At 39.8% G+C, this 144,179-nt stretch overlaps 2 protein-coding genes across 2 annotated transcripts; one reads left to right on the top strand and one right to left on the bottom strand.

The window, feature by feature from the left end:
- Positions 1–6,429: 6,429 nt before the first annotated feature.
- Positions 6,430–22,583, top strand: LOC140726897 (NEDD4-binding protein 2-like 1). Its single transcript, XM_073043869.1, has 5 exons — positions 6,430–6,687; positions 10,299–10,426; positions 10,533–10,621; positions 14,338–14,414; positions 21,604–22,583. Exons 1-5 carry the CDS (start codon positions 6,539–6,541, stop codon positions 21,707–21,709), a joined length of 549 nt encoding a protein of 182 aa, XP_072899970.1. The 5' UTR covers positions 6,430–6,538; the 3' UTR covers positions 21,710–22,583.
- A 14,065-nt stretch (positions 22,584–36,648) lies between these two features.
- On the bottom strand, positions 36,649–143,841 carry brca2 (BRCA2 DNA repair associated). Its single transcript, XM_073043852.1, has 26 exons — positions 143,742–143,841; positions 140,239–140,343; positions 135,530–135,784; positions 132,706–132,802; positions 125,537–125,592; positions 119,622–119,662; positions 119,425–119,539; positions 111,856–111,908; positions 108,756–108,870; positions 98,082–102,968; positions 92,167–92,265; positions 86,394–86,472; positions 85,747–86,180; positions 83,148–83,335; positions 81,984–82,171; positions 78,356–78,526; positions 75,058–75,457; positions 70,974–71,129; positions 66,389–66,536; positions 62,094–62,218; positions 55,580–55,778; positions 51,887–52,053; positions 48,279–48,417; positions 42,261–42,517; positions 40,675–40,821; positions 36,649–37,903 (listed from the first exon to the last, which is right to left on the bottom strand). Exons 2-26 carry the CDS (start codon positions 140,294–140,296, stop codon positions 36,929–36,931), a joined length of 9,549 nt encoding a protein of 3,182 aa, XP_072899953.1. The 5' UTR covers positions 140,297–140,343; positions 143,742–143,841; the 3' UTR covers positions 36,649–36,928.
- Positions 143,842–144,179: the final 338 nt, after the last annotated feature.

Raw genomic sequence — 144,179 nt, 5'->3', positions numbered from 1 at the left:
TACACAGTAGGTCGCTGAGAAGTCCAGTAGAACAAAGGGATCTGGGACTTCTGTTCCTTTTACCAAGGATGCATTTTCATACATTTCCCAACACTGTCTTCCATCTGCCACTTTTTTGCCCATTCTTCCCATTTATCTAAGTCCTGCTGCATTGTATTGCTTCCTCAGCACTACCTATTCCACCTGTCTTTATGTCATCCACAAAGCCATCAATTCCACTATCTAAATCATTTACAAACAATGTGTTCCAAAACTGACCTCTGAGGATCACCACTATTCACTGGCAACCAACCAGAAAAGGCCCCTTTTATTCCCACTCACTGCCTCCTGCCTGTTAGCCATTCCTCTATCCATGCCAGTATATTTTCTGTAACACCATAGGATTTTATCTTGTTAAGCAGCCCCACATGTGAGGCACCTTATCAAATGGCTTCTGAACATCTAAGTAAATGACATCCACTGCCTCTCCTTCATCCACCCTGCTTGTTACTTCATTGAATAATTCTTAACAGATTTGTCAGGTAAGATTTCCCTTCACAGAAACCTTGCTAACTTTGACTTATTTTATCTTTAGTCTCCAAGTACCCTGAAACCTCATCCTTAACAATGGACTCACTTTCCCAACCACTGAGGTTAGACTGACCTATAATTTCCTCTTTTTTTGTCTTCCTGCTTTAAGAGTGGAGTGACATTTGCAATTTTCCAGTCCTCCAGGACCTTGCCAGAATCAAGTGATTTTTGAAAGATCATGACCAATGCATCGGTTATCTTTTCAGCAACCTCTTTCAGGACTCTATGATGTAGTCCATCTTGTCCAGATGACTTATGCACCTGAAGACCTTTCAGTTTGTCGAGCATTTTTTCCTTTGTAATAGCAATGGCAGTCACTCCTCCCTGACACTCACGGATCTCTGGCAAACAGCTAATGCCTTTCATAGTAAAGACTGAAGCAAAATACTTAAGTTTATCTGCCAGTTCTTTGTCCCCTATACTACCTCACCAGCATCATTTTCCAGTGGTCCAATATCAATTCTCAGCTCCCTTTATTTTTTATATAACCAAAAATAACTTTTAGTATCTTGCTTTATATTATTGGCTAGTTTACCCTCATGTTTCATCTTTTCCCTTCTTGTAGCATTTTTAGTTGCCTTTTGTTGAATTTTAAAAGCTTCCCAATCATCCAACTTCCCATTCACTTTTGCTCCCTTGTATACTTTTTCCATGGCTTTTATGCAGTCCTTAACTTCTTTTGTCAGCCATGGTTGCCTAGCCCTGCTATTTGAGAACTTCTTTTTCTGTGGGACATATCTATCCTATGCCTTGTGAACTATTCCCAGTAATTTCAGCCACCTCTGTTCTGCTGTCATCCCCGTCGGTATCCCCCTCCAACCCACCTGGGCAAACTCCTCCTTCATGCCTCTGTAATCCCTTCTTTAATAAAGCTGATGATAAATTTTGTGTTAGCAGAATTTTGAAAAAATCCCAGCATCAGCAATTTTATTTTGTCATTCTCGCAATGGTAGAGTATTATTTGTGCATAAGGAAAACTGACAGTTTTGGTTTTCTGTTTATATATAACGGCTAACTCCACTTTTGAACAAAAACAGTATCACAGTTCTCAAATTTAAGTCAAATAGATTGAACCAGAAGCAAGCAGAATGTCTAATGGGTTGTCACATTATGCCAGAGATTCAAAAGGGAATTGCTGGTGAAGTTCATGCATGACGGAGCATCCCTTATGTCCAGGGATGTCCATACTGATTGTAGTATGGACATACAGAATTCGCTGGAGTATGGCAGCTGACACATCTGGACTTCCTGACTTGTCAATGGATTTGTTGCTGAGTCCAGGGGTGGACCTTAGCTGTGCTGAACTGAATGGTGAGCACTTTCCACGGACATTTACAGTATTCCTATTTATTTGAATAGGATCATTGATCTAAATTTTTTAAAAGTAAACAGTTTATTATTAATGTTTATAAAATGTTTTTTGTTTTTATCAAATGTCTTGTTCATCTATTTTGCCTTTTCAATGGTCTAACCATTTGTAATTAACCATAGGGCAAAAGTTTTATAAATTTGTTTCAAGATTTTTATTACTGAAGGTTGCACACTATCAAAAACATACCAGTTCAGACAACAGAAAGTTTACTAAATTTTAGATAGATAGATAGATAGATAGATAGATACTTTACCAACATAGAGTAAATTAAATTTGTTAATTTCTAGATTCTTGTACTCTTAATTCCTCTATTTCACAATGGCTATGAAGGCCTATTGTACAATCCTGTCAGTGATTGCATCTTTTTAATTTTTGGGCTCTACCCATATTACCTCACTGAATGAGTACTTCAGTGTGTTGTCTCTGAATACAGCTGTGTTGTTCTCCCTGATTAATAATGCAACTCCTTCACCACTTCTATCTTCCTCACTATCTCGTCTGAAACATTGAAACCCAGTGACACCAATGTATTTGAACAGATGTCTCTGATCGTCAACATTCCTTAATACCTTACCATTTACTGTACATGTGCTGCTACACCTTTTAACTTCAAGGCAAACAGGTAGTCTGGACCTGAGGGGTTTGCTGAGTTCCTGAAAATGAGTGGAGTAGGTAATTACATATTGGCCTTCATTAAAAGTGGATTGGAGTTTAAAAAGAGTATTATTGTTACAACTTACAAGGTGTTGGTGAACCACACCTGCAGTACTGTGAACAGCTTTGACTCCTTACTTGATAAATACGTGAACATTGAAGGCAGTCCTGAAGAGAACAACTTGTCTCTATTTCCTGAGGAGACTGAGGTCCTTTAACATCTGCCGGACGATGCTGAGGATGTTCTACGAGGCTGTGGTGGCCAGTGTTATCATGTTTGCTGTTGTGTGCTGGGGCAGCAGGCTGAGGGTAGCAGACACCAACAGAATTAACAAACTCATTCATAAGGCCAGTGATGTTGTGGGGGTGGAACTGGACTCTCTGATGCTGGTGTCTGGAAAGAGGATGCTGTCCAAGTTGCATGCCATCTTGGACAATGTCTCCCATCCACTCCATAATGTACTGGTTAAGCACAGGAGTACATTCAGCCAGAGACTCATTCCACCGAGATGCAACACTGAGCGTCATAGGAAGTCATTCCTGCCTGTGGCCATCAAACTTTACAACTCCTCCCTCGGAGTGTCAGACACCCTGAGCTAATAGGTTGGTCCTGGACTAATTTCCACTTGGCATTATTTATTTATTATTATTTAATTATTTATGGTTTTATATTGCTATATTTCTACACTATTCTTGGTTGGTGCAACTGTAACAAAACCCAATTTCCCTAGAGATCAATAAAGTATGTCTGTCTGTCTGTCTAATTAGAGGGAAAAGAGAATTGTCTTCAATTGTAAGTGTGAAAAATTCAAATGAACTATTGAATATTTTGCTGGCATATTTGACCAAAGAATATTGCTCTCAGAATCAGGTTTCACTGACTTAAATAGTAAATGCTCCCAGTGTGGCCTTTTATGTATTGGTGAGACCTGACGCAGACTGGGAGACCATTTCGCTGAACACCTATGCTCTGTCTGCCAGAGAAAATAGGATCTCCCAGTGGCCACACATTTTAATTCCACGTCCCATTCCCATTCTGATAAGTCTATCCATGGCCTCCTCTACTGTCAAGATGAAGCCACACTCAGTTTGGAGGAACAACACCTTATATACCGGCTGGGTAGCCTCCAACCTGATAGCATGAACATTGACTTTTCTAACTTCCGTTAATGCCCCTCCTCCCCTTCTTACCCCTTCCCTGATATATTTAGTTTTTCTCCTCCTCCCTTTTTTTTCTCTCTCTCCCCATCACTCTGTCTGTTCACCATCTCCCTCTGGTGCTTCCCTCCCCCTTTCTTTCTCTCTAGGCCTCCTGTCCCATGATCCTTTCCCTTCTCCAGCTCTGTATCCTTTTTGCCAATCACCTTTCCAGCTCTCAGCTTCACCCCACTCCCTCCGGTCTTCTCCTATCATTTTGCATTTTCCCCTCCTACTTTCAAATCTCTTACTATCTTTCCTTTCAGTTAGTCCTGATGAAGGGTCTCGGCCCAAAACGTCGACAGTGCTTCTCCCTATAGATGCTTGGCCTGCTGCGTTCCACCAGCATTTTGTTTGTGTAGTAAATTTTGTTGTTTTGTGGAAACAGTACATTAGCACAAAATAACTATAAATTACAAAATAAGTGAGTGCAATTGAATGAATAATGAGATAGTGTTCATGAAGTGTTCAGTATTCTGGTGGATGAGAAGCTGTTCCTAAAGTACTGAGTTTGGATCTTCAGATGCCTAATGATAATAATGAGAAGCTGCCAAGTCCTGGAAGAGGATCCTTAGTTCCTGTGGCAATGCTGCTTCAAGATGTCCTCGATGGTGGGGAGCGTCATGCTTATGAAGGAGTTGGTTGAGTCTACAACCCACTGTAGCCTCTTAGAATCTTGAGCATTGGAAGATCCATACCGGGCTGTAATACAACAACTCGGAATGCACTCCATCGTACATGTATAGAAATTTTTAAGTCTTTGGTATCCTCAAACTCCTAACAATGAAGGGCCACTGCTGTACCTTCATGATTCCATAAATTGAGGATGTATACTCCAAGATGGTGATACCCAAGAACTTGAAACTGCTTCCTCTCGCCTTCCCACCACTGAACCCTTAATGAAGTCTGGTGTGTGTTCTCCAGACCTCCCCTTCCTGACGTCCACAATCAAATTCTTTGACTTGAGTGCAAGTTTGTTGTTACAAGACACTCAACCAGCTGAACTATCTCACTCCTGCACACATACTCATCATTGAGATTTTATCAACAATATTAGTGTCATCTGTGAATTTAGGGACGATGTTTGAGCTGTCCTTAGCCACATAGCTATGGGTGTAGATAGTAGGACTGCGGGCTAAACATGCATGCTTGAGGTGCACTTTTGCTGGTCGTTGGCAAGAAGGAGATATTATTTCCAATCCGCATTGAAAGTGGTCTCCCAGTAATGAATTTGAGGATCCATTTGCAGTCTGAGGTCCGGAGCCCCAGCTTTTGAAGCCTGTTGATTAATATTGAAGAGATGGTGGTATTAAATGCTGAGCCGTAATTGATTAGAACATAGAATAGTACTGCACAGTATGGGCCCTGTTCCATGATCAATCTAACCCTACCCTCCTACATAGACCCCCATTTTTCTTTCATCCATATGCTTACCCAAGCCTCCTGAATGTCCCTAATGTATCTGCCTCTCCCATCACGGTTGTCAGCATATTCCATGCACCACCACTCACTGTGAAAAACAAATCCTACCTCTGACTTCCCCCTATACTTTCCTCCAATTATCTTAAATAGATGGTCCCTCATATTAGTTTTCCTGTTGTCTAGGTGCTGCAAATGCAGAGTGGAGAGCCAATGAGATTGTGTCTGTTGTATAGACTTGTGGTGAAAGGCAAATTGCAGCATGTCTAGTCCGTCCCTCAGGTTAATTCCAGCCATAAGCAACCTCATCAGAGTAAATGTGAGTGATCTCAGACAATAGTCACTGAGGCTGCTCACCCTGGTATTCTTAGGCACTGGTATGACAATGCCCTCTTGAAGCAAAATGCTAACCTCAGACTGCAGAAGTCAGAGGTTGAAGATACCCTGTTGAAGTTCGTACCAGTTAAAAATAATACGCCGTGATGAACTGTTCGAAGTAGAGTAATGTTTAGTTACTGCGAGAAGGCAAGAGAATGCTGAGAAGAATAATCAATCAGCCACGATGGAATGGTGAAGCAGGCTCCATGGGTATGAGTGCTGAAGAGAAATACTGAGAGGTAACAAAGCAGTTACACATATCTAGAGATTGAGCTCTAATTTAGCTCACATATGCATTCTGATATGCAAATAATCTCTGCTCTATTTTGGTCACGTGATGTCACGGGTAAGAAACTGACATAAACAAGGCAGAAATTGACAGAAAGGAGGAAGTATGTAGATGCTGGGAATTTAAAGCAACACATACAAAATGCTGGAGGAATTCTGCACGTCAGGCATCAGCTATGGAAATTAACAGTCGATGTTTTTGGACTGTCTGAAAACTCAAGTAACTGACATACTTTTCAATTTCTCTTCACCATCTTGTCCCACTTCTGATCTTCAACATCTCCCACCATTTTTACCATACTCTCCGTTCAGGCACTCCCACTGCCCACACTTCCATTCCTCTTATTTGCCCAATGCGCTCTTTGATGTTAATCGTTTTTCATTGTCCTTTCAGGCAGTGCAAAACAAATCATAATGCAAAAATAATGGAATTAAGGAAGCATTTGTGCTTGCTTCAAACGACCTAACGAGTTCGGAAACTACAGTACCCAGTCCCTCCTCCTCTGCTAGCGCTGTGCCTTGGCCGTGGTCGGGGGAGGGCCGGGGAGGCGACGCCGCCGTCATTAGCCGCGTTACGTGCTGCCGAGGCGAGCGCAGAGGTTGTTGTGGACGGCAGGTGAGGACTGGCTGCTGGCTGTGGTTGGCGCGGTGTTTGTAGACATGTCGGCGGAGTTTTTGGCACGATCCTTTCAGAACTTGAGCCTGCAGCATCCCGACGGCAGGCGAACGCCTAAACGGCGCGGGGGCAAGAGCAAGCGACTTTATTTGCTGAGAGGACTTCCTGGATCGGGCAAATCCACTCTGGCCAGGTTTGTTTTTATTTAAAGCCCCTTACCAGTCCGATTATTGGAACTAGGGACATTTAATCCGAAACGTGAGCAAGTGGTGGTGGGAATCAGCACCAACATTAATGATATCTGAAAAAAGTTAACAGAATTTAGACATAAGTAACTCCGGGGGGTAATCGCTGGATCAATTAATGCACCGTACGATTTTTACAGAGTTAGGGAACGAACATTTCTTAGTGCACGTTTTTAAAGAAGGGAAGTGCATTAGTTATATCTCTAGTAATGGTAGAGATCCTATAGCCAGAAAAGAAACTGCTAGCTTTGTGACCTAGGTTGAGATATACATGAACGATTCCTGTCTTAGCGCTAACCCCCAGCCCTTGCCCGTGTCTAGTAAAGGGAATCCACCACTTTTATTGCACCAGCCTGCAAGTATAACTCCAGTGGGTTCCATTATCTTCAATATGGTACCTGTAGAAGCCACAATGTCCCCTTCTCCCCTCTTCAGCATATTGTGATGTATTTTAAGTTCACTCTTTAATCCCATAAATAACTTTTCTTGGGACCTTTTAACGACAGGAGATGCAACACTGCCCATTCATCTTCCCCCCTCCTCACGCACTTCCAAATGAAGGAGCAAACTTATTGCACTTCAGAAATAAAAACAGTATATGTGGGGAAACTCTCAACCTGTCAGAGAGCAGCTGTAGAATATATAACAGTACAGGCCCTTCAGCCCACAATGTTGTGCTGACGTTTTAGTTTACTCCCGAGATCAATCAAATGCTTCCCTCTGGCACAGCCCTCCATTTTTCTTTCTTCTGTGTGCCAATATCTAAGAGTCTGTTAAATGTCCCTAATTCAGAACTGAACACAACACTGCAAGTATAACCAGAGTCTGCAACATTACTTCACAGCTCTTGAACTCACTCTCCTGACTAATGAAGGCCAACAGATCATACACCTTCTTAACCATCCAATAACCTCGTGTGGCAGCTTTGAGGGATCTATGGACATGGACCTCCACATCCCCCTGTTCTCCACACTTCTAAGAATCCTGTCATTAACCCTGTACTCTGCCTACATGTTCAACTTTCCTAAGTGAATCACTTTACACTTTTCTGACTGAACTCCATCTGCCACTTCACCACCAGCTTTGTATCCTATCAACATACCATTGTAACTATAACAACCTTCCACACCCTCCACAACATCACCAACCTTCATGTCATCTACATACTTCCTAACCCACCCTTTCACTACCTGGTCCAAATAATTTATGAAAACCACAAAGAGCAGGGGGCCCCCTGAGCTCATCCTGTGGAACACCACTGGTCACTGATCTCCAGGCAGAATACGCTGCGATCTCTGTTTCCATGGGTAAGCCAGTTCTGAATCTACACAGTTTCATTTCTCTGGATGTCATGCCTCCTGACTTGCTGAATGAGCCTACTGTAGGGAACCTTGTTAAACTAAAATCCTTACACACCACATCCTCTGCTTTACCTTCATCATTGTGCTTTGTCCTATCAGCAAAGAATTCAGGCAGGCCTGTGAGGCATGAATGGGAGTCCATCACAAAGTCACAATAACTATTCCAATTAGACTATGCATCTCCCAAGTGCTTGTACTTACTGTTTCCAAGAATTCTCCCTAATAGTTTGCCCGCCACTGAAATAAGACTCACTGTTCAAGAAAGGCAATAAGAATAGTCCTGGGAATTACAGACCAAAAGAATAACATTTGTCAGAAAGAGGAATAGTTAATCTTTAAGTTCCTTAATTTTAACTTGTGCCTCCACATTAGTTGACTGCATTCATTGCTTATAATGAGGAACAAAAAGCAGATTGAGGAAATACTTTGCGGAGCAGCTCCAATCAGTTGACAAAGATGGCCTTGAGTTTCTTCTCATCTTTATCCTATTCCCACCTTTCTGTTCCAACATAGATCAAGATAAAGTCAAGACACTGCATTTTGTTTTCTGGCCACGACGTTTATGTTTCCTCTTTAAACAATGCACCCAAGAAGTATTTGAGAGGCTCTGATACAGTGCCCACCCCCTCTGTATGTGCTGGTGGCAGGACCCTATACTATGGCCCATTTCCATAGAGCCTGTACAAAAGCTGCAATATTCCAGTTGGATGCATTCATTGGTGGACATGTCTTTATACAGGGAAACCAGAGTGCATCTTTTACTGAGTTGATCTTCCAGCACCAATCCAAGAGCTGAAACTATAGATCAAAGATCAGAGAACTCTGTTATGCTGCTCTTAAGGGTTAATCTCAAGAAGGATTATTGCATTCTTTTTCAGATCCACACAGTCCATGAGGAGCTGGGTAATTGATGTGCAACACAGTTCTCTCAAAGCAGCATATACACAAATGGGGTGTCAGAGTAGCGCAATGCTATTACAGCTCAGGGCACTCCGTAGTTCACAGCTGAATTCCAGCACCATCTGAAAGGAGTTTCTGTGTTCTCCCTGTGAGTGTATGGTTTTCCTTCGGGTGTCCAGTTTTCTCCCACAATCTGGATGTAGTCATTTGTAGTTGGTCATGGTAAATTGTTCTTTGATTAGGCTATGTGAGTTGCTGGGCTTGTGACTCATTGGGTCAGAAGGGCCTGTACTGCACTGTATCTCTAAATAAATAAATATACAAATAGATAAATACTGGATGTGAGAATCAATTTTGCAGGAATGGCCTGACAAAGAAAGTGGTTCTCACTGCTGTCTAAGTGAGGTTTTGGTGGTAGTTTGTGAGTTCTGCCACTGCTGTCTAAGTGAGGTTTTGGTGGTAGTTTGTGAGTTCTGGCAATGAGGCATTTTACCAATTGATGTTGGTAGTTTGCTTGGAATCCATTCCACAGAATCTATTGTCTTTTTGCAGGTTGTTCTGTGCTGACCACTACCTGATGGACTTGTAACCAAAGACTCTTTTTTTTCTGCAGAAATAAGAAAAGTTAATGTGGAAAGTATCAAGTCAATGGAAAATTAAGCATCAATGAGGTCATATGCACCTATAACAAAACCAGGGGCAGGTACAATCCCAAGAAGTAGACCAGGTTCTTGCCTGCCATCAAGTGGGAGTGCTATCTGCACATTTCTAATTTCTGTTTGACTTTGCCTATCTGCTCCCAACCAGTTCCTGCTATGTGACTTGACTCCTCCAAACCAGATTCACTGCATTTTTAAGATGGTGGAGGAAACAAAAGATCATTTTGGCCAGTTGGCAAATAACACCCTCATTCTTGATCAGATTGACTCCAGTCCCTGAGGCTTGTTCAAACTCATCATAGAAGCTGATTGATTTGCGGACATACTGTGAGTGCGATGTTGTCCGTGCCAATTGCTGATTAATTCCCTTTTCCCCTTATGCTTGTAGATGAGACTGATGATGGCTTTCCTCGTGGATTCAGCCGCACTGCTTGCTGTAAGTGTGGCATTGTATATTGTCAGGTTTGGTTCCAACCAGTCCTGCAAGGTCAAGTACAACTCGGCCAGTATGCTATTGCTTCTTATAATGCAGAGTATTCAAGTTGCTCTGTCTATCTAATGCTTCCTGGCAATGTAGGAAATGGTTTTACAAAGCAGATGATTCTAACTTCACTTTTCAGTCATTGTTTATTCAACCAGGAATTTAAAATATCAGTATGGTCGTGCAGTGATATTGAGTACAGATGATTATTTCGTCAGACAAGATGGGTCCTATTTATTTGAGAAGTACTTACTTGAAGAAGCTCATGAATGGAACCATGAGAGAGGTGAATAATTAAATTTGTCTTTAAAATTTCTATTTTTATTGCATTTGGAAAAAATTAAATTTACAATATAATACTTAATGTATTTGTATAATGCATCTGTTTTCAGCCAAATCGGCCATGAGACAAGGGGAATCTCCAATTATAATAGACAATACCAACATTCAAGCATGGGAAATGAAACCATATGTGATTATGGTATAACCTAGATTTCAATTAATTTCAATATGTACTGTCCATGTAATTTGAAGATTGTAATTTGGAGAATTCTGTGCTATAAATGTGTCTTTCTCTATTTCTATTTGTTAAACCAGTTTAAAGCCAGTTTTCCCTTTTTTACAGAAGTTTACTTTTTAACTTTATCATTGTACTTTTGTTAAGGAGATGCCAGAGTTGTTCTTAATCATTTACTTACTGCAGTGAGCTATCTTATTCTTATTTCTAATTAGCACTTTAAAAATGTGATGGCTTTAATTTTTCAAGGAAGTATCAACAGTCATCCACATAGCTTGCATCTTCCTTCACAACCAAGTTGGGGATTTGCTTGAGAATGTGGAAGTTTCAAAGTTCGCTATATTTTCTGAGATTTTGGATTCCCTCAGAATGCAGTTCCGCAGGAATTTTGTCCTAGATTAGTCCCAACAGCCAGGTCAAAAGGTTAGATCAGGTAAGGGAGGGGAAATACACTTTTTAGTTGATATACTTTTTTATAGGTTGCTTTAGTTTATTTTAATGTTTAATATTTAATTGTTTTAATTACTAATAAATGAATTTTAATTCTATTTTAGTAAATTTCAATATTTTTAACTATTCTGGAGTTTTAATAGGTTTGGATGCTTTTTGAATATTAGAATTTATTGATAGTTTTAATGGCTGGCTAATCTGATTTAACTATCAGTCTTTTTATCTGCTTCAATAGTCTGTCACAGTGGGTTAGAAATTGTCCTTGAACCTGAAGATAATGCTTTTGCATTTTTTGCAAAATGAGAGGGGGAGAATGGGTGGGATTTTTAATTATTATAGATGCTTTACTGAGGCAGGGAGAAGTGTAGGCAGGTTATACCAAAATGAGGCTGGCTTCTGTGTGGTACTGTATTTTCTGCAAATATTCCTTTCCAATGTTGGCAACATTTATAGACACAAGAACCTTCAATTTTCAGACCCTAAGCAAAGGGAATCAAGGTTCACAGCATTTTGAAGCACATACAGATTTACTGTACAATAACAAGTATCGCCAGCTTGATGCGTTAAGGCATCAACGCTTTGAACAACTTAAATTTTGAAACACTTGAGATTCTGCAAATGCAGGAAATCCAGAGTAGTACACACAAAGCATTGCGTCTAGCAGCATCTATGGAAAGGAATAAACAGTTCAGTGCTTCGGGTGAGACCCTTTATCGTGACAGGAAGGGAAGAGGGAAGAAGCTAGAATAAGGTGGTGAGGGGATGGGAAGGAATACAAACTAGAAGGTGACAGGTGAAGCTATGTGAGGGAGAAGGCAGGTGGGTGGGAGGGGTGAAGTGAGAAGTGGAAAAGGTGAAGTGCTGAAGAAGAAGGAATCTAATAGGAGAGCAGAGTTCCCATGGGAGTAGGGGAATGAAGAGAGTCACCAGAGGGAGGTGAGGGGGAGCCAACACATCATAATCCGTATGGAAACAAAAGACAATCTGCAGATGCTGGAAATCTAAACAACACACACAAAATGCTGGAGGAACTCAGCAGGCCAGGCAGCTCCTATGGAAAAAAATACAGTTGACATTCTGGCCCAAGACCCTTCATCAGGACTGGAGAAAAAGAGGTGAGGAGTCAGAATTAGAAGGTGGGGGAGCAGAGGGAGAAACACAAGGTGATGGTTGAAACTGGGGGGGGGGGGGTGGGTGGCGTTGGGAAGGGTGAAGTTAAGATTTGGGAAACTGATAGGTAAAGAAGATACAGGGCTGGAGAAGGGGGAATCTAATAAGAGAGGACAGAAGGCCTTGGAAGAAAGGAGGAGGAGCACCAGATGGAGGTGATAGGCACGCAAGGAGATGAGAGAGAGGGAAAATGGGATGGAGAATGGTGAAGGAGTGGGGGGGGGGCATTACTGGAAGTTTGAGAAATTGCTGTTCATGCCATCAGGTTGGAGGCTACCCAGACGGAATATGGAGTGTTGCTCCTCCAACCTGAGTGTAGCCTCATCACAACAGCAGAGGAGGCTGTGGAAGGACGTGTCGGTATAGGAATGGGAAGTAGAATTAAAATGGGTGGCCACTGGGAGATCCCACATTTTCTGGCCGACCAAGTGTAGGTGCTCAGCGAAGCAGTGGGATGGCAGGAGAATGGGGTGAGGGCAGATGTGCCCCAAACAGTCCTTCCAGGTGAGGCAACACTTCACCTGTGAGTATGTTGGGGGCATCTACTGTATCTGGTGTTCCCAGTGTGGCCTCTTGTATACCGATGAGACCCAATGTAGATTAGAAGACTGCTTCGCTGAGTTCCTGCGCTCTGGCAGAAAAAGCAGGATCTCCCAGTGGCCGCACATTTTAATCCACTTCCCATTCCTATTTCAACATGTCTATCCACAGCCTCCTCTACTATTGTGATGAGGCCACTCTCAAGTTGGAGGAGCAACACCTTATATTCCATCCGGGTAGCCTCCAACCTGATGGCATGAACAGTGATTTCTCGAACTTAGGGTAATGGACCCCCTCTCCCTTCATCCCCTTTTCCCTCTCTTTGCTTATCTCCTTGTCTGTCTATCACCTTCCTCTCATGCTCCTCCAACTTTCTTTCATGACCTTCTATCCTCTCCTATCAGATTTCCCCCTTCTCTAGCCCTGTATCTTTTTCACTTATCGACTTCCCAACTCTTTACTTCACTCCTCCCCCCCCCCCCTTCCTGGTTTTACTGATCACCTTGTGTTTCTCCCTCCCCTCCCCCCCACCTTTAACTCTTAACTCCTCATCTTCTTTTCTCCAGTCCTGCTTAAGGGTCTTGGCCTGAAACTTCAACTGCCCTCTTTTTCCACTGATGCTGTCTGGGCTGCTGAGTTCCTTCAGCATTTTGTGTGTGTTGGTTGATAATCCTGTTGGGTAGAGTCCAACCTGATGGCATGATACTCAATTTCCCTAACCACTGGTAATATTTCCCCACACCCCTTCACTCTTCTTCCATTCTCCATTTTGGCTCCCACTATATTTTCTCTTTACCTACCTATCACCTTCCTCTGGTAACCCTCCTCCTTTCTTTTTCCCCATGGTCCATCTCCTCTCCTATCAGATTCCTCCTTCTTCAACCCTTACGTTTTCCACCTACCACCTCCCAGCTTTTCACTTCACCCACCTACCTTCCCCCTTGTGTGGCTTCACCAGTCACCTTCTTGCTTGTACTCCTTCCCCTCTCCCCCACCACTTTATTCTGGCTTCTCCTCCCCCCCCCCCCCCAACTTTCTCACCATCCTGATGAAGGGTTTCAGCCTGAAACATTGACTGTTTACTTTTTTCCATAGGTGCTGCCTGACCTGCTATGTTTCTTCAGTGCTTTGTGTGTTATTTTAAAAGTTTTAATTGTTTTAACATAATAAAATTCAAGAAAAGTTAAGTATTTAATTGCCAAGGGATATAACAAAATAGATTACATATGTTCCGGTAATTATTTATTTCTAAACTCATCTCTTCTGTAATTGAGAAATCACGACCGCAGTAATTTCAGCCAATCACAATTTTTTTTTGCTTTACTAATTAGTTCCTGGAAGGAGTTTTTCATTATAGTGCTAGAAATATCTTTCAACAAAGAATTAAGTTCTTGCATAACTTTTACTTATTATACAAGGATTCAGGAACTTGTAAATTTTAGGTGGAAATGTTGTTAAAATTCAGTACTGGGTTGGGTCTCTAGTTTTTAAATCCAGAATTAATGTTTTGTCATCAACAGGCAAAAGAGAATGGTTATGAAGTGGAATTCAGAGAACCAGACACGCCATGGAAATTTGACATTAGAAAACTAACCAGGTTTAAATCTTTTGATCACTTCATGTGTAAGAATAGCAATTATGTTTATACTTTTGTCTACTGCAGATTTTTGTAATGTACGGAAGAAGAGCTTAAGGTTATCAAAGTTAATGTCAGCTTCTATAGAACTTGTGTGTAATATATAGAAGTTCACATCATGTGTTCAGAAGTGGGTTAAGGGTGAAAGATGAAATGTTTAAGGCAGGGGTGTCAAACTCATTTTAGGTCAAGGGCCGGATTGAGCAAAATGCAGCTTCATGCGGGCCGGATCAGTCGGACGCGTGCGAACGCAGCTTTCGTTGCCTCCGTTTTTTCAGCCTGCTCTCATGTGTCTCAGTCTCTGCTATAACTACAAAGTGTTTCACTTTACAAATTCTGTTTCTTATGAAGAAGACTGCCGAATAAACACTAAAAACCCTGAAAACCTGGTACCTGAATAAACTCAGCATTAGCCATATCATACGCCATAGGCGCTTCAATTACTGGGGCCAGCTTTAATAGTAATTAGATATTATCTCGCGGGCCAAAGATAATTCCACCGCGGGCCTTGAGTTTGACATATATGGTTTAAGGGGAACATCTTGACTCAGGTGGTGAGAATATGAAACAAGCTGTCAGCACAAGTGGTGGATACTGGGTTGATATCAACGTTTAAGATAAATTAGAAAATGTACATGGATGAGAGGAGTATGGAGGGCTGTAGTCTGGATGCAGACCAATAGGACTAGGCAGATTAATGGTTTGGCACGCACTAGATGGGGCAAAGAGTCTGTTTCTGTGCTGTATTGTTCTATGACTATAAATGATTCTTAATCATATTTATTCAGTCATAATTTCTGTTTTGGTCAATAACTCTGGAAGTGAATTCCACTAACCTGTAGTTATAGGTATAAAGACTTTTGTTTGTTTATGTGCTTATTTGGGGCACCACAATCTCGTAGTGGTTAGCGTGACACTATTACAGCTCGGGGTGTCAGAGTTCGGAGTAAATTTCTGATACCATCTGTAAGGAGTCTGTACGTCCTCTCTATGGAATGTGTGGGTATTGTCTGGGTCTCTGGTTACTTATCACTGTCCAAAGATGCACTAGTTAGTAGGTTAACTGGTCATTGTAAATTGTCCTTGATTAAGCTAGGGTTAAATCGGGGATGTTGAGCAGCATGGCTCGAAGGGCTGGCAGAGCCTATTCCACGCTGTACCTTAATAAATAAATAAAATACTGCACTTAGTCTTGAATCAGTGTATCCTTATTATAAATTCCTGAAGCAATCTACTTTAGCTGTTGTTTTCCTTTTATGATTATAAGTATTTCCATTATATTATTTCCATATATTTCCATAATCTGTTTTGACAGATGAGATTAGTATTTTTAGCACTTTTTCTTCTATCTCAACTGCTTTCTAAATTTAGTTTTTATGGCATCATGACACAGAATCATAGAAATTTATTCTATTTGGCTCATTGTATCCATTCAGTGAAAAAGGGCTATTGTGACTGAAAAGCAGAGTTTTAAAATAGCAGATGGAATTAATCCAACATTACCTTTTGTCTGTAGCCATGTGAGTTACAACATATCAAAGGCTTATTAAAGTATTACTACTTTAAGTTTATTTTCCCTCAACTATGCTTTTATGGGAAGAATTCCAAACTCCAATTACTCAGTCAATGACTTGTTTTCCTTCTTCTCTTCTCAATTTCTTTACCTATTAATGCAAAATTGTGCTGTCTGGTCATTAATCTTTCTGAAAAGAGTAACAGATTTTCCTAATCATCCCACTTAGATCTATTATCGTTATGTATGCCATTGTTAAAACTTTCCTTGGCTTCCACTTTTGAGGAAAGCAAGCCAAGCTTGGTCAGTCTTCTAATTAGTCAAAGAGTCATTCAGCATAAAAATGGGCTTTTTGGCCTATTATGTCCATGCCACCTTCAAGTACTCAGCTATACTCAGCGGCCACTTGATGAAGCACACTTGCTCATTAATGCAAATATCTAATCAGCCAATAATACGGCAACAACTCAATGCATAAAAACATGAAAACGTGGTCAAGAGGTTCAGTTGTTATTCAGACCGAACATCAGAATGGGGAAGAAATGTGATCCAAGTGACTTTGTGGGATGATTGTTGGTGCCGAAAGGGGTGCCACCTGGGTTTTTCATGCACGAGTATCTAGAGTTTACAGGGAATGGTGTGACAAACAAAAAACAGTGAGCAGCAATTCTGTGGGTGTAAACGCCTCATTAATGAGAGTGGTCAGAGGAGAATGGCCAGACTGGTTTAAACAGACGGGAAGGAGACAGGAACTCAAATAACCGTGCGTAACAGCAGTGCTGTGCAGAAGAGCATCTCTGAATGCACGAACCTTGAGGTGGATGGACTACAGCAGCAGAAGTGCACAAACATATACTCATTGGGCTCTTCATTAAGTATAGGAGGTATGCAATAAAGTGGCCACTGAGTGTATTCAAATTCCATTTTCCAATACTTGGTCCGCAGCCTTCCACATCTTGGTAATTTAAGCCCCAATGCAGGTTTATGAAACCTATATAATAAGAGTGAAAAGTTAGCAAGTGACAAAATTAGTCCCCTCGAAGATCAGTGTGGTCATCTATGCATGGAGCCAAAAGAGTTGGATGAGATCTTAAATCTGTTAAGTGAATAGAACTGAGGCAAAATTGTATTGAGGTCATGGACCTTATTTGGATTACAGAGGCTGGGGTGCTTGCTGTCTTGAGGCAAATTAGGTTTGATAAGACTGCATGGCCTGACAGGGTGTTCCTTTGGACTTTGTAGGAGGCTAACGTAGAAATTGCAGGGGCCCTGATAGAGGTTTTTAAAACATCCTTAGCCACGGGTGAGGTGTCAGAGAACTGGAGGATAGCTAACACTGTTCCATTATTCAGGAACGGCTCCAAGAATAAGACGAGAAATCATAGGCATGAGAGCCTGACCTCAGTGGTGGGTAAATTACTGAAAGGTATACCAAAGGACAGAATATTTTTAAGTATTTGGACAGACAGGGCCTGATCAGGAATACTCAACTTAGCTTTGTTTGATTGGTTGTGTCTAACCAATCTTGCTGAGTTTTTCAAGGAGGTTACCAGGGAAAGCAGTGGACGTTGTCCACATGAACTTTAGCAAGACCTCTGACAAAGTCCAGTATAGGAGGATGGTCCTGAAGGTTCAGTCGCTTGGCATTCAGGATGAAGTAGTAAACTGCATTCAACATTGGCTTTGCAAGGTAACCAGAGAGTGGTAGTAAATGGTTGTCTCTCTGACAAACAGGGATTGGTGCTGGGTCCATTGTTGTTTGTCAACAATATTAATGATATAGATGATCTTGTGGTAAACTGGACCAGCAAATTTATAGGTGACACCAAGGTTGGGGGCATTTTGGGCAGTGAAGAGGCTATCAAAGGCTGTAGCAGGATCTGGACCCACTGGGGAAAAATGGACCAAAAATGGCAGATGGAACTTAATGCAGACAAGTGTGAGGTGTTGCACTTTGGGAGGACAAACCGGGCTAGGACTTGCACAGTGAATGGGAGGGCATTGTGGAATGTGGTAGAACAAAGGCATCTGGGAATACAGATCCATATTTTCTTGAATGTGGCATCACAGGTAGATGGGATCATAAAAAGAGCTTATGGCATGTTGACCTTCATAAATCACAGGTTTGAGTGCAGGAGTTGAGATGTTGAAATTGTTTAAAGCATTGGTAAGGCCATATTTGGAGTATTGTGTGCAGTTCTGGTCAACTACCTCAGAATCAGAATATGTTGTCATGAAATTTGTTTTGTGGCAGCAGTACATTACAATGCATAGTAATAAAAACAATAAAATACAGTAAGGAATATATATAAAAATAAGATAAGTAGGTAGTTGCAAAAAGCAAGGGAAAATACTGAGGATTATACATGGGCTTATTGTCCATTCAAAAATGATGGCAGAGGAGAAAAAAGCTATTCTTGAAATGTTAAGTGTGTGTCTTCAAGCTCATGTACCTCCTCCTTGATAGTAGCAATGAGAAAAGGGTGTGTCCTGTGTGATGGAGGTCCTTAATGTTGGATGCCAACTTTTGAAGGTGTCCTGGATGCTGGGGAACCTAGTGCACATGATGGACCAGCTAAGTTGGTTGTTTGCAACTTTCTGCAGATTCTTCCGATTCCCTGCAGTGGCCGCTCCATATCAGACAATTAGAATGCTCTCCACAGTACATCTGTAGAAATTTGGAAGTCTTTGTTATCATACTCGTAAGTCTCCTCAAACTCCTAATGAAATATAGCTGCCATCGTGCCTTCCAGGGCTGAGTGGAGAACCAGTGAGATTGCATCCACTGTAGAGCTACTGTGGAGATAGGCAAATTACAGTGGATCCAGATCCTTTCTTAGGCAGGAGTTGATTAGCTATGACCAACCTGTTAAAGCACATCATCACAGTAGATGTGAGTGCCAGTGGGCATTCGTTGTTGAGGCAGCTCACCCTGCTCTTCTTGGGCATTGGTATGATTGTCTTCCTTTTAAAGCAGGTGTGAACCTCCAACCTCAGTACTGAGAGACTGAAGATTTTCTTGAACACTCCCACCAGTTGATTGGCACAGGAAAAATATCAAAATTAAAAAAGTACAAGAAAGTTTAAAAGGATATTGCCGGGATTTGAGGATCTGAGTTAGAGGGATAGGTTGAATAGTTTAGGACTTTATTCCTTAGAGTGTAGGAGAATGAGAGAAGATTTGATGGAGATATACAAAATAGTTAGGTGTAAAGATAGAGTACATACAAGCAGGCTTTTCCCATGAAGATAGGGTGAGACTAGAACTAGATGTCATTGGTTAAGGGTGAAAGGTGAAATAGTTGAGGGGAATCTGAGGGGCAACTTCTTCACTCAGAGGGTGGTGAGTGTGTGGAAGTGGTAAATGTGGGCTCAGTTGCAACATTTAAGAGAAGTTTGGATTATGAAGGGACTTTGGAGGGCTGTGGTCTAGGTGTGGGTGATGGGACTAAGCAGAATAAACATCTGGTATGGACTGTATAGGCCTAAGGGCCTGTTTATGTGCTGTAGAACTTTATGACTACGTTTTTAATTTTGTTCAATTTCTTAAGTGGCATCTTTTGGAACACTTGAAACATTCATGTACACATTGAGTGGTTCACCCTCACTCCTCTCTGCCGCAACACCAAATAGACCTCTAACAGTGTTGTCAAAAGTGACTTCCATTTTATAAGTCCATGTTGACTCTCTGGATCCTATTATTTTCAAACTGTCTTGTTACCACTTTCTTAATAATACAATCCACTATCTTCTCTACTATTAATGTCAGGCTAACTTCTTTGAAGGGCATAGTGGTGGATGGTTATTGGTTAATCTTTGAGAAACAGTTGCAGAAATTGTGTTAAAAATTCCATTCTGTGACAACACCAATGAAAAAGCGACAAAATCATGGCTAAAAAAATGTTGATAGTATTACAGTAGATCCAAATGGAAGCCACGTTAAATTGTCAGGAAAATACCATGCATTAACATTGGAAGCAGTTTAGAATTCAGCAAAAAGAAACTAAGACATTAATTAAGAAAGGACAAATGGAGCTGGAGAGTAAATAGAGTTGGGGCAGCACAGTCGCATAGCGGTCAGCGTAACACTGTTACAGCCAGTGATTTAGGCTCAGTTCTTGTTACTGTCTGTAAGGATGTGAGTGTCTTTCTCATGTTTCAGTATTCTTCCATATTCCGAGGTCATACGGACTGGTAGGTTAATCAGTCACATGAGTGTAGTGGGACATTGTAGGCTCATTGGGCCAGAAGCTTCTGTTAATGTGCTGTATCAGAAGCAAGGGGAATAGATGCATTGATTGTCATCGATGGAATGGTCCCTGCCAGTTTGAGCATGGCAAATGTAAACCCACTATTTAAAAGCAAAATGGAGAAAACAGCTAACCATAAATTCATTGGCCTAACATCACTATTATGTTAATTGTTAAACTCTACTGTAAAGGAAATGATAACAGGACATTTGGAAAATATTGATGGTATGGTTTTATTAAAGGGAAATTGTGTTTGATAAACCTGCTGGAACTTTTGAAGTTGTAGCTGTTAGAATAGCTAAGGCAGAACCAGTAGTTGTTGTTCCTCTCTGTGTCTTGTGGCAACCTAGCCATTTCTTTAGCATTTGTCTTTTTCACAAGGTTGAATTGCTAGCTCACACTCAATCCAGCATGGATAGAAAGGAAACACGAAATGTCAACAGCGCTTCTCCCTATAGATGCTGCCTGGCCTGCTGTGTTCCACCAGCATTCTGTGTGTGTTGCTTGGATAGAAAGGAGCTGGCCTGATATTAACCTGGGACCACTTGCCTTGAAGTCCGTTGCCAATGCCACTACACTGCTGTCTGGTATAACCAGTGGATGTGTATTTGGATCTTCAGAAGATCTATGAAAAAATTGTACAAGAGAATGGTGTGCAAAATAAAGTGCATAGGATTATGATTACTGGCATGAATTGTAAATTAGCTGACAGAAAAAAAAAGCAGGGAAGAAATAAATGGGTCTTCTTATTGCGTAGCATGTAGTGAACAGTCAGGTCCATGAGGGATCAGTGTTTGTGGACGATTTGTATGAGTGGACTGACTGTATTATTTCTGAGAATGCTGACGACATTAAACTGGATGGAATGGCAGTGAAATTAATGTGGATACTGAGACCTTTAATCACCTTCCATTGGATCTTTTATGTCTATCTGACAATACTTCGTGGCCATTCCCTGTTGTTTTGAGTAACAACCCCTATGTTTGGTAGTGGAATTATCCAGGTGGGGATGCCAGGCTCTCTTCCCATGAAGATATGGCATTGAGTGCTCATGAAATTTATTCAGTTTCACTGCTTTCAATGGTGATATTTGTACTGGTAAACTCCAAGATACTGGTCCGATATCATGACTACTGAAATTGTGTGCACATTTAACATTTTACCTGAAAAGTGATGTGATAATCCCCTGATGTAGTTAGTATTAAGTACAGAGACTAAATTACATACTTATCATTGATGGGAATTTTAACACAAAGGAAACTGTTTGCATTGAGGAAATTTGACATGTTTTGTCGTTATCCTCTGAATATTATGAATGATAACTTGTATAGTATTCTGTAAGTTTATAGTAGATAGTTTAATTTTATATATTTTTGAATGTGTACAGAATAAATACTCACGGTGTTTCAAGAGAAGCAATTGAACGGATGAAAGAACGATATGAGAGGAATATCACAATTGACAAAGTGCTACATGCAGAAAGGGGAAATTAACTGATGCAGAGTTTCAGAAGAGGAATGAACAATGATGGGGGAACATCTGACAAGCTTAGCACATGAAGCAGTACTACTTGTTGGACAGTTGCAGGACTATTTTCCAAGTTTGATAAGTCACATTTTAGTCAGATTGGAGCAAAACTGCTTTTAAACTAACTTTTTTAAAAAAATGTTAAAAGTGGTAAAACACTAAAGGTTTTTAATCACAAACTAAAAATGATAATTGTGACCAACATATTTTATTCCTTTGTTTTATTGCATTTTGTCAAATGCAATTTGCTTGTTCTTTTGAGATGCTTGAACCAGAAGCTTTACTGTGGACTTCTGTTTTAAATTTTCCTGCAGCAAATTTGTACCAATAGTTCTAAGCTGGATGCTCTGTTCAGAATTTGTGATGGTAAAAGTCAATTGTTTTGTTTTTTTAAATTAGGGTTAGATAATAATTTAAATCACAGAACCCGTGCAACAATTTTTGTATGCCTAGTTGTAGATGTATATTGCATCTACAATTATTTTAATTAATTCTCAGGATTTTGGCATTGCTGGCAATGCTGGCATTTATCACCCATTTCCAATTGCTCTAAGTTGATAAGTAGTATTTTGTAGTGGTTTTATACAGTTGAATATATTGGTGGGTGGGTGCAGGGAGGGTTCAGTAATACAAGGATTCACAAATACAATAGATTTCTTTTCCATAAATAACTTCAGTGAGCCACTTGGATTTTTTAAGACATTGTCTCATTATTGTCTATACTAACAGCCTTCAGTTTCATTGAGTGATTTGACATGTTCAGATATTATAATTTAATAGTTATATTATTTAAGTACATTAGAATGAAAATATTGAAATAAAGTAATTTGTTACTTTTAATGTGTCTGGTTCAAACTTTTTTTTTAAGAATGGTGTTCTGTTACCTCTACAGCACTTCAGTCTTTTTACAGTTGTAAAGATGTACATCTTTTTGATTAGCGTGATATCAATGTTGCAGTGGATTTGGAACAGTTTTAAAATCTGCTAATTTTTAGTTGGCAGACAACCCCATTTTAAAATATCCATGCCTTTAATAAAACATGGTGGAGATTTTGTGAAGAAGTTCACTGTAGTGAACTGGGGAAGTGGGGGTGCTGAGGCTGAGAATTTCCTGGATCTTATTTTCCAGGGCAACTACCCTGCAGCCAGAGAGAATTTATATAGACAATAGACAATAGGTGCAGAAGTAGACCATTCAGCCCTTCGAGCCTGCACCGCCATTTTGAGATCATGGCTGATCATCTACTATCAATACCCGGTTCCTGCCTTGTCCCCATATCCCTTGATTCCCCTATCCATAAGATACCTATCTAGCTCCTTCTTGAAAGTATCCAGAGAATTGGCCTCCACTACCTTCCAAGGCAGTGCATTCCAGACCCCCACAACTCTCTGGGAGAAGAAGTTTTTCTTTAACTCTGTCCTAAATGACCTACCTCTTATTCTCAAACCATGCCCTCTGGTACTGGACTCTCCCAGCATCTGGAACATATTTCCTGCTCTATCTTGTCCAATCCCTTAATAATCTTATATGTTTCAATCAGATCCCCTCTCAATCTCCTTAATTCCAGTGTGTACAAGCCCAGTCTCTCTAACCTCTCTGCGTAAGACAGTCCAGACATCCCAGGAATTAACCTCGTGAATCTACGCTGCACTTCCTCTACAGCCAGGATGTCCTTCCTTAACCCTGGAGATCAAAACTGTACACAATACTCCAGGTGTGGACTCACCAGGGCTCTGTACAAATGCAAGAGGATTTCCTTGCTCTTGTACTCAATTCCCTTTGTAATAAAGGCCAACATTCCTGAAAGGCAGGAATCTTCCAAGTGGCATTCTATATTGAAGGAATAAAAAAACTGAGATTTTCATTGCTATGGTTTTAGATATACTGCACAAGGTAGTCCATGTAAATAAGTAAATAGAATATATTAAATACGAGATTCTGCAGATGCTGGAAATGCAGAGCAACACTCAAAAACTGCTGGAAGAACTCAGAAGATAAGGCAGCATCTATGGAAATGAATAAACAGTGGACATTTTGGCCCAAGACCCTTTATCAGGACTGGAAAGGGAGGGGGAAGACCAGCCCTGATGAATGAAACGTTGACTGTTTATTCATTTCCATAGATGCTTCCTGACCTGCTAAGTTTCTCCAGCATTTTGTGTGTGTTGTTCTGGAATGCAGTATATTAAACAAGTTTTTAAGAGATCCAATTAGTCACCTGAAATTAAAATATGGCCATAACAGAGACCTGTCCATATAAAGTTTGTGATGGATACTAAAACTGAGAATGAGAGGTGTTGTTGAAACAGAGATTCTTGAAAGGTATATTTAAATTTTTGAAAAAAGGAGAGAAACCTTTCACTGATGAAATATCACTTGCTGTAAGGAATTAGGGATTATAGAAGATGATGGACAACTTTTATGCTGTTTATGGTTAGAATCTGGAATGCACAGCTACCATTAGTAATGGAAGCAAATTCAATAATACAGATCAAAAAGATTACCTGCTTAGAGTTAAGTATAGACAGGCCATTATGCAATCAGGAGTATTTTGTAGGACTACATAAAGGAATAAAATTTACAGGGAAATTAGTGATCTGTAATAGAATAGTGATAACAATGGTTTTCCACTTTCCTTAAAATAGAATGTGTTTTGATACAATTGCAAAAGGAAAAGCACAAAAGAGAAAGAAGAATGCAGGGGTATAGGTAGGACTAGATATATTGCTTTGAACAGAACTGATAGACACAAATGTATTGAATAGACTCTTATGATCTAACTTTTTCTGTTTTGTTCCCTGTGCAACTGTCTGTGACAGGATTTCACCATGGCTATTTGTTTGCGGTGGCTTTGTCAAACTACACTCCCTGTGGCAAGTGTTGTAGAACCGTAGAGCAGTGCAGCATAGAAACAGGCACTTTGGCTCATTTCGTTTGGGCTAAGCTGTGATCCTCCCACTGAACTGCATCTGCACCATAGCCCTCCATATCTGTCCTATCCATGTATTTATCCAGACTCTCTTAAATGTTGAAATCAAATGCTCATCCACTACCACTGGCAGCTCATTTCACACTCTTACCAGCCTCTGAGTAAAGTTCCCCTTCAATAGTTCACCTTTCACCCTTAGCCTGTGACCTCTACTTCTCATCTCACCCACCTCAGTGGAAAAAGCCAGCTTGTATTTATCCTATCAAAAGCTCTCAATTTTCTCATCTATCAAATCTCCCTTCATTCTCCCATACACCAAGGAATTAATTCCTAAACTATTCAATCTTTCGCTGTAACTCGGGTCAGGTTCTGGCAACTTCCTTGTAAATCTTCTGTGCACTCTTTCAATCCCATTGATATCCCTTCTGTAAGTAGGTGACTAGAACTGCACACACTGCTCCAAATTAGTCCTCATCAACATTGTGTACAACTTCAACATCCCAACTGCTGTACTCTCACTTGTGCAACATCTCTCAATTGTCTGCAATAAACTCCACTTGCCATACTTCAGCTCATTTTCCCAGCTAGTCCATATCCCACTGGATATCCTTCCTCATTCTCCACAACACCCCTCATCTTAGTGCCAGCTGCTAATTTGCTAATCCAATTTACCACATCTTCAGATTGTTGATATAGATGACAAACAACAATAGACCCAGCACCAATCTCTGTAGCACACAACCAGTCACAGGCTTCCAGTCATTGACTACCACTCTTTGGATTCTCCCATGAAGCCAATGTTGAATCAAGTTTACTACCTCATCCTGAATGCCAAGTGACTGAACTTTCTTGTCCAGCCTCTCATGTGGGACCTTGTCAAAGGCCTTGCTAAAGTCCATTCACCGCCTTTCCTGGTAACCACCTCAAAAAAACCCTATAAATTGGTTGGACTCGACCTATTATATAGATTTAGTCTAACCAATCTTATCATACCACATAGTGATTTGGAAATTTACTAGATGATCCATTCACTCAAACAACTTGTGCCTGTTTGGATGTTTTCTTCATTTATTTCAGTGGAACTGTAAATAGCTAAGTATTAAGCTGGTTTAAGAAATGTTATCTTTTAATTTAAAATTGTTATACTGAGATCAGGGACATTCAGTATATCAACATTTTAGGAAGCTGGTTACATAAAGTTGTTTTGGGGCATACTATTCCACTTGTAACAGGATACAAGACCATAAGACAATAGGAGCAGAATCAGGCCATCTGGCCCATCGAGTCTGCTCTGCCATTCAATCATGGCTGATCCTTTTTTTTTATCTCTCCTCCTCAACCCCAGTTCCCCGCCTGCTCCCCATAACCCTTGATGCCATGTCCAATGAAGAACCTATCAACCTGTGCTTTAAATACACCCAGCGACCCAGCCTCCATAGTTGCATGTGGCAACAAATTCCACAAATTCACCACCCTTTGGCTAAAGAAATTTCTCCACATCTCTGATTTGAAAGGGCGCCCCTCTATCTTGACGCTGTGCCCTCCTGTCTTAGATTCTCCCACCATGGGAAACATCCTTTCCACATCTAGGCCTTTCAACATTCAAATAGTTTCAATGAGATCCCCTCCCCCCATCCTTCTGAATTCAGACCCAGTGTCATTAAATGTTTCTCGTAATGACAACCCTTTCATTCCTGGAATCATCCTTGTGAACTTCCTCTGGATCTTCTCCAATGCTAGCACATCTTTTCTAAGATGAGAGGCCCAAAACTGTTCACAATACTCAAGGTGAGGCCTCACCAGTGCCTTATAAAGCATCAGCATCACTTCCTTGCTCTTGTATTCTAGACCTCTTGAAATGTACGTTAACATGGCATTTTCCTTCCTCACCACTCACTCAACCTGAAAGTTAACCTTCATTGGAGTATGGGGGTTGAAATTGTTTGCTGTGTAGCCAAAACTATGTAGTCAGCTTTTTGCTAACATGCTATTTGCTATGCATGTATCCAAAATGAAATCTTAAGAATGTAGAAGACAATGGTGTGTTAATAAGAGGAAGCTAAGAGATGTAGATTATGTAGTCTGAGTTTGCTATTTGCTATGCATGTATCCAATTTAGTAGGAGAATGAAATCTTAAGAATGTAGAAGACAATGGTGTGTTAATGAGAGGTAGCTAAGAGATGTAGATTAGAACATGATTAAGTCAATGGGTAGAAACAATAGTGGCAGATGTACTTGTGATACGCAACTATAGACCGATTGCATATGCTAATGCAACTAAACCAGGAGATTGCTATAAAAAATGCTGTGTCCAAGGATCGGTGGGCAATCAGCGACTAGCTCAATGACTGTCTCAGCTTTGATTTGCAAATTAAAGTTTAATACTTCTTGAAGAATCTTCTGCTTCTCCTGGTCATTTGTGAGGTACGAGAAACCACGACACCATCAGGGTGTTCTGCACAAGGACTCCCAAGACCCTTTGCATCTCAGATTTTTGGATTTACTCCCCATTTAGAAAATAACCCGCTCAAATTTATTTCTACTACTCAAGTACATGACCAAGCATTTTCCAACATTGCATTTCATTTGCCACTTTCTTGCCCATTCTCCTAACCTTTCTTAGTCCTTCTGCACCCTACCAGTTTCCTCAACACTACCTGCCCCTCCACCAATCTTTGTATCATCTGCAAACTTAGCAACAAAGCCATCTACAGTATTCCATCATCAAAATCATTTACATGCAGCATAAAAAGAAGTGGTCCCAACACCAACCGCTGTGGACACCACTAGTCACTGGCAGCCAACCAGAAAAAGATCCTTTATTCCCAGTCACTGCCTCCTACCTATCAGACAATGCTCTAACCATATTAGTAACTTTCCTGTAATACTATGGGCTCTTAACTTGGTAAGCAGCCTCATGTGTGGCACTTTCCATTGCAACATCCACTGCATCCCCTTAATCTATCCTACTTGTAATCTCGTCAAAGAATTCCATCAGGTTCGTCAGGCAGGATTTTCCCTGAAGAAAACCATGCTGACTTTGTGCTACTTTGTCCTGTGTCACCAAGTACTCAACACCTTATCCTTAACAATTGACTCTAACATCTTCCCAACCCCTGAGGTCGGGCTAACTGGTCTATAATTTCCTTTCTGCCATCTTCCTCCTTTCTTAAAAAGTGTAGTGACATTTGCAATTTTCCAGACCTCTGGCACCATGCCAGAGTCCAGTGATTTTTGAAAGATCATTTCCAATGCCACCACAATCTCTAATGCTACTTCTTCCAGAACACTAGGGTGCAGTTCGTTTGGTCCGGGTGACTTATGTACGTTTAGGTCTTTAAGCTTTTTGAGTACCTTCTCTCTTATAATAGTAACTACATCCATTTCTCTTCCTTCACAAACTGCAACATCAGGCACGCTGCTAATATCTTCCACAGTGAAGGCTGATGCAAAATACCCATTTAGTTAATCAGCCATCTCCTTGTCCTCAGTTATAGGCCATACAAGCTCTAAAACCTGATGGGCCTTATTTCACCTGGTGGGCAATGACATCTTCGGTGTTCACACTGGTACAGTTGTAGTTTTCCCAATTATTGAAACAAGATTAATAATATAGTTTATCTTTGACTGGAATGTCTTAGCCAGTTAAATTCTGAATTAAGCCCAAAAAATTCATCCCTGATTATTAAATTCATCTCAGATGTTAATTTTTTTTCTTCTTAATCACAAGATTATCTTTCCACAGTATTTCCATATAAAAATCAAGATTAAAAATGAAATTATTAATTTACTGGCCTGTCAGCTTTATAGAAAATATTCAATATGCTTAAAACAAGTTACTTTTTGAATGTCAAATTTGAATATTAACTGAATTGGGAAGGTCAGTATAAATTCACTAATTTTAATTATGAAAGCATGACAGTTAACACCATTAACCTTGGACAAACCTATGACTAATGTAACATTTCATAACTTTTGCATGACTTATTTCACAAGCTTTAGTTGAAACTTGTGGAAGTTGTACTTCCATGAGCATTAACTAAATACAGTAGTGCTCTACAGAATTTAGTTGAAGATCGTGAAAGTATAATTATTAAGAAGGCAATAGTTGAATAATGAAACATAAGAACTCCTGCCTCTTACCACAACAGAATCAAGTTTAATATCACTGGCATACATTGTGAAATTGTTCACTTAGCAGCAGCAGTACAATGCAATACATAAAAGTAAAAAATGTGAAATGAGGATCCGGTCAGGTGTCAGATCTCTGAGTGGGAGAGCAGTTTGGAGATAGTGATCATAATTCTATCTCCTTTGCAATAGCATTGGAGAGAGATAGGAACAGACAAGTTAGAAAAACATTTAATTGGAGTAAGGGGAATCAGTCAGGAAATTGGAGACTTAAATTGGAAACAGATGTTCTCAGGGAAAAGTACGGAAGAAATGTGGCAAATATTCAGGGGATATTGGTATAGAGCTCTGTATAGGTACGTTCCAATGAGACAGGGAAGTTATGGTAGGGTACAAGAACCATGGTGTACAAAGGCTGTAATAAATCTAGTCAAGAAGAAAAGCTTACAAAAGGTTCAGAGAGCTAGGAAATGTTAGAGATCTAGAAGATTATAAGGCTACTAGGAAGGAGCTTAAGAAGGAAATTAGGAGAGCCAGAAGGGGCCATGTGAAGGCCTTGACGGACAGAATTAAGGAAAACCCCAAAGCATTCTACAAGTACGTGAAGAGCTAGAGGATAAGATGTGAAAGAATAGGGCCTATCAAATGTGACAGTGGTAAAGTGTGTATGGAACTGGAGGAAATAGCAGAGATGCTTAATGAATACTTCAGTATTCACTCTGGAAAAGGATCTTAGTGATTGTAGTGATGACTTGCTGCAGACTGAAAAGCTAGAGCATGTAGATATTAAGAAAGAGGATGTGCTGGAGCTTTTGGAAAGCATCAAGTTGTATAAGTCGCTGGGACTGGACAAAATGTACCCCAGGCTACTGTGGGAGGCAAGGGAGGAGATTGCTGAGCCTCTGGCGATGATCTTTGCATCATCAATGGGGACAGGGAGGTTCCCAAAGATTGGAAGGTTGCGGACGCTGTTCCTTTATTCAAGAAAGGGAGTAGAGATAGCCCAGGAAATTATGGATCAGTGAGTCTTACCTCAGTGGTTGGTAAGTTGATGGAGAAGGTCCTGAGAGGCAGGATTTATGAACATTTGGAGAGGTATAATATGATTGAGTAGTTTGCATGGCTATGTAAAGGGCAGGCCATGCCTTACGAGCCTAATTGAATTTGTTGAGGACGTGACTAAACTCATTGATGAAGGAAGAGCAGTAGATGTAGTGTGTATGGATTTCAGCAAGGCATTTGATAAGGTATCCCATGCAAGGCTTATTGAGAAAGTAAGGGGACATGGGATCCAAGGGGACATTGCTTTGTGGATCCAGAACTGGCTTGCCCACAGAAGGTAAAGAGTGGTTTTAGACAGGTCATACTCTGCTTGGAGGTTGGTCACCAGTGGAGTGCCTCAGGGATCTGTTCTGGGACCCTTACTCTTCGTGATTTTTATAAATGACCTGGATGAGGAAGTGGAGGGATGGGTTAGTAAGTTTGCCGATGACACAAAGGTTGAAGGTGTTGTGGAGGGCTGTCAGAGGTTACAGCAGGACATTGATAGGATGCAAAACTGGGCTGAGAAGTGGCAGATGGAGTTCAACCCAGATAAATGTGGTTCATTTTGGTAGGTCAAATATGATGGCAGAATATAGTATTAATGGTAAGACTCTTGGCAGTGCGGAGGATCAGAGCAATCTTGGGGTCCGAGTCCATAGGACACTCAAAGCAGCTGCACAGGTTGACTCTGTGGTTAAGAAGGCATATGGCGTATTGGCCTTCATCAATCGTGGAATTTAATTTAGGAGCTGAGAGGTAATGTTGCAGCTATATATCCTGGTCAAGACCCCACTTGTAGAGTGCTGTGCTCAGTTTTGGTCGCCTCACTACAGGAAAGCTGTGGATGCCATAGAAAGGGTGCAGAGGAGATTTACAAGGATGTTGCCTGGATTGGGGAGCATGCCTTATGAGAATAGATTGAGTGATCTCAGCCTTTTCTCCTTGGAGCGAAGGAGGATAAGAGGTGACCTGATAGAGGTATAGAGGTGTACAAAATGATGAGAGGCATTGATCGTGTGGATAGTCAGAGGCTTTTTCCCAGGACTGAAATGGTTGCTACAAGAGGACACTGTTTAAGGTGCTGGGGAGTAGCTACAGAGGAGATGTCAGGGGTAAGTTTTGTACTCAGAGTGGTGAGTGCTTGGAATGGGCTGCCGGCAATGGCGGTGGAGGCAGATACGATAGGGTCTTTTAAGAAGCTTTTAGATAGGTACATGGAGCTTAGTAAAATAGAGGGCTATAGGTAAGCCTAGTAATTTCAAAGGTAGGGACGTGTGCAGCACAACTTTGTGGGCCAAAGGGCCTGTATTGTGCTGTAGGTTTTCTATGTTCTCCGAATTACAGTAAGTACATGTACATTAGATAGTTAAATTAGTGCAAAAATACAGAGTAGAAAGGTAGTGTTCATGAGTTCAATGTCCATTCAGCAATCAGAAAAAAACTGTTCTTGAATCGTTGAGTGTGCGCTTTCAGGCTTCTGTAGCTCTTTCCTGATCGTAGGAATGAGGTCAAGGTAATACCTGGGTGATGTGGGTCCTTAACGGTTGCCACCTTTTTGAGGCAATGCTTCTTGAAGATGTCAATACTACAGAGGCTAGTTCCCATGATGGAGCTCTCTGCAGCTTATTTTGATCCTGTTTTGCAATACCCCTCCATACCAGACGGTGATGCAGCTAGTTAAAATGCTCTCCACTGTACATTCATAGAAATTTGCAAATTGGTGCTGTGACACCACTGATATATCTCACTCCTCTACACCCTCTCATCACCATCTGAAATTCTGGCAACAGTTGCATCAACAAATTTATAGATGGCATTTGAGCTGTGCCTAGCCACAGAGACATAGGTGTAGAGATGCTGTTACAGGTGTTATTTTATTGGCATTTCACTCAACCCTGGAACATCTGGACTGTGAAGATACATACATCCAAATGCTCCTCATTGACTATAGATCTGCATTCAATATTATCCCCTCCTCAAAACTAACGAATAAGCTCCAAGACCTAGGCTTCAATACCACCCTGAGCAAACAGATCCTTGATTTTCTCACTTGTGGACCCCAGTATGTTTGGAGTTGGCAACAAGGTTAAGTATAGTTGCAATGCCATATTTAAGTTTGCCTGTAACACCGCTGTTGTGGGCCAAATCAAAGGTGATGTTGAATCAGCATATGGGAGTGAGATTGAGAATTTGGCCAAATAGTGCCACAACAACTTCTCACTCAGTCAGTAAAACCTGTCAGTATTGACCAGAGGAGGAGGAAACTGGAGGTCATGATCCAGTCAGTGCATTAGAGGTGGAGAGAGAGTCAACTACTTTAAATTGCTGCGTCATCATTTCAGAGGATCTACCCTGGGTCTAACATACAACTACCATTACAAAGAAGGCACAGCAGCACCTCAATTTTCTTAGAAGTTTGCACAGAATTGGTACATAATCTAAAACTTCAATAGACTTCTATAGAGGTGTGGAGAGTATACTGACTGGTTGCATCATGGCCTGGAATGGAAACACCAATACCATTGAATGAAAAGGCCTATAAAAAGTAGTAGACACAGCCTTCTCCACCATCCAAGGCTATGTTCTCTTTTCATTGCTGCCATCAGGAAGGAGGTACAGTCCAGGAGCTTCAGATTCCACACCATCATGTTCAGGACAGTCACTACCCCTGAACCATTAAGTTCTTGAACTAGAGAGGAAAACTTCTATCAATCCAACACTGAAATTTCAAAATCAATAGACTCACTTTTAAGGACTCTGCAACTTGTGTTCTCAATGTTTATTATCTCCCCTCCTTTTGTATTTGCAGTTTGTTGTCTTTTGCACGTTGATTATTTGTCCATCTGTTGTGTAGTTTTTAATTAATTCTATTGTGATTTTTTTCCATTGACGAGTGTTTAGAAGAAGATGAATCTCAGTGTAGTATATGGTGACATTAAGCAGAGGACAATGTACTTAGATAATAAATTTACTTTGTACTTTTGAATTTTAATGGAGTTAAACAGTGAAGGAAAAAAAATCAGTTATTAGAAACAGAAGGCCTACAGCACAATACAGGCCCTTCGGCCCACAAAGTTGTGCCGAACATGTCCCTACCTTAGAAATTACTAGGCTTACCTATAACCCTCTATTTTACTAACCTCCATGTACCTATCTAAAAGCCTCTTAAAAGACCCTTGTTATCATTGCTGGAAATGCAGAGCAACAAATCATTGTAAGTGAAAATAAAGCTAGTGTTTCCTGTGTAATTATCCAAAAATAGTTCCACCTGGGTTAAAAACACTAATGATAACTGGTTTATTTTTTCTTCACCTATTGCTTTCTGTAAACATCTCCAACATATGTGCGGAAACAAATGTAACTACAGTACAGAGGCATAAGCAGACATACCAAAGAATGCCATAGTCCTACTACACTCAGAGCCTGCATAATGCTGAGGATGTATTCCTTGGAGGTGGAGTGCTATGTAAATCAGTACTATGTGGGGTCATTATAACATTATGTAAATGAACATGCATGCCTGATTTTTAAAAAAAAATCAAACTCCAGATATATATTTTTTAATATACATAGTAATTCATACAAATAGGCCTAACCTGTACATGAGTGGAGCAGCAACACATCGCAGCCGCCGCAGAGGGAAGTGGGTGGTGGTCATGTTTTAGAGGAGGGACCCGGCAGTGGGTCCTCCTCTAACTTCAGCTTCTTCTTCAAATAGGCATTGAGATTTGACTGCCTTTACTTAAGTTTTCTCTTATGAAGCAGTTCTCAGGTTGCAGGTAATCATGTCGAGAAAACCTCCTTGCACCTTATTGCTTTGCTCCCAGTCAGGATCATTATTGATGAACTGGTCCATGATTTATGTGATTGTGGTGATGCTAGTGCTAAGGAACTTTGTGGTGAGATTTCTTGTTGGTGTTTGCCCTTCACTCAGGATGCATTGCTCTGCCAATTCTCAAAGCTCTTTGTTATTAAGGCTCTCACCAAGAGAATGGAATAACTCTTCAACATCACCAGCATTAACATCCTCTAATCCTGCTGCAGTAGCCAGTTCAACTATGTTTTGGATGACTAGTTCCACCTGACATCCTAGGATGTCGTTGCATGCTTCTGGTTTCTTCCATATTCCATTCATGCAGTTGGAAGTTGCTTCATCCCAGGCTGCTCTGATATTGTCCACAGCTTTCATGAAGTTGTAGTCTTTCCGAAATTGCCTGGTGGATTGTTTGTCTTGACCTTTTGGTTCCTCTACAAGTTGCTTGAATGTGAGATGAAGGTAGATGGCTTTAAAATTCAATATTACTCGAGTAATTAAGTGTGTTGGGTGGAAGGTAAACCACCTCTACAGGAATGCAGGTCTGAAGCATGTTAAGATTCTCAGGGTGGCCTGGGTACTATTATTGGAGTATAAAAGTTGCATTGTTTGCTTTGAGCTTGCTATTTGCTATGCATGTATCCAATTTAGTAGGAGAATGAAATCTTAAGAATGTAGAAGATAATGGGGTGTTAATGAGAGGTAGCTAAGGGATGTAGATTAGAACATGATTAAGTCAATGGGTAGAAACAATAGTGGCGGATGTACTTGTGATATGCAACTGTAGACCGATTGGATATGCTAATGCAACTAAACCAGGAGATTGCTATAAAAAATGCTATGTACAAGGATCGGTGGGCAATCAGCGACTAGCTCAATGACTGTCTCAGCTTTGATTTGCAAATTAAAGTTTAATACTTCTTGAAGAATCTTCTGCGTCTCCTGGTCGTTTGTGGGGCACGAGAAACCACGACAAAACTATCAAGCACCAATAACACTTTCGGTTCAAGATCATGCTCCTCACAATACCGCTTCACTGCTGGACAAAAATGTTAAACAAACCAATTTTGGAAAACATCAATTATCAGCCAGGCTTTATTTGATTTCCAAACCATTGGTTGATGCCAGAAACGAGCCACGCTCCCGAATAATGGCTTCAAGACAAATTCAAGGAAACAAAGTTTATTAACAGTTCTGCAGAGCTGGGTGCCTTCAGAGAAGGGAACCCTGAACCTTACAGGGCAGAGGGTTTTATCCTTCTTCCTTACCCCTCCCCTCCCTGACTCGGGAGGTACACAGTCTTAGATTCAGTGTTTTCCCATTCCATATTTGGAATTGTTTTTTTACACATTTCTGTAAAACAATAGTCCATATCTCAGGACTTCAATGATTACAATCTTCGCATATCTGCTCTGTTTTCCACAAGCAGTTAATCTTGTCTTTCAGACTTTCCTGCTTATCAGACATAATTAAATCACATTTGTTTACTGACTTTAACCTCTTCCAAGCCCACGCACATCTTAATTTACTTCAACTCTCACAGTTGACTTGACTTTAAAATGCCCTTCGTTGCTTGCGGTGTGCAGTGTTTCAGAGTGATACACAATCATAGGCTTTAACTTACCGTGAAACATTGCCTCCTAGCAAGAGTTAACTGGACTTTTGCAGCCTTGAAACTAGATACATGTTCCTCTTCTTGGGAGATGAAAGTATATTTTCCAAGATAGGTCCATTTCATTCACATTGAAGACAAGCTTAGAAAGATAATCATCCTTTTTGATTATGGCCTTCAATGTTGCTGGAAAATCCTTGGCTGCTTTGCTGTCACCACAAGCCACTTCACCAGAGATATGGATGCTATGGAAGTTACTGTGCTGTTTATATCTTCAAACCAACACATCTTCTTGGATATGAATGAAGATGCTTCTTGCCATTTCCATTATCATCAGCTGGATTAGGGGCATGCTTCATTGTGTTTGGTCATCCACCCATATATTTAGTCTACTGTACTCATTTTTTCAAGCAAGCGGCCTCTTGAACAACTCTACTTCATTGATGATAACTTTGAGGTAGTTGTTGCAGAAGCTTTTATCTCATCTGCATTCTTTATAATTGTTCTGATCGTCAATGTAGCCAATTTCAAAGAGGCACCAACATCAAACTGATGCTCACCAGCTTCCAAATGCTGCATCACTTGCAGTTTCACATTCATGCTGATGCCTTTCCTAGACATCTTAGAGGTATTACCCTCACTGATAGCTGCAGGCCATTTTCCAGACATTATGGTGAAAAAAATGGTACATGTTGGTGAGGGAGCAAGAATGTTTACACACGCAGAGGTGGCAGTGTGTGAACTAATACAGTATGTAATTGGCTGGGTGGCTCAGAGTGCATGTAAAGCACTCTCATTGGGTAATTGAATGTTTACTGTAATGGCAGCCGCTTGAGAAGTTTTGTGTTGTTTAGAATGAATTGTCATTTTAAACATTTCCATAAAGAATGAATCAGTATTATGCGGGGTCAGAGGATGATAATTCTGTGTGAATTTGTTGCCAGGAGCGGCTGTGGAGGCCAAGTCAATGGGTGTATTTAAGGCAGAGATAGATAGGTTCTTGATTAGCCAGAGCATTAAAGGGCATGGGGAGAAGGCAGGGGAGCGGGGATGACTGGAAGAATTCGATCAGCCCATGACTGAATGGCGGAGCAGACTCAATGGGCTAAATTGCCTTACTTCTGCTCCTATATCTTATGGGGTCTGAGTTTACTTTAATTATGATTGGAATGAATACATAATTAGTATCTACCATCAGTAGTGGGCTTTCTATAGCTACATGAGGAACTTGGATAAGGTCCACCCTTACTTTAAAATCAACTAGTAGGAAGTAGCAATATTACCTGGATCAGTAATGGTCTATAGCTAAGACACTTGAGTTCAACATCTGTTTAACTCAATTGAAGAATGCTTAATTACAAAACTGCAGCATATAAAATACAAGAGTTTATTTAAGGTTGATACATTCTTACACTAACAACTTCACATTTACAAAATATCCAAACATATTAATTACAAACAGCAACAATCAAATTGACACCCAAATAATCACCTCCAAGTAATACGCATATCAGGGTGCAGCATAAAAGATCCAATTTTCACTTAAAGTTTTGTATAATAATCCTACTTGTCAAATAAATTATCTCCTTTCTATACCTCAATGTTACTGTTGTTCTTGATGGTGTGGCATCTTTCTTTAACTGGCTGATAACCTTACTTGGATATTGTACTACCTTCATCTTTACGCCTTCTTTTGGTCTGTGATCCTACAGGTGAACTTTTATCTGCTGAAACACCAACTGTTTCAAATTCAGATTCAAGATTTTGTTTTAAGGCATGACCATTAGGACTCTCAATTTGTGTATTTTCTATTTTCCCCTTTGTTTTTTCAGTACTCTCACTTGCCCAGTGCTCATAAAGAACTTGAGTATTTATCATTGCAAGCTCTTCATCTGGAACCCAATTATTTTCAGCTAATTTTGCAACTTTATTCCCTAATTTGTTATTCAAATCAGTTGCAGTTTGTGGCAACAAAGGAAGGTCTGTTAATTTGGCAACATGGGACTTTTCAACCTTTCTGTTGTCCTTCACGCCACTGGCATTAGAACACTCTTCATAAAGTGCCTGTGTATTTATCATTGCAAGTTCTTCATCTGTAACCCAGTTGTCTTCAACTATTTTGGAAAGCTGAGTCCCAAGATAGTTCTTAACATTTTTGGATAAAGTAGTATTGTCTTTTGAACTGGTGATTTGTGTCCTTGTAGGTTTTTCTTTGTCATTTTCACTGACTCCATTTCCCCAACCTTTGATAAGTGCTTGTGTATCTATCATTGCAAGTTCCTCATCTGTAACCCAATTATCCTCAGCTATTTTGGAAATTTCAGTCTTTTTCAAAGTTGATACATGAACAGGTTTACTATTTCCCATTTGAATTGCTTCTTCAGAGTTTTGTGGTGTGACACATCTCCGAGGTGGTCGAAAATTTCTCTGTACAGATGGTGAGACACAAGTGGGAAGGTGAAGCAATGGAACAGGAGAAGGGATTTGAGACAAAAGACTAAGTTTTCTTTTCTTCAGCTCTGTGAGGGATTCAGCAGGTGTAATCTTTGGACTGCACAATGTAGATTTGGATCCATTTTCTGTAGTTGATAGTGTGGGTGGCTTTCTTTTAGCATTTGGTGAAGCAAGCTGTCAAAAAGCCAGAAGTTAGAAAATCTTATCACTAAATCCATGAAAAAACATCCTGTCAATTTCAGAATTCACAGAATCTTTTGTCTTCTGCCTTACAACCTGTGAGAACTCTATTCTCTAGTTTCTTGTGTACTTTAATTTGTTTCATTTAGTCAAATTATCTAATAAATAAAATGCATATTGTGATTAAACTCTGCTCAGTTTTATTACAGCATATCACAAACTAATGACCTTGTAGATGACTGTTGCAGTGCAATGCAAAACAGAAAGAAGTTAGTTAAATGCCACCAGTTGAACAAAATTGAAAACTAAATCACTTGCAAACAGCAGGTAGGTTGATTTAGCACGTCTCTATGGGTTGTAATGGGAGTGAATGCACCAGGGGAACTTGGGGACAAAGTATGGAGAACCTCAAAAAATGCACAGGTGAGTGAGTGCATATTATTATGATTTCTGCCAAGGTCATAATGTGTTAACTTAAATCTCAAAAAATTCCCTGCTCCAATGCTTGAATGCATCATGTCTTGTGCTGAATACAATCACTGTTATCATCCTGGGACAGTGTCAGATTGTTCCTGCAGGAATAGCTGATCTAGGCCAATGTTTTTGCAGCTATGAGAAACCTCCCCACGTCCACACCAGTGATTAACCAAGTACATCTTATTTTAAAGTTCAAAGTAAATTTATTATGAAAGTACACCATATACAACCCTGAGATTCGTATTTCTGTGATTAGCATCCAATTTTGCCCATGCAACCTCTTAACAAGAATAAAGGTTTTCTATAAATACAAATTATTTAATTTTAGATGACCCTTTAAAAGGATTGCTGACTTGCCCTACTGTCCTGTTTATTATTTATTGTAAATGCCTGCACTTTTTTTGTGCACTTTATGCAGTCCTGTGTAGGTCTGTAGTCTAGTGTAGCTTTCTCTGTGTTGTTTGTTTTTTATTACATAGTTCAGTCTAGTTTTTTGTACTGTGTCATGTAACACCATGGTCCTGAAAAACTATGCACTGTACCAGCAGTTATGATCGAAATGACAATAAAAGTGACTTGACTTGACTTGAATTTGTGAAGTTTGGTCAACATATAATTCTCTGCAAAAAAAATCTAAAAATTTTAATAAGCTCATATGCCATTTCTGTTGCTCTGAAACCTTCACCCCATGAGTGCTTCAAAGTTTCTTGCAATTTTGCAAGTTTTTTATTGACCATTATCCAGACAAAATGCTGGAGGAACACAACAGGACAGACAGCAATTATGGAAATGAATAAACAGTTGACGTTTGAGGCCGAGATCCTTTTTCCAGGAGTTCCTACTGCATTTTTGTTATTCTGGATTTCCAGCATCTGAAGAATTTCTAGTGCTTATGCCTGCTAAGCAGTTTTTGGGTTATAACATTATTTGAAAAGAGATGATTGGAACTGAACATCCTACAATCACTATTAAATGTTCAAGTTTATGATCTTATGATGCAAGGGAAATCAATGATAAAACAGTTTACAATAGTATTCAACAACTATAGCCATCTTCTTTATGCCATATTTAACACCAGTCAGTGGTGGTTTTTGCATTCCTAAAAATGGGTTAAGAACTATGCTACATTTCTTCTTGACTTTATGATTGGTCAGTTTCAACACAGTCTAAAATTCTATTTAATCACTTATGTTTGAACCACGGATAAAATAAAATCTAAAGCTCATAAAACGAACTAAGCATAAAGTAAGCAAATGTCATTCAAATCACTGCTAGCTACCCACTTTCACAACTTTTCAAATGATAAGTAAGCTACTGGCCAGCTCATTTCTTTAACAAGCCTTTAAGTTTAACTAAAAGCATGCCAAGAACAACACCAAGCTTAATTAAAATGAGTTGCCCATGCAGTGAAGCTGTAGAAAACATGGTAAAATAAGCAATCTCTCAAACACTCATTCATTAGCTCCATGAGAGATAATTGGTAGGAATAGATTTTGACATTTCAAAACAAATAACTTTGTTAATATACACTATAATTTATTTGCTTTGTACTGTTTAAATGTCAATCATATAAAATAAAAATGCTCACCTGTCTACCTAGAACCTACTTTAAATATATATCAACTTCCACCCAATGACTTGGCCTCCACAGCTGTGCATGTCAATGAATTCCACAGATTCACCACCCTCTGGCATATCTGTTCTAAATGGACGTTCCTCTATTCTGAGGCTGTGCCCTCTGGTCCTAGACTCCTCCACTTAAGGAAACATCCTTTCCATGTCCACTCTATCTGGGCATTTCCAAGTGGATACGTTTCAATAAGATGCTCCCTCATTCTTCTAAACTCCAGCATGTACAGGCCCAGAGCCAAACAGTCCTCATAGATTAACCCTTTCAATTCCAGAACCATTCTCATGAACCTCCTCTGGACTCTCTCTGATGCCTCCACATCTTTTCTTAGATAAGGGGCCCAAAAATGCTCATGATACTCCCAAGTGTGGTCTGACCAATGTCTTACAAAGCTCTCAGCATTGCATCCTTGCAACACAAACAAAATGGAAAAGAGTAGTCTATCTTTCACGATGACTGTACTCTTTTCCATTGATGCTGCATGGCCTGCTGAGTTCCTCCAGCATTTTGTGTGTTGCTTGGATTTCTAGCATCTACAGATCTTCTCTTGTTTGTGATAGCATTACATCCTTACAATTTTAAGGAAAGAACTTATAAATAAGAATATTCTACAAGTAAAATCTACCTACAATATTTGCTGGAATACCTTTATACATACCAAGGTGCCACTGATTGAAGTGATACTGGATTTTTTATTGTTCGGAGTAAGTATGTCACCAGAGTCTTTGTTCGACCTTGGAGTACCAATTTTTCCAAGAATAGTCTTCACCTTTTTTTCAGTGTCCTTGACAAAACTCTGTATATTCTAAAGCAATCAATTAAATGATGCACATGTTAATAAATGTAGTATCTGGGCTTAATGATTTTATGGTGGTGTTGTCACCTCCAAAAAGGTCCAATCCTTGGCCAATTTTCCAGCTATACAACACACCTCAGCAACAGAGTCCCCTGCTGTTTCATTTTCCTCCCAAATCCCAAAGACTTGTTGGTTGCTAAGTTAATTGATCACTGTAAATTACTCTACTGTAGATGGATGGTAGGATGCATGTCTGAAAAGGAGAATGGGTTACAGGATAATAGGTGGAGGAATGGGATGGATGGGATTGTTCAGAGCCGGCATAGACATAATGGGTCAAATTGCCTCTGATGTTGTAAGGGAATTTGAGGAAATATATAACCAGATCCTCTAATTCTTTTGAATGTGGGAGTAAATGAAAGAAACACAAGCAATACTCAGCTGCATGTGAAAATACAATAATGTATTGGCCAAAATGCTGCAGCTGAAATGGTGAAAAAGTGCTTGTCATCATTACAGAATGAAATTGATAGTACTTCTGGCATATAGATGAGCAAATTGAAAATTTGGAAGTTGCTGTAATTTTTTCACTGCTATTCTACTGGTTGTGCTGCTTTCTAACTTAACATGGCAATAGCTGGCAAGTTTAAATGGAGTTCAGAAACAGGGTGCCACTGAATTTAAAAGGAGCATTACAAGCAATACCTGGTGGACTGGAAGTGAAGAGATACTGGATTATCAGAGTTTGTTGATCATTTAAAATTTAAATACTGTTGCAGAAGCCAGCAACCATTACTGTATCTGTAATCTTAAGACTCCATTTTCGGTCCATGTATTTACTTTTTTAAAATCTCAACTAATTTTGATATGGTTCAGGTCAGGATCAGGACATTAGCACATAATAGTTTTCTTTTCAATTATACTCCAAGATACTCAAATCGGCAACAACACTTCCTACCTAATCTCTATACTGGTAATACCTGAGGAAAGCAGAGAGTGCTTGAAGTGCAGACTCCATTCTAACTGAGCAAGAACTCCTCATGGATCTAGATTACAGATATAGCTGCATATGGTGTCCACTATTTCCCATATTATGCAGCTGACATACATTGCCTGCCCAGCCAAACGATTACAATGCAATTTACTGGGATATTATTGGTCAATATAATATGGATGATAATACAATAACATTTTTTCTTGTTGTGTATGAATCAACTTCAGCTTGAGGAAATGGAAGATACTATCAGCTATGATGACATTTGATCCATCCTTAATATTTGCATGTCAATGGAGACATTATGGTTTAAAAATACATGGACTAATGCCACCATTTTATAAACCAAGATGAAAATTTGTTATATTACACATTCCAGTTTAAAGTGTTTTAGGTTTTTGCAGTTGTATTATTCTAGGCTGTATTATATCTAGGAATTTTCCAAATGCCCCACCTGGACAGAACTTTTTAGTTGAATGTACTTTTCTCGTAGATGTCCATCCTTTGGATTTGCAGAAAAGTTGGAAAGATCCCCAGTTAACAGCACAGGAATACCCATGGAACTCTCTGATGTCCACTTCAAGTTGCTTGCAACAACCAGGGCACTTGGCTTGATAATGTCTTCCACAGCCAGCTGTTTAAAACTGGTCCAAAACTTTATAGCTACTAGATCCTGATTTTCATCAGCCAAATACACAGTTGAAGGTCCATCTACAGTTTAAAACAGACAAATTGATGTTCTTTCCTGGATCCCACAAATGTCTTGCACACAAAATGGGAACATAATATCAGTGCATTACAATTAAGAATAAATCTTCTACATGAGTTAACATTAACTATCATAACAACCTTTTTATATTTTCACTTATCACAATGGGTATTGTAGAAGATTTAAATATTCAACTAATGATCAATTACTGGCCACTTTTGAGTTGTACACACACACACAAAAGCACATCAAGCCAATTGAACTTGTTTTCCTTCACAATTAATTCTGTTGAACTATTATATAAAAAAAGGAGCAGAGTTAGGCCATTCAACCCATTGAGTCTGCTCTGCCATTTCATCATGGCTGATTTATTATCCCTCTCAACCCCATTCTCCTACCTTCTTCCCATAACCTTTGAGATCCTTACTAATCAAGGATGTATACCTATTTACGCCAGCCATCCGTGGCAATGAATTCCACAAATTCAAAGTAAAATTTATTATCAGAGTACATGTATGTCACCACATAGACCTCCAGATTCATTTTTCTGCGGGCATACTTGGCAAATCTATAGAACAATAACTGTAAACAGGATCAGTGAACAGCAAAAGGATTCACCACACTCTAGCTAAAAAAATCCTCATCTGTTCTGAGAATGTGCCCTCTGAACCTAGACTTCCCCCACTAAAGACCTATAAATATTCAATAGGTTTCAATGGGAACCACCCCCACTCCATTCTTCTAAACTCCAGTAATTACAGGCCCAGAGTCATCAAACACTCCTCATATATTAACCCTTTCATTCACGGAAACATTCTCGTGAACCTCCCTCTGGACTCTCTATGCCAGCACATCTTTTCCTAGATAGGGAGTGTCAAAACTGCTCACAATACTTCAAGTCCAACCTGACCAATGCCTTATAAAACTTCAGTATTACATCCTTGTTTTTATATTATAGTCCTCTTAAAATAAATGCTAAAATCACATTTGCCTTCCTTACCAGCAACTTAATCTTTAGGGAACTGTGCGCAAGGACTTCCAATTCCCTTTGTATCTCTGATTTCTGAATTTCCTCCCCATTTAAGAAATATCTATCCCTTTATTCCTTCTACCCAAGTTATGACCATACACTTCACTGTATTCCACCTGCTACTTCTTTGCCCAATCTCCCAAGTCCCTCTGCATACTCCCCATTTCTTCATTGACATACAGCATAATGTGAAAACCACTAGTCACTGGGAGCCAAACCAGAAAGACCCCCTTTATTCCCACTCTTTGCCTCCTGACAGTCAGCCAATCTTCTATCAATGCTGGTATCTTTCCTGCAATACCATTGGCTCTTATCTTGTTAAGCAGCCTCACTTGCTGCACCTTGGCAACAGTCTTCAGAAAATCCAAGTAAACAGCAACCATTGAGTTTCCTTAGATTATCCTGCTTATTTCTTCAAACAATTCCAACACATTTGTCAGACAAGATTTCCCCTTAGGAAACCATGCTGACTTTGGCCTATTATGTGCATCTAAGTACCCTGAAACATCACCCTTAATAATGGATTCCAACATCTTTTCAACTGCTGAAGTCAGGCTAACTGGCCCTTCTGAAAGAGTGGAATGACATTTGTAATTTTCCAGTCCTCAGAAACCATTCCAGAGTTAGTAATTCTTGACAGATCACTAGTAATGCCTCCACAACCTCTTCAGCTATTTCTTTCAGAATCCTAGTGTGTAGTTCATTTAGTCCAGGTGACTTATCTACCTTTAGGTCTTTCAGCTTCTCAAGCACTTTTTCCTTAGTAATCCAACCTACACTCACTTTTGTCCCCTGACACTTCTGAATTTCTGGCCTTCAACAGTGAAAACAAACTCAAAATACTTACTAAATTTATCCCCCATTACTACCTCTCCAGTATTATTTTCCAGCGATTTGACACTCAGCTCTATTTCACTGTTCATATATTTGAAAAAACTTTTGGTATCATCTTTTATCTTATTGGCTAGTTTACCTTCATATTTTGTCTTTTCTCCCCTTATTGTTTTTTCAGTTGACTTCCATTGTGTTTTTTTTAGATTTTTGCAATCCTCAACGCTGGTTCATTTTTGCAACAATATATGCCCTTTCATTTGCTTTTATGTTGTCTTTGACTTCTCGTGTCAGCCAGAGTTGCCTCATTCTCCCTTTGGAATATATTTCCTTATTTGGGATGTATCGATCCTGTGCCTTCTGAATTGCTCCCAGGAACTCCAGCCACTGCTGTTCTGCTGTCATCCCTGATAGTGTCCCCTTCCAATCAACAATGGCCAGCTCTCTCATGCCTCTGTAATTCCCTTTACTCCACTGTAATACTGATACATCTGATTTTTGCTTCTCCCTTAACTAGGTTTCAAAACTGCAATCAAACATGTATTATTGAGTTTTAAAGAATACTTTAATGAATCCTCACTTACATGGACACTGTCCTGATACAACATCAGGTCTTTATTAATCACTTCCAATATTACAACATCCAATATTCCAATAGCGAGGGAGTGCGAAGCACAGAAACAAATATCACTCTGATGATTGTACGCTCTAGTATCACTTATTTGGTGACAATAAAGTATAAAAGTATCAGGAAAAGAATTAACAGGGTACCACAGATCCCGACCTTAAGTGACGTTGATGTGAAGTGTGCATGTTTTACCTATGATCACCTGGGTTTTCTCTTAGTACTCTGATTTCCTTGACATACCCAAGACATACTATTTGGTTAATTGGCTACTGTAAATCTCCCTTACGGCAAATTAATAGCAAGAAATAATAAAGAAGTTCATGAACAAATGCGAGAGAAAATAACTGTATGCATACTTTGGAGGAGGGAAAGAAGAAGGCTTCCTTCCATATTGTTGTGACCATATCATAAAAGGTAGAATTTAAACCTGAAGGTATGAGTGTGCTCAGTCTGCTCTTTCTCACACCGCTGACACATGGATTCAGCTCAAACCACGTCATCAAGTTTGTGACACAACAGTTGGCTTCATCAACAACAATGATTAGTCAGAGTAGAGAGAGGAAGGAAGTGGAGGGGCTGGTAGTCTGGTGTGAGAACAGTAACCCAAATCTGAATGTGGAAAAGACCAAGGAAATCATTGGGGACTTCAGGAAGGTGCAGACAAACCACCCCCCTCTACAAATACATGGTTTCTCAGATTGAGTTAAGTGCACCAAATTCCTGAGAGTTCACGTCATGGATGACCTCACCTGGTCCCTCAACATCACCTCCTCAAACAAAACACAGCAGTGTCTCCACTTCCTAAGGAGACTGAGGCAAGCGAGGCTCCCTCCTACCACCCCCTATCTTAACTGAATTTTTACAGCAGCACCATTGAGTGTCCTGACAAGCTGCATCTCCATCTGGTATGGGAGCAGCTGAGCATCGGACTGGAAGTCCCCACAAAGGACTGCGAGAATGGCCATGAGGATCATAGGGGTCTCCCCATGGCATTGGGGACATTTATCATGAACAGCGCAATACACAGGGCCCTTAGCATCATCATGAATCCCAGCCATCCATTCAGCATCTTTTGACTTTCTACCATCAGGTGGGAGACTCTGATGCACAGACAAGACAGACAGGATGGGAAATTTATTATTTCTTTCCTCAAGCTATTAGGCTTCTGATCTCCCTGCTGCATTGCATTCGATGTGTCACTGGTTAATCTGTTCTGTACTTAATATTTAATAATTTATGTACTTTATTTTGTTTATTTATGCGTAATTCACCTGCCAATTTTATCCTTACTTTCCTAAGTTATTGTATGTTGTATGTACATACAATTGTGCTTTACACCTTGGTCCGTAGAAACATCTCATTTGACAGTATACCTGTATATAGTTAAATGACAATAAACTTGACTTGAGTAGTAGCTAATCTGTAATGTAACTGAACTAGCCTTTTGAATTGCTTGTTTTCTCACAGAACTAATTCTATAAGGAAATTATTGTCACGTAATCAGCATTTTGTTCACCAGGAAGACTTTTCGCTCTAAACAGTGCAGATAAACTGATAAATCTCAATCACCAAATTACATCATTTATAGCCTGTTGGTAATTGATTATGGATTGTGATAAGGGCATTTTACCATGCACTGTCGTCACAAAAAAAAATCAGCAAGTCAGGCAGTATTTGTAGAAAGTGGAAAAAGTTGTGCGTTACAGGTCAAATGCTTCAAGACATGAAATGTAAACTGTTTCTTTGTCTGAAGTGCAGCAGGACGAGTGTATTCAGCGTTCTCTTTTAATTTCATATTTCCACCATTTCAAAAAAATCTATTTAGTAAGCTATCCAGCAATACTGATAAAATATTTCCATTGTATCACTGCAGAAAAGTTACGAGCTACTTAAAGACTTACAAGCTAGGCACTAATCTTAAACCCATGTTTATTAAGAATTTTTTTTAAAAACTTAAGGCATTTAGTTTATAAACACAATATAATGGCTTCCTTAATCCCAACTCTTATTGAAACAGCAAGGTTAAAACTTTAATTCTCTTTCAGTTTGCAGATTTGTAAACTACTTAATGATTGAGCCACTGGGTGGTAGTTATCTACCATTTTGAGGTGCTTCGAGAGGCTGGTCATGGCACGCATCAACTCTGGTCTTCCACACAACCTCAACCCACTGCAATTTATCTACTGCCAATACAGGTCTATAGCAGATGCCACCCCCGTGGTCCTACACTTATCTCTGGAGCATTTGGATAGTAAAGATACCTATATCAAACTATTGTTTATTGACCACCACTCACCTTCAGTATTATAACTTGAGGAGAACTCATCACTAAACTCCCTTTCTGTAATTGGATATTTGATTTGCTGAACAACTGACCACAATCAGCAACAATAGGCTGTAACACTTTAGCCCGATACCCAATCCCTCTACACTCATTACTAAGTGGCCAGATTCTGCTCAAAGTTTGCAGATGATTCCATTGTAGACTCTTGAACACATCTTTTGTATTTTAAGATGAACTCTATCTCACAATCAACCTCGTTACGATCTTGCAATTTGTTTAACTGCATCTCACATTCTCTGTAGTTTTACTGTATTCTTCATTGTTATTGTTTTACTTTGTTTCACATTAATGCACTATCATACTGGTGATCTGTATTATCAGTATGCAACACAAGGTTTTCAATGTATATTTGTGCATGACAATAATAAACCAATACCTTTGACTTTCTATTTAGCCTTTTAAACGATTGGGAAAGTGCTTAATTGAAGGGATCTTAAACACTTACAATATTCAGAAAAGAAAAAAAATGCTCCGTGGAATAAATATTGAGACAAATAATCTTTTAGGAGTTCCATACATTAATTTGGGTGGCACAGTGGAGATATGTCTCTAGCAAAGGAAGTGTAAGGTACTTCTTCCCTTCGCTAGGCTGCAGGTCACCCTTGGGTAAGACATAGCACCTGTTTAGTCCCCGGATCAAGGTCACATGAAGCCATGGGAGCAAGTGATGAATGGTTGTATGAGCAGCTGCTGCATATCACAAGTCCTGGTTATGCAACCAGAGACACTAGACAGACAATCTCTGATGGGAAATGATAATGGCTGGAGTCACCTGTCTTGGAAAGGCACTGCATTGAAGGTGGCAATGGCAAACCATTTCTGTAGAAAAATTTGCCAAGATCAGTTATGGCCATGGAAAGACCATGATCACTCACATCATACGATATGGCACATTAATGACAATGATGCATTAAATTTTATAATGAGTACCTGTTTTCCCCAAAATGTAGACCACATATCCTGCCAGGTCCACTTCTTTGCAGACAGCTCTAAAAAACTGATCACACAGCATACTATATGCGACTGCTTGCCTAGGTCGATAGAGTTGATTTAACACACTGGAAGATGCCTACAAGATTAAAAAATACACTGTTAAATCTCAGTTTTGCACAGAATGGGTCCATCACTGCCATATCCAATTGGCTCTAAAATGAATTTTTGATTTTAGCTTTTCCTCCCTGTTTTGGTTCCCAGCTCAATCAGCAGACAACTACCTGATAGTCCAAAACCAAACTAAAGTTCAAATTTAAGTATCATTCAACCATACACAAAGGTAGCCAAATGAAACAGCTTTCCTCTAGCACACATGGTTATGATTTCAGAAAACAGTTACAAAGCAAAAAACAACAGCTCAAGTCCCCGAGCAGCATGTCTATAGAATTGACGACAAGTTGTCCTCGTCTAGTTTGCTCTTCCACTGAATGAACACCAGAGGGGTCAGCCCATAATCCAAGGATGGATTCCAGCATGTCCCACAGGGGCTCTCCCACATCACATTGGCGTCTCCTCCCCTGGTCAGCTGCAACAGGCAAGCCCAGGACCTCTGCCTAGTCCTCACTACAACTGAAGCAATGCAGCTCCCCTGCCAGTCATGCCAATGAACCAGTGAATTGAACTTGTAGTATTCTATGTTACCAACATCCAACAAGGATTTGCATTCACAATAAAAACTTCCAAGACAATCACTTACACTGCTCACCGGTACATGACAAGTCCAGGTGACAACACAACAACAGCATGCAATAAATCCATCTCCATTGCTATCGAGCAACTTGCTGTTGGGATAATCATGTAGTACTTGATGGTTTTAGTATCCAGCAGTGACTTGTGTGCATGTCACCATCTTACTAAAAATCTATCATCTGCCTTCAGGCTTCCTTAACAGCACTTCCTAAATCCGTGACCTCTTCCATTAAAAGGAACAAGGTTGAGGGCACACGGGAATTCTACAGCCTGCAAGTACCTTCTCCACATTATAGAACATAACATGGATGTTATGTGCTTGGATTTTCAAAAGGCCTTCGACAAGGTGTCACACAAGTGGCTGCTTAAACAAGTGCCCATGGTATTACAGGAAAGATACTAGCATGGATAGAGCATTGGCTGATTGGCAGGAGGCACAGAGTGGGAATAAAGGGAGCCTTTTCTGATTGGCTGGCAAATCTGGTGGTGTTCAGCAGGTATCAGTCTCAGGGCTGCTTCTTTTTTATGTGCAAGTCAAAGATTTAGATGATGCAATTAATGACTTTTTGGCCAAATTTGTAGTCAATACAAAGATAGGTTGAAAGGTAGGTAGTGTTGAGAAAGCAAGGCTGCTGCAGAAGGACTTAGCTTTGGAGAATTGGCAAAGAAGTGGCAGATAGTATATATTGTCAAGAAGTGTATGGTCGTGCACTTCGGTAGAAAGAATAAAAGTACAGACCATTTTCTAAATGGGGAGAAAACTCAAAAATCTACGCTGCAAAGAGACTTAGGGAATCCTGCATGAGTACTTCTAAGGTTAATTGCAGGTAGAGTCAGTGGTCAGGAATGCAAATGCAAATGTTAAAAATCATCGAGAGGACTAGAGTACAAAAACAAGGATGCAAGTGCTGAGGCTTTATAAGGCACTGGCGAGGCCTCACTTGGAGTAGTGAGAGCAGTTTTGGGCCCCTTACGTAAGGATACGCTGACATTGGAGAGGGTTCAGAGGAGGTTCATGAGAATAATTCCGGGAATGAAAAGGTTAACAGATGACTGTGTTTGATAGCTTTAGGCTTATTTATACATGTTGGAATTTAGAAGAATTAAGGGGGATCTCATTGAAACCTATCAAATGTTGAAAGGCTTAGATAAAGTGGATGTGGAGAGGATGTTTCCTATGGTGTGGGGGTCCAAGACCAGAGAACAAAGCTTCAGAAAAGAGGGACGTCCATTTAGAACAGGGATAAGGCAGATGGTGGCAAATCTGTGGAATTTGTTGCCACAGGCGGCTGTGGAGGCCAGGCCATTGGGTGCACTTAAGGCAGAAGTTGATAAGTTCTTGATTAGTCAGAATGTGAAAGATTATGGGGAGAAAGGAGGCAGGAGAATGGGTTGAGAGGGAAATGGACCAGCCATGAGGAAATGGCGGAGCACACCCAATGGGCTGAATGGTCTAATTTGAACCCATGTCTTATGGCCTTAACATTTTGAAGGAAAATAACCATTCCTGGGCCAAAACCCAATAATACTATGGAAATACTTACCTCCACTTCAATAATCCTACCACTTTCTCAAGGATACAAAGGGATGAGTATTAAATACTACCCTTCCCAAAGATACTCTCCTCTATAAACATATCAGCATGTCCTACTTTTATGAGTTTTATTTAAAAGTAACATGTCAAGCATTTGGTCCATAATGATATAGGAGGAAGTTTGTTAACTCAACAACCATTTTATTAGGACAAACACGAAACAGACCGGGCACCATGACCCCGGAGAGTGAACCCAACCAGTCTCATACAGATGGGGGAGGTGACCATCACACACCCCGGTTACAGTTAGGGTGACCCACAAATACACAAATGAATAACTATATAACCCAAGCTAAAATGTAACACTAAATGAACTGGAACTTCCCACCATAATCCCACAAAAGCGTTTTAACACAACAACAATAAACAGTGCTGGTCATTAGAAAGGCAGGGGTGGGCTGACGACCACACCACCCTCCCCTCCCCTTCCCAGAGCATCACAATAATTTTCTAAATGCACTACTGCCATCAAATACAATTTGAATACCTTCAACGACTCTAGCCTTGATATATTAGCTCTTAGTGATAAGAGATACCTGGAAATACAAAAGTGACCCTCAAGAAGACTACATTATGAGTATTGAATGTAGAACAGTAGCTCAAGTGTTAGTGAATTATAATGCTTCACCCAAGGACTGTTTTGAGTTTGTGGACCAAGTAAAAGGGCCACTTTGCAGAACACTTCTAATCAGAAAAATTTGACCCTAAACTTCTAGCTGCCTGTCACTTGCATTCTCCTATACCACTCCCACTTTGACCTCTTTATGCTTAGCGTCCCATCTGTTACAAGGAAGCTCAATGTGAGCTTAAAAGAATAGCTCCTGATTATGTAGCTCTTGGGACCAAATGTCAAACATAAGCATTTCAGATAATTAACTCTTGTTTTTGTCAGATTGGAGTTCTAATTCAAGGTCATCTAACTGAGCTCAGCTTATCCTCACTGATCTACAAAGATTTCAAGTATGCTCTTTTGCTTCAGATTTCTTCAAAGTACTATGTTGTGCCTCTCAGAATGGGGAAAAGAAAAGAGAATGCTAGAAATCTACCTTGGTTCATTCATTGATTAACTGGACAATTGTGAAAACATCAAATCACATGGACCACTTCAATTCTCTGCGTTATCATTTGTATTTTCTTTGTTCTCTCCACTTTTCCCCCTTTCTACAACTCATTAATAACATTTATATCAGAATTTTTTCCTACAACATGCTCACATCACAGCTAAATATTAAACTGAATGTAAAAAACTACGGTAAATTACCTGCAGCTGTTGGTACCTGGTTTTCTTTGTAGCAGTCAACTGCAGATCAACATAATTATGCCGACCCTTGCATGATGCAGCAGATAGATAATAGATCCAGTATCTTCCACCCTCCTTTAGCAGGGAACGTAATTCAGCAATTGGGCGCCAGATATTTAACATATAGACTATTTGGAAGAAATATTATCTTGTTAGTGTTTGTCAGAGTCCAATGAATTTAAATATTTTATGAATAAGGCAAAGAGCAAGTAGTTTGTGAGTTATCTTTTTAAAGAAATGTTACAGCATCACTTTTCCTACACTATTTATTGTACTAAGCTTGGTACCATCTACCATGTGGCTTCTGATCATTAGTATAGGACATCAGCAATAATTATGTTAATAAATGTATTATAATCAAGATAAAACAATAATTAAGCACCACTTCTCTGGCGATCCACTGGTTTCAAGAATGACTTCCTTCCACTTCAGTTTGGGGGGTGCGGGGTGGAATGATGAGGTTAATGTGGGGCTGTAGAAACTGCAATAGATGGAACAAGAATTGCCTGATGGAATGAAGAGACTTGCATAACACAACTTCACAGGGGTTGTGAGCCCCAATGAAGTCAGAGAGATACAGCAAAGAAACAGACCTATTGAGCCTGTGTTGATCATCAACCACCCAATTACATATATCAATTCTTCATTAATCCTATTTGTATTTTTCCTATACCCTCAGCAACTCCAAGATTCTTTCATTAGGGACAAACTTCAGTGACCAATTAACCTACCAACCAGCATATCTTTGGGACTTGGGAGAAAATTGGAGCAGCTAGAAGTTTACATTGTCATAGCCAAACATGCAAACTTCATGCAGAAAATTCCCAAGGTCAGGGATGAACCCAATTTCCTGCACTGCAAGTCAGTAGCTCTAATAGCTGTGCAGTACCACCAATGAGTTTCTGCAGCCAGCCACATTTTAGAATACAGTTGCCTTTACTTGGCAGAGGCCAGCTCTTTTGTTTGAACAAACTTAATATTTGATAAAGAATATTTACTCAGCATTTTCCATACTTTACTTACTTTTAAGGACATTTAATGCAATTGAAACTGTTAGCTTCTCACTGATACTATTTCAAACATTTGACTGAATAATACCATTACCATAACAATAAACACAAAATGCAGTGGTAACATCTTGCCACAAAAAGAGACAATGGATCGACATGTTGGAACAGGAACGGGAATCTGAATTAAAATGTTTGGCCACCATGAAGTGCTGCTTTTGGTGCATGGAGTGGAGGTGCTTGATGCAGCAGTCTCCCAATTTATGACTAGTCTCACCAATGTAGACTAGGCTGTATTCGGAGCATCGAATACAATAGACGACCTCAACTGAATCACAGGTGAAGTACTGCCTAGGGCCCTGGAATTGAGGTAAGTGGGCAGGTGAAGCATTTAAGCCACTTGCAGGGATAAGTGCCAAGAGGGAGATTAGTGGGGAAGGTCATATGGACAAGGAAATCAAGGAGGGGGAGTTCCTTGCAAAAAGCAGGTAAAAGAAGGTAAAGATATATTTAGTGATCGGACCACTTTGCACATGGCAGAAGTTGTGGAGGATGATATGTTGGATGTGGAGGCTCATGAGGTAGTAGGTAAAGACAAGATGAACTTAAGGTGGCAGGAAGATGGGGCAAGCACGGACGTTTGGGAAATGGAGGAGATGGTGAGGGCAGGATCAACAATGGAGAAAGGGAAACCATGTTCTTTGAAGTAGAAGGAATCTCTGATGACCTAGAAAGGAAAACTGCACCATGGGCACTAAGAAAAAGTAATAGCATTTTTACAGGAGATGGGGTGGGGGGTGGAGATATAGTCAAGATAGCTATGGGAATTTATAAAAGATGTCTGTTGATGGTTTGTCTCCAGAGATGGAGACAGATTGAGAAAGGAGCGGGAGATGTCAGAAATGGACCAAATGAATTTAAGGGCTAGGTGGGAGTTGGAGGCAAAGTTGAAGAGATTGATGAGCTCAGCATGGGTGCATGATGCAGCACCAAAGCAGTTAGTAGTGTAGCAGAGGAAGAGTTGGGAAGCATTATCGGGGAAGGCTTGGAGTATGGACTGTTCTATGTAGCAAACAAAGAGGCAAGCATAGATAGGGCCACATGGGTGCCCTTGAGTCTGGGGAAAGTGGAGATGAAGGGAAAAACTGTTGAGGGCAAGGATCAGTTCTATCAGACAGAGGCAGGTGGTGGTGAAGGGCAGTTGGTTGGATCTTTTATTGAGAAAGAAGTGGAGAGCTTTGAGGCCTTCTTGATGGGGGATTATAAGTGTCCAGGGACTGAACATCTATGGAATTGAAAATTACTGAGATCAAGAGCACAAGAAGAAATCAATGATTTGGACTACGGGATTAATGGATTTGTGGCTAAATTTGCCAATGACACAAAGATAGGTGGAGCAGTGGGTAGTGTTGAGGAAACAGAGACCCTGCAGAGAGACTTAGGTAGTTTAGGGGAATGGGCAAAGAAGTGGCAAATGAAATACAATGTTGGAAAGTGTATGGTCATGCACTTTGGTGGAAGAAATAAACAAGAAGACTTTTTTAGATGGGCAGAGAATTCAAAATGCAGAGATGCAAAGGGGCTTGGGAGTCCTTGTGCAGGGTATCCTAAAGGTTAGCCTCCAAGTTGAGTTGGTGGTGAAGAAGGCGAATGCAATATTGGCATTCATTTCTAGAGGTTTAGAATACAAGAGCAGGGATGTGATGTTCAGGCTCTATAAGACACTTGTGAGACCACACTTGGAGTATTGTGTGCAATTTTGGGCTCCTTACTTTAGAAAGGATATACTGACATTGAGTCCTAACAAAGGGTCTCGACCCGAAAAGTCGACAGTGCTTCTCCTTATAGATGCTGCCTGGCTTGCTGTGTTCCACCAGCATTTTGTGTGTGTTGTTGTTTGAATTTCCAGCATTTGCAGATTTCCTTGTGTTTACTGACATTGGAGAGGGTTCAGAGAAGGTTCATAAGAATGATTCCAGGAATGAAAGGGTTACCGTATGAGGAACATCTGGCAGCTCGTGGGCTGTATTCCTGGAGTTCAGGAGAATGAGGGGAGAATCTCATAGAAACATTCTAAATGTTAAAAAGGCCTGAACAGATCAGATATGGCAAAGTAATTTCCCATGGTTGGGAAGATAGGACAAGAGGGCACGACTTCAGGATTGAAGGACGCCCATTTAGAACAGAGATGTGGAGAAATTATTTTAGTCAGAGGGTGGTAAATCTGTGGAATTTGTGGCCACAAGGTGTGGCAGTGGAGGCCAAGTCATTGGGTGCATTTAAGGCAGAGATTGATAGGTTCTTGATTAGCCAGGGCATCAAAGAGCACGGGAAGAAGGCAGGGGAGTGGGGTGACTGGAAGAATTGGATCAGACCATGATTGAATGGCAGAGCAGAATAAATGGCCGAATGACCCACTTCTGCTCCTATATCTTATGGTCTTATCTTAAGAAGTGTCGCGGATGTAGGTGTGAACGGACTGAACCAAGGGGGATAGAATAGAGTTGAGGTATTAGGATATGAGTTCAATGAAGCAGGAACAGGCAGAGACAATAGGACAGTCAGGTTTGTGGATCCTGGGTAGGAGGTAGAAGCGAACATTACCATAAATTTATTAAATAATGTTTAACTCCCATTGTACACTCACCAGCATTATTATCATGGCTTTTGTAGTCCACAATGCATAATTTCCACAATGGGACGACATTCCTTTTTACACAGCTATCGTTATCATGAGCATCCTCTAATGCTTTTCTGAATCGAGCCTCTATCTGGACCTGTTGTTTTTCTTTTAACAATTGTCTGTAATTATTCAGAGCTTTTAACTGCTGTTCAGTAAAACAAGCCTGCAATGTCAATGTGATATATATATCAATTATTTTAAGGAATAACATTAAAAATCACATTGAGATATGTCAATCAATAATAACCTGCATGCTTATACAGAAACCCATTTCTACTGAAAAATGATCTCAATGCAATAGAGAAATTGGTGAGGAAACACCCAGATAAAGTTTTGCTTCAACATAATGGGTATCAATTTAGGCTCAAGATATTGTGGTGAGAATTCAGTGCATAATGACGGACAAGGAAGCACGTTAAACTGAATAACCGTTGTTATTGTGATAAACACAAAAACAGACCGGGCACTATAACCTAGGGAGAGAACCCCTTCAATCACATACAGATTAGGGAGGTAATGATCGCAAACCTTGGTTACAGTCAGGGTGACCCACAAACACATGTGCGAATAACTGTATAACCCAAGCTAAAATGTAACAATAAATAAAGTCGAACTTCCCACCATAATCCCATGAAAGCATTTTAAAACAAGAACAAGAAGCACCACTGGTCATTAGAAATGTAGGATGTAGGTTGTTGACTACCATGCCCCCCCCTCCCCCGAGTGTCACACTACCCCTGCCCAAGGGTTGGGCAACCCGAGTCCATAACAAAGTCCAAAAGTCCCAGTGGTAGTTCATGTTGCTGCCTGGGGTACTGGGGGTTTTCTGGATTTCACATCCCCCTCTCCCAGGGGAGCCATTCTTTGGTGAGGCAAGAAGCAGGGCACAGGGAGTGTCACTTCCTTCCTTCTGACTCACTGGGTTGGTGGCAAGCAAGGGCTGATACCATGCGAGCCGGTCCCAGTGCAGTATGACTACCTTCCACCGCTCAGGCAACTGCACCTGATATACCACATCGGAGATGCAGTTGAGCACCTCTTCCAGTGGTTTCCCAGCTTAGGGGATAGCCCCTTCCTCTGGGAGGGGCAGTAGACCCATACTGGGGCCCCCACCATGTACTGCTAACATTAGCACTCTAGACTGATGGCCCAAGATTGGTTTGAGACATGCAAGCGCTGCAGCGGTACGCAAACAGCTCCATTTCTGCCTGTACCCAAGCCAAAAATGTTTGCACAGCTTGCCCAAAGTCTTTGCAACCCCAAATTAGCTCGCCCTGACCAGCCTATGTACCAATTGCAGCACCGTGGTGGAGCCCCCAGGGGGCCACCAGTTGCAAATGTCTGTCACTGTTAGAAAACTGCCATCGCTGGCACAGCTACCCATCACACCCCCCGCAGTGTTCCCCACTGAGAGAATAGGGCTTTGTTTTCTGGATCCAGGATGGAGACCTTGCCCACTCTGGCCACCGTCCCACACTCGGCCACCTCCTCACCTGGACCAACACTGGTTCACTCACCCGCCTGCTACGCAGCTGTTGGTCAACATCCACACAGGCCCCCCAACGGGACAGCAAATCCAGCTCAATGATGCTGGACTCCTGGATGTTGGCTAGCTACACCTCATGCTCCACTATATTTTTCCCTACTGTGATGTGCAGCCACCTCTACCCAGTCATCGGCGCACAGTTGCCAGTGACTGTAGCTAACTGGACTGCAGTCATTGTCCACCCAGGCAGGCATGGCTGGTCCATGTTGGGGAGGACACCTGGATGGATGATGATTAACCGTGTCCACCAATGCACAGTATCTAATGCCCTCTACCATGCAGTCCATGAACAAGCCTTGCTCTTCCCAAATGATCCACCTGTAGAAGCAACAACTGAAGGATTCTGCTGGAGGTCTCAGGTGGTGCCACCCCCTTGCGTTTTCCAATGGCTGTACTGGGCTGTGGCATGGTGAAGTAATGGTGTGAGGTAGTCCAGGGCCACATAGCTTGCCTCATCACACCGGCAGCAGAGATCATTTTGTGGCTTGTGGCGGGATCAGCATGGCACTGGTTAGGCCTGTCTCGCGGCTTTCGGGGCAATGCTGCAACACTTTGGAGAGGCTAAAATTGCTTCTGCCCTCTCTGCCTCTGTCAGCACCTTGTCCAACAACAATGGCAATGACAGGCGAAGATGCTGCCAAAGGCACTCCAATGTTAGCGCCCTTACAAAGGTGTGAAGGGCAAGCTCTTCTTGGGCCACGAGAGCGAATTAAGGATAGCTATGCTGAGCAGTGGAGATCTGCTGCAAATGCCCCCACAGGCTTTCTCCTATACAACACTGTCTGCTGCACAGTTCTTCACTCATTGCTTCCTCATGGCCTCTGCTTGAAGCGCCAATATAAAGGCTCTGTAGTCATGCTGCTCAGCTAGCGTTAGGTCGAGGAGGGCTCGCAGGGCACCCTCCTCCAGTGCCAGGGCAAAGTGAACCCACAATCTTGGTGGGGCTCCACCTATTGTGCCATGCAGCAAGTTTGACTTGTGCCAGGTAAGGCTCCAGGCAGCTTGTACCATTGTATCTAGGGAGCTTCAGGGTGGACCCCACGGCATGAATTGTTGACGTCTACTGGTTTTCCTCTTGGCCCCGTGGTGTCGGTGCTTTCTGTCTGCGATGTTGCTCATTATCCCATGACTGCAGCATGTTGGGTTCCCTGGTGTGAGCCAAGAGGGAGATGAAGGGATGCGCTCTGTCATAACTCTGGGTTGGGGAGACTGAGTACGCTTGCCCTGTGGGGTTTCCTGGGAAGACATGATACTCGGTTCCCAGGTCCTCTCTCCAGGACTAGCCTCATGAGCCTAGTCTATCCAATATCGCAGCTCTTCAATCTCATTGTCAATTTCTAATCACGCTCCTGAAACCAATGTAGCGAACATTTGGTTCATGACGGCGGATGAGTAAGATCGTTTAACTCAACAACCATTTTTATTGTGATAAACACAAAAATAGACAAGGTGTTATGAGCTGGAGAGAGAACTCCCTCCCTCATTCACATACAGATGGAGAAAGCGATAATCCCACACTCCTGTTACAGTCAGGGCAACCTACAAACACATATACAAATATATACACATATATAACCCAAGTTTAAATGAACTTGAACTTCCCACCATCATTTCATGGAAACATTTTAACACAAGCACAATAAACAGCGCTGTCATTAGAAATGCAGGGGCGGGCTCTCAACCACACCCCCTTCCCTCCCCAGAATGTCACACTATTAAAAATCCAAACTCAAGCTCCATAAAGAAAACAAGGAGAAAAATGACTTGAACATTAGGGATTATCATAATACCGTAGATGTCAGATTATAAGCCGCTACTTTTTTCCCACATTTTGAACAGCTTTGAACACTGCGGCCTTTAATACGGTGTGGCTAATACATGATTTTTTTCATGCCGCCAAAAACATTTTGCCTCGTAACAGTAGACCAATAAAATTGATGAGTAGTTCACAGAGGTCCAATGAAATTGTACGATAAATCAAGCGCACTTTCACAATTAAATTATTGTAAATCAGTCATTTGTACTCACCCTCATCAACATGGAAAACACTCGAAGAAAAGCATTGTGCTGCCTTTATGGCAGTTATTTAGTTTATAATATTTTCGCTTAGTAATTCATTTTCTAGTTAAAGTTAGAAGTGTTTTAACTATATTTGTTTTCTGTACTACATCGCGGGATGCTATGACGTCACACCCGGTTTCGCCGCGTCTTGTGGGATACCAGTTTGCGATAAACGGGAAGGAGGGGGCGAGCACATTACGCAAGCGGCATTGGATCTGAGCGAACGCTGCTTTTAAGTTAAAGGCGATCAATAACTTTTCCTGGTAGGCTGCAGTATATATATTTTTTACCAGTCGTTAGGAGATATTGGAATGTTGTTCAGTAAAAAAGTATACGCAACGTATATTTAAAAGTAGCCGCGTTACAGGCACGGTTCGAAAAAAAGCATTTGCAATATGTATTTGTTTATGTTACCATATGGATTTAATTAAAAGTTAAAAAATCCTCACGTGTAATATCTTTCTGTGTAAATATCTCATATTACAACGTGGGACACCTGCGGCCTGTACAAGTAAAAAATTGATTTTCTTTCTAAAATTAGAGCCAGCGGTTTTTAATCAGGTGCGCTCTGTAGTCCGGAATCTACGGTATTTGGAATTCCCTTACCAGGAAAGCTGAAAATATACCAGGCTGCACTGAATTCAGTACTTAAGGCAATCAGTCTTTCTAGTTTCATTTCCAGATTTTTCAGTCTCTCCTCTCATAATCTGATTTGTCATTGCTCATTTATTCTTCTAGTCATACCTTTATTATTCACTTTCATTCAGCCAGCACCACCACTTGGGCCATGCATCTGAGCACTTAAGCTTGATGCATTCACAACCATATTTAGCCAAAAGTGGGCTGACACACCTCAGTTTTCTCTTGAGATCATCACCTTTACAGAATCAAATTTCAGCTAATTTAATTAACTCCATTTAATATGAAGAGCCATTTAAGAGCACTTGAAATGGCAAATGCTATATAATCAGACTACATCCCAATTGTACTAATTAGGTTAACTTCAGAATTAAAAGAATCAAGCCAAGCTGACAGAATAAACAGTAAATATGACAAAAATATGACAATATGGAAAATCATTCAGACAAGGAAAACAAAGACAAATTATACGTAAGAAAATATATGCTTAACAGTCGAAATACAACCAAATGTCTTAAGCCATTGCAAACAATGGCATCATCAATTACTTGATTGCACATTGCCAGTGTTAGTGTTAGCTTTTTTCAAACTTGAAGCACAAAAACATTACTGTTTGCATCGACTTCTGTGAGCCTGACTGGCAGATCATGCAATTTTTTTTGGCTTTGAAACTGTGACACACCAACAGAAAGATGCCACTTTGTATGTGATTAGCACTAGACATTGCACTGTTGCAAAGTTTACACTCTGCAGATCATATTAGTTTATTGTCAGATACACAAAGGTGCAATAAAATCTGCTCCTATAAAGCTCACAGAATAAACAGCATAAATAGCGCAGAGCACAAGACAAGTCAATGGTACGGTATAGTACTGCAAAACTGTTAAAGCAACAATAACAAAAGTGGTAGAATTGAGGGCACAAGAAACTGGCAGCATCATCAGGAAGGCGATGAGAAAGAGGTGATTGGTTCTGATAACAGTGGTAGTCTGGGTTTTCAAGGGAAAGCACTGACCAGGATGGAAGGTATTCTTGACGATACTGTAACAATGCCCTGTGAAGATGGAACTTGGGTCCCACACCACCAGGTTCAGGAAGATATTACCCCTTGACAATCAGGATCCTGAACCAGTGTGGATAACTTCACTAACCCCAACACTAAACTGATTTGATAACCTATGAACTCACTTTCAAGGACTCAGCATTGTGTGATTTGGATATTATTTATATTATTATTATTTTGTTTTTCTTTTTATATTTGCATAATTTTTTGTCTTTTGCACATTGGTTGTTTGTCTTGGTTTTGTGTAGTTTTTCATAGATCCTATTGTGAACACTGACAAGGAACTGAAATCTCAGGGTAATACATGTTGTCCTGCTGAAAGATGAATTTCCTCCCCAGTGTAAGCTTTCTGCCAGATGCTAACAGGTTTTCATCCAGGAACTTTCTGTATTTAGCAGCATTCATCCCTCCATCAATCCTGTCCAGACTTCCAGTCCTTGCTGCTGAAAAGCATCCCCATAACATGATGCTACCTCTACCATACTTTACTGTCAGGATAGTGTTACCTGGCTGAGATGCAGCATCAGAATTGTGCCACATGTACTGCTTAGTGTTGAGGCCAAAAAGTTCCACATTAGTCTCATCTGACAAGAGTTTTTCCTCATATCTCTACAGAATTTTCTAAGTGACATTTGTAAAGTTTTTACAAGAAAGGATATGCATTTTTTCAAGTAGTACTTTTTTAAAAAAAAAAGCAGCAGGGAATGGAAATCCGGTCAGAATTTTTTTTTTTAAAAAAAAGCCCTCCCTACCACTAAGAAAATCTACATGGAGTGCTGTCTTAGGAAAGCAACATCCATCAGCAAAGATCCTCACCATCCAGGCCATGCTCTCCTCCCACTGTTGCCTCACTGGAGCCTCAGGACTCACACCACCAGGATTAGGAACAGTTATCAACCCTCACTGCCTTACTGAAATGTTCCCGCAACCTACGAGTTCACCTTCAGGAACTCTTCATCTCATAATCTATTTATTACTTATTGATTATTATTACTTTTTGTTTGTTATTTGCACAGTTTGTCTTTTTCATGTTGGTGCTGTTTTTCATTGACACCATTTTGAATCTTGGATTTACTGTGTATGCCTGGTCCTTGATCTTCATGGTATAATAACTTAGAGTAGGTACCTATATATGCAAAAGGAAACAGATGGAGTACATGTATTTTTACCTCAACAGATAATGGATCTGAAGAATTCAGGACTGCTTCATACAACTCTTTCCCATCCTGAAGCATCATGATTTGTTGCTCACTTAACAACTGCACTTTGTGTTCCCTCTTTTCCTTCTTGTTAACTTAAAAAAAACAACAATTTTCAATAAGGTCAACCATACATTTTCTTAGATTTTAAAGGAGCACATCTTGTCTGTCACAATCAGATTAGAAAGATTTATAAATCTTTACTATTCCTTTGTTTCTATATTTAATTACAATAATTATATTCCACTAGGTACATGTTTATGCATATGTAAACACTCATCAGTGGGGATTTATCCTTGCACTTTGCAAGTAATTTTATTTTCATTTGTCTTCCAGGACAGAGTTGTCCAAAGCAAGGTCTAACAAAAATCTTGTTGTTTCAGAATTTCACCAGGCTGATACTGATATAATTCCCTAATACTGATATAATTTAGGCCATATTCCCTACAATATCAAGGTGATAGATAATCAATATATACCAAGTCATGGGAGATTTTTAACATGCACTTAATGAATAATTTACTTCAGTATTCACTACGGCAAAGGACCTTGGTGATTGAAAGGATGACTTATAGTGGTCTGAAAAGCTTGAGCATATAGACATTAAGAAAGAGGATGTCCTGGAGCTTTTGGAAGGCATCAAGTTGGATGTCACTGGGACCGTATGAGATATACCCCAGGCTACTGTGGGAAGCGAGGGAGGAGATTGCTGAGCCTCTGGCAATGATCTTTGCATCATCAAAGGGGACAGGAGAGGTTCCAGAGGATTGGAGGGTTGCAGATGTTGCTGTCCCATTATTCAATAAAGGGAGTAGAGATAGGCCAGGAAATTATAGACCGGTGAGTCTTACTTCAGTAAGTTGATGGAGAAGATCCTGAGAGGCAGGAATTATGAGCATTTGGAAAGGCATAATATGATTAGGAATAGTCATCATGGCTTTGTCAAAGGCAGGTCGTGCCTTACAAGCCTGACTGAATTTTTTTGAGGATGTGACTAAATACATTGATGAAGGTAGAGCAGTACATGAAATGTTTATGGATTTCAGCAAAGCATTTGATAAGGTACCCCATGTAAGGCTTAATGAGAAAGTAATGAGGCTTGGGATCCAAGGGGACCTTGCTTTGTGGATCCAGAACTGGCTTGCCCACAGAAGGCAAAGAGTGGTTGTAACGGGTCATGGAGGTTGGTCAAAGAGTGGTGTGCATCAGGGATCCGTTTTGGGACCCCTGCTCTACGTGATTTTTATAAATGTCCTGGATAAGGAAGTGGAGGGATGGGTTAGTAAATTTGCTGATAACACAAAGGTTGGGGGTGTTGTGGATAGCGTGGAGGGCTGTCAGTGGGACATCGATAGGATGCAAAACTGGGCTGAGAAGTGGCAGATGGAGTTTAACCTAGATTAGCGTGAGGTGGTTTATTTTGGTAGGTCAACTATGATGGCAGAATATAGTATTAATGGTAAGACTCTTGGCAGCGTGGACGATCAGATGGATCTTGGGGTCCGTATCCATAGGACACTCAAAGCTGCTGTGCAGGGATGACTATGTGGTTAAGAAGGCATACCGTGCATTGGCCTTCATCAACCGTGGGATTGAGTACAAGATCCAAGGGGTAATGTTACAGCTGAATAGGACCCTGGTCAGACCCCACTTGGAGTACTGTGCTCAGTTCTCATCACCTCACTACAAGGAGGATTTGGAAACTATAGAAAGGGTGCAGAGGAGATTTACAAGAATGTTGCCTGGATTGGGGAGCATGCCTTACGAGAATAGGTTGAGTGAACTTGGGCTTTTCTCCTTGGAGAGATGGAGGATGAGAGGTGACTTGATAGAGGTATATAAGATGAGAGGCATTGAATGTGTGGGTAGTTAGAGGTTTTCTCCCCATGGCGGAAATGGCTAAGACGAGAGGGCACAGTTTTAAGGTGCTTGGAAGTAGGTACAGAGGAGATGTTAAGGGCAAGTTTATTTTTATTAAACACAGAGAATGGTGAGTGTGTGGAATAGGCTGCCGACAACGGTGGTGGAAGTGGAAACGATAGGGTCTTTTAAGACACTACTGGATAGGTACATGGAGCTTAGAAATTACCTAGGGTTACACATCGCCCTCTATTTTTCTAAAGTAAGTACATGTTCGGCACAGCATTGCTGTAGGTTTTCTATATTTCTATGCCGGTGCTTTGTCCTGACAGGGACAAAGAGTGGGAGAGCATTACTACCCTGGGAGTGAAAGACATGTGCCAGTTTTCCATCACAGTGAAGGCAGAGGGAAGGCAAGGGCAGGATTGAGCAGTAGTTCAATTGGGAGCCTCTGATTATGCTATTTCACAAGCTTACAGTAATCTGACTGTTCTGAAGACAAACCAGTTATTGGAATTGAGTGCTGGAGAAGTGGCAGCTGCTCAGCGAGATGACCCAGGCATTGGTACCATTTGGTCAGCGGTCGAAAAGGGAGACATGGTCCAAATGGAGAAGACGAAACACACTGCGGTGCTTCCATTACTGAGAGAATGGCCCAGAATGGAGTTGAGGAACCAAGCCCTATATCAGGTCACATCACCTCTGGACCGGCCTCGGTGGTCCCAGCTGGTTCTGTCTGAGAAGTATCCAAGGATTATGTTGAAGTCACTTCATGATGATTCTAGACATTTGGGGGTTGGAAAGACCTATGGATTGCTCAGAGATCGAACCTACTGGCTCTGAATGAAACCGGACGTCGAAAAGTACTGCAAGTCATGCATTCAATACATACAAAGGAAGACGCTGCCTACGAGCTGCTCCGTTGTCCCACATGCAGAGTGCAGGGCCCCTTGACCTGGTGCGTATGGATTTCCTGTCAATTGAGTCAGATGCCAGCAACATGGCAAATGTCTTCGTCATCATGGATCACACCAGATATGCGCAAGCTTTTCCTACCAAGAATCAGAGGGCGTCCACAGTGGCCAAGGTGTTATGAGAGAAGTATTTCATTTATTATGGCCTCAACAGGCGGATACATAGTGATCGGAGACGGGATTTTGAGGGTAGGCTCATACATGAGTTACTGAGCATGCTTGAAGCTGAGAAGTCAAGGATTATGCCTTATCACTCACAGGGTGATCCCCAGCCAGAGAGGTTTAATTGGACCTTGCTAGACATGCTTAGAACCTTGGAAATCAGCAAGGAGAACAAGTAGAGTCAACATATTGCTACAACTGTACACAAAATGAAGCTACTGGGTACTCGCCATATTATCTGATGTTTGTGTGCGAGGCGAGGTTGCCCATTAACCTTTGTTTTTGGACTGGTGAAGAAGGCCTTCCACCGAAGACTCATCTGAAGTATGTGTCTGATATGAGAAGGGTGCTGAAAAAGGCTTATGCATTAGCTGAGGTCAGGCTGCCAAGCTGAATAAAGGAAATAAGAGGAGGTATTATCAAAAGGTTAGATTCTCTCAATTCATGCTGAAAGACCGAGTCCTCATAAGGAATTTGGGGCTACCTGGGAAGCATAACTTAGCTGACTGATTATGTAGTGGAGAGTCAGATGCCAAATGTACCAGTTTTCCGGGTGAAACCTGAGGATGGCAATGGGCCTGTCAAGATTCTCCATTGGAACCAATGTCTGCCTCTGGCACAAGAGGTGCGGGTTGACCCAGAGCCCGACCTGGAGTCTACACCGAGTAAGAGGACTGCTGGAATTGGTGCTTGCTTTCAAAGAGGCACCTGATTGTCTCAGCCAATCTTTGTAGCCTTTAGATTCTCAAGCCTGTTTTTTTAAGAGCTATGTGATATTAATCAGCCAGAGCTCTTAAATGAGGACCACTCCACAGGACTACAGAGTGACCCTGTGTAGACACCCAAATTACATTGTGGACCAAGTGGTTTCAGTGACAATTGCTATAAAAATCTTCTGCAGATGTGATACTTCTCAGATGCACAACTTGGATCATAGAAATGAACTAGAGGTAACGAGGAAATAATGCACAGTGGTACAACGACACAGCTAGTAAGTAGCATTGCTACTTCAATGCCAGAGATCTGGATCTAACCCAAGTGCCGTTTCTGTGGTGCTTGTCAACATAGATTAGTGCAAAATGTCAACCATTTATTACAGAGCACAAATACAAACATGCAATCATAATCTGTGAAAAGGTTTATGAATGCATTTACAATGATAAAAACTATTTAATTACTGCTACAAGTATGAAATAAAACTGAGGAAATAATGTTTTTATACAAACATGTCTGATTTCTTTAAAGGTTATCCATTTAGAGTTGCATTACCTCTATTCTGATCCTGTAGCTCAGCTTCAATTTTGGTATACAACACCTCCAGCTTTCTTTCCTGAATTTCATAGTGCATCTGAGCTTCCCGTTCTTCTGCCCGTTCATTCCGGAAGACATATGTCCCATTGCTGCTTTTTTCCATCCACTGAAGAAATTAAAAAAAAAATCACTTCACTTTGCAAAAGCACAAATTATACAGTGAAACAAATGTCCATCAGATATCTCTGGAGAAAGACTCTATATTCAACTACTTTAATTCGTAATATACTGTATATGCACTAGAAATTACAGAATCAGCAACACAAGCTGGACAATAAAACTATCTAGGCCAGAGGCAACATGGAGCAAATGAGGATGCACCAGAGATAATGAGGAACAAGCAATAAGTGCCAGAGAATCAAACACAGCAAAGTTGACAAAGCTTAAGAGAAGAAAGCAAAGACCGAGAGGGTAAATGAGGCAAGGTAAGGAGGAATGATTACTAGAAAGTAATAAAACATAGAATAGTACAGCACAGTACAGGCCCTTCGGCGCACAATGTTGTGCCAACACTTAACCCTGCTTTCCATACAACACCCCACCTTAAATTCCTCCCATATACCTGTCTCGCACTCACTTAAATTTCACTAGTGTAGCTGCCTCCACCACTGACTCAGGCAGTGCATTCCACGCACCAACCACTCTCTGAGTAAAAAACCTTCCTCTAATATCCCCCTTGAACTTCCCACCCCTTACCTTAAAGCCATATCCTCTTGTATTGAGCAATGGTGCCCTGGGAAAGAGGTGCTGGCTGTTCACTCTATCTATTCCTCTTAATATCTTGTACACCTCTATCGTGTCTCCTCTCATCCTCTTTCTCTCCAAAGAGTAAAGCCCTAGCTCCCTTAATCTCTGATCATAATGCATACTCTCTAAACCAGGCAGCAATCTGGTAAATCTCCTCTGTACCCTTTCACATCCTTCCTACAGTGAGGCGACCAGAACTGGACACAGTACTCCAAGTGTGGCCTAACCAAAGTTTCTTAGAGCTGCATCATTACCTCGTGACTCTTAAACTCTATCCCTTGACTTATGAAATCTAACACCCCATAAGCTTTAACTACCCTATCTACCTGTGAGGCAACTTTCAGGGATCTGTGCACAAGATCCCCTCTGCTCCTCCACCCTACCAAGTATCCTGCCATTTACTTCGTGCTCTGCCTTGGAGTTTGTCCTTCCAAAGTGTACCACCTCACACTTCTCCGGGTTGAACTCCATCTGCCACTTCTCAGCCCCCTTCTGCATCCTATCAATGTCTCTCTGCAATCTTCGACAATCCTCAACACTATCCACAACACCACCAACCTTTGTGTCGTCTGCACCCTTCTACACACATCCAGGTCATTAATAAAAATCACGAAAGTAGAGGTCTCAGAACCACTAGTCACAACCCTCCAATCCGAAAGTACTCCCTCCACCACAACCGTCTGCTTTCTGCAGGTAAGCCAATTCTGAATCCACCTTGCCAAACTTCCCTGGATCCCATGTCTTCTGACTTTCTGAATAAGCCTACCATGTGGAACCTTGTCAAATGCCTTACTAAAATCTATATAGATCACATCCACTTCACTACCCTCATCTATATGCCTGGTCACCTCCTCAAAGAACTCTATCAGGCTTGTTAGACATGATCTGCCCTTCACAAAGCCATGCTGACTGTCCCTGATCAGACAATGATTCTCTAAATGCCCATAGATCCTATCTCTAAGAATATTTTCCAACAGCTTTCCCACCACAGACGTAAGGCTCACTGGTTTATAATTACCTGGACTATCCTTACTACCTTTTTTGAACAAGGGGACAACATTTGCTTCCGTCCAATCCTTCGGTACCATTCCCATGGACAATGAGGACATAAAGATCCGAGCCAGAGGTTCAGCAATCTCTTCCCTCACCTCTTGGAGCAGCCTGGGGAATATACCGTTAGGCCCCGAGGACTTATCCATCCTAATGTATTTTAGCAACTCCAACACCTCCTCTCCCTTAATATCAACATACGCTAGAACAACCTCACTCATATTGTCCTCACCGTCATCAAGTTCCCTCTCATTGGTGAATACCAAAGAGAAGTATTCATTGAGGACCTTGCTCATTTCCACAGCCTCCAGGCACATCTTCCCAACCTTTACCTCTAATCGGTCCTACCTTCACTCCTGTCATCCTTTTGTTCTTCACATAATTGAAGAATGCCTCGGGGTCTTCCTTTACCCTATTCGCCAAGGCCTTCTCATGCCCCCTACTTGCTTTCCTCAGCCCCTTACACACATAAAATGCTGGTGGAACTCAGCAGGCCAGGCAGTATCTCAGTGACGTGCCTCAGTCGCATCATCTTCATCCCAGGACACAAATCATACACAACACGGCAACCCGCAGGTTATGGGTAAAATGTCTTCTACTTTGCAAATTTAAACAATGACTATTTTTGAATATGTGCCATTCTGGACCAAGGGTAGGTTCGTGATTAAGGATTGGAGCTGGGAGTCAGACATCTTCTGCTAAACCTATCAGATAGACTACAATAAAATTACAAAATTAAATATTTCGCTTGTATCTTCACATCCAGCCTTTCTGAACAAGGTTATGTAATTAAACAAAAAGCTCATTAATTGCATCCCAACTATAAAATTCCACCTCAAGGAAAGGGCTTCACTGCTCAAGTTTAGACCCCCACTAAAACAAAAGATGTCACTGAAATATAAGATCATAGTTTATTCAAAGAGAATGATTTATGGCAATAACCCAAGGTGTATGATATACCTAGCAGTACAGAGCTGGGTCTTTTAAGCTTAACCACCATGTCTACCAATCTCTTCTTTCTCATTCAACACAGCGATTTATCTATTAATTGATATGACTGATTTAGAAGATCAAGTCATAGGAATATGGAGAACTAGTATATTGGATTCAAAAGTAAGATTTGAAATCAAATGTAAGAGGAAGATTAACAGCAAATGGCATGACCCTTTGGAGCACTGATGTAGATGGAGATCTTGGATGCAAGTCCATACCTCTCTGACAGCAGCAATACAAGTAGATAAAGGTGGCATACAGCATAATTGCCTTTATTAGTCAGGTCGCTGAGTATAAAAGCTCCACATCAGATTGCTACTCAACAAAACATTGGTTAGGCCACATTTAGAGTACTGTGTCCATTTCTGGTTGCTGCATTTCAGGAGAAGAGGCTTTGGAGAAAGTGCAAGAGGTTCATTATGATGCCTTGATCAGATTAGTATGATAAATCTGGACTGTTTTCTCTGGAGCAACTCATCCATTTGTATGCGTTTGGCCCACATCCGTCTAAATCTTTACTAGCTGTGTACTTATCCAAATGCCTTTTAAATGCTGTTATTGTACCTGCCTCCGCTACTTTCTCCGGCAACTCATTCCAAATGTGCACCAATCCTTTGCATTAGCTTGTCTCTCAGGTCTCTTAAAATGTTCCCATCTTAACTTAATCGTATACTCTCTAGAAAAATTATAAGCTGCGAAGACAGGGTAGATAGTAGTTCTCCCTAGATGGAAAATCTATGCCTCTAGTAATGTGATACCAAGGCGAGAGGGGTAATATTTAAAAGAGATTTGTGAGGCCTAGAATGCACTGCCATGGGGGTAGTATAAACAGATTCAATAGCAATATTTGAGAGGCATTTAGATGGGCACATCAACAGACAAAGGATATGGACAACATGCAGGCAGATGGGATGAGTTTAAATTGTCAGCTTGACCAGCACAGATATCATGGACCCAAGGGCCTGAACTGTGTTGTACTGTTCTACTTTGCATGTTAATAATGAACTTCCCACAAACTCTTGACATTCTCTAAAAATAATTTATCTGCTCCTAACTGACATTAACACAACCATGTCAAAATCATGTGTAATCAAGTTTAATAACAATATTAAAAATGCAAACCTTAAAAACATTAAACAAAATTTTAGCCTAACATCTCAATCTTATACAATTCCTTTGTGTTATTAAGTTATGATAAAATTTTGCTGCCCAAGGATATACTCTACAGTCAAAGATAAATTCCAAGTTCAGTAAAGAACAACAGAAGACATTTGGAACAAAATAATGAAACCAGTGCCAATTCTCTGAACTGTGCTTCTTCACTTTGTCTCCACACTGGAATCACAGTCAATGGATTACACCATAAATATACAAAAGTAAAATATCAGAAGGAGAAAGGGCAAACAGTATTTAACCGTTAGGCAGCTGTACCCAAAGGCAAGACAGGAAATATGTAGTTTTATCCAATTATCAGTTTAATATAAAAATTAGTGGATTAAACTGCTCTCACCTCATTATTTCAAGTGATGAACAACTGAAAACCATGTTAGGGAAAAATAAACAGCTAAGATAGGAAAAATGCACAAGACTTTCAAGAACGAGATTTTAGACTTGCATTTCACTTAAAACTTATCAGCATTATTCATATTTAAAAATCTTAATTTAAACAATGATAGACTATGATTTAAAAAATAATAATACCTTATCTAAAACAAGAAATTGTAAACAATTTTAACTACATCATTTTCCATACCTGTATTGGGTAAATTCTTAGAACAATTACATCAACACATCCAACCATTCCACCTTCGCAAAACAGAGAAGATAGTGGCAACGGAAAAGGTCGAGGATCACAATGAAATCCAAGCTTAGCATACCATCGAGCAGGTCTTGTACTATTAGCTGAAATCTAAAATTGGACACACTTGTTAAAATACTGATGATATTTTGCAATTTTGTTGTGACAGACACATGATAAACTTATTTCCTTTCCTAATTTTTTTTTTTTTGCAGGCCATGCGCTTGGGAGCGGAACGCGAGGCCCGGGCCCGGGGGAGTCGGGTCTTCCTAATTTTGTGTACAAGTGTAATGATTAATGCAACCTCATCTTAGCCAGTTTATATTATATCTTATTTTATTTACCACTTTACATAGCCTGTTACAATACCAAGTCTTGTACTGGAACTTCAAATAAAAGGAGCAGAATGTCCAATCAGTAATTGTCATTCCACTTGAAGAAGATAGAATGCATAGCTTACAGTCAAAGCAATGGATAGAATTAAAAAATTCTGAGGGCAGAATCAAAGGGTAGGTCTGAGTTCAATGTTAATGTTAGCAAAATGAAGATCTAAGGACCCCATATTTGTTAACTTCTTACTTCAACCATTTGCACCAAATATTTTTGTGTGGTGTTATGAAGGATGAACAACTCTGATGGGCAGAAGGGTACAGAGTTGCCCATGTTCCCCCCCCACCCCCGGGAGAATCATAAACTGTTACTGTTACCACGCTGCTAATGAGAGAGAAAGAGAGACAAAAGGAAAACATACTGGGACTGGAACATTTGCTTCAGATAAGGGTGAGACACACCAGGGGACACACTAGTGAGCACTGCTTGAGTGTTGGAACCCACGAGAAGGTGTGGGGCATCGGAGACCGAATGGAGGATCGGTCAGTTTAACTCAGTGTTATAGCAGGGCCAGTGGGGGCTTGTGTGTGTGTCCGCCCTTGCCTGGGTGACGAGTCCACCACAGAAGAACAGTCTAGCTGAAGGACAGAGGGGTCATACCTGAATGGCCACAACACATCGATGGATCAAGAACATAAAGGAAGGTTTGCATGACTGTAGCTGTCACTGTTCGTTCGCTCTCTCTCTCTCTCTCCAACGATTAAAACACAAGAACCAACAACTACTTCAGCACATATGAATTGAACTGAACTTTATATTCACATATGACAATTCATTATCCCCTAGACATCGATAGAGCTTGTTTATTATTGATTATTATTATACCCACACTTTTAAGTTTAGTATTGCTAACATGTATTATCTATATATTTGCATTGTTGATATTGATTTGTATATTTTACTAATAAACTCTGTTTGAAAATAGTACCACCAGACTCCAACGGATTCTTCTATCTTTGCTGGTCAGACACCCAGTTATGGGGTACGTAACAGTGGTAACATTCCATAACATAATACAAGGTTTTTCTTGGTCTAAATACACCACTGTTCAGCAGGGTGTTGAATTTCCTAACCAACAAACCTGTAATAGTCAGGATGCACAAATGCTCCTCCCTCCCAATCATCCTCAGCATGAGTAGCCACAGGGTTGTGTGCTGAGCCCATTACTGTGCACTCTGCTCGCACATAATTGCATGGCCAAGCACTCTTTCTTTTTACAATATTTTTATTCAGAAGAAAAAACAAGATTTACAGAGTGCAACACATAGATGCATCTCAACATAAATTGTGTACATTCATATATTGTAATAAAATTGATCAGAATGTTATAGCATATCACATAAAGGTATACCATTCTGTAATCAAAAATTTAAAGATAGGTCATAACATGGCCAAGCACTCAAGTAATCACATTGTCAAGTACGCTGATCACCAACAATGACGAGACAGCTTACAAACAGGAGGTGGAAGAGCTAGATGCCTGGAGCCAGGCAAATATTCTTTTCCTCAGTGTCAACAATACAAAGGAGATGATTATCAACATCAGAGGCCTCACACACTTCTTTACGTTGACAGCACAGCAGTGCAAGTTGCAAGCAGTTTTTAAACTCCTGTAAGTAAACATCTTGCACAACCTTGCATGGTCCCAGAACACACCCTACGTGATCAGGAAAGCTCAATAATATCACTACTTTGAAGAGGCTGAAGAGAGCTGGACTATGCACATCTATACTTTCATATACAGTAGGTACAGTGAGAGCATCACAACGTGGTACAGAAACAGTACTGTAGTGGACAGGAAGGCGCTACAACAGGTAGTCAAAACTGCCTAAAACATCACCGGCACCAGTCTACCTGCCATCAGGCACATATATACAGAAAGGTGCTGGAAAAGGGCCAGTAACATCATGAAGGATCCCACCACCCTGCTAATGGATTGTCTAATCCATTCCCATCAGAAAGGAGGCTATACAGCATCTACGTCAGGACAAGAAGACTCAAAAATAGTTTCTTTCGCCAAGCAACATCTCCAGCCACAAACCCTCCCCACTACAGCACTTTATCATTTCCTGTCAGTCACCTGATGTACGGACACCCCTGTGCCTAGTGTCACTTTATGGACGCAGAATCTATGTATATCAGCTCTTCTCATCCCTACAATTATGGTGGTGATACAGGAACCTGAAGAGAGACACCCAATGTTTTAGGAACAACTTCTTCTCATCCACCAACAGATTTCTGAATGGGCAATAAATCCATGTACACTACCTCAATACACATTTTCTTTTTTGCCTTCTTTTTGCTCATTTATTTCTTACTTAAAAAAAATATAAATCTTATTTCAATTTAGTTTAGTTTACTATTATGTATTGCAATATACTGCTGCCGCAAAACGAATTTCATGACATATTAAACTGGATTCTGGGGTATTTATATTTATTGTGTTTTCTAAAAAATTTGTACATTATCTTAATGTGTTTTTTTGAGTGGCATCAGATCTGGAATAACAATGTCTTCATTCCCCTTTACACTTGTGTACTGGAAATAGTATTAAACAATCTTGAACAACTTGTGATTAAGACAGTAGTTACTATTGGAAATCTAGTTAAGACAAAAGACATTAATAGTCAACTGCACCATTATGACCAAAGACACATACAAACTGAATACAGATGGAGATTCCTTTGCATTTTTAAAACCAAAATGGTAATGCATCCCCTGAATAATCAATACAGATCCTGTAATTATACAGGGCTTAGCACTGACATAATTATGAAAAGTAAAAGAGTTATTAATATTTCAATAGTGAATTGAGTTTATAAATGAAATGCAAAGAACATTATCAGTGGGATAAATTTCATGGAGCTGGGATAGTAGGTGGAAATAATTAAACTTTCATATAAAGTTTTGTAGAATCTTTCCACTTCAGAGGGGGAAAAAATCAATGGAGTCAGGATCAATTGAAACTTGAGATTTATTAGTTAAAGCTATTAGGCAATAGAGAACAAGTGTGGATAAATGAAGCAATGTTATAGCTCAGTCTCAGCCCAACTGACTGGTGTAACATTCAAGGAGGTAGACAGCACAGAAACAGGTTATTTAACTCAAAGGAAGCAGGACGTATTTATATTTCATCCAAGCCTTCTATGCCCCCCTCCATATATCCAGTTTTATCAATATCTGGTGCAATTATTTCTGCATTTAACTTCTTCCTTCCTTACATGTCAAAATTTAACATTTAACATCTGAAAATTTCAGACTTGTAATAATAGATTGCTACAATTCATAGATAGAATATGAATAGAATAGATTCATACAGAATAGCACATTGGCATGATGTAAAACAAGTAGAGGTAAAGTGTAGATACTTGCTTTCAACTTCTAATGTGAACTACCTTGAACAAATTGCGTTGCTTGAAGACAAAGTGAGAAAGGAAGCTCAACTAAGTAGGCCTGATAAACCACGGAAGCTAAATATGATATCTCTTTTTATTACCAAAGTGCTAAGTCAGAAGGATAGAAAGCTGGACTAAAGAACAAGTTTACCATCCTTCTCAGATAATATTTATTGATCAATATATCAGAACAAAGCAGAATGATACAGAATATCTTTAATTATGTTAAAGAACTGGTCAACTGTTATTCTTACCTTTAGCATGAGGGACTCTGGAGCTTCTAAAGGTGAACAAGGATCCTGTGATCCTATTAATTCCGCTCCATGCACGATAATCTTTTGACCAATAACAAGTCTTCGTTTTTGTAACAAATTGGTGAGTGGAGAATCCAAAAGGGCCTTAATTCCATACCATCCATCAGTGACTTCAATAATTGCAAATGACATATCCTTTTTTGATCCTGTGGCATGTTTCTCAATTAGAGTTGTATTATCTTTAACCTCATCTTCAAAATTTTGGCTGTTTTGGGATGATCTTGATCCCAGTGATATTATTTTAGAAATGCAAAGCACTAATGTTTTTGCTGATACGTCATCCCGCTCCATGATTATTTTTAAGGCAGATCGCCGACTTTGATCTATCTCCACATCGTATCTACAATGACAAATTTGTTTTAATTAGAACATTTGCATAATTTGCAATTTTCCATTTGCACTTACTCAACTTTTACTGAAGACTTCTCAGGGTACCTAGAATAACATCTAATACAGGTCCACAATCCCTTATCCAAAAAGCTCCGAAAACCTAAGTTTTTTTCGCCAACAGCTGACGTCACTCAGGTGCGACGTGGCAGCACTAGCAGAGGCCACCAGACGTCAGTTGTGGCTCAGCTCTCATACTGGTTATACGTGCATTTGCTTTTCACTGATATTTTGTGTTCATGGTTGACTTTCTGTTTAGTTTCACTGTGAAAATGTCAAAGAGAGCTGCAGATACCCCTACAGGTAACAATGAGAAAAAGAGAAGGAAGCATCTATCATTATCAATAACGCAGAAAGTAGAGTTATTGCAGAAGCTTGATTGTGGTATGTCTGTGCAACATCTTACTGAAGAATATGTTGTCGGAACTACCACTGTATATGATTTAAAGAAACAGAAAGACAAATTACTGAAGTTTTATAGTGAAAGTGACATCCTACATTTATTCCAATAAGTCATTTACCATGTGTTTGATTCAGTTCGTTTGAAGCTGTATATTTTTATGTTTATTTGAAAGTTTTTGTTGGAAATAAAATCTTTGCCTTGTCATTATTCCCTAAACAATACAGTATAACAACTATTTACATAGCATTTACATTGTATTAGGTATTATAAGTAATCTAGAAGATTTAAAGTATACGGGAGGATGTGCATAGATCTGGTGCTCCGCAGGGTCCTAAAGTACACCTGCACTGAGAGGTTAAATAAGGGACTTGATCAAACGTGTTTTTTGGTATTCGCAGGGGGTGGGTTCCCAGAACCAATAAGGAGGGATTCTGAAATCTGAAAAATTCTGAATTCTGAAATGCAACTGGCCCCAAGGATTTCGGATAAGGGATTGTGGACCTGTACCACACTACAAAAAATTCATAGAATATACAACCTTAGAGCACAGTACTAAAGTGCAATAGATCACAAAAACAATACACCCCAAGGGGATGTTATCAATCAACTAAGCATACAGTATATGGATGATATTTTATTTCAGAGATGGATTAGAAACCATTACAGACTACTTAGGCTGAGTGATTATTTGCCACTTTCATAAAGTTTCAAATGCATGCTTTTAAACTACACTGAACTCTTAAATTAATGTAGGATTTCATTGCTAATGAAATGTTTCAGAATATCTTGGGAGACAATGAATTAACAAGCTTTTTATTCTTGAATTGACAACTCTACTTTTTAAGACAGAGAATTTGCTCCACATTTACCGTAATCTGGTAAGAATATATAGGAAATGACAAACTTCAACTTCCAATTAGAACTGGTATTTATATAGTGTATTTAGTATTGTAAAATAGCACAAGGCATCACAGGATTATCAGGTAAAAGTAAGATAGATTGGACAGGGGAGTGGCGTCAAAACAACATCCTTGTATCCAATATCAAGACCAAGAAACTGATTATGGACTTCAGGAAGAAGTTGGGTAGCAACATATTGGAAGCAATCCTTGCCCCAACACACTGATGTAATCAGAGAGGCGCCACTGCAGCAGCTCTGCTTTATTTGGAGCGTCAGCATGTCACCAATGATATTGACAAATGCATATGATAACAAGAAACTGCAGAAGGCTGTAAGCTCAGCCAGTTCCACCACAGGTACACCCCTCCTCAGCATCCAGGATATCTTCAAAAGATGATGCCTCAAGACAGCAGCATCACTAAGGACATTCATCATCTCATGGAACCTCATTAAGCATCATTAAAGACCTGCTTCTCATTACTACCATCAGGAAGGATACGGAAGAACCTGAAGACCCACATTCCGTGAATCAGAAACAGCTTCTGGAAGTTGCTATCAGATTTCTAAACGGCCCATGAACCCAGGAACATTACCTCATTATTTATTCCTTTCTTTGTACTTATTATTTATTCTTATAATTTATAGAGCCATAGAACATTACAGCACAGAAACAGGCCTTTTGGCCCTTCTTGGCTGTGCCGAACCATTTTTCTGCCTAGTCCCACTGACCTGCACCTGGGCCATATCCCTCCATACACCTCTCATCCATGTACCTGTCCAAGTTTTTCTTAAATGTTCAAAGTGAGCCCGCATTTACAACTTCATCTGGTAGCTCATTCCACACTCCCACCACTCTCTGTGTGAAGGCCTCCCCTAATGTTTCCTTTAAACTTTTCCCCCTTCACCCTTAACCCATGTCCTCTGGTTGTATGTCTTGGCAAAACAACAAAATTCACTTCATACAAATCAATGATGATAAATGTGATTCTGATAAAATCTGTAATACAAGCACAAAGAAATTTGAGCAGATAACAATATGCTTAATCAAGTGGACAGGTTTTAAAGCTAATCCTAAAGGGAGATGGAAAAGGGGTTGAATGGCTGAGAGGAAGGAAATTTCATAACTTTGCATCATAGCAGCTACCTGTAATTGTAAGGGTGGAATTATGAAGAGATTTAAACAAGGCATATGACAAAAGCAAGAAAGAGAAAAAAAGCTGGACTTTAAGGCTTGATGGGTGCTTGGCTGATGTAAATTCAGTGGTTTAAGGAGTCTGTTTCCATGCTGTTTGACAGTATGGTTAAGGAGATTACATAGCTGAGACTCTGGAGAGATTTGCAGATAAACATGAAAATTATAAAACAGATATTACAGCCAAAGATATAAAGAACAAAGGAGTGACGAGCCCACGTGACATGGCATGAGCTCATACACAGGTAGCAGAGTTTCAAACTTTCGATTTTGGGAGAGAGAAATAAAATAGACCAATTACAAATCAAATGTCTACCTTGAGTACCAAAATATTTAATTAATTTAAATAGATCACCTATATTTAAGTTGCAGAAGTATTCTTTCAGGTGTCAGGCACCTGCCACCAAACTGTTTGGGAAAAGCAATCTCCATAGCAGCAAGCTTCCACACTAACCACCTATAATGGTTATAGGCCCAAACTTCATTGATCAGGTTGGAATCTACACCAGGAGTATCTAAAAGAGTTCTGGGAAAAAGAGAAGACACTCAATATCATTGATAAAATTAAGCACATCAAATGCGTTTTCCATAAAAGAACATGTATACACAGCTGATCTCATCCAAGAATCTAAAGAGATACAAAGAAGCCATTTCTTCTTAGTGGTAGGTCCAGAACTATGAGGCATATTCTCAGGGAAGTTGTCAGCCATTTAGAAATGAAATAAGAAGAAATCTCTTTATGGGGAGTGTGGAAAATCTTTGGACTTCACTCTATCAAAGAGCTATGCATGCTCAGTTTGAGTATATTTAACACTAAAATGAACAGATTTTTGTTGTGAGGAACTATATCAGAATTGAGGAAAATAGGGACAGCCATGATTTTACTACAGGAAGGAACAGAAATAAAACATTCAAAAAGGAGACTCGATGGACTAGATAATGCTGAATTCACAGTTCAACAAGAGCCCTATTATTTATTTCCTTGCCTGAACTTGCCTTTGTAACTCCTTGAAATTAATCAATCCAAAGTCCCGGCCCATGCCCCATAAAACAAATGAACCATGAGCAGGAACTGGGCTTGAAGCAATGAATCCCAATACCCAATCCCAGAAGATATGACAGGCTTCAGATTGCCATGGTCAAACAGTGACTGAAACTACTAAAACAAATCTGATAATCAAAAATATTTAAATATCCAAATAGATTAAAATATTTAAAAGTAATAGATTACTAAAAAACCTTCAGCTACCAGAAATTAATTTAAAAGACTCATTTCAGGTAAAGAAAGACAAGTTCTCTAGTTAACTGTACTGACCATATTAAATTAAGCTCGATAATCTGAATGAAATGAATGGGTTGCACTGCACAACCCAGTCTTGCGTGGTGTACAGCTCTGGGGTCAAGTGCAAGGCATATTTTATTGTGGAAAAGTGAAGAATTAGGGTGACTCAAGAGGAGGATCCTATCAGTGATTCTTTGTGGAACTACTAGCCAGAGACAAAAATTGATTAGATTCAACACAACTACAGAAAGTATCCTCTGTGACATATATTTAAATCCAAAGAAACATTGGACTAAATATACTTTATGTGAAGCAAACCATGTAAGCTGAACTGTATTCCATTAGTTGTGAAACAAAAAAGTGAATTATTAAAAACTCAAATATTATTCTCAAAAAATATTGTATGTTATTATTTTAGGGCAGTTTTTTTTTTAAACACACTATAACAAGAATGGATTTGGGTGTATCAACAATTTCAATATGTACACGTGACAGAATTTAACAAAATGCCCATGCCTGAGTGAAGGAAAGTAATCACGATGTCAAAAAGTAAATCATATAACATGACACCATTCTAGCAATACTATCTTCCATTTGGCTTTTCCAAAGCAGTCCCTCAGATTTAAGGTGACTATTTCCCCCCATTTTAGATCAGTAGGTTCTGATATGACAGCTAAAGTTCAACAACTAATGTTACAATGGTCTTGGTTCTGAAGTTGAACAATTTCTCATTCAACCCTGATACAATATCCGACCATGTCTTCAATAATACTGCAGCAAAGAAAACTGGAAAGAGTACTCACCTTTTCTGTAACCCAATTGCCACATGGTTGATTTAGGACAAATCATGATTCCTGATGCACTTAAAGGTTGAAAATATCTCTGGACACTCCAGCCAGATGGTTGATAGCAAGTTTTCCATACCCTGCCAAGAATACTATTGTGGCCTGACACCTTGCAAGGGTTTACCCGCTTGAAAGATGTTCAGCCATCTTGAGCTTTCGGTGGACATCTCCTGGATAGTCCATGAAACCACATATTTTGCTTCTTTTATGTCTTTTACACTTGTTCCTCATCTTGGATGTGATTCTGGAACTGTTGGAACCTGTGATTTGCCATTTGGAGATCTCCTGGGCGTTCCTGTATTCAGCAGTCTCGGGGAGGATTCCAGGAGGCAGAGACACCATGCGGGAAACTCACAACAAGCTGGCTGTAAGCTGGTGTCCAACTTCATCTGCCCAATTAAATCTTCCATTGTTTACTGACTAAAGTGATTAGAGATTGAAACATCCAGGCAAATGTGGAAGCTTGGAGATTGTTTGGGTGTTTCAATGGTCTACAGTATCTGAGAGAATTCGGGGACACAGAGACAGCATGCATGAACTTCATGGCAGGAAGACTGCAGGACTAGGCACAAACCATTATTAGACTATTTTGCCAATTAAAGCTTCCATTGTTTGCCAATTACAGTGGCGAGGAAGATTGAAGCATCAAGGCAAGTGCAGACTGCCTGTCTTTTGATCGTTCTGTACCAGAGAGGGAAAGGTCTACGACTGGGCCCGAAGAGTGTTCCCCAGGTTTTCTGCGTTTTGTATGTGGATTTGGAGTATAGACACCCCCCCCCCCCCCCCCGCCAAAGTCTTTTAGTTTTTCTTAATATTCTGCGAACTTTGCCCAATTTTTCCTGATTTTTTGTGTCGGATTTGGGGATTGATGTCCCGGTTCAATTTTCATTCATTTTTTTTGTGCAGTGGGGCAGGATTTTTGGGGTTGATGATCATGCTGCCTTTCTTTACTTCTCTGTTTCATGGCTACCCAGAGAAGAAGAATTTCAAGTTGTATACTTTGATAATAAATTAACCTTTGAAAAGCAGCCTCCAATACAGATCATAGGGTTCCGAAATGCTGTGGGAATTATCATAGTGTAATTTTATTCTCCCTTTCAAAGTGTGCATAAAAGGCCTTGAGCTCAGCAGGAAATGAAGCATCACTGCGCTTATGTTGTTAGGAGGTTCAGCCTTACAGAAAATGACACACAAACCATGCCACAGCTGTTGTGCATCCAAATGTATCTCTACTTTCACATAGAATTTCCTTTTCACTCAGTGGCCTTCCATAGATCGCATCCGAATCACTGGTTCTCCTTGCCTCCCAGTCGAAAGAATCATGGATGCTTGGTTCATGGATGATCTTAACTACATAGAAGGATACTGTTAAGACCAACCATGATCCAAACACTAAGGGACATAAGGAATACCCATGATCTTTCCAAAATTGTTCTTTAGGTTACATGGTTTTACATTAGACCTTCGCATTCCGATGACTACAACAGTTTATTTTTCCTCTTTCTTAAGATGGTTTCCAATCCAATAACAACTCGTACATGCTTCTGAATCTTTTGGCTGTTCTTATCAAGTCAGTTACAACGTTTTCAGAAAGAAAAATACATTTTTGTCAGTTTATTTTTCCCTTCTCATCCCAACTCAAAGGTGAACTTCACTGTCTTAAGTAATATATTCTGAGAACACAAGTTGACTTCATCAATTTTCAAATTTTGAAACATTGAACACTGGATGAAGAGCAAATATGCAGTCAGTAACCCTAAAGGTGAATTCATATTACAGTAGATCAATCATGATGGGTACAAAATAATTTTTAATATTTAGTACAGAAATTAATGGGTAAAAATACAAATTCTAACCTGTAAAATTCAAATTTTCCTGCCATTCCATTGTCATCTGGAATAAGACAACCACCATCTGCAAGCCAAAGACCATTGCTAGCATTCAGTAATTCCTCAGAGAAAAAATCTTGACTGTTGATCTGGAATGATTCAGCATTTTCTGCTCGTACACAGAGAGTACTTCTGTTGACTCCATAACTGTACAACTAGGAAAATGAAAATATTTAGAACATTAAGATGCGACCCAGTACCTGTCAGAAGTGGCAAGTCAGAAAATGTTAGCTTAGATAGATAGATAGATAGATACTTTATTCATCCCCATGGGGAAATTCAACTTTTTTTCCAATGTCCCATACACTTGTTGTAGCAAAACTAATTACATACAATACTTAACTCAGTAAAAAATATGATATGCATCTAAATCACTATCTCAAAAAGCATTAATAATAGCTTTTAAAAAGTTCTTAAGTCCTGGCGGTAGAATTGTAAAGCCTAATGGCATTGGGGAGTATTAGACAGGAAGCGCAAAGGACAAAGATTTTTCAGGCAGTGGGCAAAACTTAAGACCATCAAGCCATTATTCTTGTCAGTTCATAGTGGTCTTGCAACAGACTATAATAAAATAGCTAATTAATTTGGTATTTTTGGCAAGGAAATCAGTGATCAGATACACCATTCTTACACAAATTCTAATAAAGCTTGACTAATCCAGTACACTCTGCACTTCAATGGTTCCAGTCTAGCAAATTTTCTGGACTATTAGATGTTATGGCTACCCGCTGCATCTTTAATTCCTTTTATTTTGGATGACACAGAGTAAAAAAATAAATTCTCCAGTGAAATTTGCATGTCCAGAAGGAGCTAAGGAATTGGAGCCCAATGTATTCAAAGGGAACATGAGGATTAACACTCTGTGAACTAGATGCTGTGCTGTCAGGTTTTCTGAACAATTGAACATCAGATTATCAGTGTTTCACTATTATATGGATTCAGAAATATCTTTGAAGCAAGACAGACCTGCTTTAATTAAATATTAGTGTTATAAAGTGCTAATGTTCATTATTATAAGCAGAAAACTTTAATATTTGTTCAGGAGCTTTCAGTCAATTGGCTGTTACATAAATATTTACATTTGAATTTAAATTAAAAAAATAAATCAAACACATGCATTTCAGACTGTACCTTTTCTTTTGTAAAATGAGATGGAGCTTTTCCTTCAACTGATGTACGTAGAGAGAGTTTTGAAGAGCAAGTTTTAGATCTGTACAAGCTCCCTGGTAGTGGATGAATAGTTTGCCTCTTTTTCTTCATTAATCGCATTTCCTGTAGATTCCTAGCATGATGCCAATTTTGAACCATCTTTGAAAATCCTACAAACGAAAACTCAGTCAGATAGTTCTACTGCATACAAAGGGAGTATAAAGACTTCCTTGACTGCAGAGTGTCAAACTGGGGGCTGGAGCTCAAAATCCAAAATTAGGGGTAAACAATTTAGGGGTGAAATAAAGGTTTTTTTTAAAAAAAAGGTGCTATTTAACTCAGAGGATGATGAATGTTCGAAACGTTCAACCCCAAAGGGAGGCATCAATCACTTTCAAAACTGCTATTGATTGACATATGGTCAAGAGAAGACTTAGCAAAATGAGAAATAGACAGGAAAATTATGTTAGTGTACAACATCAGGAACAATGCTTTAGAGAATTTGATTACACAAGATAACAGATGGCATATTAGATGACAGAGCAGCCTGAGGGGTGAGAAATCCTGTTCTTGTATAATGTGCTCTTATGATCTTCCATGCTTTAGAGAGATCATTATCTTGTCACCTCGGTTGATGTGGCATTTTTCATCATGAGTGCTGCCAGGGCCGGAGTATTTCCACTAACAGGTTTTCATTATTCTAAATACATTCATTGTATCACAAGTAACAACTTTCAAAATGCTTAATAAAATGCAAAAATATTAATTCGACATGGGTTTTACTGCCTTCCTTCCCCTTTAAGAGCAGCTCTTGCCAATGATAAAACTTAAGTTTAAAACTAATTTTATAATTTTTCCTTCAAGCTAAACTAATATTGACTAAACGAAGTGCATGTATTTCAAATGCAAAACAAACTAGCAGATACTGAAAATCTAAATAAGAGACGGAAAATATAAAAAAAAACAATTACAGTTAGAAACAAAAACAGTTAGAAACTATTCTTCAGGACTGAAGTGTTTCTGCAAAGTAGAATAGATGGAAAACACCAAGGAAGATTATCTTTGTCATAATCCTGCAATATCTTACAGGAAACTTGGAAGAGAGCAGTTTGGTTATGATGACAGGGACGAAAATGTTATTAGATTTTTTGAAACAGTTCTAGGTCAGATAGGTATGTACTGTATTTAGAGGAGTTACATTTTTAGAGAAAGTGAATTAAATTTATATTCACATTCTGGAACAATCGATTACAGCAAAGGTCTGTTTGCAATATTACCTGACCACATTTGGATTGTTTAAAATGGCACAATTTAATTTGTCAGGTAGATAAGTTATCTTTTTAAATGCACAGTGATGCTGTCTTTTAATCTAAGGACATCAACATTATATTATTCCAGAATCTCAATACAGTACATTAATTCTGTGGCTTTGCTAAAATTTAACTTTTTAAAATTTCAAAAGGATAGTACTATGATGGCTGAAAATCTCTCATAGAAATTTAAACAGCTTGGAGTAGCAAGACACAAAGCATGCAAAAAGGGAAAGAAACACTGAAACACACTACACCAAATAAAGGTCCTTTAGCATCAATTTCCATGTATTTTCTTCAACAGTGAAGTTAACTTGGAAGTGTCAAACCAAAAAGTTGTATTTCTGTCCAAATAAATTTATGTTTTTATGAGAAGCAGGGTGGAATATTGAATCACGGGACTGTGGATTTTGTCCAAATTTGGATAAGCTCATTTAATAATTTGAACATGCATTATCTTTTTATTGATCTCAACCATATTACTTCCTTCTTAAATGAATTGTTTGCATAACTAGCTCTTGACAAATTTAATAATATTTATATTGTATAAAGAAGGAGGATCAGAAAACTTGAGACCGTCAGTTTACTTTCTTTTATTATCCATTACAAATCTATTCTTCAGGTTTCCACCCACCAAAACATTATACAGGAAAACTTCTACTTCTTACCCTGATTATAAAAATTCCATGGATCAGAATTGATCTCCACAGAAATATTCAGCATTTGGTTTAATTAACAAAATGCAAGAATGATCAAAATTTTTAGTGGTATCTGGCATTTTGTTCTTATGTATATTACACTAGGAATATTAATGTTTTTGGGAGATTCATTCCTGATCAGTCTTTGTGTCCTTAAAACCATTAGCATACTTTATCTTGATGAAAATGCTGATAAAAATTGTGACATTAATTATTGCATATGATTCTTGTGTATTGAATAAATGTCAATAAATACTTAAAGAGTTTTAAAAAAATACGGCTATCTTAAGTACGTCTTTTTTATTCTAATTGTGGAAAAATCAAGATTTATGCCACACATTTTAATCAATCATTTTTTTAACCTGGTCCTCAGAACTAGTCAACTTTTAGTTCTCCCTTTCCAATGAGCTTCAAAATTAAGCTGGTTAATATCTAAAAAATACATTTGATTTACTTTGTTCCTTCATAAAGCTAGAGAATCATGACCATACACCAGTCTCTCAATAGGCAAAAAGGTTATATTCAAAGTAGAATAAAGAGGAAAAATAAGAGTTATAGGAACAATGAAAATACCTTCATTGTTGGCTTTAAGTTCTTCTGAAGTACCATTTACTGACTGGAGTTGGTCTTGATGATATCCACTTAAAGTTAAATAATCATTTAATGGACCACCATCTTGCAAAGTTCCACTGTAGTTACTTGCTTTTGCAATAGATTCACTTTCATTTTCCATTGGAGACATTACAGACTCCATATCTGTCGTCTTTTCCACATTTGGAACAGATTTAAATGGAGGAAGAAATTTTTTTTCTGACTTTGATGCATTCTGTCTGCATTTATATAACTGCCCGTGATCACTAGAGTGACTATGAAATGGAGGTTTAAATACTGTAATTTGTCCTTTCGATGACTTAACATCACAATGAAGATGTTGATCTTGTACTGAATTTTCATGGATGGGGATTGTGATGTTAGGAGAAATCATTTGATGACTATTGTTTGAAAGACTGTGGAAGTAAAAATATATAGGCATTTAGGTTACAAATAGTACAACAAAACTTTCTTCCTAACAGTATCTTGTTTGCCAAGTTATGTTTCTTTAAACATCTTTAAAATGGAATATCCATGAATGATTCAAAACTCAAACTGAAAAGCAAGTTATAAATCAATACTTAAGATTATCAGTTGAATTTTACTTCCAATAATGTCACAGAAATTACCTTTTGACTTTTGATGGAGAATAAATAACAGTCTTAAGTGGAATATTGTACATGAATTTCCTTCGATCACAAAGTGCTCCTGAAAGATACAATATTTAAATTTTCTGTACTCCAATTGTTTAAAAAAATTCCAGTGTTATCAACAGTAGACCATAGTTGACCAAATCATACAATTCTCTGATTAATTTGAACATTTAAATAAGCTCTCCTCTCAACTGTCTATCCTACTGAAAAAGTAAATTTTTCTTCAGGCTTTCAAAACTGTTACTGCCAAAATTCTTTTCTTCAGCATTTCCTCAGAATTTAGGATGTCTGGCTTCCACTACATTTGCTTGGTTCTGTAGTGGCAGTGGACTGTGCCACAGATGGGCAGTGGGAATTTGACACAGTAGGCAGATGGACATTGAGAGTTATAAATTCCCCGTTATTTACGTTCAGTTTCTATATACCCTTATCGAGAGAAGCTGTTCATAATGTCATGTGTCATGGTTTTTTTTGAACAGTTACAGCCATGAATTCTTACGAATTGGTAGAGATATCAGTGAACCATTTTCCCTGCCTATCTGTTAACCTCTTACCACAATAGAGTTGCTTTGGGTATCTGGTGTCAACCATGCAAACAATGTAGCTTTCCCATTGGAGCTGACTGTTTTATGTGCTGTGTGTGATATGTTTTGTCAGTGAATTGTGGACTGGAGGAATGTTATTGCATTTGGTTGTATACATGTATAGTCAGATGACATTAACCTTGAACTTGAAAGTATAGTGCCCCTCAAAATGCCGAAGCTGTGCTGGTACACTGAAAACACTGGTGAATATCATCACTGATGTCAGCCTCCCTGGCAGCTCCTGAGATTTGGGAAGCAATTATTCCACATTTACCAGTGCTTGATATGATCCAAAATAACAGGATGTGTACATTAAAATTTACCAAAAAAACTTGATAAAATATAGAATTTACAACAATCTTGATGCACCAATAGAAACATAGGAAACCTACTGCACAATACAGGCTCTCTGCTCACAAAACTGTACCTAACATGTCCTTACCTTAGAAATTACCTAGGGTTACCCATTGTCCTCTATTTTTCTAAGCTCCATATACCTATCCAGGAGACTCTTAAAAGACGTATCATTTCTGCCTCCTCCAGCGCTGACAACAGCCCATTCCACTCTCTCACCACTCTCTGTGTAAAAAACTTATCCTTGACATCTCCTCTGTACCTACTTCCAAACAACTTAAAACTGTGCCCTCTCAGGCTTGGGAAGAAGCCTCTGGTGATCCACACGATCAATGCCTCTCATCAGCTTGTACACCTCTATCAGGTCACTTCTCTTCCTCTGACACTCCAAGCAGAGAAGTCCAATTTCATTCAACATATTCTCATAAGACATGCTCCCCAAACCAGGCAACATCCTTGTAAATCTCCTCTGCACCCTTTCTATGGTTTCCACATGCTTCTTGTAGTGAGGCGACCAGAACTGAGCACAGTACTCCAAGTGGGGCCTGACCAGGGTCCTATATAGCTGCAACATTACCTCCTGGCTCTTAAAACTCAATCCCACAATTGATGAAGGCCAAAGCACCATATGCCTTCTTAACCACAGAGTCAACCTATGCAGCTTCTTTGAGAGTCCTATGGACTCAGACCCCAAGATCCCTCTGATCCTCCATACTGCCAAGAGTCTTACCATTAATACTATATTCTGCCATCATATTTGACCTATCAAAATGAACCACCTCACACTTATCTGGGTTGAACTCCATCTGCCACTTCTCAGTCCAGTTTTGCATCCTATCAATGTCCCGCTGTAACCTCTGACAGCCCTCCACACTATCCACAACTCCTCCAACCTTTGTATCATCAGCAAATTTACTAACCCATCCCTCCACTTCCTCATCCAGGTCATTTATAAAAATCACGAAGAGTAAGGGTCCCAGAACAGATCCCTGAGGCACACCACTGGTCACTGACCTCCATGCAGAATATGACCCGTCTACAACCACTTTGCTGTGGTTGGATCCAGAACTGGCTTGCAGAAGGCCATGTCCCCTTGGATCCCATTTCTCCTTACTTTCATTATAAGCCTTGCATGGGGTATCTTACCAAATGCCTTGCTGAAATCCATATACACTACATCTACTGTACTTGTGACACCACTTTCATGGAATAATATATCTCCATTCCCAGATCCCTCTGTTCTACTGCACTTCCCAGTGCCCGATCGTTCATTGTGCAAGTCCAACTCTTGTTTGTCCTTGCAAAGTGCAACATCTCACTCTAGTTTGCATTAAATTCCATTTGTCTTTTTTCAGCCCATTTTTTCAGCTGGTCCTGATCCATTAATGATCTTCATTGCTGTCCACTACATCCCAATCCTGGTGTTATCTGACAATTTCCTGATCCAGTTTACCATACTGTCATCTATATTAATGATTTGGATGACAAACAACAATGGACTCTGCACTGATCTCTGCAGCACTCCACTAGACACAGGCCTCTAGTCAAAGATACAACCATCTCCACTCTCTGGTTTCTCTGGCAAAGCCAATGTTTAATCCAATTTACTACTTCAAAGTAAACTTTTTATCAAAGCACATATATGTCACCATATACTATGCTGAGATTAATTTTCTTGTTGGCATTCAGAATCAGAATCAGGTTTATCATTACTGGCATGTGACGTGAAATTTGTTAATTTAGCAGCAGCAGTTCAATGCAATACATAGTCTAGCAGAGAGGGAAAATAATAATAATAATAATAATAATAAATAAAACATAATAAACAAGTAGATCAATTACATACATTGAATAGATTTTAAAAATGTACAAAAAGAGAAATGCTGCATATTTAAAAAGTGAGGTAATGTCCAAAGCTTCAAAGTCCATTTAGGAATTGGATGGTAGAGGGGAAGAAGCTGCTCCTGAATCGCTGAGTGTGTGTCTTCAGGCTTCTGTATCTCCTCCCTGATGGTAACAATGAGAAAAGGACATGCCCTGGGTGCTGGAGTCCTTAATAATGGATGCTGCCTTTCTGAGACACCACTTCGTAAAGATGTCCTGGGTACTTTGGAGGTTAGTGCCCATGATGGAACTAACTAGATTTACAACCTTCTGCAGCTTCTTTTGGTCCTGTGCAGTAGCCCCTCCATACCAGACAGTAATGCAGAGAAATTAGAAAGAAAAACAATAGAGAACTACAATAGAATCAATGAAAAACTGCACACGACAGATGGGCAAACAACCAACGCGTAAAAGACAACAAACCTTCCAAATACAAAATGAAAAAAAAATAACAAATAAGCAATAAATATCAAGAACACAAGCTGTAGAGTCCTTAAAAGATTGTGGAATCAGTTCAATGTTGGGGTGAGTGAAGTTATCCCCTCTGGTTTAAAAACCTGATGGTTGATTGTACCCTGAAGGCAAAATGACGGAACCTTCTAGACCAGCCTCCATTGGTAAAGGTTTTGCTGAAGCCCATGTAGACAACATCCACTGTTTTACTTCGTCAACTTTCCTGGTAACATTCTTGAAAAACTCTATAAAATTAGTTAGACATAACCTACCATACACACAGCCATATTAACTATACCCAATTACACTGTTGTCTATTCAATTATCCTGATCCCTAGAATACCTTCCAATAATTGATCCACTGCAGCTGTCAGGTTCACTATTCTTAGTTTCCCAACTTATTTTTAGAATCTTTCTTGAACAACAGAACATTATCTATCCTCCAGTGACTCAGCACCTAATTCATGGTTTAGAACATTTTAAATATCTATGCCAACCTAATTTGTCTCAAGACAGCAAGCACTTCACTTATGTCATCCAGATATGGTCCATTACCTCATTACTATTTTGCCTCAGTTCTATAGAAAGTGTTCATCTCCTGAGTATATACAAATGCAAAAAATCCATTTATGATCTCCTCCATCTCTCTTGGTTTCATGCACTGATCTTCAAGTGGACCAATTTTATCCCTTGCTATCCTTCCACTTTTAGAAGCCCTTGGGATTCTCCTTCATCTTGTCTTCCAGAGCAAACTCATGGCTTCTTCTAGCTCTCCTAATTTCTCCGTGTGTTCTGTTGCATTTCTTGTAGTCCTCAAGTACCTCATTTGTTCCTTACTGCCTATACTTGCTATGCACCTTCTTCTTCTAACAGAAACATACAATACAAACTCAGTACACTCAATATTCACTTTTGAAGCCTCCACTACCAAGCATCCCTTTGCCAGAAAACAACCTATGCTAATCTACAGCTTTCAGTCAATCCAAAGCATTCTCCTACACACACTTGTCATCTGCCTTGTCACATTCTCTAATAGGAGATACAAAATTTTTTGTGCTCTCTCTAGTTGGGACCTCAATATGTTACGGAAACTTTCCTGAACACATTTGACAAACTGTTTCCCATCCAGTCGTTTTACAATTTGGGAGTCCCACTCAATATATGCAAAGTTAAAAACACCTATCACAACCTTATTTTTCTTCCAACTGTTTGTTGTCTCCCTACATATTTGCTCTTATAAATCCCACTGACTATTGCGAGAACTATAATCCCATTAACCCAATCATCTCTCTTACTCTCACTTCCACCCATATGGCCTCAGTAGACGAGCTCTCCTGTCTCAGCACTGCATTGACATTTTCCCTGATGAGTAATGCCACCCCTCCTCTTTTAATACCTCCCCCACTATCATCTCCAAAGCAGCAGAACCCCAGAACATTGAACTGCCAGTCCTGCTCCTCCTGTAACCAAGTCTCACCAATGGCTACGGTATTGTAGAGTAATGTAATAGGTGGAAACACGTGCATAATTCACAATCGCCGACATTGAGTTGGGGTTCACTCTAAGATGCTGGTCTGATGTGATGATGTAATTACGTGAAGTGTTTTTTTACTGTGCTTTATGTTCTCTGCTTGGTGGACAATAGAGGAGTTGTTACTGTTTCCCTTAATAAAAACAGCACAGGTGTTTTAAGCTTAACACAACCCTATTTTTACAAAAACCTACAATATCATTCAGCATTCTGATCCATGCCCTAAGCTCATCTGCCTTACATACAATATTCCTTACATTGGAATAGATGCAACTAAGAACATTAGTTCCACCAAGCTCAAACTTTTAGTTCCTGTCTTTATATGTAGGCTCAACATCTACTTTCCCCACAATCATTCCATCAGCTACCCTATTGATCTGGTTCCCATCCCCTTGCTTCTTCTTAAGCCCATCACAGCTACTGGGGCATAGGCTGCCAATAGCAGCTTGCTAGAGAGCCCTGGCTTGGCCAATAGAAGGTCAATCTGCTCTGTCGCTTCCGTTTTCACTACGTCTTTTAGGTGAAGATTCTCCCTCTCCCAGGAACAAGATCTTTGGAGTATCTTTGCCTTTTCTGTAGCTCTGGGTTTTTAACAGGATGTGGTTGCTTTGGCAGCTGGGCTTGGACTGTCCATGATGCTGTTCTATTCCTCTGCAACTCCAATTTAACAGCCCCCCCCCCCCCCCCCCCCGGAGCAATACTCGTAAACCTTCCTGCAAGGATACTGGTCCCCCCCCCCCATCCACTTTGCAGTTCAGGTACAAACAATCCCATTTGTACAGGTCTCACCATTCTTGGAAGAGCGCCCCTTGATCTAAAAATCTGAAGGCTTCCATCTCCTTCGCCATACTTTAAAGCAAACAGTGGTGCAGAACTGATGGGGTGAATGGTCTAATTGTGTTCCTATGTCTTATAGTCTAATTATGCAAAACTGGGAGCCTACCTTCAGGGTTACATTTTAAGGGTTTGAAAGTAGACCTGTGATCACTCTGCGAAGTGTTGTCAAATTTAGATAACAGTTGTCTTTTTGATAGAGGTTCCTCTGAAATAAAAATAATGGTGTTTCATTAAAAATAACTACATAAAAATGAATACCAAGTTATCTTGATTAAAATATTACAAAGTAGTTACTTTCTTTATTCTGCCAAGCCTTTTGACAGCAGCGTCTCCATGAACGTTGACAACAAAACAAAATAACAGGTAATGGTGAAATATGGTCTTAAAAAAAAAGGTATTAACAAAACTTTTAAAACTGAAGAAAGGGTTAGGTGAAGAAGTAGAGCTAGGGGATTTCAATGTAACACTTCCAATTAAAGGTCAAGGACACCACATTATGGTAAAGAGCATGGAAAAGAGGCAGGAGTGATCATAGAAAACTAATGTGCAACAACATAAACAAAATGCTAGAGGAACTCAGCAGGTCATGTGCATCAGGGCTAGGATGTTGAATAGTTTGAGGGAGAATATGAGAAATTATAAATTTGGTGCGCAAGTGACAGAAGGTCAGTGTAAAATTAGTACAACAGAAATAAAAGACTAGAAATGAAAGAAAAACCGAGTCAAAGTTTCAGGGTGCAGACTTTTCATTAGATCTGAACCAAGAACTTTCCCACAGATGCTACTTGACCTCAGAATCTCCAACATTTTTAGTTTAGATTTCCAGTATATGCAGTTTTCTTCTGCTTTTTTTGACTTAACAGTGAAAGGACAAGAGTATGATAGTCCTGAATGATTTTAAACTGTAAGGGTCGGAGGAAACTGACAAGGAAAGAAAACAAAGTGTTTCGTTGTTCGCCAAGATTGGCAACTAGCTTGAGGACGTTTCATCACCAGTCGAGATGACATCCTCAATGCGCAATTGTTGGTGTTTCTCTCTGGGAGTGAGAAACATATTCATTTTATCTCTAGTGGTAGGAACATAGTGCACAAAAAAATAGCCCACATTGAGAAAATACAAAAAACTGCCTTGCTGGCATTCAAGATGCAAGGTTTGATACCTTCGAGCTTATGAATTTGATTTTTGAGCACATTGTGCAGATGCACAAGAAGGGAAAAACTATTTGAGAACTTTGTTTCTTTTGAAGGACCCATAGGTTGATCCAATCTCAATCTTACAAATAATAAGAGAATGATCTTCCATTAGTTTGCACAAGGATGCTACGAGCACAAAGTAGGAAGGAAACAGTCATGAATGTATGTGAAATACAAGGCCAGAAGAGAACATGCTGAATATCTATTCAATATTTTGGACACAATGGGATAAAGAATCACTTCAAACAAGAATGCAGATGACAGCAGTGGAATGAAAGAAAACAGCTGAGATGGCCTTGATCATGAAATACAGATTGCATAATGCAACACAAATGTAAGATCAAGGGAAAAGCCAGAAATAAGGGCTATAGAGTTAATGTGAAAAGAATGAACAAAACTTAAACCATATAACAATTACAGCACGGAAATAGGCCATCTCGGCCCTTCTAGTCCGTGCCAAACGCTTACTCTCACCTAGTCCCACTGACCAGCACTCAGCCCATAACCCTCCATTTCTTTCCTGTCCATATACCTATCCAATTTTACTTCAAATTACAATACCGAACCCGCCTCCACCACTTCTACCGGAAGCCTGTTCCACACAGCTACCACTCTCTGGGTAAAGAAGTTCCCCCTCGTGTTACCTCCCTGGTATGTTGACTCCCTGGTGCAAGGGTCAAGGATGTCTCTGAGCAGCAGCAGGACATTCTGGAATGGGAGGGTGAACAGCCAGTGGTGCTGGTATACATAGGTACCAATGATATAGGTAAAAAAAACGGGATGAGGTCCTACAAGGTGAATTTAGGGAATTAGGAGATAAACTAAAAAGTAGGACCACAAAGGTAATAATCTCTGGATTACTACCAGTGCCACGTGTTAGTCAGAGTAGAAATAGGAGGATATTTCAGATGAATACGTGGCTTGAAAAATGGTGCAAGGGGGAGGGATTCAAATTTCTGGGGCATTGGAACCAGTTCTGGGGGAGGTGGGACTGGTATAAACAGGACGGTCTGCACCTGGGCTGGACTGGAACCAATGTCCTAGGGGGAGCGTTTGCTACTGCTGTTCAGGAGGCTTTAAACTAATGTGGCAGGGGGATGGGAACAAGTGCAGAGAGACAGAGGGGTGTAAAATGAAGGTAGAAGCAAAAAGTAGTAAGGTGAAAAGTAAAAGTGGCAGGCAGGCAAATCCAGGGCAAAAAACAAAATGAGCCACTTTTCAACATAATTGTATAAGGGCTAAGAGTGTTGTAAAAACAAGCCTGAAGGCTTTGTGTGTCAATGAGAGGAGCATTCGTAACAAGGTGGATGAATTGAATGTGCAGATAGTTATTAATGAATATGATATAGTTGGGATCACAGAGAAATGGCTCCAGGGTGACCAAGGATGGGAGCTCAACATCCAGGGATATTCAATATTCAGGAGGGATAGACAGGAAAGAAAAGGAGGTGGGGTAGCATTGCTGGTTAGAGAGGAGATTAATGCAATAGAAAGGAAGGGCATTAGCCTGGAGGATGTGGAATCAAAATGGGTAGAGCTGCATAACACTAAGGGGCAGAAAACGCTGGTGGGAGTTGTGTACACGCCACCTAACAGTAGTAGTGAGGTTGGGGACGGCATTAAACAGGGAATTAGAAATGCGTGCAATAAAGGAACAGTAGTTATAATGGGTGACTTCAATCTACATATAGATTGGGTGAACCAAATTGGTAAGGGTGCTGAGGAAGAGGATTTCTTGGATAGTATGCGGGATGGTTTTCTGAACCAACATGTCGAGGAACCAACTAGAGAGCAGGCCATTCTAGATTGGGTATTGAACAATGAGGAAGGGTTAGTTAGCAATCTTGTCGTGCGAGGCCCCTTGGGTAAGAGTGACCATAATATGGTGGAATTCTTCATTAAGATGGAGAGTGACATAGTTAATTCAGAAACAAAGGTTCTGAACTTAAAGAAGGGTAACTTTGAAGGTATGAGACATGAATTAGCTAAGATAGACTGGCAAATGATACTTCAAGGGTTGACAGTGGATATGCAATGGCAAGCATTTAAAGATCGCATGGATGAACTACAACAATTGTTCATCCCAGTTTGGCAAAAGAATAAACCAGGGAAGGTAGTGCACCCGTGGCTGACAAGGGAAATTAGGGATAGTATCAAGTCCAAAGAAGGAACATATAAATTAGCAAAAAAAAGCGGCACACCTGAGGACTGGGAGAAATTCAGAGACCAGCAGAGAAGGACAAAGGGCTTAATTAGGAAAGGGAAAAAAGATTGAGAGAAAGCTGGCAGGTAACATAAAAACTGACTGTAAAAGCTTTTATAGATACATGAAAAGAAAAAGATTGGTCAAGACAAATGTAGGCCCTTTACAGTCAGAAACAGGTGAATTGATCATAGGGTACAAAGACATGGAAGACCAATTGAATACCTACTTTGGTTTTGTCTTCACTAAGGAGGACATAAATAATCTTCCGGAAATAGTAAGGGACCGAGGGTCTAGTGAGATGGAGGAACTGAGGGTAATACATGTTAGTAGGGAAGTGGTGTTAGGTAAATTGAAGGGATTAAAGGCAGATAAATCCCCAGGGCCAGATGGTCTGCATCCCACAGTGCTTAAGGAAGTAGCCCAAGAAATAGTGGATGTATTAGTGATAATTTTTCAAAACTCCTTAGATTCTGGATTAGTTCCTGAGGATTGGAGGGTGGCTAATGTAACCCCACTTTTTAAAAAAAGGGAGAGAGAAACCGGGGAATTATAGACCGGTTAGTCTGACATTGGTGGTGGGGAAAATGCTAGAGTCGGTTATCAAAGATGTGATAACAGCACATTTGGAAAGAGGTGAAATCATCGGACAAAGTCAGCATGGATTTGTGAAAGGAAAATCATGTCTGATGAATCTTATAGAATTTTTTGAAGATGTAACTAGTAGAGTGGATGGGGGGAGAGCCAGTAGATGTGGTATATTTAGATTTTCAAAAGGCTTTTGACAAGGTCCCACACAGGAGATTAGTGTGCAAACTTAAAGCACACGGTATTGGGGGTATGGTATTGATGTGGATAGAGAATTGCTTGGCAGACAGGAAGCAAAGAGTGGGAGTAAACCGGACCTTTTCAGAATGGCAGGCAGTGACTAGTGGGGTACTGCAAGGCTCAGTGCTGGGACCCCAGTTGTTTACAATATATATTAATGATTTAGACGAGGGAATTAAATGCAGCATCTCCAAGTTTACGGATGACACTAAGCTGGGCGGCGGTGTTAGCTGTGAGGAGGATGCTAAGAGGATGCAGGGTGACTTGGATAGGTTAGGTGAGTGGGCAAATTCATGGCAGATGCAATTTAATGTGGATAAATGTGAGGTTATCCACTTTGGTTGCAAGAACAGGAAAACAGATTATTATCTGAATGGTGGCCGATTAGGAAAAGGGGAGATGCACCGAGACCTGGGTGTCATTGTACACCTGTCATTGAAGGTGGGCATGTAGGTACAGCAGGCGGTGAAAAAGGCAAATGGTATGTTGGCATTCATAGCAAAAGGATTTGAGTACAGGAGCAGGGAGGTTCTACTGCAGTTGTACCTTGGTGAGACCGCACCTAGAATATTGTGTGCAGTTTTGGTCCCCTAATCTGAGGAAAGACATTCTTGCCATAGAGGGAGTACAGAGAAGGTTCACCAGATTGATTCCTGGGATGGCAGGACTTTCATATGAAGACAGACTGGATCAACTAGGCTTATACTCACTGGAATTTAGAAGATTGAGGGGGGATCTTATTGAAACGTATAAAATTCTAAAGGGATTGGACAGGCTAGATGCAGGAAGATTGTTTCCAATGTTGGGGAAGTCCAGAACGAGGGGTCACAGTTTAAGGATAAAGGGGAAGCCTTTTAGGACCGAGATGAGGAAAAACTTCTTCACACAGAGAGTGGTGAATCTGTGGAATTCTCTGCCACAGGAAACAGTTGAGGCCGGTTCATTGGCTATATTTAAGAGGAAGTTAGATATGGCCCTTGTGGCTAAAGGGATCAGAGGGTATGGAGAGAAAGCAGGCACAGGGTTCTGAGTTGGATGATCAGCCATGATCATACTGAATGGCGGTGCAGGCTCAAAGGGCCAAATGGCCTACTGCTGCACCTATTTTCTATGTTACCCATAAACTTTTGCCCCCTAACTCTCAACTCATGTCCTCTTGTTTGAATCTCCCCTACTCTCAATGGAGAAAGCCTATCAACGTCAACGCTATCTATCCCTCTCATAATTTTAAATACCTCTATCAGGTCCCCCCTCAACCTTCTACGCTCCAAAGAATAAAGACCTAACTTGTTCAATCATGGGTTAATTAGAAACAACACTTATATTACATAAGCATTTTGAGTTCATGCAAAATTTATAGATCATTGAAGAACAGATTACTCAAATTTATATTCTGGATATCAAAAATATTCAAAACTTCCCAAATGGATACAAATGAAACGAAAATCAGGAATGTAGAATATATTTTAAAAAATCAGAATTAGAAGTACAATCAAAGACGTTGGTTTTGAAGCATTTTTGAATTTGGAGAATTAAGTGCATAGTCAAGAATTAGTAAAGATCATTAACTATCTGATCTTCAGTATCCAGCAGCAACACTATTCTCTAAAATACTTAAATACTGCTGTCTAAAATGTTCAAATGTTAATGATTCATTTGTAGCAATCAGCTTTCCCTGGCTATATAGAATATCCATGGTTTACATTGGAGAAGTGTTCAATTAATGTATTTTTGCATCTTTATGAAAACCAAACATATTATACTACACAGTTTAATCAAAATTTAGCACAATTTACCTTTTGTAAATTTTTCCTCCAATCTTGATCTCTTCCCTGTTCTTAAATCAGGTCCAATGATTTGATCTGTGAAAGCATGGGTGCCTCTGAATGGCATGCCTGACATAAAATCCAAATGTTCATTATGGTCCATTGCTGCCTTGGAACTCTTCACAGTTTCTTCTGGTAGTTTGGGATGAGCGTCATAATTACTTCTCAATTCACACAGAACAGATGTAGAAGCATGACTTGCGCTGCAAACTGGATTAATTCCTCCTTCTGCAAGGGTATTAGATTTCTCAGCAGTATGACTCACTTTATCATTTTTATTTGAAGCCAACTGAATTCTTGCCATAGTTAAACTGTTTTCTTCTACCATTACTTCCTTACCCTTAGCTGTTTGAAATCCTGACATAAGCACACAAGTATTTGAAAAATATGTAGACAAATTTCTTGGAGGCCTATTAACCTCAAGATCATCGATTTTCTTTTTGTTTAATTCTACTTGGTCAGAATTTTGCATGTTTGAAGTCCTCTCTGGACAGTCATCCAATATTTTGTGAATTAACTCTGCAGCTCCCTTATCTTGATGTTCATTGTTTACAGTAGCATCAGCAAACAGCGAGGAAGTAGCTGATGATTGTAATTGCTGAGCTTTATCAAAAGGTGGACTTGTTGCACACTTTGAGCTACCTGGAGAGCTATCATTCATTTCAAATTCTTTTAACATACATTTAACTTTCTGAAGAGCAACATCAGAAACTAAAACTGGTTTCCCACTTGCTGTGTTGAAACCAAGTGATGCCTTTGTATAGGAGGTATCTGAATGCCTGCTCCCCTTGGACTTCACAACTTTATCACTGAACATTTTAAGCTCATCCTCACTGACTGCAACTTCAGCAAAGATTTGCTTACATTTTTTTAAAGATTCTTCTGCAACTTGAACAGATTTACCACTTGCTGTGCTGAAGGCAGTTGTTCCTCGTTTTAGAAACTGTTGAGGAAGCTCAAATGCAGTATCACCAGTAAAATTACCTTGGTTGTTAACAGTGGTACTTGGAATTAAAACTTTGCTTTCTCCAGATTCACTTTCCACATATTTCTCTTCCGCATATTTCTCATCAGCTTCACCTACAGATATACTGCTATCATTTGAAGCACAATATGCTAAATACTGTTTAGGTAGAAGACTATTCACTTGATTCATCTTGTCTAACCTGCGTGGAGGCTTAGCCCCCAAAACATTGTCATTTAAAGCACTGCCCTTGGAAGATGCATTTTTAAATGTTTCAGGAGACATAAAACTATGTTGAATTGTAAATCTATTGCAAACATCATCAAGAAATAATGCTTTTCCCTTATTTAAAGCTGTCTTTGATACACTGACTTGTTTACCACTAGCCATTTGGAAACCTTTCATTTCTATATTAGTATCTAGATCCAAATCAAATATATGCTCACTTTGATTAGAAAAATCATGGAACCTACTATGACTTTTAGAATTCACATGACTGTGGTTATCTTTCAGTTGTTTCACTGTTCCATTTTTAATAGCATTCTGAATCAGTGTAGTGCTATTACTTGCATGAAGAGATTCTGATGAAATATCTTTCATAGTATGTTTTGCTTCATTCAAAAGATCCTTCTCAGCAAACAGAGCTTTGGCTTTATCAAGAGACGCTTTGCAGACATTAACCATCTTGCCACTAGCAGTTTGGAATCCTTTTATTGCAGTTTCTCTTGCAATAAACGGTGCATTAGTTAGAATTAATTCTTCTCTATTTCTAAATGAGTTACAGAGTTCAGAGTTTTCATCATTTGGAGCTATAAATGCAGCAGAAATCGAATGATTTGGTACAGCCTGACAAGTTTGTTTTTGATCACTTAATTTCTCCTCTGCATCAATTTTTCCTAAATGAATTTGAGAAGCATTCATCCGCTTATTAAGTTGAGAGGCATTTTTTTCTATTTCTATAGGCAGCTTGGGCTTTTGCAAATTTTCATTGCAGCAGTCTTTGGTCTTAAGCAGGTCGGTTTTGGGGACACTGACTCCCCTACCATTGGCAATCTGGAAACGTGCAAGATCATTACTCTCCTCAGTATTTATAGCTTCATCTGAAGACCTAATGTGGCTAGCAGAAGCTCTGGACAATAAGTGATCATCAGATAATTCTACCTTACTACCAAATTCCATATCCCCTCTTTCTTTTGCACTACTATAATCAGATTGATGGATATACTTTTCCCAAACTGTATTTTTCATTCTACCACGTTTCACAACATCTATGCTATCAGACTTTTCCAAGACACTGTGCTTAGTGGATAAGTACATTGCTTTTTGTAGAGAAGCATCTTCCAGTATGTTGGCAGACCCAGTGCCATCTATCTGAAAATCATCTTTTCTATCACTATTCACTATCTTCTCATTTTGCAAAATGCTATCCTGACTACTTTTACTGCTTAAATTGAAGAGAGGTGGATGCAGCAGATTTGACTCACTGCTTTTTACAGTCTCTATATCACCTAATCTATCTTCAGTTATCTCTTTAGACCCACTAACAGAATTGCTTAATAAGTAACTTAAAGCATCAGTTTCAAGTACTTGAACATTAGTTTTATCAAAGTCATTGCCAATATCCCTGAAAATATTTTCTGCTTTTTTCAAACTCTCAGCAGAGGGCTTGATTGCACTCCCACTTGCTGTACAAAAACCTCCACGGTCCCCTTTAAAATTCACTTTATCTCTCAGAGGTGGATTTACACTATTAAACATTGTGTCTGTATGAATTTTAACACTGTCCAATGAATTTATGTGGAAGTTTGGTACTGTAAAAGCTGTAATTTCTTTATTTTTACCGATAAAGCCAAAGGAAGCAACAAGTTTATTTGGTACGGTTTTGTCCATTTCTTCTGTGGTCTGCTGATAGATTTCAGAACTAATCAGGGTTTCTGAAAACTTTGTTAGTGGTTGTGAGTTACAAAGCTTATTATTCAATTCTATTGAAGAATTAACATCCTGTCTCTTATCCAAAGCAGGTGGATGAGTACAATCTAATTGCTCAATGAGCAAGTGGGTACTCTTGTCCACATCACTGACTGCAGACTCCTTTCCAAACTGTGTAAATTCAAATTGGCTATTGGTGTCCTCCAACATAGTAAAAAGTTTGCTCACATCTTCTGCTTGACTAGCTGTCAAATATTTGTAGTCGCCATCCATATTTTTCTGTGCTAAAGGTACAAAGGAATCAAAAGTGTGCATTTTTGTCAAAGTTGATGATGACTGATTTACCACTTCCATGCTAATCTGGGGCTCTGGAGACTTAGTTTTAATTTCTGGATTAATTGAGGAGATTGGACAGTTGCCTTGATTCTCAAATGTATTTCTTGAAGTGACTAACTTAAGGATGACTGCCTGTGCAGAACTTGCTTCTAGATTGTCATTTTTAATCTTTTTGCATAATTTCCCTTGTGAGGAGCTTTCTGTAGGCATATCTGTGCAATGCTCTGGAAGATCTCTATTGGAAGATCCATAATTATAAGGTTCAGGCATCAGGTTCTTGGTGCTTTCCAAAACTGCACAAATTTCCTTTTTCATTACAGAATTTAAATCTGCTCCAGGACCTCCAGATTTCAATTCTGTTCTATCAGTGTTCTCTTCTTTATATGGTTCAATGTTGTGTGAAGACTGGGTTATTTCAGCTAGCTTATGCAGTTCTGTTTTCATAACAGATGCAGGAAGATCTGTTCTTGTTTTGTTGTGCAAATTACTTGTTGACTCAGATGATTTGTTCCAATGCATTCCAAGACCATATGGAGCAGAACAGGACAAATTATGTTGTACTTTCCTGGCTTTTACAGGTATGTTGTCTTTGCAATCTAGTTCATATTCAGGCAATATAGTTGAAGAAACCAAGAATGCATCACTGATGGCAGCTTTCAATTTTCTAGTCTTCAAGGTGGATGCCAACACTGCAATTTTTCTATTCTGAATGTGAAGATTTGTTTCAGAGCACTTCCCCTTTTCACTTCCTATTAAATTATGCAAGTCAGATCTTTGATTTGCATTTAACAACTCCTTTTCCACAACAAGACTTCTCTCAAAATGTTGCTCTTGGCTCAAACAAATTGATACTGTTTCTATATTTTGTTTTATTTGAAGTTCAGACGCACTAGACTGATTCTTCAAAGTTCTGTTACAGTTTTCAGGATCAGGACAAAATTGTTCTGTTTTATGTAAAACCCTGCAGGAAGGATGAGATGACAGTGTGTGAATTACAACTGAAGTGCTGGTTATTACATTTGTTGATAACTGGTCAGAAAATGGTGTAATACACATATTGTCAAAATGACTAAGAGAATTTTTGTCTTTAAATTTGATTTCACCGACATCATGATGCACAGAACTTTGTTTTTCATCAGCTAAAGGTTCAAAATCAGATTTCCCATTATGCTGTTTAACAGTATTGTCAGACAGATTTACCTTCTCTGCTTGAACATAATTAATAACTGCAGGTGCACACTTCTCCTCTGCATCTTTACCTTGCACATCAAAACTATTAGTCATCATCATTTCAGATTCCATGCTTAATCTTTCAGCCACTGTACGACAAGCTGTGGCAAAGATTCTACGCTTCTTGTTTTGAGAAGATGTTCTGTTCAATGGCGTCACAAAATTATCCCAACAACTGTCATTATTAAAAGTACGTGATAGCTTATCAACAGCTTCATCTTTAAGATACTGATATGTTGCGTCATCTTCTATTTTGTCAGATCTGTCCAAAAGCAGACTTCCATCTTGTAAACTTTGTTTTGCTTCCACACCACGTTTCCCACTGGTCTCGTTGAAATCAATGCACAAAATATTTTCATGAGAAGCACCATCTTTGTTTTTTCTGCAAATGGTGAGATCTAAACAGAAAATCAAATTGAACATTAGTCACTCAATTCACATTGAATGAGCAGAAAAGATCTAAGTGAACATAAGGACCTGTAGTCACCCCAACCACAATCTATTCCAGCTGCTACCACCTATGAAGCAATACCACAGCGTAAAAGCCAGGATCAACAGGCTCTGGGACAGCTTCTTCCACCAGGCCATCAGACTGATGAACTCACGCTGATTTGAGTGTACTCTATATAACATTGACTGTTCTATTTATTATAAATTACTATGATTGCACATTTAGACAGAGATGTAATGTAAAGATTTTTACTCCTCATGTATGTGAAGGATATAAGAAATAAAGTCAATTCAATTCAACCTGTAAGTAGAGGAAATTCTAACAGTAACAGGGGCCTAATCCTCACCAATGATGCAAATGTTTTTCTCCATGAAAGTATTTAAACAAAAATGATCACTATGCACTCTTTAGGAAACAAAGTCTGGTTGTATTTAGTGGAACCTGTCCACCATATTGTGCGGCTAAATGCAAAGTTTTATCTGGTGAAACTATAAAATGATCATGAATGTCAAATAGTGGAAGCAGCAATGTGATAGCAATAAGGTCATAAACAATAGAGCAGTTCACAGCTCTGCAATCCTGCCAGATCAGACTGCAAATAAAGTGGGCAATTAAACTGATAACACAAAAAGGCCATTTTAGGAACAATCCATATTAAAGAGGTGAGAGCCCATCTTCAGCCATAAATGCTAGGTTAGAAATCCACTTAGACCAGATAACACGATCACTGCAGAAGCAGGGTTTCAGCCAACACATCACATGACAATGAGAACGCATATCTACAAGACCAAAACATACACTGCTTTGAGCTGAAGACCTTCTGTCCAACACTAGCTACAGGTTCCATAGCCTTTCACTGATCCATGGCACAAGAAGATCTGCCTAACCTGCCATTCCTACCTAGAACTGCAATCAGCAGTTTCTCCATATGAAGATTTAACCAATCTGACTGAAGAGAACCTAAATTTGCTGGGCAAAAATATCCCAAGATTCAACTGCATGTCTAGATAACAGTAGTGTCTGTAAAAGCTCAAGAAGGAAACTGTGCCTCTTTGCTTTGCTGGTTGCTAATAGTTTTAAATATTTCTTATATTCAAAGAGATTTAAACAACTAGAACTGAAGAAAACAACATTTAAAATTTAAAAACAAATAAAAATAATGTAAAATGTAATACAGATTAATTTTAATCTGAAGCATTACAATTCCTGCTGAGTGCATTAGGTCCTGGACCATGCAAGAATGTAGCCTGACTCAGGATCCAAAATGTTTAGCTGATCTTGAATTGCTGGTCATTACTCAAAACCCAGCAGCAGAGTTTGAAATCTGTCAAGGTATAATATTACTGTATTGCTGCATTTTACAGCAAGCATATGCATGAAGTACTGAACTTGCCAAATGCTGGTATTTGCAAATATAGCCACTGATACTTGTCAGAAACCCAACTCTTTCAGACCAGCCTACAAATAGCAAACTCACCACAAATAGTTCAATTACAACTTTCAAACCCATCTGTGGACTTGAAAAAAGTCAGACTTATTTCCTTCCAGTTATATGTAACTAAAGCAAACCAAATTATAACAAGGCAATTCATAAAATCAATCTTAAAACTACTGCTGTCCACCATGCAGTAATATGCTGCACTGCAGACCGGCACTCGCCATTTTAAAGTATTTTTGACAATTTAAATTTCATAATGCAGATAACTGGATTCACTCTAACACAAGAACAGTAATTGATCACAAAGATACATAATTTATCTACTGCATTTTAATTTGTATTTCCTCATTATGCCCCACATTCATTGTTAAATTTGGTAAAGGAGTTATTGGCTCCATCAGTACAGTTGTCGGAGTTTAGAGCACCATATCCACACCAATCAAATACTCATTTATATGAATCCCATTTACCAGCAATTGGTTAAAAAGTCTTCAGTGATTAAAGTGCTCAACCAGATACTTTAACATGTTATGAGAATACCCGTATCTTCCATCTTCGCAGGTAGTGCAACACAGATTGTAATCAATTAAGTGAAGACATTCATTTAGCCCTCAGATTCCTAGATCATAAACCTATGCCCTCATCTATTATGCCTTTTTATCCAATAATAGAGACATCTTTATTATGGATAACTTCCCATCTTCCACCCTATGTATGCCCTTTATAATCTTCCAGCACCCCTTCCCCATCCTTCTCCTCTGCTCTAAGGAAAACAAACTAGGTCAAACTGGCTCTCATCATAGGGAATACGTTCTATCCTATGGAACATCCTGGTAAATTTCATTAGCACTGTCTTCAGGCATTCATACCTTCCAAAGTGTGGTAACCAGAAATGCATACTTAGCCTGTGGCCAAGTGTTATCAAAACACACAAAATGCTGGAGGAACTCTGCAAGCCAGGTAGCATCTAAGGAAAAAAGCACAGTCGACGATTCGGGCTCAGATTTCCAGCATCCGCAGATCTTCTTTTGCTTGCCAAGTGCTAGTGGTATCAAGTTGCTCATTATTGAATCAACTAATGAAGGCCAGCATTTGACATGCCTTCTTCACAATTTAATATATGTGCTGTCTTCTTTATGGATCAATGTACATGTACACCAAGGTCCGCATGTTAGTCAATACCTAATTCATTTGAATATTTTTCTTTTATCAACTTTTGTTTTCAGTATATGGTTTTAGAAGTCCAACAAAAGAGTTAAGAATAGAAATAGGAACTTGAATATAAAGAAACCTTTAGAAATTCAACAAAAACACAATTAAAATTGAATCTAGTGGTGCATCATAATGTAATTATGAACCTAATAGAAAGATGATTGATTCCTTAGAGCAATTAGTCTAAAATCATCTCAATGTATTAGAATATCTGAAATTGAAGAGTAAAGATTAGCACAAAATTAATTATACCTGGCTTTTGCTGATTTCCACATTTTTGGGCTGATGACATGCATGAAGACTTTGATGGCAAAGGTTGAAACTGTGTTTTCATTTGTAACTCAGTGCGCAAGGGATGTTCTTACTTTCATGATGTAGAGGATCTTTTGCAGTGCATAGAAAGTTCCTTGAATACCCTTTTATGGTGGAAAGCAATAAAGTATGGTCTTCGCCAGCTACTTGATACTTTGCTGTATCCTGAACCAGCAAAGTATTTCTAGAAACTACAGACTGATTGGACTTGTCATAATTATTAGCAGAGCTGGCTTTGTGATCTTTTAAGGCAATCACTGGCTTTAATTGGCTTACTTTACTATCAAAATTACTCCCCTCTACACATGTTCTTTCCATATTGCATGAAGGAACACATCCAAATGCTACATTTTCAGAACCTGAACCCAATCTTCTCTCATCAGATGAATAAATTTGCAGTGAATTAACAATAATCAAACAATTTGCATCAAGAATTTCAAGACTGGGAAGTTCTGACAATTGTAATCTACCACCTGTACAATTTGAAGTACTGGATTTTTCTTGCGCTTTAGAATTCTTTGTGCTTTCATCATTTGCTTTGAAATCCTCAGCAACTCCACAATAACTAAACTGATTCTCTATTGTTACACATACTGAAGAGCAAGCCAAATTCTGTGCCATTGAACCTATTTCTTCATTAGAGATGCAACTAGTTCCTTTATCTTTTTAATTTGAAACAAACAGCAAATTCTCCATGTTGCTCAAACACAATGTACCTGTGGAATGAACTATATTGTTTGAGTCTCCATTAATCATCTGGCTTTCATCAAGTTTTAGATGTGACCAGTTAGACACTGAAGATATACAGTGGCCTGACAACTTCTCAGAGCTTCTGTCATGCAAGTTTTGATCAACAGGCTTCATGTTATTTGAGAATCCTCCATTCATATGAAAGTCTGATTCAGCTACAATACTTTGGAAGGAATCATGAGATGCTAAGTATTTAATGGCATTTATCTTAAAATTATTCACTGCAAGTTTGTTCTTTCTATTTATTGTATTAGTTTTTATTCCCCATGGTCCCAAAAGTGTATACTCAGTGAAAGATACAGGCACAGTTTGCTTTCCATTTTTACAGCTTCTGCTCTTATTAACCAAGTTATCCAGTCCATCATTAGACTCTAAAAACATGCAAAAAAATGTCAAGAATCTTAAGTGTCTATAATTATCAAACCATACTTGGAGAAGTTGCTAGAGATTTTGTTGAGTTTTGGTTTAGAATTGCCACTTTAGTTCATAGCGGCTTTTAGTTCTCCACGTTCACTATCAATATTGAGATCTACAGTACGTGAATACACAAGGCCAGAATCAGGCTCCACTTTTAACTGCTCCTCCTCCCTGGCTAACCCCTCGTCCATATTGTACATGTAACTCCTGGTTAAAGATTTTACTGCTAGTGTTGTAGGGTATTTCATGTAATGTTTTTCTGTAGAAGCAGTGTGTTCTGCTGGTAGTGTTTCGGCTACCATGAAAGATAAGGGATGCTTAGGAATGTGGTATCATCCAATCAGGATGGTGGATCTGGGAGAAGGTTCCAGAGAAAGCTGCGGGAGAGATTTTGTAACGGACACTGAGGAGGTGGGTTGAGGTCTTTTTTGGCAGGAGATAGAAAGAGAAGCAGTTCAAGAGAACCGGCTATAAGAATCCAGTAAGAATGCACAATTTGATGGAACCCAAGTCAGGGAATTCTACCAGGGATTGATGAATAGGAATTGGTGTCGTGAGCATGTTAGACACAGAGGCTTCTGGAAGATTTGAGCTCCAACCTGTGCACATTTGATAATTATGATGGGCCCTTTTGTTTTTTCTTTCTTTCTTTAATAAATGGTTAAGCTAACCAGTTATAAAATATACATTCTTTATAATTGCATGCAGTGTATGGTCTGCTATTTCTTGCCACTGGGTGATTGCATGGGTGCAGCAAGTTGCACAGTATTCACACAAATTGGGGTTCGGGTGGGCGAGGTATCCCAACCTCACGGGTTTGGTGGGATGGATGTCGTTTCTATCCTAGATGTACGGAGTCAGAAAAGGTGCTTTTCTCACCACTGCGTCCGGTGGCAGTCAGTGAGGGGCGAATGAGCCGCACCTCTAGAGATGCCCAGTAAAAGGGGGTTTCATACAGAAGTATATTTCCAAAGAGTTGGGAATCACACAGTCTGAAATGACACATCTTTATTCTATTTTTATACTGCACTGTAAACAATGATTTTGAAAAGCATATGATAATATGTTTATATTATTTTCCTTAAGTGCCTTAGTAATACCAAAGTGGTTAAGATTCAGCAGATTTGAATTTGCATAGAATTCTGAAAGTTCAGCATTTGATGCTGGTGACTTTAAGGAGTTCCTCACGATTAACTAATGGTCAGTGGCATGGAATATCACTTTAGTTACTTTAATTGCTATTTTGCATCAGATTAAGAAGGTTCTTGCATCCTCAAAACGTTGTAAGTTAGAAAGAAAACAGAGAAGCTGAAAATCTGAAATCATAATGGAAAACACTGGAAACACTTAGCCTGTCATACTAGGAAAAGTGAAAAGAAAATCAAAGTCAACATTTATTATCAAAGCCTCTTTGCCAAAAAATTTGAAGCCATCAAATTTAGAAGTTAAGAGAATACTCAGCAAATAAGATAAAGCAATTGTTAATTAGCTGATTCAACATTTTGCAAAACATGTTAGTAACACAGACAAGGCTTTGAACAATTCCTTTACTTGAATTACAACACACAGGGAAGTTTATTTAGGAGAAAAACAATTAAAACTTACTACAACTCTGATTAACCTCTTCAATTTCTTCATTTTCCTCCTCCCCAGTTACAGGTAGCATGCATTGCCCAAAACCAGATGCATTACACTCCTTGTTTAAGTTACTGTGTAAAAACTGCAAGCAAATTAATAATTAGAATGTTAATAGCAAACTCATTTTAAAAAGCTTCACCTTTTTAAAACACACAAATAGGTTGATTTTAGTTTTAAAGACTAACAAAATATTATTTTTGTATGTCTGTAGAATATGTAAAAGTATTCCATTTGTTTAGCTGGTAATACTGCAAAATGTCCAAAATAATCAGGATCAATATGTTACGTCTCAACCAGAGTTCCTGCAAACCATTATTAGAAATAAATACTCCGTCTGCCTCTTGTATTCACTAGATACACAAATACTTCTATTTAAAAAGGCAAACTTTACATGATCCAACATTTTCTAACACACTTGGTGGCAAAGCTTACCAGTAGACTCATTCCCAACATAAATATAGACATTTAATCTGTAGGTATTTTTGGTGCATTTTCCCCCCAACTTTGGTACTGCCTTATTTGCTGCACTTGATAAGCTCACACATCCTCCTATATCATTAGCACCTGAACATCTTTCTACGTAATAACCTTGCTGCTTTTTTTTTGCTGACAAAATTCAGAAGATTAGACATGCTGTCAGTGTCTCTGCATCAGGTCAGAGGTCAGTGACATCCTGTCACTAACTTAGAACTAATTTAAGATGACACAACCCAAACCTATAAAACTTTAGAAGAAATTGTGCTACACCTGAAATCCTCCTTTTGTTCCCTTGACATTTTGCCTACAACCTTTTTAAAAAATGTTTTTAATTGCATGGCACCAGACATTCTACAAATAGTCAGTACTTCTCTTCTATCAGGCTGCTTCCCAAAAGCCCTGAAAACTGCAGTTTTTAAGCCTCCTTTAAAAAAAAACCTAGATGCCTCAGTAATTAGTAACTACAGGCCTATATCAAACTTGCCACGTTTAAGCAAAATCACTGAAAAGGTTGTTTATCAGCAACTTAATAGTTTTTTGGCACTAAGCAAAAATATGGATTTCAACAACATCATAGTACTGTGACTGTTCTGGTCAAGGTTTTAAATGACAATATGTTTAAACCATGATGATGAAGACATTTCAGATTTATATAATGTCATCAAGTGACTATGGCAAACATAAAATCACCAAAAAACTGTATTGAACAAATCACTGATTGGATGAGTCAAAAATTTCCTCCAGTTAAACAAAGAAAACTGAAATAATTGTTTCTGGTGCCGAAAAAAATGGTCAGTGCTCACTTAGAATCCCTGACATAACTGAACACAAACCAAACCAGAAACCTTGGTGTCGTGATGGACTTGGACTTACATAGAAACACAGAAAACCTACAGCACAATACAGGCCCTTTGGCCCACAAAGCTGTGTTGAACATGTCCTTACCTTAGAAATTACCTTGGGTTACCCATAGCCCTCTGTTTTTCTAAGCCACATGTACCTGTCTAGAAGTCTCTTAAAACCTATCGTACCCGTCTCCACCAGCACATTCCACGCACTCACCATTCTCTGCATAAAAAGATTTACCCAACGTCACTCAACCTATTCTCATAAGGCATGTTCCCCAATCCAGGCAAAATCCTTGTAAATTTCCTCTGCACCCTTTTTATTGTTTCCACATCCTTCCTATTGTGAGGGAACCAGAACTGAGCACAGTACTCCAAGTGGGATCTGACCAGAGTTCTATATAGCTGCAACAATACCTCTCGCATCCTAAACTCAATCCCACAATTGATGAAGGTCAATACACCATATGCTTTCTTAACCAGAGTTAACCTGCGCAGCAGCTTTGGGTGACCTATGGACTCTGACCCCAAGATCCCTCTGATCCTCCACACCAAGAGTCTTACCAGTAATATTACATTCTGCCATCATATTTGACCTACCAAAATGAACCACCTCACACTTCTCTGGGTTGAACTCCATCTGCCACTTCTCAGCCCAGTTTTGCATCCTATCAATGTCCCACTGTAACTTCTGACAGCCCTCCACACTATCCACAACACCCCCAACCTTTGTGTCATCAGCAAATTTACTAACCCATTTCTCCACTTCCTTATCCAGGTCATTTATAAAAATCACAAAGAGCAGGGGTTCCAGAACAGATCCCTGAGGTACACAACTGGTGACCAACCTCCATGCCGAACTTAAATTTTAACTGCCACATTAAGACAATTACAAAGTCAGCCAATACCACCTTTAAAAATATAGCGAGAGTTAAAGGGCTTATGTCTCAGCAAGATCTAGAAAAACTCATCCATGCATTTTCACAGGTCTCTGTAAAAAATCCCCCACAGATGCAGCTCATTCAGAATGCTGCTGCTAGAGTCCTTACTAAGATCAAGAAAGTAAGAACATATCACTCCAGTTCTCATATTGTTAACACTGGCTTCCTGTCCAGAGGATTGACTTTAAAATATTACTACTGGTTTATAAAGCACTGAATGGTCTAGGGCCAAAATATTTCTCCGATCTCTTGCTGTATTGTGAACCTTTCAGGTTGTCTGGGCTGGGGCTGCTTTTAGTTATTATGCTCCACATACCTGGGATAACCTTCTAGAGGTCTAAGTTCTTTTAAATGAAGGCTTAAAAGTTTGCTATAACTTTTAATTAGAATCCCCTGCACTCCAACTTCCATTTTTCATATTTTTTGTGATTATTCTCTTGTATATTGACTGAAATTTCATGTTTGATGTTTATATCTTGTTCTATGTAAAGCACTGAATTGCCTTGTCGTTGAAAAGTGCTATACAAACAAACTTGCTTGCTATCTTGATGTACTTATATATGGAATGATTTGTCTGGATGGCATGCAAACAAAAGCTTTCCACTGTACCTCACTACATATGACAATAAAAAGCAATTACCAATTAACCATTAAAAACTGTGTTAGCAAATCACAAATAATAAATCAATCCCACCATCATGGGATTTTGATGGATGACAATGTACAGACCAAGAGTGTAAGTTATGGAAAATAAAAACCTCCCTTACTATTCTCAAACAGACAGCCATCCACACACAATCTTACCAGAGGCATTTGTACTTCTTTAACCTTGTCTTGAAGCAATTCACTTTCCTTGGCTAAAATGAAAAAAATAAATTCACATAATTTGGGGACATGCACACTGAAAAGAAATCGTGAATCTATTGACAGCATATTGCAGAATGCCATATGCTGAAAACAGAAGTAACCACATTCTTGACGTCACATTCGTTTATAAGCACGAGTTTAATTGCTGACCTTTCTACTTAAAAAAAAATAAGCCTGACATTTGCAAACAACTGAACACCATTGAACAGAATTTTAATACTACATCCATAAGAAATGAAGTTAGAATAGCATCTTGGATTGTAAAAGTTGGAACAATCAATTGTCAAGTGAAGGAAATATGTAGAAGGGATAGAAATACTGGAGTTCAAGAGTCATGGAAAACTAAAATAGAATAGCAAAATTTAGGAAGACAATTATAAAATTACCAAAATTGAAATGAAATTGAGAAAAATTAAGACAAAGGCAAATATTATTAAGACAAAGCAATTCAAAAACATGTCTAACTGAAGTAGACTTCAAGAACTATTGGCCACAGGTGGTGAAAATAAAACACTGCAAGACAGGGAAACCCAAATATTATCAAATACTAAAGTAGAATTGAACTATGTGATGCATGGGCTGGTGGAAAACAGCAAATAGATTTCATGGAATAAGGCAGATATAAAGATATAGCAAGATTGGTAATCAGTTCACTCAGGTACAAAGGTAAACTAGCCAAGAATATAAAGGAGGATAGTAAAAGCTTCTTTAGGTATGTGAATAGCAAAAAAAATAGTTAAGACCAAAATTGGGCCATTGAAGACAGAAACGGGTGAATTTATTATGGGGAACAAGGAAATGGCAGATGAGTTGAACAGGTACTTTGGATCTGTCTTCACTACGGAAGACACAATCTCCCAGATGTAATAGTGGTCAAAGGAACTAGGGTAAAGGATGAACTGAAGGAAATTTATATTAGGCAAGAAACGGTGTTGGATAGACTGTTGAGTCTGAAGGCTGATAAGTCCCCGCGACCTGATGGTCTGCATCCCAGGGTACTTAGAGGTGGCTCTAGAAATCGTGGATGCATTGGTAATCATTTTCCTGAATCTGTAGAACATTGGAACAGTTCCTGCTGATTGGAGGGTGGCTAATGTTGTCCCACTTTTCGAGAAAGGAGGGCGAGAGAAAACAGGGAATTATAGACCGGTTAGCCTGACGTCAGTGGTGGGAAAGATGCTGGAGTCAATTATAAAAGAGGAAATTACGACACATTTGGATAGCAGTAGAAGGATCAGTCCGAGTCAGCATGGATTTATGAAGGGAAAATCATGCTTGACTAATCTTCTGGAGTTTTTTTGAGGATGTAACTATGAAAATGGAGAAGGGAGAGCCAGTGGATGTAGTGTACCTGGACTTCCAGAAAGCTTTTGATAAAGTCCCACATAGGAGATTAGTGGGCAAAATTAGGGCACATGGTATTCGGGGCAGAGTACTGACATGGATTGAAAATTGGCTGGCTGACAGGAAACAAAGAGTAGTGATTAACAGGTCCCTTTCGGAATGGCAGGCTGTGACCAGTGGGGTACTGCAAGGTTCGGTGCTGGGACCGCAGCTGTTTACAATATACATTAATGATTTAGATGAAGGGATTAAAAGTAACATTAGCAAATTTGCTGATGACACAAAGCTGGGTGGCAGTGTGAAATGTCAGGAGGATGTTATAAGAATGCAGGGTGAGTGGGCAAATGTATGGCAGATGCAGTTTAATGTGGATAAATGTGAGGTTATCCACTTTGGTGTCAAGAACAGCAAGGCAGATTACTATCTAAACGGAGTCAAGTTAGGAAAAGGGGAAGTACAACGAGATCTAGGTGTTCTTGTACGTCAGTCAATGAAAGCAAGCATGCAGGAACAGCAGGCAGTGAAGAAAGCTAATGGCATGCTGGCCTTTATAACAAGAGGAATTGAGTATAGGAGTAAAGAGGTCCTTCTGCAGCTGTACCGGGCCCTGGTGAGACCCCACCTGGAGTATTGTGTGCAGTTTTGGTCTCCAAATTTGAGGAAGGACATTCTTGCTATTGAGGGAGTGCAGCGTAGGTTCACAAGGTTAATTCCTGGAATGGCGGGACTGTCATATGTTGAAAGTTTGGAGCGACTGGGCTTTAATATACTGGAATTTAGAAGGATGAGAGGGGATCTGATTGAAACATATAAGATTATTAAGGGATTGGACACACTGGAGGCAGGAAGCATGTTCCCGCTGATGGGTGAGTCCAGAACTAGAGGCCACAGTTTAAGAATAAGGGGTAGGCCATTTAGAACAGAGATGCGGAAAAACTTTTTCACCCAGAGAGGTGGATATGTGGAATGTTCTGCCCCAGAAGGCAGTGGAGGCCAAGTCTCTGGATGCATTCAAGAGAGAGTTAGATAGAGTTAGATAGCGGCGTCAAGGGATATGGGGAGAGGGCAGGAACGGGGTACTGATTGTGTATGATCAGCCATGATCACAGTGAATGGCGGTGCTGGCTAGAAGGGCCAAATGGCCTACTCCTGCACCTACTGTCTATTGAAACTACCTATAACAAAAAGGCAACATGGAGAAAAATTGAACAAAGAAAAAAGTGTTCAAAAACAATCAGAAAGTTTTAGTACCACTTGCACGTCGTGAAACTTATTGTTTTGCAACTGCAGTACATTGCGATACATAGTAATAAAAGCAATAAGTACAGAAAGTACAAAAATATTGGAGAAGTGTACAAGGGTTCACTGAATATTCAGAAATCTGATGGCAGAGGGGAAAAGCTGTTTCTGAAACACTGAGTGTGTGCCTTCAAGCTCCTGTACAACTTTCTTGTTGGTAGCACCAAGAAGAGGGCACATCATTGGTGACAGGCTCCCTTAACGATGGATACCACCTTTGAGGGATCTCCTTGAGGGTAGGGGAGGCTAGTGCCCATGTTGGAGCGTGCCAAGTTTACAACTTACTGCAGCTTTGTCTGATCAGTTAGAAAGTTCTCCAGTGTACATTTGTAGAAATCTGCAAGCGTCATTGGTAACATACCAATTCTCCTCAAACTCCCAATGAAATATAGCTGTTGTTGTGCCTTACGTGTAATTGCATCAATGCTGGGCCCAGGATAGATCCTCAGAGATGCTGACACCTAGGAACTTGAAACTGCTTACCCTTTCCACTTCTGATCACTCGATGAGGACTGGCATTTTCCCTTGACATGTCCACAATCAATTCTTTGCTCCTACTGACACTGAGTGCAAAATTCTTGCTGCAACAGCGCTCATCTAGCTGATCCATCTCCCACCTGTACATCTCACCACCATATGAAATTCTGCCAATAGTTGGGTTGTTGGCAAATTTATAGATTGTGTTTGAGCTTTGCCTAGCTGTATAGTTGTGGGTGTCGAGAAAGTAGAACAATGGGCATCCTTGACATGTGCCATCGTTGATTTTCAGCGGAGATGTTACTCTTAGTCTATGGTCTCTGGATGAGGAAATCAAAGACCCAGTTGCAGAGGGAGGTATAGAGGCCCAGGTTTTGGAGCTTTTTAATTCAAGTCAAGTCATTTTTATTGTCATTTCGACCATAACTACTGGTACAGTACATAGTAAAAATGAGACATTTTTCAGGACCATGGTGTTACATGACACAGTACAAAAACTAGACTGAACTACATAAAAAACACAGAAAAAAAAACGAGACTACAGACCTACCCAGGACTGCATAAAGTGCACAAAACACTGCAGGCATTACAATAAATAATAAACAGGACAATAGGGTAGTGAAGTGAAAGACCAGGCTCTGGGTGCTGAGGAGTCTGATGGCTTAGGGGAAGAAACTGTTACATAGTCTGGTGTGTGAGAGCCTGAATGCTTCGGTGCCTTTTCCCAGACGACAGGAGGGAGAAGAGTTTGTATGAGGGGTGTGTGGGGTCCTTCACAATGCTGTTTGCTTTGCGGATGCAGCGTGTAGTGTAAATGTCCATGCTGGCGGGAAGAGAGACCCCAATGATCTTCTCAGCTCACCTCACTATCCGCTGCAGGGTCTTGCGATTCGAGATGGTGCAATTTCTGAACCAGGCAGTGATGCAGCTGCTCAGGATGCTCTCAATACAACCCCTGTAGAATGTGATGAGGATGGGGAGGGTGGGAGATGGACTTTCCTCAGCCTTCGTAAAAAGTAGAGATGCTGCTGGGCTTTCTTTGCTATGGAACTGGTGTTGAGGGACCAGGTGAGATTCTCCGCCAGTGAACACCAAGAAATTTGGTGGTCTTAACGATCTCTACCGAGGAGCCGTCGATGTTCAGCAGGGAGTGGTTGCTCTGTGCCCTCCTGAAGTCAACAACCAACTGTTTTGTTTTGTTCACATTCAGCAACAGGTTGTTGGCTCTGCAGCAGTCCGCTAGCCGCTGCACCTCCTCTCTGTAAGCTGACTCATCATTCTTGCTGATGAGACCCAGCACGGTTGTGTCATTGGCGAACTTGATGTAGTTTGAGCTGTGTGTTGCAGCACACAGTTAGTTATAACTGAGTTAATTTTAACTCAGGGTATGATTGTGTTGAACACCAAGCAGTAGTCAATGAACAGCAGCCTGCCCCCAAGTATTACTACTACCCGGGTGATCCAAGGCCGAGTGGCAAGCCAATAAGATTGCATCTACTGTAAATCTGTGGTAGTGATAGCCAAAATGCCACCAGAACTAAAAATCATCACATTGTAATAAGTTTTTAAACCTTAACTGTTTTGTCAATGTGGAAGTTTAGACTTGGATAACACAGCCAATCAATATGAGGGTTCAGTCTCTTTGGCCCTGCTCAGCAAACCAGACAAGCACTGAAAAGCATTGAATGTGATGGAAGTTTCTAATCATCAAGATTCATGATTGTTTAATGTTATTTCCAATACACAAGTGTAAAGGAGAACAAATAATTGTTACTGCAGTTGTGAAAATCAAATATAGTATAAATGCACAAGGTAGCTTAAATACATAGATTGATTGCATGTGCATAAAGTGATGCTAGGCAAACGACAGTGTGTATATAAGATAACTGCCTGGAAATGATAGAAGTAATGATGGTTGAAGAATGTGAAGGGGTTGGTTACTGGGTGAAGGTGTTAATCAGCTTTACTGCATGGAGAAATAAACTGGGAGTCTGGTGGTCCTTGCGTGGATGCTACATAGCCTCCTCCTTGATGGGAGCAAGGAGTCCATGAGCTGTGCTGGTGAGACCCTTCATGATATTATACACACATAATGTATATGTATGTATGTCCCTGATGGCAAGTAAGTTGGTACTGGTGATGCTTTAGGCAGGTCTGACTACCCATTGTTATCTCTTTCACCTCAAGACGGTTGAAGAAGTTTGGCAAGAGTTGCCAAATCCTAAGGACTTTCTACAGAGGCACAGATGAGAACACCCTGACTGGCTGCATCACGGCCTGGCACAGGAACTGTACTTCCCTCAATTGCAGGGCTCAGCAGAGTGGTACGAGGAGCAAAGCACATCTGTAGATGTGAACTTCCCCACTATTCAAGACATTTACAAAGACAGGTGTGTAAAAAGAGCCCAAAGGATCATTGGAGACCCGAAACACGCAACCACAAACTGTTCCAGCTGCTACCACCTGGGAACCAGTACCACAGCATTAAAGCCAAGACAGCTTCTTCCACAGGGCCATCAGGCTGATTAATTCATGCTGATACAATTGTTGATATATTCTATGCTATACTGACTGTCCTGTTGCACATACTATTTATTACAAATTACTATAAATTGCACATTCAGACAGAGACGTAACAAAGATTTTTACTCTTCATGTATAAAGGATGTAATAAAGTCAATTCAATTCAAATCTGTAGAATAGAAACATAGAAAACCTAAAAATATAGGCCCTTTGTCCCACAAAGCTGTGCCGAACATGTCCTTACCTTAGAAATTACCCAGGGTTACCTTTAGCCCTCTATTTTTCTAAGCTCCAGGTGTCTATCCAGGAGTCTCTTAACAGACCCTATCGTATCCGCCCTGTCATTATATAAAAGAGAACATATTTGATGTGGACAGAATGATGAGAGTGCAGATGTGGACAGTCCAGCTCTCTTCAGGCTCCTCAGAAAGTAGAGGTGTTGGTGAGCTTTCCTGTTTGTGAAGAATGTGTTCTGGGACCATGAGAGGTTGTACAAGATGTGAACTCCTAGTAGCTTGAAACTGCTTGCTGCTTCCATTTGCTGTGTTCCTGATGTAAAGGTGTGTGAGTTCTTCTGAACTCAATAACCATCTCCTTCGTCTTGTTGATATTGAGGAAGAGTTTGCCTGGCACCAGGCCTTGAGTTTTTCCTGATCTCCTCTGTATTCATATTACTATTAACATCTTATCTCCACTTAATTCATCCATAGCCATTCACTAGAGTTAAATGTCTTCATTATTGTCACAGCCTTCCTTCTGTAGTAAAGAAAATTAACCTAGTTTTGTTAAAGACAGGCAGATATGAAATATTCTTTAAATAAACCAGCACATAAGTTTGAAAGCAACACACACACACAATGCTGGAGGAACTGAGCAGGCCAAGCAGCACCTATGGAAAAGAGTAAATAGTCAAAGTTTTGGGCCAAGGTAAAGGAAATACAAGTCAATTAGTCAAACACTTTACACAATGAATTGCCATTTTGTTGGCCATGGCAAATATATCTTCGGAAGAAATCTCCAGCTTTTCTCAAATGCATCAGTTATTTTGTTCATCAATAGATTTTCCCTCTGGTCAAAATGAAAGGGAGATATCCACATTATCCTTATCCTTATTTTTAATACAGTTTCCTAGATTTTTATCTCATTAGGTAATCTTGAATTATAATTCTGTTCTGGATTACATTTATCGAAGTTAAAAATATTCATTCTTCCCTTGGAAAAACTAGTATAGTTCAGATTACTGTTTAAATATTAAGGAACGCATAACATTTAAAAGAAAAATAAGCAGACTTCACCAGAAGATTATCATTTGAAGATAATTTAGTTTTTAATGACATCATGCTGGAATTTCTCATTTCCACACACCAACTCTTCTTTGGAAGGCAGAATGCTTACCTCATCATTGCCTTTTTCCTCATCAGCAGAAAAAGAGGCCTTGGATCTCAGCCCAAGGCTACAATCCTATTATTCTACACTACAGTATGGTCAACTGTGCAGTGTAGTTAGGAACAGAAGATGTGCCATTCTTTCTTCAGCAAGTGACAGACTTCAGAAGTGAAGCATTTGCTTCACCGATCCAGCAAAACTCTAAATATAGCCTTGACAATAATCTATAAATATTTGATTTACTATGTCCAATGTTGCCAACTGATTCAGGAGTATTATTTTTCTATAATGTAAACAGTTGTTAAATTTTAAGTTAAAGAATATTTCAGATTATTGGTACAAAATCCAGTAGTCATAACCAAGCATCCGTAAATTCAATTTCAAAACATTAATAAAAACTATCAATACTAAAGCTTCTGCTAATTATTTTCAAATGATTACTTTGTCTACAATCAAGGTGAAATCTTGTACGCTCACCTTTACAAATAATAACAGTTGGAGTTAATGATGGAGGAGTTGCTAATGAACTAGTCCAAGACATGTCTGGATCCATCTCAGCTCCAAGGCTTTCTAAAATCTGTTCTGACAAGACCTGGTTTAGAAATAAGATTTCAATATTTTCCCTTGAAATACAAAATAAATCAAAGAAAAACTAAATTTTTAAAATTCCTTACCTTACTTGGTACCGGAGAACTGAAAAACGAACTTCTATCATCTGCAATTAAACATTTAATGAAGTATGAGCATTTTGTAACTCTGTTAGAAATTTTTCTCTGAATATTGCAGAGTATTCAGTTTTATTTGGTACACTGCCCATGTGAAAAACTGTTATCTATTTAAGAATGACTAATTTTTTTCCAAAAAAAACTTCAGCTCCAGACTGACAAGGTCATCTGGGAGACTGAAAACCACAGAGATGAGACTTTTACTGAGGTGGTCACACCCAGAGATAGTAGATGGGTAGTCACGAGAAGTAAGGAGGGTAAGCAGTCATGGCCCCCAGTAACAAGTATACTTCTCTGGATACTGCTGGGGGAGGAATGACCCATCAGGGCACAGCAGCAACAACCAGGCCACTGGCAGTGCTGCCAGCTCAGTAGGGAAAACATAAAACCTATAGCACAATACAGGCCCTTCTGCCCACAAAGTTGTGCCAAACATGTCCCTACCGTAGAAATTACTAGGCCTACCTATAGCCCTCTATTTTACAAAGCTCCATGTACCTATCTGAAAGTCTCTTAAAAGACCCTATCGTATCCGCCTCCACCACCGTTGCCGGAAGCCCATTCCACGCACTCACCACTCTCGAGTAAAAAAAAAATTACCCGACATCTCCTCTGTACCTACTCCCCAGCACCTTAAACCGGCGTCCTCTTGTGGCAACCATTTCAGCCCTGGGAAAAAGCCTCTGACTATCCAGGAGGGAAGGGTAAAGTCAGGCAGAACAATGATAGGAGACTCGTTATTTAGGGGGATGAACTGCAGACTGTGGCCTCCAAAGACTGTGTTGCCTTCCAGATGCTAGGGTCCAGGACGTCTCAAGATTCTCAAGAGGGAGGGTGAGTAGTCAGAGGTCATGGTGCACATTGGCACCAATGACATAGGTAGAAACGGTGAACTGATCCTATGTAGCGTGTATAGGGAGTTAGGGAAAAGGCTGAAGAACAGGACGTCCAAGGTAGTAATCTCTGGACTACTCCCAGTGCCACATACTAGTCAGGACAGGAATGATTATATAGATGAATGAGTGGCTGAGGAAGTGGTGCGGGGACGGGGTTTCTGAATCACTGGGATCTCATCTGGGTTAGGAACGACCTGCGTAAAAAGGACGGGTTACACTTGAAGCCAAGCAGGACTATTATCCTTGCAGGCAGGATGCTGGAGCTATTGGGAAGGGTTTAATCTAAGTTGACAGTGAGATTGGAACCGAAGTGATAGCACTGTGGATAGGGCAGTTAGTATACAAGCCAATGCAGTGTGCATTAAGACCAAGGATGGACAGGCATATGATCAGACAAAATTGCAGTCAGTGGGATGAGGTGAAGTGTAACATGGGGGCAAAATCAAAAAAATTGATGAATACAGGACTGAAGGTGTTATACTTGAATGCATGCAGTAAACAGAATAAGGTAGATGATGTTGTAGTGCAGTTAAGAGATCAGCAGATATCACTGAAACTTGGCTAATAGAAGATCACAGTTGGGAGCTTACAGGCAGGTAGGCAAAGGATGTGGGGCAACTGTTGGTAAAAATTAAATTTAATCCTTAGAAAGAAGTGACATACTGTAGGATCCTTGTGGGTAGATGTAGAAACTGCAAGGACAAAAAAAACCACAAAACTCCCTTATGGGAGTTATATACAGGCCCTCGATCAGTAGTCCAAATGTGAGAAATAGAAAATGCACGTAATGAGGGCAATGTCACAACAGCCATGGGGGATTTCAATATGGAGGTGCATTGGGAAAAATCAGGTTAGTGCTGGGTCCCAAGAGAGGGCATTTATAAAATGGCTACGGGAAGGCTTTTTAGAGCCGCTTGTGGTCAAGCCCACAAGGGCAAAAGGCAAATCTGGGGCCAGATTTAATTAGTAAGTACAAGGTAAAGGAACCCTTAGAAGGCAAAGATCATAATATGATAGAATGCACTCTGCAGTTTGAGAGGGAGAAGATAACGTCTGATGTATCAGTACTACAAAGGGAATTACAGAGGCACTAGAGGGGAGCTGGCCAAAGTTGCTTGGAAGGGGACACTAGCAGGGATGAAGGCAGAGCAGCAATGGCTGGAGTTTCTAAAGTCAATTCAAAAGGAGCAAGGTAGATACATCCTAAGGATGAAGAAATATTCTTAAGGGAGGTTGAGGCAAAAAGAGAAGTCGAAGAGAGCATAGAAGTAAAAGAGAGGGCATATAATATAGCAAAAATTAGGGGGAAATTACAGGATTGGGAAGCTTTTAAAACCAAACAGAAGGCAACTAAAAAGCCATTAAGGAGAGAAAAGATGAAATACGATTGTAAGCTAACCAATAATATAACACAGGATACTAAAAGCTTTTTCAGGTAAAAGAGAAGCAACAGTAGATATTGGACTGCTGGAAAATGACAATGGGGTGGCAATGAGTGACAAAGAAACATGGAGAAACATAACACATATTTTGCATCGGTCTTTACTGTCGAAGACACCAGCAGTATGCCAAAAATTCAAGTGTCAAGGGCAATAGTGAGTGTAGCTGCTATTGCTAAGGAGAAAGTGGGAATTTGAAAGGTCCGAAGGTAGAAAAATTACCTGGACCAGGTGGACTACACCCCATGTTCTGAAAGAGGTAGCTGAAGAGAATGTGGAGGCATTAGTAACGATCTTTCAAGAACCACAAGATTCTGGAATGGTTCTAGAGTACTGGAAATTTGCACGTCATTCCACTTTACAAGAAGGAAGGGAGGCAGACTGACAGACAAAAGGAAATTTTAAGCTAGTTTGCCTAACTTCAATGGTTGGGCAGATGCTAGAGTCCATCATTAATGATGAAGTTTCAGGGTACCTGGAGGCACATAATAGGTCAAATTCAGCATTGTTTCCATTAGGAAAATCTTGTCCAACAAATCTGCTGAAATTCTTTGAGGAATTCAGGATAGACAAAGGACAGTCAGTGGATGTTGTTTACTTGAACTTTCAAAAGGCCTTTGACAAGGTGATAAACATGAGGTTGTTTTTGTAATTTATTTTTCATTGAAGTTCATCATCAAACATTTCCATAAGATGTATTTCAGATATTGTACACATATATCATATAGTCATATATGCCACAAATCTCCACATAATATTTATCTGAGGTATACACTTCTAGGAGGAAAGAAAGAACAAGTGTAAGGAGAAAACTACAAACTGTATGTACAAGTAGGGAGTGATCTTTTTTTTTTACAACACGTTCATTGATTTGTGAGAATAAAATCAGGCCTATGAGGTGTTATGTAGTTAAACCATTTTTCCCAGTATGAATCAAATTATTCCAGCTTATGATTAACAGATGCTATTATCTTCTTCATTTTGTAAATGTCCATTGTAATTTCCATCCACGCATTTAAGGTTGGGCCCTGTGATAACCATTTCCTAGTAAGAGTCTTTTTACCAGCCACCAGCAGTATATTATTTAAATATTTATCTCTTTTCAACCATTCTTGAGGTCTATACCTAAAATATATGGTCTTACTTTCTAAGAGTATTTCACATTTAAAGATGTCTTGTAGGGCATTGTGTATCCCACTCCAATAGTCTTTGATAATGGGGCATTCCCAGAAAATATGACAATGGTTTGCAATTTGATTTCCACAATTTCTCCAGCAATCCGGGAGGTTACTATCATAACTGGATTTCTGAGAGGGTGTAATAAAATATCTTATCAAGTTTTTCCATCCAAATTCCTTCCATTTCTGTGAACTGGTACACTTCCATATTATTGTCCATTCTTCTTCAGATATAATTATCCCTCCTTCCTTCTCCCATTTTGTTTTAATGTATGAAGTCGAATGTGTTTTATGATTTGACAAACCCTTATACATGCTTGAAATGATTCTACTACATTTTTAACCATCCTAATAACATATTGTCTCTACCGATAAGTCTTGTTTTTCTAATAGGTGTTTCTCTTCTAAGCATTTCAAAACTGAACCGTGTTCCTTCCTTCATTATATTGCAAAGAACTGTTATACCTTTAGCTGTCCAGTCCTTAAATCTATCATCCAGTTTATTTGGTGTAAAATCTGAGTCATATGCACACCATTTAAGAATTGCAATATCTCCCTCTGGTTTATATAAGTTTTCCACATTTTAAGAATCCTTTTTACCCATAGGTTATCAATAATATTATGTACCTTTGTAGGTTGTTGTCAGCCAAAATTGCCTGTATGGGGATGGGAAGTATCCTCTCCTCAATGTTTTTCCATTGAACGTCATATGATGGGTTGCACCAACATATGACAGCTCTCAACTGTGCTGCAAAATAATAATCTCTAAGAGAAGGTAGGCCCCATCCCCCTTTTTCCTTGGCTAATTTCAAAGTTTTGAGACGAACTCTTGGCCTTTTACCCTGCCAAATATACCTTGATAACATGTTGTTCCATTCAATGAATTGATTTTGATTAATCTCTATTGGTAGGGTCTGAAAGAGATATAATAGTCTGGGCAGTATATTCATTTTTAAAAATTCAATCCTTGAACTGAGACTAAAAAAGGGAATTAAGTTCCATCTTGTTATATCTTCCTTAATTTTTTCATATATAGGCTGATAATTGCATTCTGATAATTTTGCCAAATGATGCCCAAATATTTGGAAGACTTGGTTTGCCGTAAGAGCCCAGGGTATTATAGAAAAGATAATAGCATGGAGAGAAGAATGGCCGACTGACAGGAGTAAAGGGCGGCTTTTCTGGTTGCTGCCAGCGACTAGTGGTGTTCTGCAGGGATTGGTATTGGCACTGCTTCTATTCACATCATCAATTTCGGATGAAGGAATTCCCTATAACTCAGATCCTCAAGTTTCAGCAAAATCTTTGTAAATTTGATAGCTTTGTGATCAAGTTTGCTGATGATACAAAGATGGGTTAAGGAGCAGGTAGTGTTGAGGAAGCAGGGAGACTGCATATTAGGAGAATGGGCAAAAAAGTGGTAAATGGAATAGTGTCATGAAGTGTATGTCAGGCAATTTGGTAAAAGGAATTAAAGCACTGACTAATTTCTAAACAGGTGGAGAAACTAAAATAATCATAGGTGCAAAGTGACCTTGGCAGCCCTCATGCAGGATTCCCTAAAGGTTAACTTACAGGTTGAGACATGGTAAAGAAATCAAATACAATGTTAGCACTCATTTCAAGATAAGTAGAATACAAGAGGACGGATGTAATGCAGAGGCTTTATAAGGGATTTGGTCATGTCGCATTTGGAGTATTGAGAGTAGTTTTGGGTCTCTTATCTAAGAATAGATGCACTGGAGAGGAGATTCATGAGAAGGATGCAATAGTGCAATGATGCCACGAATGAAAGGGTTAATGTATGAGCAGCATTTGATGGCCCTCTAATCGCTGGAGTTTTGAAGAATGGTGGGTGTGGGTGGGGGAAGAGAGAAATCTCATTGAAACCTATTGAATATTGAAAGGCCAAGATAGAGTGGATGTGGAGAGGATGTTTCCAATAATGGGTGAGTACAGGATCAGAGGACACAGCCTGAGAATAGAGAAGTCCATTTAGAACAGAGTTAAAGAGAAATTTCTTTATCCAGAGGGTGCTGAATCTGTGGAATTTATTGCTACTGATGGCTGTGGCGGCCAAGTCACTGATCACATTTAAAGCGGAGGTTGAGAAGTTCTTGATTAGTCAGGGCATCAAAGGTTAATGGGGAGAAGGCAGGAGAATGTGCTTAATAAATCAGCCAAAATGGAATGGCAGACCAGATTTCATGGGCTGAGTGTCTTAATTCTACTCTGTGTCCTGGACAAGAAAGATCTTTATTGTACCTCACCTTTAGTTGAAATGACAGACTTAAATAGTTTTAAATATTTGATAGACTTGATAGTTTTAAATAAATGTCCCAGTCACTTACCTTGAGTGACATGGATATGCTGTGGAGTCCTGCAAGTACTGTTCAATACGGCAGGGCTAGAATGATTTTAAAAAGATAATTAATCTCAGTACACACTACTACTATTATTACTGGAACCCATTTATAGGATTCACATAACTTCAGTGTCATCATTTTCTTGTAGTAGCAATTTAAAAAAAAAAAAAATCACATGTAAATATATCCAAAGGTTTGCTAGAATCAAGCCAATAAATCTAGTAGTCTCAAATGAAATCGACACTAAATGGTCACTGAGGTACAGTTAACCTGCTCGTTAAAGCAAATATCTAATCAGCCAATTGTGGCAGCAACTTCATGCCTAAAAGCATGCATAAATGTTCCAAAGGTTCAGATATTGCTCAGACCTATCAGAACTGAGAAGACATGTGATCCAAGTAACTGACTGTGGAATGATTGTATGTGCTAGATAGGGTGGTTTGACAGCTCAGAAACTGATCTCCTGGGATTTTCAAGCACAACAGTCTCTGGAGGGCACAGAGAATGGTGCAAAAACAAAGCTTCCAGTGAGTGGCTCTTCTGTAGGCAAAAAAAGGTCTTGTTAATGAGAGAGGTCAGAGAAGAATGGCCAGACTGGTAAAAGCTGATAGGAAGGTGACAGTAACTCAAATAACCATGCATTATAACAAAGGTGTGCAGAAGAGCATATCTGAATGCACATGTCAAATCTTGCAGTGAATGGGCTTCAGAAGAACATGAATATATACTCAGTGGCCACTTATTAGGTACAGGAGGCACCTAATAATATTGCCAGAGTACATACACCTTGACACCTGAGAATCATACTTATATTGACAGTATTATAACTGGAGAAACACAGAAACTCAACCATGAATTTAGAACTCTTGGACAATGAAGTTGCATGAAATAAGTGCAAATTCTTTTCATAGTGCCGGGGTTTGGACTGAGCTTAAGTTACCATTCAATGTATTTTAGTAAACTATTTAAGAACTTTTTAAAAGCTATTTATTAATGTTTTTTGAGAGGGTGATTTTAGATGCATATCATATTTATACTGAGTTAAGTATTGTATGTAATTAGTTTTGCTACAATAAGTGTATGGGACACTGAAAAAAATGTTGAATTTCCCCATGGGGATGAATAAAGTATCTATCTATCTAGTGCACCTCTTTATCTCAGTCAAAACCTACAGAATACACAAGCACTCATGAAAGCCTCAATAGAAGGAATGGTCTGAAGAGTGTTACCAGAAACAATCTGGAAATAAATTCTGACTCATCCATATTACTTTGTAGACTTGCAGAGAAGGAATGACCACAATTTATGTACAGTCGGCCCTCCTTATTCGCGGATTCCATATACGCAGATTCAACCAACCGCGGATCGGGAAAACCCGGAAGTTCTCTCTCCAGCACTTGTTGTTTGAACATGTACAGACTATTTTTTCTTGTCATTATTCCCTAAACAATACAGTATAACTATTTATATAGCATTTACATTGTATTAAGTATTATAAGTAATCTAGAAATGACTTAAAAGTACAGGCAGTCCCCGGGTAATGAATGAGTTCCGTTCCTGAGTCCGCCTTTAAGTTGGATTTGAAGTCGGAACAGGTACATCCAGTATTATTTAGCGTCAGTTAGTCCAACGTTTTTCTTAGTATATAGTACATACTTTACCTTCCTATGCATATAAAACACTTAAGAAATATACGTATTTCAATAATTTAACCACTGCGTTGCTTAATAATAATTGTAGCTTTCAACAGGGCAGGGCCTTTCATATGTTCCATTAAAATTGTTCTGATTGTTGACCGATTGTAGCCTAACACTTTTCCAACGACCGATGGCGTTTCACCTCTTTCCGATCGCTTTATTACTTCCACCTTATTTTCAATCGCGATCATGATTACTTTTGTGAACAGAAACACTGCGGATTCAGAGCTGCAACGCCAGGTCCTAATGTCCACCTCATGGAGACACATTAAATAAAGTCTGGGGTTCCGCTGGGTCCTAAATACCACCAGACTGATACATGTTAAATAAGGGACTTGAGCATCTGCGAATTTTGGTATCCGCGGGGGGTCCCGGAACCAATTCCCCGTGGATAAGGAGGGCTGACTGTACTGTATTTGTCATATCAGCTTTTATTGTTCAAACTTGCAAACTTTAGTATGTTACTTTTTCCTGAACAACATGCAACCATTAACTTTAGAAACATAGAACATAGAAAACCTACAACATAATACAGGCCCTTTGGCCCACAAAGCTGTGCCGAACCTTAGAAATTACCTTGGGTTACCCATAGCCCTCTATTTTTCCAAGCTCCGTGTACCTGTCCAGGAGTCTCTTAAAAGATCCTATCATATCTGCCTCTACCACCGTCGCCGGCAGCCCATTCCATGCACTCACCACTCTGTGTAAAAAACTTACCCCGACATCTCCTCTGTACCTACTTCCAAGCAACTTAAAACTGTGCCCTCTCGTGCTAGCCATTTCAGCCCTGGGAAAAAGCCTCTGACTATCCACACGATCAATGCCTCTCATCATCCTATACACCCCTATCAGGTCACCTCTCATCCTCCGGTGCTCCAAGGAGAAAAGGCTGAGTTCACTCAACCTATTCTCATAAGACATGCTCCCCAATCCAGGCAACATCCTTGTAAATCTCCTCTGCACCCTTTCTATTGTTTCCACATCCTTCCTATAGTAAGGCGACCAGAACTGAGCATAGTACACCAAGAGGAGTCTGACCAGGGTCCTATATAGCTGCAACATTACCTCTTGGCTCTTAAACTCAGTCCCACAATTGATGAAGGCCAATGCAATGCAAGTCTTCTTAACCACACAGTCAACCTGTGCAGCAACTTTGAGTGTCCTATGGACTCGGACCCCTAGATCCCTCTGATCCTCCACACTGCCAAGAGTCTTACCATTAATACTACATTCTTCCATTATAATTGACCTACCAAAATGAACCACTTCACACTTATCTGGATTGAACTCCATCTGCCACTTCTCAGCCCAGTTTTGGACTTCTCAATGTCCCGCTGTAACCTCTGACAGCCCTCCACACTTATCCACAACACCTCCAACCTTTGTGTCATCAGCAAACTTACTAAACCATCCCTCCACTTCCTCATCTAGGTCATTTATAAAAATCACAAAGAGTAGGGGTCCCAGAACAGATCCCTGAGGCACACCACTGGTCACCGACCTCCATGCAGAAAATTGACCCATCTACAACCACTCTTTGCCTTTGTGGGCAAACCAATTCTGGATCCATAAAGCAAGGTCCCCTTGGATCCCATGCCTCCTTACTTTCACAATAAGCCTTGCGTGGGGTACCTTATCAAATGCCTTGCTGAAATCCATATACACTACATCGACTGCTCTACCTTCATCAATGTGTTTAGTCACATCCTCAAAAAAAAATTCAAATCTGGCTTGTAAGGCACGAACTGCCTTTGACAAGCCATGCTGAATATTCCTAATCATATTATGCCTCTCCAAATGTCCATAAATCCTGCCTCTCAGGATCTTTTCCATCAACTTACCAACCACTGAGGTAAGACGCACTGGTCTATAATTTCCTGTGCTATCTCAACTCCCTTTCTTGAATAATGGAACAACATCCGTAACCCTCCAATCCTCCGGAACCTCTCCCATCCCCATTGATGATGCAAACTTCATCACCAGAGGCACAGCAATCTCCTCCCTCGCCTCCCACAGTAGCCAGGGCACATCTCGTCTGGTCCCGGTGACTTCTCTAACTTAATGCTTTCCAGAAGCTCCAGTACATCCTCTTTCTTAATATCTACATGCTCAAGCTTTTCAGTCCACTGTAAGTCATCCCTATGATCATCAAGATTTTCCATTGTGAATACTGAAGCAAAGTACTCATTAAGTACCTCTGCTATCTTCTCCGGTTCCATACACACCTTTCCACGGTCACACTATATTGGTCCTATTCTCTCACATCTTAACCTCTTGCTCTTCACATACTTGTAGAATGCCTTGGGGTTTTCCATAATTCTATCCACCAAGATCTTCCCATGGCACCTTCTGGCTCTCCTAATTTCATTCTTAAGCTTCTTCCTGCTAGCCTTATAATCTTCTAGATCTGTATTATTACCTAACTTACGCTTTCAAGTTCTTGCTGATAGCTTCATATTTTCCCTAACTCCAATTAAATGCTTTTTTAACTTGTCTGTTCCTATCTCCCTCCAATACTATGGTAAAGGAGATAGAATTATGATCACTATCTCCAAAATGCTCTCCTACTGAGAAATCTGACACCTAACCAGGTTCATTTCCTAATTCCAAATCAAGTACAGCCTCTTCTCTTGTAGGCTTATATACATATTGTGTCAAGAAACCTTCCTGAGCACAACTAACAAACTCCAACCCATCTAAACCCCTCGCTCTATGGAGATGCCAATCGATTTTTGGGAATTTAAAATCTCCCACAACAACCCTGTTATCATTATACCTTTCCAGAATTTGTCTCCCTATCTGCTCCTTGATGTCCCTGTTACTATTGGGTTGTCTATTAAAAAAAACCAGTAGAGCTATTGACCCCTTCCTGTTCCTAACTTCCACCCACAGAGACTCCATAGATAATCCCTCCATGTCTTCCTCCTTTTCTGCAGCAGCAATACCATCTCTGATCAACAGTGCTACGCCCCAACCTCTTTTGCCTCCCTCCCTGTCCTTTCTGAAACACCCAAAGCCTGGCAATCAAAGTAATCATTCCTGCCCGAGTCATCCAAGTCTCTGTAACGGCCACAACATCATAGCTCTAAGTACTGAACCACACTCTAAGCTCATCCACTTTGTTCATAATACTCCTTGCGTTAAAATAGACACATCTCAAACCATCAGTCTGAGCACATCCCTTCTCTTTCACCTGCATATCCACCTTCTTGCACTGTCTCCAAACTTTCTATATTTGTGAGCCAACTGCCTCTTCAGTTTGGTTCCCACCCCCCAGTTATCCTAGTTTAAACTCTCCCCAATAACCTTGGCAAACCTCCCTGCCAGGATATTGGTCCCCCTGGGATTCAAGTGCAACCCATCCTTTTTGTACTGGTCAAACCTGCCCCAAAAGAGGTCCCAATGATACAGAAATCTGAATCCTTGCCCCCTGCTCCAATCCCTCAGCCATGCATTTATCCTCCACCTTACTCTATTCCTATACTCACTGTTACGTGATATAGGCAGAAATCCCGAGATGACTACCTTTGTGGTCCTACTTCTCAACTTCCTTCCTAACTCCTTGTAGTCTGCTTTCAGGACCTCCTCCCTTTTACTGCCTACGTCGTTGGTAGCAATAGGTACCACGTCCTCTTCCCACTTCAGGATATCGTGGACGCAATCAGATACATCCCAGACCCTGGCACCATTTCACTTTAAACATAATTGCAAACTTCATTACATACAATCACTCCATGATTACTCACAGTTTTCTATCTTCCTGTAAAGGAATGACCAAAAAATGATTTTATCACAATTCTTTAAAAACTACCAGTTATGATTTTAAGACAACCATCGTTAGCCCGTATTATAATTTGTTGAAGCAAAACTAAAGCCCTGTTCCTCAATCTCTCTTAACTTCAATGCGTCAACTTTATACCCGAGTGAAACTACATTGGGTTGATTCCATTTAGCCTGATGTATTGATATGTATTTACTGCCTTATTTTTACATGCTAAGACTGTATGGATAAAGGTAAAGATTTAATCAATGTCCGTGACCTTAATTCAGACCCTGTTCCCTGTGTGATTTAAATAAGATATGCTCACTGTGCTACAATAACACCAAATCCCTCATTTCTCTTAATATCTAAAAATGACCTGTCATGTATGAACATCAAAATTATTTTGTTCTTACAATCCATACTAATTGTCTTAGTTGCATTTGCTTTCACCTTTAAATGCATGTATTATTTTTCTACATTAATTTATATCTGGCAACTAAATTATCTCGTCAAAGCAATAAACTAATCCAGTTATGCCCAATTAGTTCATTTCTCCAACTTCAGACAACTCAAATCACTTCTACAAATAAAGCTAGACTAAACAGTCCATGATTCCTCATTTATTCTAACTTTTGTAGCAGTAAATCATATTCTTCCAGTCTCCTGACACAAACTTCCTTTCTACAGATTTTTGGAGAATGTCAAGGCTTGCATTTTCTTTCTGGACTTCCCTCATAAAACTTATGGCTCACATTTGAGCATTTGCTTCAGAACTCAGCTAATTTGGTTACTTACAGTATAGTACAACTGAGCCACTCTTGGTAAATTTGCCTTTAATTGAGTAATCCACATTATATCTATAATTTGATAAATTATTTCAATTGAGAAGCATTATGAATTTAAGGAGGGAAACCAAAAAGATAATTCATAATGTACGATAGGCTACAGAGAAGGGCAAAAGAATTTTGAAAGTATGTCTACCGGCAACCCAAGAGATAGAAAGACAAGTGATATGATAGTGAGGTAGTAATGCTTGCCTTCTTGACCAAGACACAAAAATGTAAAAAGGAAAGCCAGATAACAACTAAAACAAACCTACTTCACTATCAAGTTATGTACTCTATGCAATTCTGGATCAACCACATTAAGTTGAAAGATGAAACAGTATTGCAGAGTTTAGGTTAGGAGGTGTAACTTGCTTGACTAGGGTTATTTTGGATCAGTGGAGGTCTTGCACAGCAAACATGAAGGACTTATTTTGTTTAACTCAGCTGGTTAACCAGACAACCAACCAACATCAAGAGAAATGGTAGAAGGATTAGAAGAGTTAAGGAAAACCTTTTCAGAGTTCTATCTGATCTAGAATTCATTGCCTGAAAGAATGGAAAATAGTAATGATCACATCTAAGGTGGACTTTGAATAAGCACTTGATACAAGGTAGGGTTGAACCCTGGGAATTGGAAAGTGGGTTCGTTTGAAGAGTGTTTTTGACTGCCTGACAGGAGGTTTGAATGGACTTGTCTAGATCAAAAACATCACTAAATTTTGATGTTGTTAGAACTCTGGAATCATACTAAAGTTAATCCTTAGAAGCAAGACAGAATCATTGCATTACCAAGTTAAAGTCCAGTTCCAATATACTTCTACCATTAATCTTATCCAGGAAGAAATATAGAATATCAGATTAACCTACCTTTTCATTATAGAAACATCACAGACAGGACTTGAGGTTTTATGATGGCTTCCCTGATTTGGAGGTGCAGCTCTTTGTATCAAAGCAGAACTATTTTCTGTTGAATACAAATTTTCACTGATTATCTTGTTACATTTACTCACACTCAATGAAACTGAGATCAATGTTCTTAGTCTTACAGTACTTTACCACAAGTTAACACTAACATAATCTTACCGATTTATGCACGCATAACAAAAAGAATGGATTCAGTCGTTTTCACAATTTTCCTGTGAGTTTCTAATTTTACCCATTATTTGTGATAGTGACAAACAAAAGACAAGAATTTCTCTACATAGTGAGATGAGAAACTGGATTGTAGTTTATACGAGAAAGCTCTCAATGTTCCTACAAGATAATCATTGTTCATTGGTAAATCTCTGATATTAGTAGTGAGTCATCTATTTACTCATTAAGTCATTTCTTACTAAGTACAAGCTATGCAGGGGTGCTGTATTTAGACTTCAGAAACACAGGGAAATCTAATAAAATAGTTCCAGGGAGAGAATAGAGGCGGTTTGTTCACCTGGGTAAATGGGAGTGAGAAAAGTTGAAAGATGCTTTTTAAAAAAAAAAAGGGTATGAACAGAATAGATAGGAGAAACTGCAAGATCAATAAGGTGATTTGCAAAAGAACCAACTGATTAGAATGTTTTTATTTTATAAACGCAAGTGGTCAGGATGTGGAATGCACTGCCAAGGGCAGAAAAGAGGTACTTTTGATTATAATATTTAATAGGAAGTTGGACATTTTTCTCAAAAGAATGAACTTACAGGACTGAAGGGAAGATAAAGGTGTGGAACTAAGTGGATTGGTCTTGTGTAGAGTTAATACACAGTTAACAGATCAAATGGCTTCCTTTTGTGTTGTCAGTTGTATAACTGTTAAAGAGCAGTTCTTTTCTTCCTCAGTTCCTTATTCACATTAGCTTGTTAGTTTATCTCCAATGCTACCTACATAGTATTTCTAAGCTTACAAAGAAGTTCAGAAAAAAACTCAGATAGGAGAGCCTTATGTTCATATTTTTGTTTTTCTTTGGGGGGGGGGGGGGGGGAAGAAGATCAGAATATGAGAGAACAGAATAGGAAAAGGCTTTCTTGGAACTTCCAAAAAGTATATTCTTACAATTTACAACATTTAGATCTCAAAGTCCCATAAAGACAAAATTGTTCAAAATAATGAAAGATATTATCTTGCCAAATTGTTTGCTTACTGCTGAGACAGAAGAGATAGCAGTCACTGGAAGAACTCAGTAAATCGAGCAGGATTTGTATAAGGAATAGGCAACATTTTGGGTCGAAGCACTGCATCAGGATGGATGCAGGGTTTTCACCTAAAACATCAACAATTATTTTGCCGCTTGACTTGTTGGATATTTCCAACTGATTGTTTATCAGTTTATTCTTCATGGGTAATCTTTAGCTCTTCACACAACCTCATTGCAACCCTACAAAACACCATCTCTTCATTGCTCAATCTGGTCCTTTAGAATGAGATCAGGTTAATATCACTGGCAATGTCTGAAATTTGTTGCTTTGCGGCATTGCAATACACAAAAAACTACGTACGTGTGTGTGTGTGTGTGTGTGCGTGTGTGTGTGTATGTATGTATGTATGTATATATATATATATATATATATATAGAGAGAGAGAGAGAGACAGACAGACAGACACACACACACATAAATAAAAAAGCAACGCATAAAGAGAGGAGAAAAAGTAGTAAGGTAGTGTTCATGGATCCATTATCTGTTGGCAAAGGGGAAGAAGCTATTCCTTAAACATTGAGTGTGTGTCTTCAGGCTCCTGTACCTTGATGGTATCAAAGAGAATAGGACATATCCTGGGTGATGGGAGTCCTTAATGATGGATGCCACCTGTTTGAGGCATCGCCTTTTGAAGACATCCTTGATCTCTAATATATATTTTCCCTGTTTTTTGCATGATTTTTAATCCATTCATTAATTGATTTGCTTATTTATTATTATTTTATTTTGGTTTTTTTCTTCTATATTATGTATTGCATTGAACTGCTGCTGCTAAGTTGACAAATTTCATGACATGCCGGTGATAATAAACCTGATTCTAATTCTGGTTCTTCTGATGCTGGGGCATCTTTATACAAACAGCCCATTTTCTCAATATCCCATATTTTTGAAATTACCTCCAAGTATTTCTCCTCTCAATTTTACCTTTAATTCTATAACATAATAAACACTATCCCCTTCCTCCCCCACCACCAATCATCCTCCAGTTTACCCTAGTTTTTAATTCTGCACAATATGAAGGACCACACTATTTATTATTTGGTCTATTCAAATCTATGGGAGAGCAGGAACTAAAGGATTTCATGGTATAAACATATCAGTGCTAAAACAAGCTGTGCCACAGGTTAGCAAGACTTTAAGGAAAGCAAACCAAGCACAACAATCTGTTTCTCAATGAACAGAAAAGTACTAAGCTAAACCTATATGAAACTTTGTTAAGGCCACACTTTGATTACTCTATAGTGTAACTGAGAAAAGATGTGGATGAAGTATGCTAGCATGCACTGGTTAGGCTAAAACACCTGTTTCTGTGAGTTGCATTCTATGCAATCTTGTAAAAGAATGGTTAACTTCACTGAATATGAAGGTATAATTAATAGTAAGCAATATGGCAAGTTGTGATTTGTTATTAAGCTAGCATAAGCTTCACAAATCATACATGATATGAAAATCATAGGCCAAAATCAAACATGATGCAAATATGCAATGAAAATTTTTACATAATTTCATGCCTTACCTGGCTTCATCTTACTTTTTTCATTCCTTTGTTCAGATGTGCATACTGAAGAAGTTATTAAAGGGAAACCACTGAAGATTAATGGAGTGCGTTCTAGTTGACTATGTAAATTCTGTTTCTGCCATGGTGTTTTGAAGTAATCATTATTGTGACCAGATGTAGCAATTTGAACATCAGCTCCAGGTTGTTTAAACTGGCCAGAACAAGCTGACAAAGTTAGTTCTTCAAACCAATTTTGACATAGTGGCCCCAAATCTGCAATGAGGTAAAAAACAAAAACATTTCTTCTAAAAGTACATGTTAAACCTATATCAAACTTTGTTAAGGCCACACTTTGAATACTCTGTAGTGTAATTGAGGGGAAAAAAGGGTTTTTGCAGCACACAGTTGCAGTTGAATTGGCGGGGGGACTTCACAAAGATCAGAGAGACAGAGACAGATACACTTAAAAAAGGAACTTTTGCTGGCATTCATCTTTTTATAATTGCTATTCAATAGCAAGGGCAAATAAAAGTGGAGCAGAGCGACTATTGTGTGAGCGGACCAGTGCTGAAATGGGGAAACTTTGGCTTAACAGGCTTGTAGGCTTGTGCAAGGTAAGTAACTGGTAAATTTCTTCTTCATCATCCGTTAGTGCATAGTTAGAACAGTAGGAATGGCTCCGGGGGCTGTGTTATGTTCTTTTGTGAAATGTGGGAATTCTGGGAGACCTCCAGCCTCCCAGATAACTACATCTGCACCGAGTTGCAACTCCTCAGAAAATGTGTTAAGAAACTGGAGCTGCAGCTCAATGACCTTCAGCTCATACAGGAATCTGAGGTGACAGATAAGGGCTTTGGGGGGGGGGGGGGGGGGGAGAAGAGGAGGATGGGTGGTCACCTGTAAGTTGTAGGAGGCAAGTAAATGGGTGACTGTCAGGAGAGGGAAGGGGAATGGCCAGCCAGTAAAGAGTACCACTGTGGCCATTCCCCTCAATAATAAATATACCACTTTGGATACCATTGAGGGGAAAACCTACCGGGGGTGGGAAAAGCCACAATGACCAGGACACTGGCAGAGTCTTCATTGTGGCTCAGAAGGGAAGAGGGTAAGAGAACAGATTCAATTGTTCGAGGCCTAGACACAAGATTTTGTCAATGACATACACCCAGATGGTATGTTGCTTCCCTGGTGCTAGGGACATCACAGATCAGGTCCAGGACATTTTGAAGGGTGGGGTGGGGGCAAGAAGCCAAAAGTCTTGGTACATATTGGCGCCAATGACAAAGGTAAGAAAAGCGAGGGGCTTCTGAAGAGAGAATGTAGGGATCTAGGTAGAAAGCTGAAAAGCAGGATCTCCAGGGAAGCAAACTCTGGATTGCTGCCTATGCCACGTGCCAGTGAGGGCAAGAATAGGATGATTGGCAGATAAATGCGCGATTGAGAAAATGGTGCGGGGTAGGTTTTCAGATTTCTGGATCATTGGGATTTCTTCTGGGGAAGATATGACTTGCACAAAATGGTTGGGTTACACCTGAACCCGGGGTCTGGAAATCAATATCCTTGCAGGTAGGTTTGCGATAGCTGTTGGGGAGGGTTTAAAATAATTTGGCAAGGGGATGGGAACCAGAGTGATAGGGCTGTTGGTTTACAAGCAGGGGCAGTGTGCAGTAAGGCTATCAGGAAGGACAGGCAAACGATAGGGCAAAAATTGCAATGTAAACAGGGAACAAAATCAAAAAGGGTGACAGATACAGGACTGAAGGTGTTATTTTTGAATGCACACAGTATACTGAATAAGGCAGTGATCTCGTAGCACAGCTAGAGATTGGGGGGTATGATGCTGTGGGCATCACCAAGTTGTGGTTGAAAGAAGATTACAGTGGGAAGCTTAACATCCAAGGATATCATTGTATCTAAAGGACAGACAGGTAGGCACAGGGGGTGGTGTGGCTCAACTCATATGGTAAAAAATGATATCAAATCCTTAGAAAGTAGTGACATAGAATCAGAAAACATACAATCATTGTGCATAGAATTACTAGACTGAAAAGGTAAACAGTTCCTGATTGGGATTATATAGCCATGAACAGTAGCCAGGATGTGGGCTACAGATTAGTGGGAGATAGAAAAGGCATGTCAAAGGGCAATGTTATGACAGACATGGGGGATTTCAATATGCTTGAAGATCAGGGAAATCAATGTGATGTTGGATCCCAAGAAAGAATTTCTAGAATGCCAAAACGATAGTTTTAAAGAACAGCTTATGTTTGAGCCCACTAGGGAATCAGCTGTCCTGGGTTGGGTGTTGATTAATGAATCGGATTTGATTAAGTAGTTTAAGGTAAAGAAATAATTAGGAGGCAGAGATTACAATATGATAGAATTCACCCTGCAATTTGAAAGGGAGAAGATAAAGTGAGATGTATCAGTATTACAGTGGAATAAAGGGAATTACAGAGGCATGAAAGAGGAGCTGGCCACTAGCAGGGATATCAGCAGAGCAGCAATGGCTGCAGTTTCTGGGAACACTTTGGAAGATTCAGGATAAATACATACCAAAGTAGTAAAGTATTCTAAAGGCAGGATGATGCAACTGTGGCTGACAGGGGAAGTCAAAGCCAATGTAAAAGTAAAAAAAGGACAAAAAGAGGACAAACAACAGAGTAAAAATTAGTGGGAAGTTAAGGATTTGTGAAACTTTCAAAGAAACAGAAGGCAACTAAAAAAGCCATGGGGGAAATTAAATATGAAGGAAAGTTAGCTACTAATATCAAAAAGGACACAATATTTAAAAAAAAAAGTTCTATTAAGAGTAGAGGCAAGAGTAGATATTGGACTGCAGTAAAATGATGCTGGAGCATTGGAAATGGGGGACAAGGATTTGACGGACAAATTGAATACTTTGCATATTAGCAGAATGCTGGAAGTTCAAGTGTCGGGTGCAGAAATGAGTACAGCTGCTACTATTAGGGAGAAGGTGCTTTGGAAACTGAAAGGTCTGAAGGAAGATAACTCACATGGACCAGATGGACTACACACTAGGGCTCTGAAAGAGGTAGCTGTAAGAAATTATGAAGGAATTAGTAATGATCCTTCAAGAATCAATAGATTCTGGCATGGTTCCAGAGGACTGGAAAATTGCAAGTATCATTCCACTCTTCAAGAAGGGAGGGACGCTGACTTCAGTGGCTGGGAAGATGATGTGGAGTCAATTGTTAAAAATGTGGTTTCAGGGATACTTGAAGACAAATGATAAAATAGTTCAGTCAGCAAGGCTTCCTTAAGGGAAAATCTCACCCTACAAACCTGTTGGAATTCTTTGAGGAAATAACAAACAGGAAAAACAAAGGAGAATTGTTGGATGTTGTATGCATGGATTTTCAGAAGGCCTTTGACAATGTGTCACACATGAAGCTCAAATCAAGTCACATTTTATTGTCATTTTGAACATAACTGCTGGTACAGTACACAGTAAAAGCAAAACAACATTTTTCAGGACCATAGTGCTACATGAAACAGTACAAAGACTACACTGAATAGCTGCTTAACAAGATAAGAGACCACGGTGATACAGGAAAGATAGTAGCAAGGATAGAGCATTGGCTAATTGGCAGGAGGTAAAGAATGGGAATAAAGTGAGCCTTTCCTGATTGGCTGCCAGCAGTTAGTGGTGTTCCGCAGGGGTCTGTGTTGTGACCTCCTCTTTTTACGTTGTACATCAATGATTTGGTTGACAGAATTGATGGCTTTGTGGCCAAGGTTATGGACTATACAATGACAGGTGGAAGTGCGTTGAGGAAGCAGGGAGGCTGCAGAATGACAGATTGGGAGAATGGGCAAAGAAGTGGGTAGATGGAATCGGGAAGTGTACAGTCATGCATTTTGGTAGAAGGAACAAAAGCATAGACTATTTTCTGATGAGGGAAAAAAAATTCAAATATTCTAGGGAGTCCTTGTGCAGGATTCCCGAAAGGTTAACTTGCATATTGAGTCTATGGTAAGGAAGGCAAATGCAATGTTAACATGCATTGAGAGAACTAGAATATAAGGCACTGGTGAGGCCTCACTTGGATTACTGAGAGCAGATTTGGTCCTATTATTTAAGAAAGGATGTGCTGACATTGGAGATGGTTCAGAGGAGGCACACAAGAATGATTCCAGAATGAAAGGGTTAAGAGTTGGCTCTAGGCATTTGTTCACTGGAATTCAGAAGAATGAGGGGAGATCACATTAAAACCTATTGGATGTTAAAAGGCTTAGATAAAGTGGATGTTTCCTATGGTAAGCGAGTCCAGGACCAGAGGTCACAGCCTCCGAATAGAGGGATGTCCATTTAGAACAGGGATGAGGAAGAATTTCTTTAGCCAAAGGGTGGTGAATTTGTGGAATTCATCGCCACAGGTGGCTGTGGAGGCTGAGGTTGATGGGTTCTTTATGAGGCAGGGCTTGACAGGTTATGGGAAGAAGGCAGGAGAATGGAGTTGAGAGGGAAGTGTATCAGCCATGATGAAATGGTGGAGAAAACATGCTGGGCCGAATGGCCTAATTCTGTTCCTATATCTGTTGTCTAAAGATATTCAAATTAAAAAGACACAGCAAAATGCTTATGGTATGAAATGTAATTCTACCAAACAAAATTACGACATGCATGCAAAAGATTTTCCCCTTGAACTGCTCTGCCACTTTATGGCAAAAACAGAAGAGCAAATAACGTTATCAGACCTTACCTTCCAGACAGAGTGCCACAAAATCAAACATTAGTTGATTTGAATTTTGTTCCTTCATATTCTTGAACAGAATATTACTCTTGACCCATCTGAACACAGTTCTTCCTGTGAACATGAAAATGCTTAAATTCTCAGAAAGGTTTTCCACATCAGAAATGCAACCAAAAAAAAAGACAAAATGATAGAACATCCACATTTTTGTGGGCTCTTGCTAAGCCACCACAAAATAACAGATAAAAATTAAGATTCTAACCTGGTTGAACTTCTAACCTTTACCTGGAACAAAGTTGGAAAAATTCTGCTGGAAACTAAGGAATTTAGGCAAGAAAAATACAGTATGTCACTGTTGAGGCTTAACAGCGACCTTATAGGGCGTCTATAAAATGACAAGCATAGAAAAAAAAAGCCTTTTCCCAGGGCTGTGGGAGTGGGGTTCTAGAATTATATGTGAATATAAAAGCTGGTGTTTACATAATCAAACTACATAGTAAAGAATCAGGCCCTGTACCCCAACTTATCCATGCTGACCTACTACCATTTATCTCATATCCTTCTAAACTTTTCCTATCCATGAAGCTGTGCAAACACCTATAAACATTGTAAATGTACCCACTCTACTATTTCCTCTGGCAGCTCATTCCATCTTTCGACCATTCTGTTAAAAACATTGTCCTCGGCTTTCTAAATTTTCTGTATTGAACAAGCTGCCAGAGGAAGGTTTAAATAATTTAAGTGAGAATTTAACATGATATCAAATCATTATACATATCTGGGAAAACTGGCTGCTAAAACAAGTAGCCATGGAGAACTAAAGGTTATGAGGGGGGAAAAAGTTACAAACTGATAGCAAAACTAAGTACATAACTGTTAGACCTTATGATAAGGCATATCTGAACAACCTGTTGGTATCATTTTCTACAATAACTGACTAGTTTTATATTTCATCTGTTTTCTCCTTATGGCTTTTTAGTTGTCAATTGTTGGTTTTTAAAAGCTTCCCAATCCGCTAAGGGTCTCAATAATTTTTTGCTGTATTACATGCCCTCTCTTTTGCTTTCATGTCGTTTTGATTACCCTTGTCCTCCCTTTAGAAAACTCTTACTTCTTTGAGATCTATCTATCCTGCTTCTTCCAAGTTGTTCCCAGTAACTCCAGCTATTGCTCTTCTGCTGTTATCCCTGCTAGTGTGTCCCCTTCTAATCAACTTTGGCCAGCTCTTCTCTCATACCTCTGTATTTCCCTTTATTCCACTGTAATGGATACATCCGATTTCAGCTTCTCCCTCTCAAACCGCAGGATGAATTCTATATTGCTTCCTAGGGGTTCCTTTCTTTACCTTAAGCTCCCTAACCAAATCTGGTGCATTACACAACACCCAGTCTTTTCCCTAGTGGGCTCAACTACAAACTGTTCTAAAACACCATCTCACAGGCATTTTACAATTTCCCTCTTCTGGGATCCTGATTTTCCCCAATCTATCTGTATAGTGAAATTCTCCATTAGTATCATAACACTGCCATTATTCCATGCCTTTTCTCTATCCTGTTTTCAATGGATCAATTTAATATCTGAGAATATATTCAGTACAAAACCTGAAATCCTTCCTTTTTTCAGACATCCACGAAACAGGAAAAAAACCAAAGAATGAATGACACAAAAATGTTAGAACCCCACAGCCCCCTCCCACAAGCAGCAGCAAAAGCATCAACCATCCACTTGCTTCAGCAAAAAGCATCATCCCCACCATCATCCACCATGCAATAGCAAGCCCTCAGAGACTGTGATCCAAAGTTCACCAAAAACTGTCCACCTTAACACTCTGATACCTTTATTTATTTGAGATACAATGTGGAATAGGTCCTTCCGGACATTCGAGACACACCAATTTTATTCTAGCTTAAGCATGGGACAAGAAAGATGGGCAGACATATATCAAGGAGAGCAGGAAAAACCATATAATGGTCTTTACATCTGAGTGAGTTTTGTTGAGATACTGGATAGTTACAGGATTTGAGGGAGAAAATGTTATCCCTATTTGGGCTTGTCAATTTTTTAAAATTTATTTTGATCAGGTTACTCTCCACCTTCTAACACTCCAGGGAAAACCACTCAAATTTGGCCAATCTCTCCTGACAGCACCTTCCCTCTAATGCAAACATCCCAGTAATCCTGTTATACACCGTTCCCATAGCCCCCACCTACTTCTTATGAAAGAGTGACCAGACAAGCACACAACGTTTAATATGTGGCCGGAACAAAGTTCTACAGAGCTGCAATAACTTCCCAACACTTACACACCATCCCCCGACCCTTGAAGGAAAGTTTGCCATTTGCTTTCTTTACTACCCTGTCCACTTCAGGGACCTGTGGATTTCATCCCTTTTCCTCTACACAGTAAGAGTTCTAACATTCACTGCCTTCCTCTTACATTTGACCTCCCAAAGTGCGACACCTCACGCATGTCAAGATTGCATCTGCCATCTCTGCCCACATTTCCAACTGATCAATATCCTGCTATGACAATCTTCATTATTCATAACTCACCAATTTTCACGTCTGCAAACTTCTTAATCAGCCCACCTACATTTGCATCCGTCATTTATTATATATCACAAACAAGAGGTTCCAGCATTGATCCTCACAGAACACTATTGGTCACAGAGCGCCGGTCAGAATAACACTTCTCTCCTGTCCTCTCCGGCCAGGCCGATTTTAAAATCCAATCCACCTAGTCTCCATGGATCCCATGTGTCTTCTGGATCTGCCCTTAATGAAAGACCCAGTCAAAACTTTACTAAGGATAAGCAAACATCCAGTGCTCTACCCTCAACACTATAGGGAAAAAACGTACCACCTCTCAGTTTCTTAATTCTGACTACACATACATGCACTGTACACAAAACAATTATGTACACAATCTTAGTGTTTGGGCAATATCCTCCCACATTTCCCTTCCTTATTGCTTGTACCTAGCGACGGAGACGCAACATAAAGGTTTTTACTCCCTGGTTGTAAGAAATAAAATTCTAATTCATCGCTCCTCCCCCAAGCCCCATGAAGAGTGTCGGCCTGAAACATCGACCGTGCATTTCCTTCCGCAGACGCTGCCTGAGTTGCTGAGCTCCTCCAGCACTCTCTCTTCAAGATTTCCAGAATCTCGTGTTCACGATTAAGGTTCTAAGACGAGAACTGCCCCACCGAAAATCCTGCTACCATGTAACGTCTGTGCTATCCGGCTGCGAATGGGTCCTATCCTTACGAACCCTCCCCAATAATTTCCCCACCCCTTACCTAAGGAACGTGGTTTGCTCTCCAGTCCTCCGCGATCTCGCTTTCCGCTAAAGACACAAAGATCGCGCCAAGGCCCCCCTCTAACTGAAGGACTATTCTCAATACCTGACCTGCCAGCGCTTCCCCGTAGCCGGCCCGGCGCAGGCAGTTCCAGGGCTGGTGGGGCCGCTGTAATCTCACTAGCTTCACTCACATTAAATCCGCATTCATACCTGTTAGAATTTCGTGCCGCCGACCAGAGCTGCCCGCCGCCCCACCGAAGCCACAACTTCTTGGCAGCGCAAGACAGCCAGCCGAGCCTTCCCGAACATTCCCAGCCCCAAACAAATTCCCGCCACCACGCACAACGCCACAACTGATTGGTCAGTGCGTCCAGCCAATGGGAGCTGGTGTCCCCCCCCCCACCCCTTACGCCAAGCCAACCTCCGTGTCCCTGTAGCGTCGCCCGGAAATACAACAGGGAAATAAAAAACAGTTGTTACAGTCTCAGGACAAAAACACGATACTGCGCGCATGCTTTTCAATGCATTCTTGCTGTAGGATTTATTCAGTTTCCCTTCTTATTGGAATGTGATTTATAGATCAGTGTGGCAGGAAGGACAGCGTAGTTCAAAATTTATTCAACGGCCTTAGCTAAGGAAATACAAATA

This window comes from Hemitrygon akajei, chromosome 4, assembly GCF_048418815.1.
Source record: "Hemitrygon akajei chromosome 4, sHemAka1.3, whole genome shotgun sequence".
NCBI lineage: Eukaryota > Metazoa > Chordata > Chondrichthyes > Myliobatiformes > Dasyatidae > Hemitrygon > Hemitrygon akajei.
Note: the sequence above shows the minus strand (reverse complement) of the source record. Positions and strands in the feature narration are given on the sequence as shown.

Bases quoted from the DNA above. Each gene is read 5' to 3' on its own strand.
- LOC140726897 (XM_073043869.1), top strand. From the start codon at position 6,539: ATGTCGGCGGAGTTTTTGGCACGATCCTTTCAGAACTTGAGCCTGCAG. The intron at 6,688-10,298 runs GTTTGTTTTTAT...TTATTCAACCAG, and splicing joins GGCAAATCCACTCTGGCCAG to GAATTTAAAATATCAGTATG. The intron at 10,427-10,532 runs GTGAATAATTAA...ATCTGTTTTCAG, and splicing joins TGAATGGAACCATGAGAGAG to CCAAATCGGCCATGAGACAA.
- brca2 (XM_073043852.1), bottom strand. From the start codon at position 140,296: ATGAAGGAACAAAATTCAAATCAACTAATGTTTGATTTTGTGGCACTC. The intron at 119,540-119,621 runs GTAAGGAATTTT...TTTCTAAACCAG, and splicing joins GTTCTCCGGTACCAAGTAAG to GTCTTGTCAGAACAGATTTT. The intron at 102,969-108,755 runs GTAAGTTTTAAT...TTTTCTGTTTAG, and splicing joins AGAGGTTAATCAGAGTTGTA to ATCTCACCATTTGCAGAAAA.